This window comes from Hetaerina americana, unplaced genomic scaffold (genome assembly GCF_022747635.1).
Source record: "Hetaerina americana unplaced genomic scaffold, ioHetAmer1.1.p SCAF_3, whole genome shotgun sequence".
Classification (NCBI taxonomy): domain Eukaryota; kingdom Metazoa; phylum Arthropoda; class Insecta; order Odonata; family Calopterygidae; genus Hetaerina; species Hetaerina americana.
In genome coordinates, this window is record NW_027286874.1 from 62,821,356 (window position 1) to 62,965,534 (window position 144,179).

Below are 144,179 nucleotides of genomic sequence, written 5' to 3' on the forward strand. Positions count from 1 at the left end.
AGATAGGAGCATTAACAAAATTGAGGCATTTATTTCAATTGTTATGTTATTAGTGAAGCTTAAAGAAAAGTTGTATTATAGAAAATTCCAGAGCTCTGCACAGTTTTATGTTGAAAGAATGCAAAACATCAATAATTAACAACAAAAAGTTTTTCCAAAGATAGCTGACCTAATCATGCATGTACTACAAATTGCAGGTCTTCTGCTTTAAATTTTTTACATAAATGCATAAATGATAATTCATTATGCATTTTTATCATGAGTGCATCACACTTATTCCAATTTAATCATATTTATAAAACGTTGATTACAAGTATATGCTAGTTTGAGGATATCAAAATTTACTGAAATCGAAATTCTACAGGTCACTATGTACAGAATAACGGTGCAGGGCTCTGATAATTAATGTGAATAATTTTGGAATGCTATAATGCCAGAAGCAAACAGAAAAAAATTAAAATCAATGTGAAAAAAAATTTAACCTCCTCAAACTGTAACCTTTTTCTGTACCTACCTACACAACAAAAGGCAAGCTGATGAAATCATTGGCTTGCAAAGGTTCAAAATGTACCTATGCTCTTATGTTTTTACCTCTTTAACAGAAAACCGGCCCTTCAAATTAAATTTTTACCCAATGGTATGCCTTAGCATCTTTTTATAAAATTTAAGGCACTTTACAGGGTGATCCTTTGTGATAAAATTTAAAGTTCCATGGGCCTTATAGAGATTGTAAGTTATGCAAAAAATGGATGTGTAAAAAGTAAGATTAAGAAGTCCTATTTAGACTGAATGTTATTTTTAAGGTTAGTAATTAAATAGTATGTATCAAGTAACTTGATGGGATTTTATTTTGAACCAAAAAAACATACATAAGTTTAAGTAATCTGGTTTTAAGATAATACAAGATATGAATGTGAACATTTGATGAAATGGGAAATCCATCTGCAACATTATTCCAGTTTTCTAATGAGTTCTTATTGAATTTTGATATTTAATTGGTATCAATGCCTATCATTACATACATGCTGACAATAAATTAGATACTTAAATAGATAAATGCAGAAATACTTCTGTTGAGTTATGTAATGGTACCAAATATGCACATTTGCAAATAATGCATCCAATAGAATCAATAATGTTTATAATAAAAATTTCATCAACTGTGGATCAAGTAAGTATTTAAATAGATTCAAGGTAAAGCCAAATTTAATATCATAAAACCCTTAAAATTACATTTTAGAATTCACTTGGACCATTTATTTTTTAATTTTAAAGAACAGACCTGCTCAGTTTCTCATACTTCAAGATGATGTTAATTCTGAAGACCAAATTTTAGGAGACCAAGAAATGTTCCTTTCGGTATTTGATGGTTCAAGAATATATTAATTATGAAAAAAGGAAGTTGATACCATTTAAGAAATGCTCACACAGTGGAATTAAGCAGTGGCAAAGCGAGCAGTGGATCTCAAGGTAAGAATTTATTTAGTCATCAATATCAATTCAGTAAATGTTACACGATGATGGAACTCATGTGAGTTACATTGATCGGTCAGTCAGGGCACAGTGATATCAGCACATGCAAATCATTTACAATTTCATTTGATGCCAAGATGTGAAGAGTGAGCCATAATCAGGATTTAGATGGTGCCGTGAAATGAATTTTGGAGAGATATCTAATTAGGGGCATAGGCCCCCTTATTACATATGAACTCATTTTACTGAATGTGGTAAACCCTCTTTTATCCAGAGCTAATAGCTAATCATAGTTTTTCATGGGAATCTACTTTTCCCAGTTGACCCCAATGAAAAATACTAACCAGGTGCTAACACTTTGGTTATATGAATAAAGTATCCTGAAGTGCATAAGTATATATCCTTCCAAACGCCATCACAGAAAATGTTTTCCAGTACCTATCTACTAGGGTAACACCTAAGAGTCATGTTAGCCCGGGTTAGAATCAGAATTGCTCGTTGGTTGACTACCTGCTACCATTTTGTTGTAACTGTATTTTTTCGGTGTCTGGCAGTAATCAGATGACTGACTGGCACAGGGTCAAATGGACGGACTAGCATGTAAGTTGCAGGGATAATTGATTTGGTCCAACATGAGCATAACTAGACATTGGAAGGTTGTAGGTCTAAATGATGCATATAAATCGGAATATGAAAATGAAGAAAAGCATACCAGCCGTCAGATGCAGAGCCCTAAAGGGCACAGGGACAAAAAGGGAATTAAGAAGAAACATTAATTATCACACTGGAATCAAAATAAAATTTAAGACAAAATTGATAGCCAAGCGATCTTTTTGTTAAAAATTAATAGTCATACTTTACATCATGATTGATTTTTTTATTTACTATTAATTTATTTCTAATAGTATTTTGGAGTGCTTGGAAATTTTTTTGAATCTGTTGATTGATGCATAAATTGATATGCAAGAGCAAAAAAGTATTTATGGTTCATTTGACAACCGATGACCTGTGTTTTCAAGTATTTAACATTAATTGTCATTTTTAAGCATTAACTCCAGTCACTTAGAGGTACCTTATGAATAAATGAGGGTTTACTGTATAAATGACAAATGAGATCATGCATATCTCGAGCCATTATAATCAGAGAATGTGAAATTTTGGGAAATGTGAACTAATGATTACAAAGCTAATATCACTGAATATTGGAATTCAGTAATCATTTAATCATCTTGTAACTCAAGTTAAGTCACAGTCCAGTAAAAAATTCAACAAGGATAATAAAAACTACATCAAATCTCTACCCTCCGTCAACAAGAATAAACTTCCTTAGATACAAATTAACCAAGTCATCATGGAAATCATAAATTCAGGGAAGAATAATAATATTTAACTATGCATGCATTTATAAATAAATGCCTATATTATGATGGTCATAACCTGATATAGTAATCAGTCAATGTTATGATGCCTTGAACAAGACTTTCTCTGCCAAAAACATTCCCATTTGGCTTATTTTCTTTCATATTACATTATCAAGTCTCTCAAAGCATCAAGTTGACAGCGTAACTTGATAATTTAAAATTTAGGTCATGTGTCACTAAATGATTTTATTTTATTTAAAATACACAAATGCACAATAAAAAAATGGTGAATGCAAATTTTAATATCTCATTTATTTCCATGCAAAAATGCAATACTTTGGTAAAAGCTGGAGGCTAAATTTTGAACAATGAATATCACAGATGTGAGGAATATGGTTTTAGTCAACAAAGTATTTACATTGCATCAAATTACTGGATTTGGATCCTTAAAGCACTTAAAAAGGATATCGAAATGAAATTATTGAATTTGTAATTCCACACACTCACCAAACTTTTAAAGTGTATGGAAAAACAAAGTTAATAATTTCATTATGCTATGTAAATTTCATTAGTTATGCCATAGACACCAAATTTCATTTAAAAAGGACTTTGAAGACTAAGTAAATAAAGAAATAAGAACCCTATGGGAGTCAACATATTCATAATAAAGCCTAAAATATACACCAATATTCAAAGGTGAAAATTATGAAGAAATGTTAACTTACAGAAAAGGTATTCCCCCAGTCCAGCATGGGTTAACTTCATTTTAAGACAGTAGATGATCCAATTTCACAGATTTTGTGAAAAACATAATGCAGGCCCAAATTAACCCCTTTATCATATTCTATGTCGCATTTTTGGTCCCTAACAAGATGAGAAAACACACTAAGAGACTTGGCTAGGAAGCAACGGAGCACTGTCTCCATTACTAAATTAAAATTATAAATACAATGAAGAAAAGGTTCATATAACAATTCAAACCAACAGGCAGACTCCATTCCTATTGCCTCAAGTTAAGTCTCTCTTTTGCACCATTATTCTCATTCTTTCAATGCAACAATTACAGAGTGTAAAAATCATTCGCATTGACCAGGATTTGAACCCAGATCCCTCAATGTCTGGTCCAGTGCTTTAACCAGTTCAGCTATCAAGGAGTCCTCATAAACACTGAATTTTTTCAACCTCCTAAACTCTGAAATTGTTGCATTGCAATGCACATCAGCGGATGACTCCGTTAAAAGTTACTCTTGCGGCATCTTCCGCAGTTTCTTTGGAATTTGTCAAGGCATAAACAGCCTCAGTGCAACAATTTCAGAGCGTAAAAATCATTCGCCTTGACTGGGACTCGAACCCAGATCCCTCAATATCCGGTCGAGTGCTTTAGCCACTTAAGCTACCGAGGCGTCCTCTTAAACTCTGAAATTTTGGGGCTTTTAAAGGAACTAGATGTTATGACGAAATACCGTACATACAATGTCACAGGCATTCATAGTCGTGCGCGAGGCGCCACTGTCCACGAGGTTAAAGCCAACTTTAAACACTTATGGTGTTTTCTCTTTGACAAATTCCAAAGAAACTGCGGGAGATGCCGCAACAGTAACTTTTAACGGAGTACGGTATTTCGTCATAACATCTAGTTCCTTAAAAAGCCCCAAAATTTCAGAGTTTAAGAGGACGCCTCGGTAGCTTAAGTGGCTAAAGCACTCGACTGAATATTGAGGGATCTGGGTTCGAGTCCCAGTCAAGGCGAATGATTTTTACACTCTGAAATAGTTGCATTGAAATGCACATTAGCGAATGACTCCGTTAAAAGTTACTGTTGCGGCATCTCCCGCAGTTTCTTTGGAATTTGTCAAAGGGAAAACACCATAAGTGTTTAAAGTTGGCTTTAACCTCGTGGACAGTGGCACCTCGCGCACGACTACGAATGCATGTGACATTGTATGTACGGTATTTCGTCATAACATCTAGTTCCTTTAAAAGCCCTAAAATTTCAGAGTTTAAGAGGACGCTGTGATAGCTTAAGTGGCTAAAGCACAAGACCGGATATTGAGGGATCTGGGTTCGAGTCCCAGTCAAGGCGAATGATTTTTACGCTCTGAAATTGCTGCACTGAGGCTGTTTATGCCTTGACAAATTCCAAAGAAACTGCGGAAGATGCCGCAAGAGTAACTTTTAACGGAGTCATCCGCTGATGTGCATTGCAATGCAACAATTTCAGAGTTTAGGAGGTTGAAAAAATTCAGTGTTTATGAGGACTCCTTGATAGCTGAACTGGTTAAAGCACTGGACCAGACATTGAGGGATCTGGGTTCAAATCCTGGTCAATGCGAATGATTTTTACACTCTGTAATTGTTGCATTGAAAGAATGAGAATAATGGTGCAAAAGAGAGACTTAACTTGAGGCAATAGGAATGGAGTCTGCCTGTTGGTTTGAATTGTTATATGAACCTTTTCTTCATTGTATTTATAATTTTAATTTAGTAATGGAGACAGTGCTCCGTTGCTTCCTAGCCAAGTCTCTTAGTGTGTTTTCTCATCTTGTTAGGGACCAAAAATGCGACATAGAATATGATAAAGGGAGTCATCCGCTAATGTGCATTTCAATGCAACTATTTCAGAGTGTAAAAATCATTCGCCTTGACTGGGACTCGAACCCAGATCCCTCAATATCCAGTCGAGTGCTTTAGCCACTTAAGCTACCGAGGCGTCCTCTTAAACTCTGAAATTTTGGGGCTTTTTAAGGAACTAGATGTTATGACGAAATACCGTACTCCGTTAAAAGTTACTGTTGCGGCATCTCCCGCAGTTTCTTTGGAATTTGTCAAAGAGAAAACACCATAAGTGTTTAAAGTTGGCTTTAACCTCGTGGACAGTGGCGCCTCGCGCACGACTATGAATGCCTGTGACATTGTATGTACGGTATTTCGTCATAACATCTAGTTCCTTTAAAAGCCCCAAAATTTCAGAGTTTAAGAGGACGCCTCGGTAGCTTAAGTGGCTAAAGCACTCGACCGGATATTGAGGGATCTGGGTTCGAGTCCCAGTCAAGGCGAATGATTTTTACGCTCTGAAATTGTTGCACTGAGGCTGTTTATGCCTTGACAAATTCCAAAGAAACTGCGGAAGATGCTGCAAGAGTAACTTTTAACGGAGTCATCCGCTGATGTGCATTGCAATGCAACAATGCAAAAGTTACTGTTGCGGCATCTCCCGCAGTTTCTTTGGAAACAGCCTCAGTGTTTAAAGTTGGCTTTAACCTCGTGGACTGTGGCACGTCGCGCATGACTACGAATGCCTGTGACATGGTTTGTATGGTATTTCGTCACAACATCTTGTTCCTTAAAAAGCCCTAAAATTTCAGAGTTTAAGAGGACGCTGTGATAGCTTAAGTGGCTAAAGCACTAGACCAGACTTTGAGGGATCCGGGTTCGAATCCCAGTCAAGGCGAATGATTTTTACACTCTGAAATTGAAATGCACATTACCCAATGACTCCATTAAAAGTTACTGTTGTGGCATCTCCCGCAGTTTCTTTGGAATTTCTCATTCTTTGATGATTTTCACTTTTTAAGGACATCTTAAATAATTCCCTCTCTTTTATTGGGCGATTACCCAGCCATAATACGAGTACAACTCAAAGACAAACAACCAACTCTTGTATACATATTTCAAGCAGTAAAAGATCATGTACAGGCAAGTTTAAAACTTACGTATCCATGTTTTATGACAACTAATCATCAGAAATCTTAAATTCAAGGAAACCATTGTTTTCCAATTACTATTCTTTATTTAGAATTATCCCAATTTTAATTAATGGTTTCTGGCGTAACTTTATGGAACCGATTCATTATAAATAAATGAAAGGACTAACTTTGTAGTTCCACACGAAAACGATTTATTCACACGACCCGGGTTTCGAAGTAAGACTTCATCACCTGATGATGAAGTTTTACTTCGAAAGATTTATTCACACGACCCGGGTTTCGAAGTAAAACTTCATCACGTGATAATGAAGTTTTACTTCGAAACCCGGGTCGTGTGAATAAATCGTTTTCGTGTGGAACTACAAAGTTAGTCCTTTGATTTATTTATTATCCCAATTTTAATATTTTTCCTCTAATTAGATGCACCATACAAATTGCTTAATTTATTAGGTACCTAATCCATATAAAGTTCTCTCAAAGATGGAAAAGTTTTAATTATAATAAGACTTGAAAATTTCCAGAATTCTATGGCAAGTGTTACAGTGGGTATTACAATTTATGAAGGTACAGATTTAACATCTATGAGAGGCTGCATGGACGATTCTTTTATATCATCACAAATAATCTTAAGAGCTAAAAAAGGAAATTAAGAATGAAACTAAGGCCGCCTAGAAGTGAATCCATGCCACAAACTCTGTGAGCTTCAAACGAACTATCCAGGTACTTAGTGATGAAAATTCATATTCTTCTACATCATTCCAGAAGGTAGGTTAAACTAATAAATTCCAAATTAAAAAAACCACAAACTAAGCACTCATATCCTCATCTGAGTACATCTTTCTAGCTAAACACAAACTAAAAATCAAACCTCTACACACAATACCCTACTCTCCTTATAGGCTAAAATCGGACAAAAAGGAAAAAAGCCACTTTATATAATAACTAGCAATGTTAGTGCGATTCCCATCAGTTGCAGCCAATGACCCTATTCTTGCCAATGTTCCAGTGAATAACATGTTAAAACTTATGATAGCCACGATAGAAAAAATGAAAATATATATAGTCAATATTTTGATAACGGTAACAGAAAATATGAAATAATTTGCATGAAGCCTATCATATCATACTTACCTTTCCATTAATCATTGCTGGCATGTATTTTGTATCATCCTGTTTCTAACTGAAATAATCAAGCACTTAGTCCAGGAAAATGTACAGGTACAAGCAGTGGCGAGGCATGGGAAGGCAAATGCCCTACCACAACATATTTCTATCACAGAGAACCAGTGACATTCAAAATTAATTGTGTGGCCCTGGTCTGAGAACAATAATATTGTCAACCAAACTATTCTGTGCAGAAAACTTGCTTTGGATATGAAATTCGGAACAGAACCTGTCACAACAAAATACTCCTCCCAGCCCACAAGATCTGTTGCCCCACATTCCACCACCTCTCATAGTAGTAGTATTTAGGGGAGGTGACCAAAAGCTGAGGTCATTTGCACCATTAGGGATGGACAGGAAAGGATGGAGGGTGGAGAGAAACCCGGCGTCAGCATTAGCCTACTCTTTTTACTAAAGGCGCCAAGGGGTCCGCAGCTTAACGTCCCATCCGATGGACGGCGTACTCACTCAAAGTGCCCTCCACAAAGCACCTCTAGTAGGGATCGAGATACCACTGAAAAATATTCAACACTGCAGGGATTTGAACCAGGGCCCTCTGGGTGGGCAGCCAGTACAATAGGCACCACACCATCTTGATCCCCACCACCTCTAATATTCCATTCCATTGTCATCAATCCCTGCCACAAACTCATCCTCTCATTTGACATAGGAAGTGGTTCTTTCGGGTTTTCTTCCGCGTGTATCCATTTTTCGGACGATATTTCGCCAACGTTCCAGTTGGCTTCCTCAGGTCCACTGAAGTGCCGATGCAGTTTTTAACGTTTTAAAGGTTTTTATTTCCGTATAGATTAGAATGACAAGGATTGACATAAAATATATATTGAAACATAATAAAACAACACGGAAACCCCGTTTTAGGATACACTCCTCTTCGGGCCCCTTTGGTCCAATATATATACCCTCCGTTTGGCGCCTATTTTTAGGAGGTGTGCTCTGATTCGTTGAAATCCTTGAGGACACGTTTCCACGCGCTGGCGAGGGGGTATCCGTCCTCGCGGTTGAAATTTCTGGGAGTTTTTGCAATTTCAATTGCCTCTCTGATGATCCTTGGGTAGTAGCGGCCTTCTTTATTCAATAAAGTGGCGTTGTCAAACTCAATATTATGTGTCGGTCCACTCCAATGATGTTCAGCCACCGCTGACTGCTGGAACTGTCTATTTTTTACGGCCCTTCTGTGTTCTTGGACTCGGCATTTCAGCGCTCTTGATGTTTGGCCGATGTAGGAGTTGCCGCAGCTGCATTTGATTTGGTAGATTCCTCCAGAGATGTCTTTTGGGAGGCGGTCTTTCGCGTTGACGAGGATATTGGCCACTTTGGTTACGCATTTGAACCTGGCTGAGACATTGTGTTTCCGGAGGGCCCTCGCAATTTTTTCCGTTGTTCCGGCGACGTACGGCAGGAGAGCGTGTGCCGTCGCCTTTTCCTTAGGGCTAGTCTCGTCGGTCCTCTCCAGGGCCATCCGCTTCTTTCCTTCCACCCTGTGCATTATCTTCAGAATGTTGTCACGCCGGAAGCCATTCATCTGGAACGTTTTCAGCAGATGTTGTTTTTCTTTTCCAATGGAGGCAGCGTCAGAGAGGGAGCATGCTCGGTGGAGTAAGGTTTTAATTACTCCGGCTTTTTGTTGAGGGTGGTGATGGGAGTCTGCATGGAGATATTGGTCCGTATGGGTCTTTTTCCGAAAAACGGAGTGTCCCAAAGACCCATTTTCTTTTTTCTCGACCAGGACATCCAGAAAGGGCAGCCGGTTGTCCGTTTCCATCTCCATGGTGAATTTAATAGCACCATTTTCTGAAAACGTTCCAGATGAATGGCTTCCGGCGTGACAACATTCTGAAGATAATGCACAGGGTGGAAGGAAAGAAGCGGATGGCCCTGGAGAGGACCGACGAGACTAGCCCTAAGGAAAAGGCGACGGCACACGCTCTCCTGCCGTACGTCGCCGGAACAACGGAAAAAATTGCGAGGGCCCTCCGGAAACACAATGTCTCAGCCAGGTTCAAATGCGTAACCAAAGTGGCCAATATCCTCGTCAACGCGAAAGACCGCCTCCCAAAAGACATCTCTGGAGGAATCTACCAAATCAAATGCAGCTGCGGCAACTCCTACATCGGCCAAACATCAAGAGCGCTGAAATGCCGAGTCCAAGAACACAGAAGGGCCGTAAAAAATAGACAGTTCCAGCAGTCAGCGGTGGCTGAACATCATTGGAGTGGACCGACACATAATATTGAGTTTGACAACGCCACTTTATTGAATAAAGAAGGCCGCTACTACCCAAGGATCATCAGAGAGGCAATTGAAATTGCAAAAACGCCCAGAAATTTCAACCGAGAGGACGGCTACCCCCTCGCCAGCGCGTGGAAACGTGTCCTCAAGGATTTCAACGAATCAGAGCACACCTCCTAAAAATAGGCGCCAAACGGAGGGTATATATTGGACCAAAACCTGCATCGGCACTTCAGTGGACCTGAGGAAGCCAACTGGAACGTTGGCGAAATATCGTCCGAAAAATGGATACACGCGGAAGAAAACCCGAAAGAACCACTTCCTACATCAATAATCTCCGCGGAAGCCTACATGGAAACTCTCATTTGACAGTTGATTATCTCCCCAAACACTACTCCGTTCTCTTTTAAGTATGACTCAGTGCCGTCTGTTGCTCTTTAAAATGTTTACTAATATAAGACTGCACGTGATGCTAACTTGCCAATCCTTGGGAACATTAGATATTTCCCCATATGTGGTTGATTACTCGAGATATCTAACCATTTTTCAGTTTCATTTGAGCTATTAGCATTGCAGTATTAAAGGCCATAGGTAGTAGACCACCCAGGAAGCATACCATCGACCAAACCATAAACTCTAGCAATGGCAACTCAGTAAAAAAATGAATCGATTACGAATATGTTAAAGAATCGCTTAATAGGTCACTAGGTATAGCATACAAAAAAGAATGGTCATAAGGGCAGCAATTATAAGAAAATAGCGGCAAAAATTGTGGAAATCAGATGGAGTCTCATCTACTTCATGCGTTACATGAAGTCAAAGCTAAAAAATGAAGAGGACCAATTAGAAGTTGTATTCTCTTCCCACATTACCATTCCCATTATTTATACATAAAATTTTCAATTAAATGAATGAATAAATGAAACAGTTAATTCATTTCTTATGACACCGGTACCATCCCTGGTTTTGAACCAATAGAATTTCATATTTGGCAGAGTTCCTGATTTACAGTCAGGATTTTCTAGATGAATTCCTGCTTTACACTTTTTTTGCCCCGCGTAAATGACAAGTACTCTATCTTACCAAGAAATTCTCTCATTGCATTTTCTTCAGCTTCTGGCTGTGTTTAAAATAATGGATTCATCAAATACTCTTCCTCTAAAGTGATCATCATTGATGCAGAGGGAAGTGCACATAGAAGCATTTCTTTGTAGTTTCTTTTCTAAAAAAAGCAAGTTACTTTATTAAATGAGTACGTCAGCAGTAAAACCATGAAAAGTTGTGAGGCTCATTTGTGAGATCGGTGCTTTCAGGATCTGACCTAAAAATGATTAAACTGAGATAATAATTATACATAATTACTAGCCACATAAACAGACCTCCACATCAGACTTTAATAGTGGCAATACATAAGCATGAGTACATAAATAACTATGATAGTTTTCTTGAGAAACACCTCTAGAACCCTTACATTTGCATGCAATGAACAAATTTCATTAGCCCTTCAAAGGTTTTACAGTGATCAGTTCACAAATACCATTAATTGTACAGGAGCAAACTGTGGTAAAATATCCTTCAAATTTTAGATAAAATCAACAAACAAAACTCAATAATGCTTGTAAATTTTACCTCTAAAAAATGCAAATAGAACAACATTTGACATTCTAAGTTACCAACCATTAAATGTTAGAAGAGTTAATGGAAACATTAGAGGGATTAATGTTAATTGTGACTAGCTTCAAGGCAAAAGTTTTCACCCATCCCTGATAAAGATAATTTTTTGTAACACTTTTTATGAAAGAGTTATTTCCTAGAGCATGTTCTAGAAAGTTTCCTTCTCTTACTATAGAGTCTTACTTATTTTACACTACACTGCCCAAAAGCTGTGCAGCTCAGAATGTCACAAATGGAAAAAATAAGTAAAGGAAGACACAAATGTAACCCAGACTAAATGTATTAGAGTGAACGTTCCCTGGTGAAAATACTCTGTATATGAAAGGTACAATATTGTACACACACACTTCCCACGCATTAAATGCTCATCTCAAATTGTATTTAGTTCAAATGGGTTATTGAATGAGGCAAATATGCCTCAACTTGGATTTACTGTGACAGTCATTTAAGCTCCTTAAATAAAAAGAACATCCAGAATGAGGCATGACCAATACTTAAAATATTCTCTGCATATACCAAAATATATCAATGCAACAATTTCAGAGTGTAAAAATCATTCGCCTTGACTGGGATTCGAACCCAGATCCCTCAATATCCGGTCGAGTGCTTTAGCCACTTAAGCTGTTCCTTTAAAAGCCCCAAAATTTCAGAGTTTAGGAGGACGCCTCGGTAGCTTAAGTGGCTAAAGCACTCGACTGGATATTGAGGGATCTGGGTTCGAATCCCAGTCAAGGCGAATGATTTTTACACTCTGAAATTGTTGCATTGAAATGCACATTAGCGGATGACACCGTTAAAAGTTACTGTTGCGGCATCTCCCGCAGTTTCTTTGGAATTTACCAAAATATATGCTTAGCTCTCCTTGCATGATGCAGTATCAAAAAGATAATCCAGCTGAAAATTGAAATATGATGTTCATGCGGAGAAATCAAAGTTTGTTAGCATGGCGGAAATGAAAAATGGAAGTCATAATTTTTTTGTAATGGCAGAGATAATTTTATCCCCATATGTTGGGAGGGAATTCTTTAATATTTTAAACGGCATAAAGGTAAGCATATACACACATTTATCCCATTGTTGTTTAGGATTCTATATTCGCAATTTTTTTAAATCCCTAATGTTATACTACAAAGTATCATTTCACACATTTTAAGAGATGGAAATGAAAGAACATTTCATTTAATCACTGAAGGACTTGTAGCTCTTGGAAATTGGTTTTAATTGTAGAAATTATAAAAACCATGTGGGTGTTATGGGTGGTCCCAATCATTGGAATGACCAGCATTTAGTAGTTCACACACAGTTGGCAAGTTGGCAGAAAATCAAAAATGCAGTAACCTGAATTGCAATTAATAAAGTGGTCTTGAGATGATTTAGATAAAAGGCATGTAGTCTGAGACCAAGAGAATGGTAGAGCATGAAAAATCTGTGGTAAAAATGAAGAGTTTAGCCTAATGGTTTAGAACCAACTTTATTTACATTTTAATTATATTGTCTGTCATAGCACACAAACAAAATGTTTTTTTTAACCTGAATATTTACCCTCTTCTCTCCTATTTAACCACTCCATGTTTTACAATGGAATAGGCATGAACATAAATTGGAAATAACCAATCTTGTCAATGCCAGCCATTTTGCATTTCACATATATACACAGCATATGGCTTGCTTGAAACATCTGTTTCCCTTAAGTTATGTTGCACTTACAATTACACTACACTTGCTGATGAGTGAGTCTAAAGCCTTCACTTTGCAGTTATAATAGAAAATATTACACCAATTGAGACCAGGCTTCCCAACAATATTGCTCAGAAAATATTAGTTCATAATATTGAATTCTTCAAATTTATTTCAATTTCAGAATATGAACAATCCTGTCTCTACAAAAATATTAATGAATAAATGCACCTTGTCATTAGAACTTGCACATAACCCAACATCCTTTTGATATTTTCTATTTTTTTTCAATGTCCTTTACATTTTCTTCCCCTGCATAAAATATGCATTTTATAAATTTATTTCCAAAATATACCAAATCTACCATCTCATTTCAAAGGATATATAAATAACTCTCATCCAAGCCTTAAAAAGGCAACAAATTCATGCCAAAAAGCGAAAGTTTTTGGGTGACATTTTTTCATAGCAAAATTTCTAGAGCTTCTGTCCGCTCTAAGTTCTTTTTTTTAATTTGGTGTATTTTAGAAACCAGATTCTTTAATACTTAACACACACTGATGACTTGAATGGCAACAGTATTAAATTCTCAGCCTAGTGTGACCACAGCAGTAAAGAGTGAATATAACTGCGTACACCACTAGCCATGCTTGCATCAAGTATTGAAACCTAATTGCTCTTAATCCTTCACACCGAACCTATTACTATTGAACATAAAAATATAGGGAACAGTCCTCAATGGATTAATTTATAGCCAAAAAACTGAATGTTACCCTAATTATCATATATTATTCATAACATTCAAAACTTTAATATTATACTATACATCATTGATATTCCTTAAAGAAAAATAATCTCCTATATAAACTCACAAAAGCATGCTTAATTCTACAGTAAAATGCACTGCAAATAAATAAAACAAAACTAATTTATAGGGTAAAAAAGAAAGTGTTCAATGCACTAATTTTCAGGTTCAACAACAAATTATGTTTTTAATATCTTAAACCATAAACGCAGTAATCAACCCGAAGGTCGGTTTGGTAGGTAACGGTGTGGAGAGTTCACCCAGTACTAAGCCCAACGGCATGTGAAATTCACACATCAGGGTAGGGGGGCCAGTTCCTTTCCCTGTGCCAGTGGTTCCCCAGGAAGGTCTGGAACCCAAAAAATCACATGGCTTGGGTGCAGCTGAGGGTGCCCAGAGAGATTTGCCCAGGAATCGAGTGTGGACCCTTTGGTAAGTAGTCCAACACTCTACCCCTGGACTACTACAACCCCTTTAATATATTATACCTTTATATAAACATATAACACCTTTTAATATAATTTAAACCATCAATGTGAAATACCATGAAATATGAAATATTTTGAAGAATGAAATTGCAAAGTAGTATTTTAATTTTAGTTTTAAATAAAAACAGTAGCAGGAACTAACTTTTCTTTTTCATCAATCATCAATGGGAAACAAACATTACTGGATTGACGTGGTGCCAATTATGTACATTCTTCCAAATGAGAAGCATGATGTGCAAACACCACGATGCTTTATTCAGCAAGTATCTGGGTAATACGTAATGTCAGTCCACAAAAAATCTCACATATTGATGTGAGAACGAATATCAGGAGTCCACTGTTTCTTGATTTTTAGTATTACTGGCTGAATTAGATGTTGCTGCGGTGGAAGCTGATGGTGAAGATGCCTGCGAAACTGGCTGCGGTGGATTGGTATTAGTGGATGTAGCTTCTTCCCTTTCCATTTGCTGAATGAGCCTATGTCGACGTATATTGTATAAAACACCATCAAGACTGGTCGTCTTCTTTTTAGCACTACCTTTTGGAGTTCCAGCCCCTATGGCACGTCTTGGAGTGGGTGCTGAACCGGAAAAGTCTTCGGCAAAATCAAAGTCTGATTTCTCTTGTGGAATACTGTAAACAAATTCATACATATAGATATTCACAATTCATTCCACCTAACTGAAAATACACTTTATTTAACCTCAATTTCTGGTAGTCAAATATCAAGTATTTCGTAGTTTATCTTATCTATATATCTACTTAATAACCACAAAATATCTAAACAGAACTTGCAGCAACATTAATTGCCCAGGGTACTATCTAGTCAGGTATATTGAACTCTTATGGTATATTAGACAGTTGGCACACACCAAGGACATACATTTCATTATTTTTATAATTTTCCCAACCATTACTGTTGTTGTTGTTCAGCCCAGGACAAACTTCTTAAAGTCATTTTTTTTTTATAAATCTACCAGTTGCATTTTCAGCTAATGGATGATTTAATTTAGAGAACATCAAATCATCAATAAACTACAAGAATTGTTATTGAGTTTTGCTATATTTTAAGTCAAAAAATTTAGTCAGCATCACTCAATTCTGTGAGTCAAATGGACCATGACTTCTCAGCTTGAACTGTTCTATTATTCAAGTACCTGTCATTTATAGAATGAAAAAATTGCCATTTTTTTTACTCTGACAGAAACAAGGAGCAGGATGAGACAATGCTGCAGAATACATGTGTCACAAAAACAATTCCCATCCCTTCCTAAGAAACCCATGTTGTAAATGACCCTCCTTTACTGCCAGAAAGAAAACGCTAATTTTCCTGAACAAACTTTTAAAACAGGATCACACCAGACATTTGTCAATACCAATTATCTGTAAAGAGAATAAAATTCTACACAGTGACGGTGCAATGAATATGAAAGATCACTTGAAACAAACAATGCATAATAATAGGATAGAAACATACAACGAGCAATCATATTTTAATAAAACTGGAACATACACTTAGGTTACACAAAAATAAATTGTAACAGTTCATTGGCAATATAAAAATAAAAAAGTTTAGGCTTTGTATTACAATATTAAAAGGCTAACATACTGTTATCACTAAAGGTTTTTGATATTTAGTTGCGTCCTGGCCAAAATATGAAGATTTTGGGTCAGTTATGGTACATTTCTCTAGTAGATGGTCTGGATGGAAGTATGTTACAGAGATACCCAAGAGTTTCCTCTAAACAACAAAATTTCTGCAATAAAGGTAAAAGAAGATAATTCCTGTCAAATGATGGTTGAAAACATCTTAATATCAAAGAAGTGCCATTAGATAATTACAATGCAAAAAAGCTGTAAATCCATTAGTGTTATAGGCAAAGATACTCTTTCTGTATATCATAAAGTAGAGATTATCTGAGGGCAGATTTCCAATTGATTCCAACAAGAAGCATTCCCTCCTCTCACCCACTCCCATTCCCTTCTGTGTCACCCCAATTCTGGGTGGCAGGAGACATTAAACTAATTAGAAAAGACATGACCTCTGCCAGAGGATTTTCCTCTTGTGTGTTTTTGGAAGGAAGGAAGCAGATGCTGATGAACAGCATCTTCAAGACTAGTCTACACATGTATTTTTGGTAGGACGGAAGCAGATGCAGATGAATAGCATCTTCAAGACTAGTCTACACTGAGCATATAATTGTTGGAGTCCACCAATGTTTGTACGACAATTATTGGTTGAGACCATTAATCAAGAAGTCACAGCTATTTTGAATAAACAAGAAGAAAGAAGAGTCTCATCAATTATCGGGAGGAGTGAAAGACAATTGACACCTTTCAAACAAACTTTTTAGACATAAAAAATTAGAAAACATACATTTTCCATATCCTACAATTCTTACTGGAAAAAATTTCATCAAACAAAATGTATGCTGAAGTCACGGAGACAGCTCCTATGGCTTCTTAGATACAGATTCAAGATAACTGATATGCTAGCAAATAAATAACATTTAAAAGTCATTTTTAATTACCTGAACACTTTTATGATACACTAAGTTCCATCCTTATGTGAATCTGAGTTGCATGAATCCATTTACATGAGTTTCCACAATCATATGGCATTTATACACTAAATTATAGTTTACCCTTTCCATGGATGATGCTGGCATACGTTAACTGTGCTATAAAATTATTTCGAAAGAGAAAAAAAACAGGTGACCAGCATGTCCAAATGCATATTTAAAAGAGAAACTAATGAAATGCCACCATTTCCTGCACAATATGCATTAATATGAATACTTGTTTTTAACAATGCTTGCAACATACTTTGAATCACATGGCTTTTGGCACAAATTAACCCAGGCAGGAACATAGAGTGTAACTTTCTAGAGTTGACTCCAGTTTTTTGAAACACAATTTCTTTGGTTGTACATACATTTCAGCATTCCATAATGGTTCCCCAAAAAAGAATTATTATTATTATTATATTACATTATTATTAATGGTAGTCAACTGATTAAGGTAAGTTATAAGTTAACACCGACAAACTATGTACTGCTAAACCTCTAGGGCCTGATCCAATACGACATTAATTATAACACCTTACCCTAAGATAAAACATTGTTAAACTACAAATACATTCTCCCACACTTCATTCCATCTGAAGAATTCCAAAGATTATTCAACAATTAAATAAATAATAACAATTTATAAATGATGTTGATTACCAAATGTTTGAATTTTATGTACTCTGCTAAATTTGAAGATAACTGCTGACTATTGCAGGAAATTAGGGTCAAAACATTTCCTGCCACGAATTTGACAGAATGAGCCACTTCAGGCAAGAAGCAACTAGGATCTTGACAAGATAAAAATGAAATACATATTATACACACAGATATCCAGGGTACGAATTCCTCATAAAATCCTCTCAAGCAATATTTTTAGTAAATCTGTCACCAAAAATGATTTCTGTCTGCTTGATGACACGTATGAAGATAGTACTTGGCCATGGGGAACTTCAGAGCGAAGGCACTAATTTTCTATGAAATGGATTGACATACACTAAAGGACACTGAAATAGAGAACAAAAGTGTATGTTGCATGGGGTATATTTCAATTTTTGCCTTGTGAAGTCGACCAGAACTGGTTCAAAAGATACTGATGTCCAAAATACTTGTTCACAAGGTGGTCATCCATTTGTTACCAATTAATATTCTTAAGATTAGCATTAAATTTTCAGAAATATTATATGTGATCGGAGCAATATTTGCGTGAACTGGTGCTACTGGTGGCCATGACGCTGACTATAGCCCTGCCCACTAGCGGCGCTAGTTGCCTGAGATCCAATGAGCCACCTGTGCATGGCGGATCATCGAGCTGTGAGTACCAGTTATGTTAGTTTCAGTTATCCTTGTTTTTACTGTTTGTCGAAAGTGGAAATTGATGAAACCATGGAGCAACGAATCAACATCAAGTTTTTTGGTCAAGTGCCGTAAAAGTTATCAACAAATTACTGAAATGTTGACAGCTGTTTACGGTGATAATGCTCTGAAGAAAGTGCTTACTGTTTAGATCCTACCCTTTAATTTATAATTAACCATGGTTACAACATGGCAGCCAAATGAGGTCAGAATTAATTGAACCACGTACATTATCATTACAGTATTAAAAGTTAGAATTAATATTACTATATTTTATAATAAAATTCATGCCTCTAAATACATGAATCAGGAAACGGACAAGACTAAAAGATTATTACGTCATGTAGTCTGTAAAAACACCTCAAAGATTAAAATACTTCAATTCACCGTTTGTCATGGTGTAATGCAGGTACTCACAACGGAGAAAACTGCCACATAGTTCTGTCAAGCTGGCCCTTATGTGGATAATTCGTTTGCTGCCCTTTTCTTGTGCATATATGGAATTTTCGTACTCTATAAAGGATCAAACAAGACCTACGCACTAATAACTCCCATACCTCGATAACTTCAACAACCGTTACCCAAGATGGTAAAATTAAAATTTAAGTTGCACTCAAAGTTTTCCCTTAAATCGATTGTTAATTTAAGAAATATGTTCACATATACTTGACTTGGAAAATCTGAAGTATGCCAGCAAATACTCAATAATCTTTTATGTTATTGTCACGGTCGGTATCTTATTATATACTGATTACAGCTTCCCTTTCTTAAATTCTATGACCACACCTTTCTTGAGATTCCTCTTCATCTGGATAGTAATCAGTTTCAGCAGGAGATGGGGCTCTCCTTCCTGGGCACTGCCATTCTAATTCTACCGTTTTTCCTCGGTCCAACATTTCATAAAGACGAATTATGTCCTCTGCAGGAGGCTCCCAACCTCGTGATCCCTAAGGAGTAAATGAAAATTTACAAGGTGGGTGAAATTTAAAGCTTTTTTCATGTCATTTAAATGCTAACATAATCTGTAATTTGAATAATTCAACTGGAGTAAACATATTTCGTGCTTTAGTGTGCGACAGGGTGTGATTCCTGCAAAACACAATACCGCTGTCAGAACGAGGAAGAAAAAGATTGATGGTGGCTTACTTGTATCTGCGTAGACCCTCTCTGAAGCAAGTTTGCACAAAGCAAAAATCCCGAAATAACTAAGATTTTTCTTTATCAGAAATAACTTCCTTGTTTCTATTCACTCACCTTAACTTTCCCTTCATACCGTTCATCATCTGAGCATTCAACGCACCAGTTATCAAGTGAATCCTGATCTGTGGTCGACTCGGAGTTTTCCAAAGACATGACCATTAACGGTTTTAATCTTTATTCTTGTCTCATTATTTTTAAAAGCAAAATTATTCCACTGCCAAAATTGGGCTTCAAAATAATCAGAAAAATGCAAAGAAAATCTGTGAATGGCCAACACTGCTTTCAATTCAAACTTCACCTCAAAACTTGCGCACTGTTCCTTCTCTTATTTATCGGTATTCATTTCGATAATTTTCGATGGTTTCAGAAATGACCGTTAATAGCGGTAATAACCACTAGGCTGATTCAAATCCCTTTACTCGTGGTAGAGAGACATTCGGCTGATTCGGAGACCGTGAATCGCCGGTTAATCAAACATGATAGGAGTTTCATAAGGCTTTTTGAATAGACGCTTAGAACCTTAAGACTTCACTCAGATTTTAGTCCATCTAATAACAACTTCTTTTCGTGAGCTGGCACTCCTCATCTGGAATGCCGCCGAGCAAACGATAAATGTTATCTAAATTACGAAGGCCCTATTATATCCAAATAAAATTTCATTTCAATTAAAATAAAACAAAGGTATAATAGGAGATCATTCTGAACATTTATAAATTTAAATATAGGTCAGCGTTCTTATGAGGAAAAAATAATTCCCCTTAAATTAGGAGTCATAATACCCGAAGATATTCATTCCTCGTTCCCACTCACACAATACATCTAAATTTATGTTCATAGCTTTTCATCTGTTTGGAAAAACATATTTGATAAATGTAACCGGTATTTTAAACTAGCAAACTATTACGAATAACCACGAGATCCAAGTAAATTCCATTGATTAAAAAACTCATTTGTTCCTCCTGTGCAGTAATAAACCTCTTCAGAGTTAGTCCAAAAACAATTAAGAATATTGCCTTCAAGGAATAAGAAAACATCTGAATATTTAAGTGATATACAGGTCCTACCGACCTGTACCTACAGACAACGAAACAGAACATAAAACTTGCTTTTCCTTAGCGAATCTTAGAAAATCACCAGAAAGCAAAATGTTTTTCACATTTCTCTCATAATAACATAATAATAACGAAACGGAACATTAGCTTTAGCAAAGTAGTTTTCATGAACTAATGCAGTATTGATTGTAAAAGAGTAACCAATCATAAATTATAGTTACCATACCAAGTACTTCCTCATTTGTTTTCCTTTCGGTTCATTTCACCGTCTCCATTCTTCTCCACACCTACATTTCAAAAGCCTCCAATCTACTTCTGTCTTCCTGCTTCAATGACCACGTTTCCGAGCTGTACATAACTACGCTCCATATCAAAGTTTTTACGAGTATTTTCTTAGCATCCTTACTCAACGTCCCTGCCATCAACTCCCTCCTCTTGTGAAAGCCTCTTTTCCTAGCGCAATCCATCTCCTTACGTCCCTACTACGACCATGCTGGTCTAAAATACTTCCGAGACACGTAAACTGTGCTACCTGCTCTATTTATATATATATATATATATATATATATATATATATATATATATATATATATATATATATATATATATATATATATACATACGTGTGTATATATATATTTATATATATATTTATATATATATATATTTATATATATATTTATATATATATATTTATATATATATATATATATATATATATATATATATATATATTTATATATATATTTATATATATATTTTTATATATATATATATTTATATATATTTTTATATATATATATATATATATATATATATATATATATATATATATATTTATATATATATATTTATATATATATATATTTATATATATATATATATATATTTATATATATATATTTATATATATATATATTTATATATATTTATATATATATATATTTATATATATATATTTATATATATATATATTTATATATATATATATAAATAGAGCAGGTAGCACAGTTTACGTGTCTCGGAAGTATTTTAGACCAGCATGGTCGTAGTAGGGACGTAAGGAGATGGATTGCGCTAGGAAAAGAGGCTTTTACAAGAGGAGGGAGTTGATGGCAGGGACGTTGAGTAAGGATGCTAAGAAAATACTCGTAAAAACTTTGATATGGAGCGTAGTTATGTACAGCTCGGAAACGTGGTCATTGAAGCAGGAAGACAGAAGTAGATTGGAGGCTTTTGAAATGTAGGTGTGGAGAAGAATGGAGACGGTGAAATGGACCGAAAGGAAAACAAATGAGGAAGTACTTGGTATGGTGGGCGAGGAGAGGGGTTTGTTGGGAGAAATCCTAAGGAGGCAGGAAAAATGGATGAAGGGCGTACTGATCGGCAGTGGAATGTTGAAGACTGTAATGGAGGGGAGACTGTTAGGCAAACGAGGAAAGGGTCGGAACCGGATGCGGATGTTGGATGGGATGAAGGGAGGAAAGAAGCACACAGAGATGAAGAAGGATTTGATGTAGAGTAGGTTGCTGGATTGTGTTTTGTTAGGGATCACAAAATATTAATTTGGTAGTTGTTTCCATCCAAAACGAGCCTTAACCTGTACAGTACTTAATAATAATATATATCATTATTATTACGAAATTAAAAACTTACGGCAGACTAAGTGAAAAAATCGTGTCGCACTCTAAATTTCACTTCGCCGTCAAAATAATCATGAGAATTATCCATGTAGATTTACTCAGAGTACAGTAACAGACAATTTGTCCAAATACCCGAAGAGCAACGAAAGAATAATGCAACTCGACGAGAAAAACTTTCACTTCGGAGATTCATCAACATCACTATCATTCCTTCCGAATGAGCAAACATCTGTTGACATACATCGAGTTTTTGAATAAATTAAGACCTGATGAAAGTAGCTTGGACTTTCATTTGTTACTGCCGACTAATGGCTCTCTCTGGGAACATGAATTTTTGTACTCAATTCCATCCTGTGAAAAAAATAATTTTTCGGAGACGAACAGTTAACCTTTCTAAACAATTTGATTGTGTATAGAAACTTTACTTTGGATCGGAATTACAAGAGCGTTATTATTTGTTTCGATTCTCTCAAATATGAGATCGCTATATGGAGTAAAATCAGAAAAAAAGTATAATAAGCTGTGAAGTCGTGTTACCAGAAGAATGAACTTTGAATATTCCTTAATTTAATATTTAACCCGCTGTTGAACGCTAATCAGTTCCCTCCGAACAATAGATAGGTATTTTTATGAGAGAATTCTGTTTTTTACATATACATGTATGTGTCCAACAAAAGCTGAAGTCATACATATTAAGAGCAGTCCCCGTGAGGTAATAATTTCTGAAATTATCATCGCATCGAAGTATCTTTATTCAATAAGTTTCAAAAGGATAAATGAGTAGGCACTTGATAACCAATAAATTTAATTAAAATTATATGCGAGCCATGCGGACAACGGACAAAAACAGGAAAGATAAATGAAAGACAAATTTTCATTGAGCTTCCAAATCACATTCAAAATAAAACAAACGTGAGAGTAACATTTAGCTGAGCTACTTAGATAACATTCGGCAATAGAGAGTAAGTGACATTAATACCAGTAATGGTTCACATGGCTCTAGACCAGCTGGCGTTTGCCTCAAAGAAGATGGTCACCTTGTCTCAAAGGATGAGTCTACAGGCAAAATTTACCAGAGTCTGCCTGTTTTTTTTATTTCGCTGTAGCGTTCATTGATGTATTCTGTATCTAATACGGAAAAATCATCATAGAATAAGAAGGGGGTATACAAATAATTAAAATGAGATTCGTACAGCAAATGAAATCCACCGCCGTGATTACGCCATACCCTCCAACTCTATGCTAAACAAGAATGAAGTTTCAGCTCCGATTAACTAGCATGGCTTCTTAGATGATCATCCTTCCATTAGGATGAGTAACCCAACCAATATTGTGTGGGATTAGCAAAGGCACCAGGCAATTTTGTTGAAGCATTAAGGCCGATATAAATGCATACTGTGCATTTTTCAGATATAATATTTATAAAAATCACCCTTCCATATATACAATAAGTTTCACTCGCTAATTTTTCTGCAAATGCTGAATTTAAATAGCACCGGATGCTCCACGGTGAAACAGTTGAGAGACACTGAACACAATTCATCACGTATTCTCAGCTTAAATCAGCATTTTCCCAACCCAGGGAAATATTCATGGTGCATATTTTCTGGTACACATAAAATGGTCCACGCTCACGTATTTTAACAATAAAATCCTGGATTCATAAAAAACTTTTTCTATCCAGCCACCAACAGCACACGTATGTAATACCGTTTCCCCCACGGAAGTGATTACTTACAATGCAATAACAATATTATTCAAGCATAATGACATAGGCATCCAAGTAGTGAACCTTGCGAAGTTTTCTATGATGCAAACGTTTTTGATTGGTCTAGTATCGCATTTGTCTGCAAGGAATATTTGTCCGTGAAAAAAATGACGAATCCTTAGGAAGACATGATTCAATTCTCAAACCCATCAGTCAATGTTACCGCCGATTTTCGGAGGAGAATGATGAAACACCCCACCCAATGAAACGCTATGAGTCCATCCCATAGAGGGATTCTTCTCCAGAAAGTGTTGGCATTGTGGAAAACATTTGACTTCACCTGGATGGTTATTAGGTAGAAGTTTTGACGCTAGTGTCAAAATGTAAATCACGAAGTCTCGGCGAGGTCATTGAATTGGGGGGAGGGAAAACGTTCTCTTATCACCTCTCAATTACTCTCGTAAAGTATACTATTAAGAGCAATAAAAACGCTAAACGAAACTGACGTAAATCAAATAAGAATTTAGCTGGATCAATATTCAGAAATAAAATCTAAGGTGCGAAAAGGGGCTATCTCTTTAAGAAAATCCCATTATTAAATTAAAATTGAACGTAGCTACGTTACAGGAGTAAACTATTGAAATATTATTTCCACGAAGTCATCTGTTTCCCAAGATAAAAAGTTTTATTCGTCAATATATTCAAAACCCACTTATTCGGGGATATTCATTTTGAGGTACCTAATCATATTGATTTCATCTTATCCTCTCCCCATTGCTGCGTATTTCACTAGAATATATTCTGGAGTTCAATATGAAAATAATATCAATACTATTCATAAAGTTTAAGGAAATTATATGCACACTTTTAATATAAATGCAACCCTAACTACACTGTGGCGATTGTTCGCTTCCCTGTCGAAGAGGTCATGGGTGGCCCCTTCAACGCCTGCAGCACTCAAGGAAGAATAAACAGGGGTGCCCACAGTAGGGGGTTCAACACGCAAACTGAGTTATAACAATTTTTGAAAGTGTAAAAGAAAAAATCGACATAAAAGTTTAAGATATTGGAAACGCGGATCCCAAAATTCGATATGTTGTTGGTAAGAAGTGGTTCAACGACATTATTAATCAATTTGCTTTACATGAGTAATAGAAATCTATAATAAAAAAATTATCAACATCGGTGAAATAATAATAACTTCTATTGTTATTATGCCTATAATAAAAGAAAACGGTTTGCACAATTCTGCTACAAAAAATTTCATTCAGTTTAGCCTATATTTTATATTGAATGCAAAACATATTCGCATATAATGAGGAAGAAATTATGTTTTAAGCTTGGATATGACTATCTGCTTGAGTTCGTTAGGGGTGTGGGAACCTCTGGAAAATTTTTGTTTTACCAATAAATTAGATCGAAATCGTACTCGAAAACATGGATGTAGCTACACGTAGACAAAATTAACTCGATCTCAAAATAAATTTCCCCCATTTGTAATTAGTGCAAGTCTCATCCTGAGAAAAAGGAAATATTAGCATAGGCTGCATTTAAAATTACGACTTACTGATCGGCATAAACGTGACTACACATAAATTTCATGGGCATGAGGTACAGTTGGACGTTCTTTTCAATAATTTATTATTTCGGGTGGATAGTGATGATTACATGAATAGAGAAACGTCTATATCACTCTCTTTTCTGTAGCTACTATTTAAATGTGTTACTGGAATATTCAATATACATAGCTGAATAAATATTCCGATCTATTCTTTCTTCTAAAGGCTCTATCATTCGAATGCCCTCGAGTACCCAGTACCACCCATCCACCCATGACGTTATTGATTTTCGTCGTTCATGTGGTATAGTTACAGAAAATCTCGCCAGAGTTACGACACTCCGATACAAGTGCCACCAGTGGCGATAGCGGTCTCAAGCGGAATCAGGACTACAGAAAATGATACTCCCCTGTAATGCTACAACCCACAGAACGCAGCTGCTCTCTCCCCAGCACTCAACCAAGGGGTCATGGCGTCAGCATCGAGGGACAAGTCTGCTAACAGATACTTCACACAAGAATCACTCAACCTCTGGATACGATCGAAGCCTTCCTTAACTGCATTTTGTGCCACTACTGAAGCGTATGGCAAGTCCCGCATCGATATTCTGTAACCAGTACCACAATGTAAGCATTGTTTAATCATTTTTTTAAATAGCATTTAAGAAGAATGGGTTGTAATTTCTTTCGGATCACATTATTGACATTTACAAGTGCAAATTGTAATATTGCAACGTTGTAAAGTAGCAAAGATCTGTATACCATCGACTATGAGATAAATAGCTCCTGACCTAACCTGTGGAGCGATCTTGTAGACCAAAGCTAGACGCTTTCCCGGGTAAAATTATATTTAATTTTTATTGGAGTTTCCTAACGCTAGCCTATCCAGGCACGCTAACAGCTATTCCTTAATTTTTTATCCTTATACATATATCAACCTTCATTTTTATTCTTAAACATTTTTCATTTATTTTACAAGATAATATTTGACTTATTGAACTGCAGGGCTTTACTTCAACCGACTTCATGACAGATTTATTTAATTAGAACAGGTACTGTGTTCATTTTTTGGTCATAATTGGAGTGTTATATATTTTATCGACTTTTTTAGAATGTAAAAAGGAAGACAACGTCCATTTTTCTTTCATCCTATATAGTTATCATCATAATCGTGTGTGCTTACTAAGAGAAGTTTTCTGTGAGAAAAATAACATCGCAAAAAGTAGTGCCGTGTTTAACGAAATTCGATAACGCGATAACGGATATGGTGACGCATAGGTAGTTCTAAGCAAAGCAACAAGCCCTAAATTACTTTCCGAAATGCTGTCAGCCGCGCCCGAGTTGACTTAACACTCGTAAAATATACAGGCGGTAAGTTGAAGGAATTGACTCAAAACGTGCAATTAGAACTCTCCTTTCTAGCTTGTTGAGCACCAAGGAGTCATTTAAATTCCATAACGTATATGTAATCGACTCGACTTCTTTTCAAATCCACAAGATAAAATCTTTAACTGCCCTTGAACAATGAAACCCACGTGCTTTCAATACGCAAGGCTCAAGGTGTAGTAAAGTAAGTTCCCGGTTCAGCGTTAGCAGTCATCAATTCTAGCGCTGGTTTGGCGTAGCCCTTGACTCACTTCTCAATATGCTTGTCCACTCATGCTAAGCTAACAGTTTGTTGCGTAATCAATATTTTGTAATCGCCAAAGAGATTCTGGAATGATATATATATATAATAATATATATATATATATATATATATATATATATATATATATATATATATATATATATATACACACACATACACGAGGGTCATCCGGAAAGTAGTACCCGTTCGTGAAATAAAGACATAAAAGTAAATATTAACAAACATAAAAAATTTTATTTGAAAGAGGATACTTTAAACTACTTCTCAACATAATCTCCAAGCAAATTAAGGCATTTGTCATAACGTGTGACAAGTTTCTGTATTCCTGCTGCATAGTCCTTCGCCGCCAGCTCATTGAGATACAGGGTCACTCCTTCTTTAAGTTCTTCATCGCTGTCAAATCTTTTTCCTGCCAAAAAGTCTTTAAGCTTTGTAAAGAGATGAAAATCTGAAGGGGCCAAGTCCGGGCTATACGGTGGATGGTCGAAAGTTTCCCATTTGAATTGCTGCAAAAGTTTTTGTGTTATCCCAGCTGCATGAGGCCTGGCATTGTCATGAACGAGAATGACACCAGTAGACAATAGACCTCGCCGCCGATTTTGTATTGCCCGCCGTAATTTCTTTAATGTTTCACAATACGCATTGGCATTAATAGTGTCTCCACGGGCCATAAAATCAATAAGCAATACACCTCGTCGATCCCAGAAAATGGTTGCCATGAGTTTCCTGGTGGACAGAACTGTCTTGAATTTTTTTGGTTTGTTTGGTGAATGAGCATGATGCCACTCCATTGACTGTCGTTTACTCTCAGGTGATGCATAACAAACCCATGTTTCGTCACCAGTAATTATGCGAGTCAAGAAAGAGTCTCCTTCATCAGAATAACGTCCCAAAAACGTCAGTGCTGCAGCCATACGCTTGGTTTTATGCTCATCTGTAAGCTTGCGAGGGACCCATCTTGCACAAATTTTTGCATAATGCAGATGGTGTTTAACAATTTCATGAACAATTGTTCGAGAAACATTGGGAAAATGCTCACAGATGTCATCAATTGTGACGCGCCGATCGTTCCTCACGAATTCGTCAACTGAGCTCACCAGTTGGTCTGTAATGACAGACGGTCTCTCCGAACGCTCATCGTCGTGTGTGTTCCCCCTCCCCATGTTGAAGTTGCGACACCACCGCCGAACAGACGACTCGTCCATTACATTGTCTCCATACACCTCCTTTAATTGGCGATGAATATCACATGGGCGAACGTTTCTTGCATTGAGGAATTTAATCACTGCCCTCACTTCACAACTGGCGGCGTTCTCAATTTTTTTAAACATTGTAAACAATCACAGAAACAACACAGGCAATGCTAGCGTCACGCAACTTGGCTCAGAGAAGGCAGACAAGCCACTGAAGCTATCTGACCTCGTCCAGCGGCTACTCGCGTCGTCAGCACTTCATGCGGCACGAACGGGTACTACTTTCCGGATGACCCTCGTGTATGTATATATATATAACGTTGTACTCATGGTGTGCCTAATCTGAGGAGAGATTTTAGCCGGAAAAATCAAACTTTGTAGACTTTTTAGGAAAAATTATGAACAATATTTCAAATTTGATGAGGTCTTACATAAGCACGCACATATATATTATTTGTTTGTAATTAGTTCCTGCCTAGTTTCAGAATCCAATCTATTTGCTTGGTGAAAAGTACGCTAAAATCTTGATTCGGTTAAGTAATACGTATTTTGTATTGTGAGTGCTCAAAGTAGAAAAAAGGCGGCGCAGCATTTAAGTTAATTAACTCAATTTTCAATCGGAAAATTAAGTTTACAATTGAAAATACCAGCGAATCCGATCTTTCTTAGTACACGAGTATTTCTAGATAGTAAGTTAAAATGAGAATAGTAACGATGATTAATTGCAAGATTCTGTTTTGAAGATGATTTTGTAGCTAATTGGGAATCTCTCAAAGATTTACAGTGGACCGTTATCGTAAGCCGGGTAATTTGGAAGTTCCGGAGCACGCATCTCGTGACAAATATCTTCTTGTTGTAGCCACAAAAATAAACTCTACATAAAATTGGCGACGCTTGCGTAGTCACATATTAATAATTGCGTAAACGTTGCGTTTAGTATACGAGTATTTACCACCCGGGTCGCACATCATGTTGCCTCTACATTTGAAGTCAAATGTTTTTCGCAACGATGGCGCGGGATTAACAAACGTATTTTTTTCGTGGACGCATGACAACTGAAAAATATCGCCTCGAAATTCAAAATTTATTCTTGAACAATATTTCAGCGAATTTTGAGTGCAACTCCGAAAGATAACGAAAGAGTGCGTCGATAGGTAGGGGTCGTAGGGAAGGGATGAGAAGTGATATCTTCCACAACACCCACCCCCGGATTTGTCTTGATTAACCCTCATTGGTTCTGCCGCGAGTGATAATACGCCACGGTAATGTCTAAATGATGAGCACATTGTACACTTATTTAATATTATATTTAACTCGCAGGAAACAGTTCATATTTACCTCTGCTCACCTTGACCAAAACGGACCCCAAAATTAAATCCCTCGCAAGTGCTTAGGATACTTATGTACCCCACCACGGCTTTCCATTTTCTGCCATCAACTGTAGGCACCGCGTCCCTCCTGAGATCCGTGCGTATTTTGCAAAACCTTTTCTGTCGAAGAGAATTTCTCTAGTTACATAAGCAAGCAAACGACACGACTAATTTCAACATCAGAAAGTTTCAACTGAGAAAAGGATCATAGTTATCAAACGTTATGAAAAAACCACGCCTCTTCAACTAGGTCATCAACGGCTTATCACTGACCCATGACCATCGATAGGTTTCACTCTCCCGATGGGGTCAGTCGATGAATAGCGTCGCGTCCCTCCCGTTCCATTCGTATCTGCCCTCATCGTTCGCCGATACTTGCACTACAGTCACGAACACTATTAATGGCTAATATATTTGACCAGACATTCTGGAAGCGGTACAATAATTCCACCCGAAGGACGTCTTTTCGTAATGTGGGTCGTAAATAAGTGAGAATCATTATTCACGCTATCAAAGCTTTCCGGCTATTCCTACTCAAATTTCACAGAATAATTCTACAGGACCTGCGATGTCTACTCGAGGCAATAATAAAACCGAAAACATTATAATGCGATGCAAATTAAGGATTATTTTTAATAATTACTTACGAGGAGTTAGATAAGGATAAAATATTTGCTCGGGCTTAAATAATGAAATATTATGTCAGTGACCAATGCCACGAAGGCGTAAAAATAGAGTGTCCATTTCAGAGGAGGATATAGAAATGTTGATTTGACACATTTTTTATAGCATTTGAAACTGGACAGTACACTAAAGTTAAGTTGTTAAAAATCAACTCTCACCGATGATTGGATGGTGGGCAGAAGATATAGAAGAGCATTTACCTCCCAATTACAGTCTATCTCAGATTAAAACAAGTTTGGCGGAACGCCCTCGAAAATTATAAACATTACGATCGCGGAATAAACCAAGAAATACAGACACAAGTTCACGTGCATAAGTTGATGCGCATACAGAGATTTAAATTCAAAATTATAGATGAATACTCGATTGATAGTTCATGATGACCTCTTCGATCATCATGTTCAGCAACTTCCTATATTTAACACCAATTAAATAAATTTCAACGCAAGAATACACGCCAAATTCAAATCATCCATTTAAGTCTCTAGGATATTTCTCAATTAGTTGACGAACGTCATGGGGCAACATGACAAATATTTTTCTGAAATGGCAATTAGACTTAGTATTTTAGACTCCGATCCCCATTTTTACGAGAGATCCCCATACGTAAGAGAAATCATTCAATTGTAAACTTATCTCAATAAGCAAACACGACCCCCTGTAAGCCATTCCAACAGACGGAAATCGCATATCATTTTGATTATGTCCAGAGGTCGATAATACAAAAGCTTGGTACTTCCGATTCAAATTTTAAATGTTTCGGGAAGCGCGGGTAATAACCAAAAATTACCCGAAAAAAATCGGAACGGATACATTAACACTTTTTCTGCAATTCTGAGTGTTTCACTATCGTTCCGTTGTTTTCAGCATTTCACTGCCATTAATGAAAAGATTGAATAAAATTTATTTCTCTTGACATTTTGTTATTTCTAATTATAAAATTACAATCTATACACCTAAAAAACACAAATCTTGGTTGAACATGCTTTTTTATATCCTAATTGGAAGTCAAGTTCTGTGAAATAAAGTAAGGCTACTTTCTTCCAAAGCTGAGACAAACAACCACTGAGAAACAATTTTTAGACCAATATGGCAGATGATAGTTTACTGAGAGGTAACCCTCAAGCCTAGAATGTGTAGAGCGGTTAAATATTCTTGTCATTAGCCAACGTATATATGTAGGTGTAATAGTTGTAGTATTAGTATTGGTAACTCATCTGACGGAGTGGTCCAATATTGAAACAACGTAGTCCTCGGACCAGTCTATAAAAAGAACATCACTTGAGTTACATCATCTATTAATCCCCTAATATGAATTGATTTTTTATTCTCCAAATAAGCTTCAAAATACGAACGAAAGACAAAGATATTATGGACCGCAGAATGTGTCACACAATTACATAATCGCTAGGCGGTAGCATTATCGAGCCACGGAGTAAATTAAGGTCAAACAAATAGATTCCCCTTCCCACTGAAGTAAAATCTTTTATGCAATCAGTTTAATCTTGCCGCGTAGGCTAAAGCTATTTCAATGATGCATCGTGCTGGATGCCGCTCAATGATTTCCAGTACCACGGCAGTCGATAAGTATTAAAAGGATGAAAAATTCTTACAGATAAATACGACGCGACGAACACCAGATACGATTCAGTGGCTTTATATCTCGTGAAGTGAAGACCGCTAGTCGATACTCTTGGATAATACCATACTTGTCTGCAAGGCAATCATTCAACCGTGAGTGTTTTCGAATAGAATTCCCTCTGTTTATTTGTTCAGATTTTGACAGCGTATTTAATTTTTCACTAACATTAACTGTAAATTCGTCCGTTATTTTCGCCCATTTTTAGTTGAAGCTAACACGATTTCTTTAAAATATTTACTTCTAGTCACTCGTCTCGTAAGATTCCCATTATTATTTATGCTCCTGATCATATTTTGAAACGAAATCGAAATGGATTTCTGTTTTTTTTAATTCTAATACTACCAGCGTTACAGTAATTTAGATCGCGTTTCGCACTACAAGCATATATTCTATAAGGCTAGATGCCATCATGAGCTGATGAATTAAAATATTAGTCGGCAAAAAACAATCCATTGATAAAAATTACATAAATAAAGCAATGCTAATGTTTATAAACGGCTTGCAATCTTTTGTATTTAGTTCAATGCCAGAAAATTGTCTCTTCTGCTCGAATAGATCGAAGCTTGTTTGAATCGCCTTCCGGCGCGGCATTTCACGAAAAATCCAATCTTAGAATTTTCGATTGTGTTTACGCTACCTGCTTAGAATATAGAAGTGCAAGGAGGCCATTGAAGACAAGGAGTGGGGGACGATAACGGTAAAAAGCGAGCCAGGGAGTGCCGTTTCATCAACAGTGATGGAAGCAAGGATTGGCGCGGGAGATCTTCCTCGTTAAGGTGGTTGAATCGTAGAATGAAATATGTGCCATTTTTCATATTTTGGGGACTTGGAACAAAAAATAGTGTCCCCTATCCACAGAAACCCCTCATACCATATTTATTCTTATATAAATACAAGTGCTTAATGGCGAAACATAGGAAAAAGCTGTTTCCATATCACACACACATGTCAGTTTTTCAAATAACTGGCATTAGATGCGCATTTACCCGAGATATAAAATGTTTATAATATGAAGGTACCGACCCGTCTTAAGTTTTCGAGATATTAGCGTTCCTCTTTGCAATTATTCAATACGAAATGCATTAGTGAGATTGGAATAGCGCTGCAGTCGCAGTTCATTAGTTTAGTTGTCTTTCATTTACTTCCCTTCCTTATTACTTACCTTCTCAATCCCTGATTTCAAAATCAAATTTCCAATGCCAGTTCAGAACAATTAAAAGGCACACGCCTTCCATGATGTCTTGGCATACACGGCGAATGCGCGAAATAGGCCTACTGTTGGTCATATCCCCTTTTTCATGAGATATTTTCCTCCGGAGAAGAAGAAATTTATGGCCATCCGGATGATAAAAATCGAACTCCCATTAAATTCTAGTGACTTGAAAAATTGACACGTTTCATGTTTGACGAGCTATTAATTCTGAAACCAGACGAACAAGTCTTTATTTATGAAAAATCGAAGAAAACGGTCCAATTGGGAAATTTTGTATCATCAAATTAAACAACGCTCTACGCCCGAGACTAACTTTGATCCAAGCTTTGATCTAGCCGCGCGGAAAGTTTTCAATGAATCACTAAAGGAGCCACTGATCAACCGAATAGAATTCAACTGCATGCCAATCCAGAGACACCGCGCGAAGTAGTTCACAAAAATGGAAAGTTCCGAAGAACTATCCCCCAGCTTCCCACTCGTGACCAGTCGCGAAACAATTTTCAAAAATGTATGCTTATTCAACAGAGTAGATGCCTACTTCACACGGCACGACTCGCGATTATTAGGGTTCTCGCGTCCGCTGGTCTATTATGCAAATCACCACAATGTACTATGAGTGTTGCTAAGAAACGAGGTTACGCGTGCCACTCGAAGACAAATACGAAGCTGAGGAAAATGAGAATCCCCAAGGCCACTAAGAGCAATAAGGCAATGTATACACTCACTGAGTGGTGAACTATACCTGTAAAAATTAACCCCAGTGTGAAAGCGTGGTGAGAAACACAATCTTCGGATGGACTAAAGGCATTATTCACGTTGAAAAATTTTCTTAGGTTCCGCTCATGCATGCATCCTCTTCAACACCAATGTGAGAGGCTACAGAGACTTTGATTTGGAAATATTATCATATCGACTGGATGCAATATAGAATGATAGATACTCCATTATTCAGATTGACTGCTGCCATGGCTAGGTGAGTGGATCATGATATGTGTTCAGTATTCCGCTAATACGTTATCAATCCCTTGATATCATATCCCACCACGTCTTACTCGTAGGCTCAATTCTATATTTACCGTTTGAACGAAGACAGATATAACGCAACAGTTTGAATGAGTGCAATACTTCTGACGATGTTTGGAAACGAAGCAGAGAAATGAGCTCCGTTAGCTGTTTCAGAGTGTAAAAATCATTCGCCTTGACTGGGATCAGAGTTTAAGAGGACGCCTCGGTAGCTTAATTGGCTAAAGCACTCGACCGGATATTGAGGGATCTGGGTTCGGATCCCAGTCAAGGCGAATGATTTTTACACTCTGAAACTGTTGCATTGAAATGCACATTAGCGGATGACTCCGTTAAAAGTTACTGTTGCGGCATCTCCCGCAGTTTCTTTGGAATTTGTCAGAGCTCCGTTAGATTGATTCAAAAAGTACAATTCATATAGCACATACTCTGCACAATTCACATTGCACATACTCTCTTTTCACAATGGAATAGAGGAATAATGCAATGGCGTTGCATCGTTTCCTCTAATAGCAGCAATAGAGCAGAGGTATTTGAACCAGCAACCCTCGCATTTGCCAAAGAGCACACTGCCCACCAGAAAAACATATTCTGGATGATTTCCACGGTTAAAAAAATTAAACTAGGGGAGACGACAAAAACTGATTTGAATTAACGGCCCTACAGATCGGTAAATTCTTTCCTTATAATCATAAAGCCAGTCTTAAATTATTCCTAAAAATTTCCAAAGCCGTACACGTGCAACTTGGAAAAATTATCGTTCTATAACCTCTAAATATCTTCGATGATGATATGCACGAATAGATTCCACACATCCATACTATTGGTATATAAAAAGCCACCATTGCACTCGAAGAGGTGAGATTGATCAATAAAAATAAAATGAAAAATGAGTTACTAATGATTAATTTACAAAGTAAATAGACATCGAATGTCATACAAAGAATTAGTATATGATGATGCCAATTTCTCTTCTATGGAAACAATTACGGCAAATAAAATACAAAACGTTTGCCGAGTTCATTTGAATAACACTGGCAAGTTTCTGTGCCTTGTAAGAGATTATTTTTATCCACTAAAAGATCGCCGCCTTCCCTAGCCCCAAGCCATTGCTATGGTCACCATGCCGTACACGGTGCGTATAATAATGTACCCAAGAGAAACTTGTATGTTTTTTATAAGTATGCAAGAAATGAAGAATTATTCCACTAAACAAACTTGGTACTTTCAATAGCGGAAGAACCGAATCATCATCCTTCGTCTCTTGAACTACAAGGTCTAGATCGTTAAATTAGTCGTTTAAAATCCCATATATAACCTTAACTACGGTTATTCCCTTCTCGCTTTCGGTGGAGTATACTTACAGTGAATCAAGTCTCATATTAAAAAGAAATCGAGCTAGGACGTTCCCTTTGGACTGATTTTTTATGCTTAAGTAAACATGAGAGGCTTAGAAGACCTCCAAACAAAATAGTAACACTTATTTCGTTGATTTTTGTCATCTACTTCACTTACTTTTCGTTATTTTCTCTTAGAAACCCGCAATTTCTTTTAAAAATGGCATTTCCTTCAACCCCAAAGGAGATTTTTTTAAATTCCAAAGACGCTTAGTTTTTTCTTGAGCAAATACGAGAATTTTATCCGTATCGCTTCCTCACTCGTTTCAGCCCATTTTCAGGTCATATCCTTCTTTTTAAAATGTTGAAACCTGTTTATATTGTATTAGATAAAAAGAACAAATGAGGATAATATTCCAGGTGGGTAGTCCTACAGATGCCCTGGATACCGCAACCGTAAAAAAACGTTCATTCTACAATCTCAGCAGTAATTTCAAAATCCCACTTATGGGAAGTTGAAAATAGAGCCTTTAAAGTTTCTGGGCATAAACCATCTCAGTTTTGAGTTGCGTATTCTAACACATACACCCGATATTGGGTATCTTGTTCTTTCGTCTTCTCCCTCAAATGCCAACCAGGAAGTGAAACTCGGACTACTCTAATTTACACCTCATCGATCAGCCATTAAGTTCGTCACATTATCCGAATATAAGATACTGCGAGAACACTTGAAATTATAGAGTCACATATTTCAAGACAAGTTCTCCAAATCAATAACTCTTGGCTTTCACTAGCTGACCAACCGTTGTTCCCCGACTCTCCCGGGCGAACGTAAACCTCGAAGAGACATTATCAAAATGTTTGGACTAAATGAGACACGCTAGATCGAGCGTCGTTTATGATTTCTATTCCAACTAGCATTACGTAAAAGGGATACGCCTTTCGTAAATCGTGCCAAGTGTATTTATTTTATACTCTCAATCTGTATCCACTCACTTACTGTGTTACGTAACCGCGTTGCTCTACTACTGGTATAGCGAATGGAAGGGACAAATTTTACTCACGCTTTCACGTAAGAGTACGGCAGTCATTAGCGGATTTCACGTTGGCTATTCGAGAACTTTCCTTATGATCGATTCATCGTTTTTATTGATTCTCTAACGATCGCAAGACCCTCTAAGTTCGAAGGAGCAAGCGAAACATATCCTGTTGCTTGTTAACGTAAAACGAACGTACCTAAGACCGTGAAACAATGGCAAACTGAAATAGCCAAGGCCGTAGACTTGATTGGCGCTGGTTTAGTTTAAGGGGGCAGGTAAAAATAAGGTGACAAGTTAAAAGGTAAATTGAAAATCACACATTCAATCACTTGGGTGTGTTTGGTAAACATTGACCCTCCTGCTTCTTCTACACGTGCATACGCTGAATAGCGCTGGAAGCAGGTTGCGTCCTTGTATAACACGTCATGTTTATTTTGGCTTCTGTTTCACTTCCATTTTTTATTTGATTGGTTGTTACCTGATTCTTGTTGAGGTAATGGACTACTTCTGCTATCGTAGTCCATTCCCAATGTTTCTAGTACATCGAATATCTTGTTCTTTTAGAAGTTTTCAAAGGCTTTCTCCATATTCACGAATACTACATATCATGCCTTGTTTACGTGTATCATCTTTTTCGGCCAGTATCCTCAAGCTGAGTATTGCCTCTCTTGCTCCTCGGTTTTCCCAAATCCGAATTAGTTTTTCGTGAGGATTACTTCCAGCTTTCCTCCTATTCTTATGCTAATTACCTGAGCAAGTGTTTTAGATGCGTGAGACATAAGAATAAATTTTTGTGTTATTCGCATATATCTGTTCTTAGTTTCTCCATTATTGCAAATACTCTTCTCTAAGTCATTCGCTAGTCTTTCCGCTGTCGTAGTTATCTTTAATTATTTCAAAGAGTTCGCTTTAATCTTAGTTCTGTGATAATTTTACCTTCAATTTTTTGTTTCGTTTTTTGTGATCGTCTGGTATCTCATGTCTCTCTAGAATACGCTTTTCAGTATCTCCGGGCCCTTGATTTTCAACTATCAAGATTTCTTTCACTGAGTAATTTCAAAGTACGTAGTTTGGGCCCATGGTAGAGTACTGCATTGCATTTCTTCCCAATGTGCTAATCTTTTGTTAGCATCTTCCCTTTAGCATCTTGGGCGTTTATTTTGGTCTTTCTTTCCTCAACTTGTCTCTTCACCAGTTTATTCGCCGTTTCGCTGTCCCTTCTTTGTGCTGTTTTTTTTTATTTCTTCGCAGCAGGTTTCTTCCTACTCTTCCTTGGCATTATTAGGAATCTGGAATGAGTTGATTCAGAATATAAATACATAAAAATGAATAAATCCACGTTCTTTTTATAAATGGTTTCCTCAATTTCATTTCTTGTATTTTTTCGTTCCTATATGAGTTTTCTTATTTGAATTGCTAATTGTACCTGCTTAAATTTCACTGTGTTAGTCATGCAAATCTACTATTTCAGTCGTTATATTCTTTGTGTCCTTCCATCTTCCTTCTAAGCTAGTCTCATTCATTCGCTCTAGTTTTCTGTCGATGGTCGCGGTGAACTCTACTCTTGCTTTCCTTTCCTCCGGTAATTTCGTGCCCCATTAGGGTTCCTGTGTCCATTTCTTTATCAGTTCACTTTTTTTTATTAAATTCAGGTAACTTAGACAAGATAAGGGCCAACTCATAGTAGGGATTCGAACCGAGAGCCTCCAGGTTAGCAGGCTTGCATATTAATAGCAACCCTAACCGGATCTAAAGTTTTCTTTTAGACGACGGTTCCGAAAGGTCATTGATTCGGTAATCCTTTGCCATGAAGCTGTTAAATAGAGGGTGCTAAGCGTGCTAATACTGTTCTACTTCTCATAGCGTTAACTCTATCCCCACGAACTGAACTCCCGTTCTTACGGGAGTCGGACTCCTCGGATTCCAACAGAAGCAAGTCTTTGGCAGTCCGCAAGGATAAACACTTACGCATGTCATAATAAATCGTGATCATGGAGAGACGGCAAAGTCAGTTAGAAGTTTTATAACAACATATGTTTACGTAACAGCCACATTGACCAGCTCGTTTAGAACATTTTATCACGTTTAAGTAATTCTACGATAACTATAAATATTAAATGGTTATTCTAAAAATAGAAAAAAAATACTTATTGGCATGAAAAGTGTACTCTTATTCTCCCTCATCTGCAGCTGTAATTCATTTAACCAAAGTATATTAACACGCCAATGTTGCCGATGTTCTTGGGCCTATAAAAGGGGATAGAAGAATAGGACATGCGAAACTTGTGGTTAAAACTTCTCCTGGTAACCATGTGTACCTTTAATTTATTTTAAAAATAAATAAATACACTTCCAAAGCAAATAAATAACTTCGCAGATTTCGCAACTGAATTGCTTATGGCGAAGCGGGGTGGAGAGGTATAGTACCACATTTAATGAAGGACACAATGTATATTTCCACTGTTCTTTATACATTGTGTTCTTCATTAAATAAACATGAAATTCCACAAAGTTGAGCCATGAACAATTGAAGGTATTGTACCTGTTCTTAAATACCACAGTTGGTGCTTCGTATCCGCTTAGGAGTAGTAGTAGTAGTAGTATTTAGGGGAGGCGACTGACAGCTGAGATCATTTGCGCCATAAGGGATGGACAGGAAAGGATGGATGGTAAAGAGAAACCGGGCGTCGGCGTTAGCCTACTCCTTACGAAAGGCCCCAAGGGGTCCGCAGCTTTACGCCCCATCCGACGGACGGCGCACTCACTCCAAGTGCCCTCCACAAAGCACCTCTAGTAGGGATCGAGATACCACTGAAAAATATTCAACACCGCCGGAATTTGAACCCGGGCCCTCTGGGTGGGAAGCCAGTACGAAAGCCACCGCACCATTTCGATCCTCGTCTCAGTCCTCGTCCTCATTCAAAGTCTAGATCGCTAAATTAGTCGTTTAAAAACCTTACGTTTTATACTTAAAAGTACGTTTGTTCCCTCTTCGGTTCCGGTGGAGTGCACCACCAGTAAATAAAGGCTAACAATAAAAAGAAATCGAGCTAGGACGTTCACTTTGGTCTGATTTTTTAGGCTTATGTAAGCATGAGAGGCTTAAAAGACCTAAAAACAAAATAGTAACACTTTTTTCGTCGATTTTCTTTCATTTAATTCACTTAATTTACCCTTATAAACCTAAAATTTCTTTTGAAAACAGCATTTTCTTTGACCTCAAAGGAGATTTTTCTTTAATTCCAAAGACGCTTAGGTTAAGTATATTTCTGAGCAAATACGAGAACTTTATTCGTATCGCTTCCTAGCTCGTATCAGCCCATTTCTGTTCATATCCTACTTTTTAAAATGCTCAAACCTGTTTATATTTTACAAGATAAAAAGAACAAATGTGGATAATATTCCAGGTGGGTAGTCCCACAGATAAGTATTTTTGGTGCGTGAGATATAAGAGTACATGTTCTATATTCTTTGCAAAAGGCACATTATTAGCAAACTATAAAAACTCCTAAAATTATTCGTAACTTGAAGAGAAATGACTTTTTATGAAGGCTTTTTGCACGTACGACTGAACTTAAAAATTAAGAAAATCGCATTTATTTCACAGTATATAATTACTTAGCACCTGAATTCAGTTATGCACAATTTAACTGAAGTTAAAGGGAACTGAAAAAAACAGCGTCGAATAGCCTCTTGTTGGTGCCTACTTTTACCAACTGAAAAGAATATTTTCTTTAGTTTCCTCCAAAAAAATCTCCTCTCGTAAAAAAACCTTATTAATATAATTTAGATAAGAATGTTCTACAACCTAAAAATTAACTATATCAGAATATTCATAGCAATTAAGAGGACTATGAGCTTGAAATAATATACTTTGACCTTAGCGATGCTTTGAAACGTCTATCTTCCAATTACACTTGCCCCGCAAAACAGTATTAACTGAGGTACAAGGTCCCGTTTCCCGTAGCCATAATTCTCTTCAAAAATCTTTCGGCTAATTCAATTCAACCATCTATATTCACATTAAACCAATAATTGGTTAACACTCGATAGAGAAAAAAATAAAAAATACCTCTAAGGTGCTCATCAAAAATGATGCCTTTGGTGATCGCAGATACGTATAACTAAAAAGAGAGATAAGGGCGATAGCAGTGGTTACCGTAGAATCTAGTCATTGTATTTCTTACGCAATACCCCTCCATGAAGGCATATTACGTAATCTGGAATAAGTACACAATCCACAATCAAAAGTAGCAGAGGTGATTGACGGTGATTTGCATGTAATTCTTAAGTGCATATTAACTTTGTACGGCTATTATGAAACAGACCACTTAGTATTAATGTTCTCATTTGTAAAAAAAATCATATGGAAAAGCAATGTAAAACATTAGTGGACTAATAACACTGTTAGCAAATCTAAAATTATTCCAAAAATGACTCCGAAATGATCGCATAGGGTGTACCTGTGAAAGTATGATGCACACCTAGAACTACACTACTTATATCTAAAGCCTATTCTTTATACACAGAATATACATATTTCTATCGCAAAGAATTGCACTGTTGAATTTGTAGGCAGAACTTAAAACGACAACAGAAGGATCGCGTATGTTTTCTTATACATGTATTTTTCTGCCACTACATATGTCATGTTATGTCCTGCCCTTCACGGGAACAAACAAATTTCGTATTTGTCTACAGGCACAAGTTCGAAAATCCCAAATGCCAATGCCGAAAATTCAATTACTCATGAACTCCTAATGATCGCGCCTAACAATCACGCATCCAATTCGCCTCAAAGTCACAATTTAATGTCTAACCTTGTAACATATTTGTGAATGAGAAAAGGTGCTGAGCCACGAGTTTCCGAAGGTGAAACCCACGCCTACCGTTAACTCATCACTCTTACTGTTTTCTCGCTGTTGAAAGAAAAGTAAGTGAGGTTGAGTGATTCAAATGCAAATAATTTACTTCGTCGGAGCATTCAAATTCTGTGCAGTATTCGATGAGTCATCATGATTCGATGAAATTCACGAAGGAACAGGATCCACCTTGGAATCCGTGAACGAACTAATCACTGTGACCTCCGTGATTTTTAGCAAACTCATCAACAGCAATGAAATGAAATTCGGGTTGACAAGGCAATGTCAAAAAATGAAAAAGATCGTGAATAAGCATGTTTGCGAATCCAGTGTAGGTGATTGACACCATTAACCAGTGACCATATCATTTTCATCCCCTTGAAATGCATCAAAATTCCAATTCCGATGTTCATCGATCCACCTAAAATGTGAATAATAAGTTTTTTTAGCTATTTGAACGCAATGACGGTAGTGCACAACACAGTCTAAGACTTCCCCATATATAACACCGGATAAATGCAAGGATCCTACGCAGCGATTAATAGAAATGGTCAAACAAAAATGTAGTGGAATGAAAGATCCATTTCAATGGTAGGCATTTTTTCAGTTTACAAATGAAACTCAAAACGAAGAAACGTATTTCAAGATACAGCGAAGAGAACACTATAGCTGAGGAAAAGGAAAATGCTACTCAAAGTATATGTTTACAACCGGAAAAATCGTAGTGAAGCTTAATTGATAAAAATTTCCGGGGTTGGATTAAATACTTTTTGAATAGTCGGGTAGAAAGAGAGGTCATCTTTTATCTAGGACTTTTTTATTCCTACTTTACGTTAACGACATTGACTCCGTAGTAACTAGTAACATATGTTAATTTGCCGACGATGCATTTGGTTTATCGTGATATCTGTGATCCTGAGGACACATTAGCTTTTTCAGATGACCACAATGCTATATAACGCTGGTGCGACACTTGACAATTAGAATTAAACTTTAAAAAGTGCGTAGCCATAAAATTTTTGGAAAAGGAGCAATTCCCTCCCGAAGGCCTACGGCATCAAGATCACCGATTTGGAAAGTGTCGGAATGGACTCTATTAAATACCTATGCGTTACCCTCAATCACGACCTCTCCTGGGTGAAACAAACGGGGAATACAGGACTGTATGCGGACAAGCCGACAAAAATTTTGGATTTATTAGAAGAGTACTGGGTAAATGTGAAAAAAGGTCGCAGAGAAATGTTATATTTCGCTGGTTAGGCCTCATTTAGAATATGTGTATGCTCCTAGTATATGGGATCTTTATGAAGTTGAATTGATTGCCGAATTGGATCGCGTGCAATGTAGATGAGCTAGATTTTTAAACCGTTGTTATGATAAACTTAGAAGCGTATTCAAAATATTAGGCTGTGAATCACTCACGGAGCGAAGGTTAAATTACAGATTACATCTCTTGCATAAAGAGGAAGGGCATCTCTTTAGCAATGATGTTGAAAATGTATTATTACCCCCATCGTACTACGGTAGGAGAGATCCTGTCAATAAAATTCGCGATATTAAGTGTAGAGCAGATAGTTTATGATGTCATTTTTTTCACGAACGAGAAGGGATCAGAATAAAATTATCCGACCACGGCAGGGCCATATTCGGGTCAAAATTATTCTGGTGTGTATTTAGTGTATTCACCCCATGCCACACACCCTAGCGGTGGCTTTCAGGGTAGTAAAATAACTAAAATAAAAGTCTTTTACGTATAACCAGCCATTGAATCGCTGTAAATAATTTCCTATCATTAACTTTTACAAGAAATCTTTTTCATCTTTCCATTTTCCTTTTGAATTCCTTATCGTTGTTCTGATTGACGGGGTGGCCACAAAATTTCAAGGAAAACATTTCAGGAGATTTCCAGGCCTTCCAGACTAAGGTTCGAACATTTCCAGCTGTTTTTTCCAAATTTTATAACATAAATGCGCTCATTACACCATGATAAAAATATCGACTTTTAGATAATTTAGGCCTCATATTCTCCATAAAAACAAGCGTAACACTTTTGAATTGAGATAGTTTCTTTCTATGATGAAAAACATTTTTATAGGCTTTGGGCATATCGATTGGGTTAAACTGGAGGGAAGCGCACTCCGCAATAGCGTTGCAACCACTATTGCTACTACTAAGAAAATTTTCATAAAATTTCCCGAACATTTCTTTAATGTTTCAGGACATTTGTTTGCGTATTTCGAGGCTTTTCCAGGCACTTTCGAAATTCAGAAATGCCCTGATGTTCCACGTTGATTGCGGAAATTAATTTCGCATCCCCGTACACAAGTCTCAACACTGTCATATCGTTCGGGGCACGGGACGAAGAATATAGCTTTGTACTTCCTTACGAAATGATTACGTCCGAAAGTACTATATTATATTATACGACTCGTATATTACTTTACTGGTTAATGGATGCGTGAAGATGATATCGGTAACGATGACAACATTATCGGCTTTTATGGGCCACGAGATAAAAATCCGATACTTCCGAGGAAGAAACTATATTGCTTCTCCCACTCGTTCACTTCCTCACTAACTATAACAAAATCCTCCAAAAATTTAATAATTTCGTAAGAATATCTTCAGAATTAGTAGGATATCAGAGAAAGTTCGATCCAAGTCTTTTTCTCTTGTCGCACCCGAATGCAGTTGCACACATACCGACCAAACCGTCTCCAATAAGAATTTTAATTCATTAGGATTTTTTAATCATAATAACTTAGTGACGTTCTAAAGCAATTACGTCGCTTTCTCCTTCACAACTTTGTTCGATACCTCCGATTTTCATATTAAAGGAAGCAATTCTACCGCTTAAAATGTTAAATAAAAGCTCCGTAAATCGGAAGAAACGTTGGTTCGTACTGGGGCCAACGCCCAAATAGCATTGTTATAAATTTCACGATCAAGCCGTCGATGCATTTCATTGTGAACATGTACAAAATACATCTAAATTTATTATTTAAGGAGAAAGGTGAGCGGTAAGATCGGCTTTAAACACATTTTCGTCTCTGTTTCGGTGGCTTGCTGGCAGGTGGTCATCAAGTGGAACCATTAGTGGAATGAGGTCTTAACATTACTTGAAGTGAATTAGAAAGAGGATTTTGACGTCAAAATATATTTCACGGGCAGCTGCTTTAAAGTATTGCATCATCCACCCTAAATAAATAATCATCCTAGGGAACTCAAGCACGAGGCTAAAGACTTAATATTTCCAACAGTTCTTATCATCACCACATTTAAGCAATAATCTGAATATCGCAACTTGACATCCATATCCAAAACAGGACTCGAACCGCATGCTACCTGGAACCCACCCGATCGAATCCTTTACACTCTAATCGTTAACAAGTCGACCATTACATCTGACATAAGCACATACCAGGTCATTCACGGCATATTCTGAATTTTTATGGAGATGGGTTCCTGCCAACACATTATTATCGTGTTGTGATTCTATTGCAGATAAAAATCATCAAAAAATCCTAAGAAGATCACATATCACCCGATTCTCGTGGGTAATCAGGAGCGACAAATCCGCCCCAGTCATTCCAAACGGACAGAAAAATGATCAACTTCGACGAAATCCTGGAAGAAGTTGGAGGATTTGGACAGTACCAAAAATGCCTGTCTCTGACGTTCCTTCCAGTGATGTTTGCGTACACCTCCATATACTGCGGCCAGATATTTTTCGCTCACACCCCGGAGCATTGGTGCCACGTGCCGGAGCTTGACTACTTGCCACAAGACATCCGACGATCCGTGGCCATTCCTCTTGATGAGAATGGCCGCTGGAGCCGGTGCACCATGTACGACATCAATTTCGAGAGAGATGCGCACGGGCAGGTATGATCGCGGCGCGGTCGTATTTCTCTCCATATTTCGTAGAAACTGAACTCGAAATGTGTATGACATGAACAAATTGATCTTCAGTTAAAATAAATATTATTGTTTCGGCTTCCTACTGAAGAATTTTGCCCAAGACAATCCAATAAGACTGTTAACAGGCCTTGAAAAGAATCTATGAATATGATTCCTAAAAATTAAAACTTGTTGCCATTATTACTACGATAGTTTTTGATTAGCTGATTGTTTTATAAAGTGGATACTTGTTTTACTCATTTAAGTTTAAATTAATTTTTTTCATTGGTATTATTAAGCATTAATATAAATTCATTTATTATACTTATTAATAATTATTTTCCAGGTTGAATACAATTTTTCACAGCATTGGCCAATGGTATCTTGCAAAAATGGGTGGGAGTATGACCTGAATGCAACATTTGCAAGCATTGTCTCAGAAGTAAGTTTTTTGGATTTTTAAAGAAAATTTTGGCAAATTTCCATTGCTAAGTTTACACTTGGTTCTATGAAATACACTTGACCTCATGAATATTTTATCAAATATTGGCTTCCAAACAATTGGTTTAAAGAAACCAAAATCTTACTGCCACTCTGTACTCAGCATCAAAATTATCATCACAATTAAGTATACACAGGATATTAGAAATGAAACCACTTATCATTAAATAAGAATTCTAATTGATGGCATTTAAAAGGATGAATTTATCAATTAATTGCATATGATGCTACAATCTTGTACATTACTGGGCAATTATCCATTTATCTTAACACATATAAATACATAGAAATGTAGGGAAAAAACAAACGATAAAGTAACTCACAGCATAGTGATATAAATGAAGTGAGTTCATTGCATGATACTGCCAAAATAATGACATGCAATATGCAATCACAGTTGATAAAATTTTCAAAAATGTTTACCATAGGTAAACTTATATTTAAAAAAACTAGTTTAAAATATAGGATCCACCCTTATGGGTTATAGAAATAATTATGAAGCCTCAAGAATAAGTCAACCCAGATTATTTTATAAAATTTAAAGTGATAATATATTATAACGATTAAGAGATGATATAAGATAAGAGTATATAATATTAAGATATACAGGGTGCAGCAACATAACTTTCTTTTTTATTAAGCAAAACCTCTTTAAAAAGGAAGTAATGTTGCCCCACCCTATATAATGATAAAAGAGATAAAGATGCATAATGTGAACAATACTATGATCAAGAGATAAAAGGAGTCTACTCTTTTGGTTAATTCCTACTCAAGTTTTTCCACATTTTGGTACATCAGAACAAAATATTTTATCGGCATTCAAAGCTGACATATGTTGCTAATAATAAATTGATATTAATAAAAATCAAATTAATAGTCACCATTATGACAAATAGTTTAGAGAAATAAAAATTAATCGAAGACAGTAACTACGAAGAGCACTCTGGCCGTGTGATTTCAAACTAAAGATGTAACCAAGGTTAATCAAGAATATCTTTCTCCCCAGCCAACTTCCCTATGCATAATATATATTTCATGCAACAATCAAAAATCCTTGGAACAAAAGACCATTGTGTCAGAATTCAAGGAGCCAATCCACTTAACTATTGGATGAATCTGATCATGATTTATATTTTGCATAGTTTTTTATCTATTTTCATATTTTGAATAGTTTTTTATTTATTTATATTATTTTGCTTTGTGTTATAGTTTTGTATAAACTGTGACTTTTCTAATATTAATGATTTCCTTCCATCCATTCTCTTCATTCCCCATCTTCATTTAATTTAAATTATTGAATAAATTATTATATTTATACATAAGATGCAGGGTAGGCGCTGCCTTCAAGTGTGGAAATTACATTTCAGGTTATTACTCTGAGATAAGTAATTATTTGCCTATGGTGTCTACTGCCCATGCCATCTGCACGAAGCTGCAATGTGTATTCCCTGAAATATTATTGGAGAGATTTGTTTAAGTAAGAACTCTTTCACTCAGGGTCAGCTTTACCCAGGCAGCAAAACAGCAGCTATTCAGGGCATCAACTTACTGAGGGCCACTCACAGCCCCCATCCTCTTAGAATATTTAACTGCATTTATACATGAGAGGTTGGCACCGCATAACTCTCCCTCCCCCGTCAGGAAACTGTTCCATCAGCTTTGCTACATGAATTTTGCTTTCAAAATTTTTCTAAACATTAATTCAAATAGGAATGTATTGTTCATAAAATTAAAGAGCTTAAAACTCTGAATTAAGTACTTTTATTATACAATCATCAAATAAGAGGTCATAACTAACTCTATCAAGTTCTCTGTAATATTAGACACAATTTTTTCATTAATTTGGTATCATAGCATCGCACTTGATATATTAATTTTGAGACCTATGATTTATTTATTTCTGCTATCACACTTACTTACCTACATATTTAGTTGAGTAGTCTTGAATAATGTATGACCATTAGTTTCAATTCACAGTTTAACAAGGTCAATCGATTAGTTACTAAGCTAATGTAGAATAAGTTGCATATTCATTTAAAATGCTTACATTTCCCAATGCCCTTGACAGATGAACTGGGTGTGCAATGACAGTTGGCGCCCAGCAGTCGGTCAGGCTTCATTCTTTGTAGGAGCAACTCTGGGAAGCATAATCTTAGGGGCAGTTGCAGACAAATGGGGGAGAATACCATCTCTGGTTGCAGCTAATACTATTTCTGCTGCAGCTGGAATAGGAACAGCATTCATACCAACTGAAAACTCAATGTCATCGGAGGAAGACATATCTTTTAGTCTCAATAGTTCACTTCATTCTGATAAGGCTTCATTAGCTCTTAATCGACAAAATTTCACAATGCAAGCATTAAACAATTTACCAATCTCTCCTTTTTCACTGTTTTTGCTCCTAAGATTTATGACTGGATTGGGATATGATGCTTGCTACATGATGGCATACATTTGCAGTAAGTAATCATTATTTTAAAGCCTAAAATTATATTCTAGTATACATAAATAATACCAATATTTATAATTACATGAGATCACACATATAAAAATGTACAAACTGTAAAACATTGAATTTATGCTTTCACAGGGATCAATGAAAATGTGTAAAATCAAGTTTATTTAAAATTAAGTTTAGAGTAAAAATATTTTTAAAATCTATTTTCATGTTTTAGCATTGAAAAATCGAATCTTATGGGATAATGATAAGGAAACAAAAAGTACAAATATGTTAATACAGTCAGCAACAGTAAATGGTAATAAGACCAAACAATAAAACTTTGAAGTATGATTTCTCATGTAAAAGTTCCCTATATTTATGTATATTTCTTGTATAATTTTCAGCTTCTGCTAAATTTTCAATTTTCTTTTCTTTAAAACTATGTAAAGCAGTCACCCAATTGAAAAAATTGACAGGTATTTAAGTTCAGTTAACAAATGTAGCACATGTTTAGGGAGTTTTAATTACTGCTCCAGACAAACACCGCAAAATTTTACACAGTTCAAATTACCACCCAGGCACATAAAGAGATTAAAATTTCAAAATTTGATTAAGATGCACCATTATTCCCAATTTATTTGCAAAAACTAATTGCAATGAAACAATATACATTACTGAAACATACTGCTAAGAACAAAACCTGCATATCCATAGTTTATAGAAATAATTAGATTCAGATGCAGAACAAAGTTTTTGACTAAAATAATCATGCATAATCATTACTTTTTGAGGATAGTCTTTCACAAGTAATATTATATATTTCTAATATTATTAAGAATAACTACCTACATACTTATCGCTGATTATAATTTTAATGCCTACATACTAATTTATGAGATATTCTTGCAGAATGCACCAAATCACTGCCTACTTAGTTCCATATTTTACTAGCTAGGAGGATAAACGAGATATTATGAGTGCTTGCTGGCTTTACTTCAAACTGATAAGAAAGAGAAAGCATTTTTTTCTAAGATCAATGTTTACTACCTAATTCTCAAAAAACACATGCAGCATCTAAGTATCCTTAAGTCCCTAACAAAACAATGTTTACATGATGCCCTGTGAGTAGATGATATCTAAGTTGAAATATTATGTCCTTGCAGTCTATCCACATATTTGAATGAGAAGCAAGCAAATACTTTGTAAAAATAAGTTTTTATCACTGAAAAATTCAGCTATGTCATTTTTCCCAAATGTAATTCTATTCAAATTAGAAAGATAAGGTGGTCATGATGGTACATTGAAAGTATAAAAGCATTAAGCTAAAATAACACCTGATAATTAGGATTAGCATGTTTGTTTCATTTCCCTCCATTACTTTCTCATTCTTGGTCCAAGCATATGGCAGGGTAGACAATCTATAATGTTGAGCAACATATCAGACATTACATTCAAGCATGGAAATATGGTTTACTTGATTTTCAGAGAGAGAAATAAAGGAGAATTTTGTTACAGCAATAGGATTGATGACAACTTTTAAATACTTATTGTTACACTTATTTTAGGCAGAAACATTACCATGTTCTTAGACCTATAAATTTTAAATTTTATAGAATGTCTGCACATATTGCAGAGTTAATTTTGTAAATGAAATTAGTTCTTGAATGCACCTTACTGCTTGTAGAAAGCTAGAATGTTTATTCTATTTTAATTTCTTAGGAAACTTCACAAAATAAAACACGATAATAAATAGCATAATTAAATATGCAGGGATAATCTTTGCCATTAACTGTATGTTTAACACTTTTTGAAAATAATATTAATTAGAGTAAGAATTAATAATTAAGAATTATCAATATTGACCTAGCTTCAGTATTCTAAAAAAAGGCATGGTGCAGTTCTCAATGAAATATCCCTATATAGGGATATTTATTTTTATTCCTATGTATTGCATGTCTACAAAAGCAACATATGCAAAACTACCTCCATTTGTGGATATAAAAATACATTTTTCACTAATACTTAAACATAAAAATGGTTTTTGTGGGACCTAGACATAGTTACTGGTTGCTATGATGATGGTCATGTGGTTATTTATAAAGAATATATCAACAATTTTATCAATGTTCATGCAGAGGTACCTACCTACTTTGATATCTGTAATTCTATCACTAAATATCTAATTAAAGGCAGTGCCTGCCTACTTCCTTCCCAAGCTGTTTCCAAAAACTATAGCAAAATGCATAATAACCAAAAGCAAATGGATAAGGATAATCACTAATATTCTAAGGGAGACTATTAAAAATTAATTTAGGAGCCTATGTACCAATTAATTCTCGATTGGGGCAGAGGCATTATGTCCATTCAAAAATTCTACGCCAAAAAAAATGTATCATTTTTTTGTGTCGGAAATCTATGGGTAATCTGAGGCAGCACATGAGATTTTGGCCTCCCTCCTCTCAATGATTGAATTCCACATGAATTAGGGGTCAGCAAAAGGTGAACTCTACCACCATTAATCAAATCAATCATTCAGTTGATTTCTATGTTTGACTTAATTCTTGCTGTTATTTACTTTACTCTAGTCAATGATAGCCAACGTATAGGCATATTGAATGAACATGTTGGCAAAATGCATGGAAAGTCATCTAAAATGAATTCCTCAGTAGGCACTACATGTTGATTGAATTCCCCTTATCTCATGGAAACTTCCCAATTATTTCATAAAATCTTACAGCTTTTGTTATAGAAAATAATATCATTTTTAATCTGATTGCATTAAGTGTACACCTCCATAAATTCTCTAAAATGTCTTTGTCCATCAGAAAAATCATAATTGTTGAACATTAAAGTGATATTATCATGAAATTTATCTCCTTCAGTTTTGGAGTATGTGGATACTAAAAGAAGAGCAATAATGGCAAATCTACCTTTTGCTGTTTTTCTGACAATGGCTTTGGTTGCTCTACCATGGGTTGCATATGCTGCATGGGACTGGCGTATTTTTTCCATACTCATCTGTATACCAATAGCATCCATTATTCTGGCACCGCTGTAAGAAAACAAATTTTGATGCTATAATTATTCATTCTATATAAATTCTATGAATGCTCTAGTATCATATTTAAATGTGTAATAAATACCACAAAAGTAATAAGTTAAAACAGTAATTTTACATACATTCTTAATTATCTAAAAGACTGAGCCTACTTATATTTAAATTTTCTTCCATCCAAATTAATCAAACTTATCTTACAAATAATCAGAGTGGTTCCAGAATCCAGTCGGTGGCTTCTTTCAAAAGGAATGCATAGGCAAGCAGAGAAGATTCTAAAAAAGGTCGCTACTGTCAATGGAAAAGAGTTACGAGAAAATTTTGATGAGGAATTACAAGAGAAAGGGAAAAGGCTGGCAGAAGAAGCTGAAATGTATAGTGCATCAACAAAAGACTTGTTTCAAACTCCAAAACTTCGCAAGAGGGTTCTACTCATGCTAATTCTCTGGTGAGGCAAGGAAAATGAAGGTGGGCATAGTGTAAAAACCAAACAATACACTTTTGAAATTGCTTTTATCATTTACGTAAGCTGATTATACTTTCCCATAAAAAAGTAATTCTTGGGTGGTATGGTATCCCAATTCCTTGATTTACTTAGGGCCATTTCTATGGGCTAACATTAAATTATACAATATTGGAATTAAGTTTCCCAGAGTGGAATTTTGATTTCATGTGGGCTTTTTCGCCTCTGAAGAGGAATATTAGATACTGAACAGCTTGGTCATCATTCTGGGAATAATTAAAAATTTTAAATTACGAGTGGATGAATACCAATTTTTCCCTAATTCCTACATGCCTAAAGAGGTTACTTTATGACCTTATGCCCACCCCGAAAATTTCTACTCTGTTCTTCTCTCTTTGCAACTTTACCTGAAAAATAACAAAACTTTCAGCGGAAACTCCCCTCCCTGGATGATCACAGTGATATTCCAAAATAGGTAATTTTTGCATGATTATTTGTAAAGCTTATATTCAGCTTAGCAAAGCAAATCTTGGCATTATATAGCCTTTATCTGCTGAAAAATTACTCAAATGGTACCTAGTTGATACAAATCTGCATACCGATTTTTTAGAACAGCACCTTAGGTCTCATAAAAAAAACACACACCTTGTATATCATAAAAATAATATTTGAAGTGTATATCTAAAACCTTATGTTAGAATAATTTGAATTTTTCACATGAAAAAAGGATCATAGAGGGAAAACCCTTATGTTGAGAGAAACAAAGAAGTTAAATAACTTCACAACAGAGAGGTATTTTAGCAATAGTACTAGAATAGTTTATATGCGACAGTTAAATGTTCATAAATAAAATCCACTTTATCACTATATAAGCCTCAAATGCTGCTTCTTAAAGAACATAAATTTTGTTTTCAGGGTTCTACTGACAGTTGTCTACGATGGGCATGTTCGGAATGTTGAAAATTTGGGAACAAACTTATTTTTAACATTCAGTGTCACTGGAATTGTGGAGGCCCCAGCATGCATGTTGCCAGCTTATACTTTAAATCGATATGGACGAAAACCTTCATTTGGGATCCCTCTCGCATTGTCTGGAATATCATATCTCATAATAGTAGCAATACCAAGATGTAAGTAAATGCTTCATATTATTAATTAAATACTATACCAATATCCACAAATTGTTTTTAATTTATGCATATATCCATTTTCAAAGGAAGCGGCATGAAAGTGGACCTAACGTTTTCTTTTAGCTTTGACATAGTGACCAGATAGGGCAATCAAATATTATGTCAGCAGATTTTTTCAATAAACCCAATTTTTCAAAAGCCAAGATAATAATACACTTTTTGAATAAATCCAGTCTTTCTTTTAAATTACAAGAATTCCCTAATTCACTTGCTGTCCCTAAATGAAGTGAAAATAAACTTAAATACAAGCCATTGACAACATCAACTACAGTTTCTATCACAAAATTTGGTTTCATGAAATATTGAAATAATTTCGCCACACCTGCTGAGCGCAGCATGTTTTTTTCACAGCCAATAAGCATAGAAAAATTGGTATAGTTTCATAAATATTCCTCCAGGCACATGAGAAATGAACGATATTTTCAAGGAGAAAATCTGGCCTGTGAGTAAAAGGCCAACAAATGAAATTGCTCTGAGCAAAGAACAGGAATTTAGTAGGAGTCTCAAATATAGTCTTGCAACGTCAAAGGAGAAAGGGCTTCCGAACAACAAGCCATTCCTACCCTACTAGTACTTTAGAATGGGTCGAATACCATGAAGAAATCCATGAGGAGTAAAAGTCTTTTTTTTCCTCGGTGGGTGGACACACTGGGAAATCCTGTTAGAATTTGATTCAGCGTGGATCCAGCCAAACAATGACCAATTACAAGAGCACATAGATACTTTTGAATTACTAATAATTTAAGCCGATTATTTATTACCGTATTTTCCCATCGATAACGCGCACCTTATGTGTGACGGGCACCCAGAACTTTGTAGTTCTTGGATTTGTATAGATACCGTGTGTCCAGAGCCAGGTGATTGAAATTAATTCAAAGCAACAGAAGGATCGAAAAATAAACAATATTTACAAGCCAACACAATATGCCGCCTTATTACTTTTTCGCTATGATTCCTGAGTCGAAACGAGACATAGGTTTGTGTGCCTATTCATTTGCTATACACTCTTTAATTAAATTTCAGCAAATCAAATATAAAAATAAGAGAATGTATAAAACAGAATTTTCTATCTTTGTTAGAATCGGCGCTCGACTGTTCTTGACACCCTCCAAGTTCTATGAAAGTGCCGCTTGCATAGTGATTGTTTCAAACCTGAATTGAGTTAAGCTTTTGTAATTTAGAATTTTCTCAGGAAAATTACCCATGGAGAAGAAAATCTTATACAGCGATGTTTAAGCTAGAAGTCATCAATATCGCAATTGAAAAAGGAAATCGCAACGCTACGGGTATTATCCATTAATAAATCTTTTAAATCAAAGTTACGTTCTAGTTGGGAAAAGTGGTTGATGTTTGGTATGAAAGACTACACAGAATCAGGAAGGATTAAAAGATTGTCTTATGAAGAAATAAGCCGGTGGATCCCGGAAAGTTGGCATGGTGTCAGAGCGACGTGTAAAACATGGATTTAAAAAAGCTTGAGGGGATATTTCAACGCCAGTGCTAGAAGATAAGGAAGAGTTAACTTCGGAGAGCGAACTCGTTGATGAGCCTGAAGAGATAATAAATGCACTTAATTCATTGAATTGTGATTCAGGTGATCTACCTATCCTATATTTATACGTAATTGTATATAATACGACGTACTCCCCGCGTACGTGAAATACCATGTATTAGAATAAAGAAGTACTACGTATTAGACTACGTACTACGTATAGATTAAATGAAGCATAGAAATGATATGTTTCTCCTTTTTCTCATGGATTAATGAGATGAAATAACTGTTAAAGTAGCAGATCTGTATAAAATAAAAATTAGAATAGCATGAAAAGCAATGAAAAAGGCATGCTTCCAAACTAATTTATTTTGGCGAGACTCTTCTGTAATTATTGTGTACATAGGTATGTAAATGTTTCAATTTTCATTACATAACGCGCAACGTCATTTTTTGGATCGTCTGAACATTTTGGTATAGGTAACGCGCGCGTTATCGATGGGAAAATACGGTAATTGGAGAAGACAACAATCCCTATAGATTTTGTTGGCGATATTTAGGTAACATGTTTTGGGAAATCATGTTGTGTGAGCCATTTTTAAAATTGCATGACATTAAACAACATTTTCAATGAACCCCATTGATAAACAGCTTCTATTTTATGGATTAATGTGAAAATTTCTTTCTTCACTGCAGCATCAGCAGTAGCAATCACTACTATAGCAGTCCTGGGGCGCCTGTGTGTAGTGGTAGCTCTGAATTCATGCCTACAATTCTTTGTGGAACTCCTTCCAACAAGATTAAGAGGGCAAGGAACTAGTTTCGTACATGTGGCTGGCCATATGGCATCCCTGCTGTCACCTTTGATTGTCTATTTGGTAACGGACCGACATTGACTAAAAATTACCTTTTAATGACAATTTACTTCGCATATAAAAAACTGTAGCCAAACAGTAACAGCTTCCATAAAAATATAACATATAAATAAACAACATAAAAATTGTCCAATAATTGATTATGTCGCAATGTTTATTCATTTGAACAGGCTGACATGCACTACTACCTTCCATTTCTGATTTTGGGTTTACTTGGAGTTTTGGGAGGAGGGCTTGCATTTCTTCTGCCTGAAACTGCAAACCAGCCATTACCAGAAACCATAGAAGATATTGAAAACTGCCCAACACCGGCAAAAAAGGCCAGGTCAAAATTTCTTGGAGTGATTTTTCGGTAATTAACGTCCCTAAGTGAAATTGGACGAGGGTCATTGTATAACTAACTGTAACTAAATTACCGTTTTATTTTAAAATTAATGATTTCTATAACAGGTGCTAAGTACCAGACTGTTGGCAACGGTAATATATTAGCAGCTTTTGAAATTCTTCCATAAACATTAACAGAAGTAATTATTAAGCAGACAGCCCACATTTTCTATTTATTGAAGAATCCAAGGTCTGAATAAATTAATTTACTTCCTCTCCAAATGATGGCACTTGAACATGGATAACTACTTATCAAATTAAAATAACTGTATTTTGAAGGTTAAAAGCCTACTTCTAAAATTACAAATGTGAATAATGCAATCTTCAAATTACTACTAGTTTACTTAAATGTCCCTCTTTTAATGGCACATATTCAACCAAAATTGTCTGTGACATTCACTGCTTGTGTGGAAATGTATGCCTACAGACTTGCTAAGTGCTGTAATATGTGGTTAGAATAAGCTTACTCCTTCTGAAATTTAAACTTTTGTTTCGGACCCGTTAAATCTCAAATTAAGTAAAGAATGCTAGCTACTCAATGCAATAGTGCCTGTGTGTAGACTGAAGGGAAAATAGCCCTTTTTGGCTGGTAAATTGATACTATCGTGGTGAGCAAGGCTGGTAACAAGAAATACATGAATGAACCATTTGATTCACTGCTTCCTAATATTTATGGTTAAACAGAAGCATTTAACAAAATATTTTCTTATTTAACAAATGCATGCTGCTTCTCTGCCTTAATAATGTCTATTTCAGCACTAGCGCTTTCTTGGCAAGACTTTCTATTAAATTTCAGCACTTCTGACGCTTACAACAATGAGTCTGTGGAAACCATTGGAGTCATACAACCTCTAGAAGTAAGTCAATACCTCAGAAAGATTTCTTGCCCAATTGTACTCTAGTTTTCTTTACATTGAAATTTCATTTAAGGCCCTCTAGATATTGTAGTAATAACTATCCAAAATCCATACAAACTTCAAAATTAGATGGCGACAAAATTTCAACCAATTCACCCACAACCGTTGGACAAAGGCATCAAGTTTCTAATAGGAAAAAGAACCCAGGCCTTCTTAGTTTTCATTTAACTATACTTTCCTGAAAACTATTAACAAAACTGTTTGACCATGGTAGTATTTTCTACCAAGCAAGACTTAAGTGACTACCACATATGGAATTATAAAACAAATGTTACTCCAAGCCAATTTCCTTATGGAAAAAATTTGTTGACCAACTCAATATCATAAGTAAGAACCTGCAACATCCCTGAAATATATGTGATATGACTAATCACTGACCCAACAGAATGAACTTAATTCTTAGTAGCTTACAAAGTTGAAAAATTCCACTACATTAAGGAATCAGTTAATAAGGAAACATTGGAAGGTTAGAAGAAATATTTTAGAGTAAAGGGATGGTATTTCTTAGGACATCTCACCAAAATTATGCACTTAGGTAAAAGTTTGGCGAATATATTAATTTGAATGGTTAACATGGTTACCTGTATTTATAGTACGTAGGAGACTGCTAACAAGTATGTACCTCATAAAATCAGGAACAATAAGACTAAGCCCCCTCACCATGTCCACAGAGGATATTTTTTATTCCTTACATAAGGTGCCATCAATATAGCAAAATAAAATTATGAAACCTCAATGCCAAAACTTTTTCATTCAATAAAATCAGTATGAACTGAATGATTAAGCAATGTTACATTAAGGCCAATATGTGCAGTCAATTGGTTCATAATCCTATTTAATATGGCATGTATGCAATTAATTGTACGAAACTTTCCTAACATTTAATTTTCTTGGCTTTCTACCTACAAGGCAATAAAATATTTAGCAACAGATTGCTTGAAAAGAAGTTTCCAGATGTTATTGACCAATTTCCACTTAATTAAACCATCTATGCTACAATAATACTATTATAATATAGCTTAATTCAAGCCATTCAAGGTACATTATATCTGATCAATTTTGGGCGCTTTCAAACAGGTCCACCAGCAGCCAGCCAGCACTGCCAGTAACACTGGATGAGGGAGACCATTTTCCTTTGCTCGGACCATCTAAGAAACCTAAACCATATGGACCATAATTGGAACCAAGTTCTACATGAAGAATCATGATGAACACGCTCAATGGCACATAGTGCAATGTACATATCAAATGCTTTAAAAGACTATTATAATAATGTACATATCCTAAAATAAAAACATTTTCTTCATACTCAGTAATACTTTAACTAAAACAAAAATTTAACTTAAAATATCTCAAATTATAATACTTAATATTGTGAACAAGAATGTAGATTTACGAAAACCACATTTTTACCAGCAGGCGATAAAGAGTACCGTATATAATATTGAAATGTTTATTATTTAGCTTTCTTATAGCACATACCCTTATTGTAATTTCTTATTATCACAGTTTACTTCCACCCAAGATTTTTATCAAATGGCAATTTTCATTTTCAGCTCAAAAATTTAGGCAAAATTAGGCACTTCCACTGGTTTATAAAATTTTATTCTGGACTAATGTCTTCATTATAACAATAAAGGTGTGCAAGGCAAGTCTTTGATCATGAGAGCAGATTTCCTGCCGAACTTAATGCAAAACAGTATTCCAGGAGCATAGAACTTTACCATAAAAGCAAATCAATACTTCACTAACACTTTCCGAAGAGAGAATAGAAAGTGTCCCAAAGAGAAAAATATATTACCATTTCCTTAAATACATGTGGGAAGTATCCCAAGTTTGCTTGAATTCAGCATATTCCATTTTTCAGGATTAAATTAAAAAAGTGGTATAATCAGCCGAGTCACAAATTCAGCAGAGGTTGCATTAGTTTTACAGCTTTTTTTATGGCGCAATAAGTATCCCGAGTGGTGTACTTTCTGTACAAGTAATTTTGATACAATTTTTCTTAATAGGTAGGACGATATGCATGCAGTTCCTCAATAGTGATCTTCAGGAAATTAAGAGAATATGATACAACCAAGCATACACAGTAAAATGAAGCATGCATTCCCATCCGATTCCTCACCTTTTATATACTCACTGCAGTTAAAATCTTAATTTCTCATGATCCCTGAACAGATGAACACTGCTGTTCACACAATGGCTATTGAACGAAATCCTCTTAACCATCACGGCTTTAATTAATGGATTACATTTACAGGACATTAGACCTTGCCATGAATAGTCTACAGCACCATCACAAATTACTGTAATGAAGGAAGATATCAGCTGCTAATGTAGTACTTAAAGCATATTTAATGCCACAATCATGAGGTAGATCACTACGGCAATTCGTAAAGCAAAATTGAAAAGAGGCAACTCAACATCCAAGCTTTTCAAAGTTCAAACCTGAATGCAGTAACAAGGCTAGTTGTAATTGTCAAGTGAAATATTAATATATAAATCCTGGTGAAAAAACATGCAAAAACCCATCCAAAACAAAACCACGATAAGGCACAGAATGGATCAAAATTCAACAATTCTTTCAATGACCTGATCAACCAGTTTTGAGTTGCCTTCTCCTCGAAAACTAATAAAAATAAATAACCAATGATGTTTTATTGACCAAATTCTTTAAATTTAAATATTATTGGCTATATTAATTCTAACAAATGTAAAATGTACAATCATAATAAATACAAGTATACTATTAAAAAGATGAGCACCATGGTGGCCCCAATAGAAGTCCACTTCCAAACCCATTTTGATGCTTGCGAAATAACTTTAAAGACAACCTGAGAAAAGGCCTATATACAAAATGTAGCATTGGTGACTATACTTACAGAGTGAGATGTGGTCCAAAGGAGTAATAACTTATGGCACCACTAAAATAGTTTGAAAAACTGACTTTTAAACTGTTATTTAAACGTTTTATACATGAAAAATGTTTATTACAGTCCCTTTCTCAAAGTATCGAATGTTACAGATGTTAAAATGTACACACGAAAGGTTCATTTTTTTATAATGAAGTATTTGAGTTGACACATTAAAACAAGGTCACCACTCAACCTTCTTGAAACTATGAACAACTGTTATTCATGTCACACACATTCATTATAGTCATTTTCTCTCTCTCTTTCATCACAATTTACTACAACTCATTCAAATGTTCTCCATGTTGGTCTGGATATATTTTTCTTTCATTACATCTGGAATTTATAATCCTTACAAATGAGGTGTTACAGAATGGGAGAGCCGCAACTAGAGTAAGCCTTGTGGCCTGTGGGTTCTCAGCTCACCACCAACACTATTCACACATTTACAGTATCGTACCCAGTGAGGCCAACCTAAATTATTACAAATCCAGTAAGTTTTTGATTTCATGTTAACATATATAAATATATATATATATTTACACACACACACATACATATATATATATATATATATATATATATATATATATATATATATATATATATATATATATATATATATATGGATTCATACAAATAAATAAGTGCATAGTATTTGTCTTCTCTATGCGAAGCATGCCTTTAGCTCGAACTAACAAAAATGATAATTTCATGTTTTTATACACTACTGCGGCTTTCCCATCCTTGAGTGTTTTCCTCCAGTTGATATACAATTGGTAAATTCTCTTAATGCAGAAAAATCCTCAAACATCCAGCAAGGGCAAAGGATTAAATTAAAGGATAAAACCACAACAAAGATGCCTAGTGAGAGATTATTGTTCGCAAACTATTTTACCAGAAGAGATGAGTGTGCTTCTATAGGGCATACAATAGAGAAACCTTAGTGCCAGGACAGTAGCTTTATCATGTAGCTATCCAAATTCCAAATAATGGATTGGCAAACAATAAAATGCTGCAAAATAGTTATTACACAAAGGTTAAAGAAAATTTGCCTGAGACAACCCCAAAAATAAGTTAGCAGTGAGCAGCTTTAATTTAGAGCTAAGTGAATTCTTACCAGCATAGAGTTTGAATTATTTTATCATTTTCATTGGAGTTAAAATTTTTACCTCTCAAGAAATGATTAGCAAGATGAAAACTCAGATCGCCAAATGCAATGGTTGATCACGCACAAAATGGAAACTTCACCTTGATTAGACATGCACAACTAATGGATTTTTCTTCACCTACACATTTCAAGTTGTTCATAAATAATTTTAAAGAGAATCAGTCAAAATGGAAATGCCAGCTGTAAAATGCAATATGAAAAATTATTGAAAAAGAGGATGTTAAAACCAAAAAAAGAAGTTGAAATGGGAGGAGGGGTGGGACTAGAGGGACCGAGAGGTAGCCACATGAGAAAAGGTTCAATCAGGTGCCAGCACATGATGAAGCCTCATTTAAGTCATCAATCAAGATACTTCAAGCAAGGGCATTTCCTTTCAGCTTTCAGGAAAGGGGATTCAATAAAAACATTCACACTTCCATTCATTCACAAAAAAATCTGCCTTCTCAGTTAGCATTCCTCAACAGGGAGATAGGTCACAGAATGCACCAAGACACTTGGGAGGAATTTTCATAGTCATGACACATTATGGCATAGAAATCCCAAAAGGTAATAATGATGAACTAAATTGTTTTCAAGGACGGAAAACAATGAGCTAACAGCGTGGAAGGGTAAGGGGCAATTAAAGATTCAAAAAGAACAATTGGTCAAAATGTTATAACCATACGACAATCTCACAGCACAGTTGCATATGAATTCCTCCCATGCTCCCCTGAAAGCCTATTCTGGCCTTCATCTCTTGCCCAATCATAACCTTCCATTTCTATCTTCTAAGAGACGTTTCATCAAGCCGTGCAAACATGGGTAAAAATTAACCATCCATGAGCTCAGGAATCACATCTCTGCATTGTCACCTGTTCTCCCTTAAAGCAATGCAATGAATTACATTATACCTTATGTATAGTAATACTTTCTTCTACATAAAATTCAGTTTTTGTAGAAATTTTAAATTTTGCACTTTCTAGTTTTAATTCACAATCTATAAGGAAACTCGACCTTTTCACGTGAACCATTGATTTATTGTTAACACTTTCATCCCAGAAGCCATAACAATTAAATGATGAATCTTTGAAAGAATTTAAAAATTCAAGACAACATCCTCTTGGGAATGAAAGGGTACTTGGATAGGAAACGAAGGATGAGGTTAACAGAGACTCAAATTCAACCATCCAAAGGGGCACTACTTCTTCCCATGTGGAAAATTTCTCCCCTTGAATAGATAAAAAAAATGCACACCTTTTTAAATTGGACATGCAACCAAATAGTCAAAAGCATATTGCCAACATGACATTTACATGGTGCATACAATATAATCAACTTCAAGATGGGAATGAAGCACAAAGGTTAAGGATGCAAGACGTGGGAAATACAAGAGGCACAGAAAACTCCATGATTGGAGACCACAAACAAAATTACAGCGACCTTGGGGGGGGGGACTGGTTGGTTAGCAGGAGAGAGAGAGAGAGGGGGGCAGAGTATGTTCAGTATGTATGTTCAGAGTATGTTCTGATCAGGTCAGTATGAAAAGTAAATCAAGAAGGAAGGGTTTCAGGTGAAGTTAACAAATCTAATACACTCATCCTTTCCCCCTTTCTCTCTCCCACTGACTGAAAACAACTTGTGGCCAATACAAGTTGCACATAGTATGCCTACAGAGCAAGCACTCACACAAATACTCCTCCTAAAGAGCTTTTGCTCAACTGAACCATTGCTCTGCACCAGCACTTCAGATACAACAATGCTTCAAATAAAAAAATAATAATGATGAATCGTCGGTTCCAGTTCCTGTCAAAATATCCTCAGTACACTACTGCACTTTCCAACACACACGGCACAAGAGTACACAGGCAACATGGCCAGGTGTCAGCTAATTCTTATGTTCCCACCATGACCTTCAGAGGAGAGCAGAAAGGGGGTAATGGGGTGCATGACCCCCTACACCTTTTAAGTTGTAGAATGTCCACTTTCCCTTCGCCCCACACAATATTCACAACGACTTCTTCCAATGGCAGCAGGATGAATGCAAAGCCCCTCGCACATTCTCCAAAATGCATACATCCACTCACTGGCACTTCGCCTGAAGAACCATCTTGAGGCGCTGACTTCACTGCTGGCAGGAGTTTCCTTGAGAAGCAGATGAAGAAGAGGGCTGAGGTCCACCAGGAGAGGCCACGGAGCCTCCACCCCCTCCTCTGTCACCACTCCCTCCGGCTCCTTCAATCACAATTAGATGGCAAGGCAGAAGAAAGCAAAGTCAGTCAACAATGAAGATTTAAACTGAGGTAGTTAGACAACCAAGCAAGCACAAAAATTTAAAACATTCAATAAAAGCAAATAATTAACACTAAAAAATTATAATTATGTATAATGCTATTGAATAAGAGAACTAATAACTAATAAGGAGAACAGAAAATTTAATTCTTAAGTTGTGCACAGAAAACCACTAGCATGCATAAATTAAATTCAGGGATGTTTTAAAAGCCCCTTGAATCCAGAAAAGATTAAACAATGAAACCGAAAATCTGATGTAATAGTGAACCTGGACAAACGAACTAGCATCGTAAAGCTCCTATACTATTTGCAATTTATTCATCAAAAAGTTGTTAAAAAGCAAATTCTCCCAATAAAAAGAAAGAGATATTCAACAAAATGCAATTAAACTTCTTTAGGTCAGTCCAAGGTCTGAGTGTTTGAGTTATCCCTATTTCTCAGCAAATCATTTAAAATGATGTGAGCAATAATTAATACTTAGTGTCATTGATGTTACATTTTGTTTTGTCAGCTGGGGTACAGATGAAAAAAGTATCCGCCACGAACACCATATGAACATAAATAAAATTGTCACTCAGGTAATATTGTAAAACCAAAAACTGAAAGCTATCAGTATAAAAATTAAGCACTAATAAATCAAAAAAGGTTGAAATTAGAAGCATAAAACATTTTTTAAACGTTTACTGACGAAAAATAAATTCATGTAATACATGAAATAATTACAGTGGAATCCTGATATCATGAGGACAACATATAACGACTATCTTGGTATAACGATAAAAGCACCAAGTACGGTTTACTGCCCTTTAAATCGTACAAGAAGTTGAAAAAGGTGAACCCTACTCTTTGCAACTAAAGTGACTGCTCAATTAAAAAGAATTATCACCTGTCAAAACATGGAAATTAAAGAAATTCGATAGCATATCATGGTCATGCACACATTTTCCACTGTCTCAGCCTACCCAATAGTAATTTCCAGCCATATATATTTTTACTGATGCTTTTGAAGGCAATTTCATTTTATGCAGACTGCATTAACCTCATTACTCATAAATGAAGTTGGATTAACTCTAGACATCCCAGAACCTGCCCTTTTCATTTTTTCAGCACATTTCAGCAGCTGAATTAGGTTATTTGGCACCAGGCATGGATGAGCCCCAAATAAGGCCTATTTTGAGTGCATTGGTAAGAGATTAAAAATTGATATTTATCATTTTTATTGGCACGCTAAATTGGATCAGAGAAAGTGGCTAATTGGATCAACTATTCAAACAGGAATTCTTATCAGGAGAAAATTTTAAAAGAAATAAACTCCTTACAATCTATCAAAGATCAATCAAGCCACACAACATTTTCCTAAATAACAAAATAATAGCTGGGCTCAGTTCCACAAGTTGGTGGACACAGGATTATTGCAATAATGAGAAAAACTCAGCACTCACTTTTGGGTTCACGTTTACCATCGAATATAGAGGCTGGCAACAAGAGAAATAGAGAAATGTAATGATTTCTTGCGATGCTTGTGCCTGTAATCTTCAATCATTGCCATTGCGCAGATATTCAATGATTACCAATGCTTGGCGCCAAAAAGGTAATATTGACATAAATATCAACCAATAGACGTAATCCAAGCAACTGAAACATTAGAAGCTGAGTATTCATAATTTGCTCCTTTAAGTTAAAATTTGTTGTCTCAGGCGTAACTTTGTGGAATTTGCATAACATATTGAAATGTAATGAAATAATTGACTTTGTAATTCCACACACTTTATTTAAAAAACACACGACCCAGGTTTCGACGTTGAACGTCATCATCAGAATGGATCATCAGGACACCTGATGATGACGTTCAACGTCGAAACCTGGGTCGTGTGTTTTTTAAATAAAGTGTGTGGAATTACAAAGTCAATTATTTCATTACATTTCAATCCTTTAAGTTAAATTAAAGTTATGCTTTGTTCGCATAATAATATTTCCATGAAAAATTCTTAGGTAGAACGTCTTGAGCATTTATCTTTCAAGATATATATTTTATTATAACATGCTTCACTACACAGTTGCACCTGGTTATATAATTGAATAACTAAGCAATGCATCACATATTTGTGTCTTTAATGTACAATTACAAATATGACATGGAAACATCTGCTTTGACTAAGCCACTTTTAAATGTGCCTTGACAAAATTAGAAATTAAAGTTAACCAAGAAAATTATACGTTTCCCAGTATTTCCATTAATAATTACATTTACAACCTATTCTCCAAAATGTTACACATAACCTACAGCCCACAGTGTACTATGTTTTTGTCATCAAACAAAGAGCATTCACTCAGAAACCAAAGCAACGAAGCATCTAGTGAGATTGGTCACTCATTATTAACACGGGTACATATTATTACAATATGGCGATGAATGCTAAGAAAATCATGTAGCAATGGTTTTACCATCCTACGTGTCATACAAATGAAGTAATAAAAGATTTACCATTGGTAATAATGAAAACTCATTAGAGCAAGGGATTTTTCTTTTAAGAATAGTGAGTTTGAATTAAACTAAGATTCCACTGTAATAAGATTGAATACAAGAAATTGGGTGAATTGGAACATGACTAAGGAGATGAATACAGAGAAACAAATAATCAGCTAAAATGAAAAGAATTACAGAGATAAAAACATGGTGGAAAGCACACACAAATCTCAGAGGCAGAACAGTAGTTGTGGCGAACAATATGGAGAAACAAGGGAAAAATTAACCACCCACATGCTATATCTGACAAAATGGAAAAGGAGTTAACAGAATCAAACGAGAGAAGGGAAAGAAAAATGAACAAAGAGAAGAACTTAATAGTATGATCAGTTAGAGTAGGTACAGAAAATTAAAGACTTAATTATGTCATTAAGGTTCAAGTTTTCCAGAAGACAAGACAAAAATCACTATTAGAACAAAGGGGAACAAACCAGTTACAATGAAAATATAGCCACAGAATTCATTTTTAGTTTCAAGATAAGGAGAAGGCAGAATTTTATTTAGGTGCATATTGGCCAAGAGATATTCTTGGTTTTATTTTTAACTCTTGAGCAAAATAGAAGTACAATACAAGCATGTAAGAACTCTTTGTTTCACATGCAGCAAGTTAAAACTGAAAATCGCTGACAAAAGATTGACGGGGAAAACAATTACCCAGAATAAGGTCAGTAGGGATGTAAGAAAGAGAAGTGAATGCATGACGTGTGTAAGAACATTACTTGAAAGTTTATAGAATATAACTTCAATGATTTTGAGAAAGCAGAGATCAAAACGGAAAGAGCAAAACTAATTCAAGTAAAATGCAGGAATAGGATGACGTAAGATACTACGGGTAGAAAAATTTAGTAGGTTCGAAACATTTAATTCAAATGTGTAGGTCGTTTACAATTAGTTAGCCAGTAAGCATAGGATTTCAGCAATTGAGCATTCTACTATTAATACGAGATGATTGGGATGATGTTAAATCACAACAGAAGTAATAAATTTCCTTGAAGTTTTAAGACTAGGACGACCATTATTTTGAACCGAAAGAACACCAATGAGGATATTAAGAAAATAAGCATTTACAAAGATGAAGATAAGGTAATTCATTACAAGGATGCTTGGAATGTCATTGATATGGCATGCAGAATTGCCTCATGGATTATAAAACCTCACCCTAGAGAGTTGAGATTAGAGTAGATGGAGGCTTTTGAGATAAGTGAATGGAAAAAGATAGGGAAAATTTTGAGAGAGGAAAATAAACAAGGAGTGGTTATGGTTGAGAGATTCTTTAAGGTGAAACTTGAGTACTAAGTGGAAGAATACTGGAAGGCATCAGGAAGCTAGGATGTCTAATTACATTTCCATGAATTCCATTTTGGTTCCACAGGAGTTGCCCATATCAACTTTAATCACAGGTCAGTAGCAGCAGTGAAAAAAACTAATGCTGTCTGTCATTTGTTTAACTCCCATCAAAACAAGGGCACAAATGATTATTGTCACCCCCATTTTCCTCTTTGCACCGCCACAGACATGAAAAGGATATGATGGCAACACAAATCTGTTATGCAAAACCAGATGCATGAAAATGTAGCTTTAGAAGGGAGAGTTTTAGGCAAGCAAAAAGGGGAGTGAAAAGTAATCGGCATTTTCGATGGTATGAAGTGGTCCGAAAAAACAAAATACAAAAAGGAGTTTAGGATCTAGGGAAGCTTAAGGATTTCCTATAATTAGCAACCATATCTATCTAGCCTTGGATTTTGCCGGTCCTTTTTATACAACTTCTAGGGAATGTAATTATTCAAACAAAGATTGTCAATATTTCCTTCAGTTGGTAACTCTTGCCAGTGGCAACTCAGTTTCCCTAGTAATTTATTTGGTTCCCATCTCATGCTCCAGGCAGTCAAATTGTCAAATCATCAAGAGTACAATTCTACATGAAATTGTAGGCAAAGAATGTAATCAACTTTCTAAGGAAATATTTTTCCGAGAAATTCTGATATTTTCATTTTTAAATTCACAATGATTCCTGTGATTGGCTACTTTACAATCATTCCACATAGTCTATATATTAATTAATCCCATGCATTGTGCAAGCAACACTTTTCACCACAACATCTTTTGGTAAAAGAGTAAATGGCTTGGTTTTACATGGTGATTATTGTAACAAACTGAAGTGGGTAGAAGAAAAGTAAATAATTAGGATGGCACAATTCGAGTCGATTTGAATGCTACAAACAGGAATTTAAAAGCCAAAAAATTTGCATGTTTACAGCCTTTGCACTGATATGAAACTGAAGATTATAACTTTTTCTTGTTTTATATTATTGGCTAATTTTAATTTATTTCAAAAATTTTAATTATTTCAAAACAGAATAAAGTGATCTCTTTTATCTACTTAAAAGCTTATGAAGATAAAACATTGCAACCTCCATTATTTCATGGAAATACCAAAAACATACTTTGCTACTTGTTCTCTTCTTTTACATTTAACCCAAGCAGCACTTTGTCATTTCAAAATTAATATGTTTGCAACTTTATTACCATTGTTTTCACAACCGACTTCATGAAATCAAACATGAATATTATTTCCGGAGAACTGACAGTACTGAAATTCTGATTTATTTTAAGGAAAACTGATAAATTAAAATGTGGCTGATGTGACTATTACAGAGTATTGTCATATACCAAGTGTGAAACAACACTCAAAGAAATGTTCTCTCAGCTTGACCCTGAAGAACATAATATCACCAAAAAACATTTCAACCCCTGAATCACTAATTACAAATTAATCCCAAATTAGGGAGATTTCCATATCCTAAATTTATTTTGCGTGGCCATGAATTATTTCCCATGCATAAGATATAAGCGAGTATTATAAATAAAAATGATTTTAGGAATATGCTCAACAAATTACCACGCATCATTCACATTTGACTAGCAATTATTATACAGTGAGGCCACTCATTTTATAGAATTCAGACCCTTTCCCTTATTTCCACAACGAACATGCCACCCTTTTTCAAAATTATTCCACTAGATGCCTGGAAATTGTTAATGTATTTTTCCGTGGATCACTATCCCACAGCTTCACCTACAACTGTTATCACCGTAAGTAGTCCTGCTAGAGTTTTGATTTTTTACTCGGGACTGATCACACAATGGCATGTGACTAACGTGAACTGCTCTTGCAACTAAAAAGAGCATTGCTCTCAGAGGGAATTCCAAATTTCCCAATAGCATTCCAGACACATTGGTTTCCTAACTTTTTCAAGAAAATGTTTCCCTTTTCCCCATTTCTTTTCAGCATTCATTTTTTGGCTAAATATTAATTTCAGCCTTTCTATCCAGACTTAGCTGCCCAATTGGTTAACCTGAAGTATCTACTGGAAAACCAATAAAATTCAACAGAAATATGAAAAAAGAGACAAATGCCTAGGCAGTTTTGGAAATTTTCACATCCCATAATCATCCCCTATTTTAGCTTTAATAATATTGTACCTTATTTGGCGATCTTAAGCTTTGTTTGCCCAATCAATAAAACTACCATTAATACATCTGCCAGTATTGACTCAAAACCTAGCAAGTGTTATCAGCCCTCCATGAATTGCCATTGCAATAAATCGGAATTTCCAATCCCTAAACAATTTCAATAGGCCAGATTATTTCACCTTTCCTTTTCACTAACCTGTTGAATTCTGCTTTTCAATGGTGCTTATGAACGAGAGATTTTTCACTACATAATTCTTTTTAATTTCCTGGCTGTTTTAATCATAGGAATATGAAAAAAGCAACTCAATACTCTCACTAACAATTGTGTATTTGCGCAAGTTAGGAGTCAGGTTGCATTAGGTTCAATATCACCATTATTCTGAGTCCACATGAATTTACTACAAATGGATACAATGCAATCTCACTTTTAACATTTCATTATTTAATCACTTAATTTTATTTACAAATGCATGCACTAAAATGACACATGGATACCCGTCAATGTATGCCAGCAAACCCAACACATCAGTAGTTCAGATCTAGATGTTATACAGGATTTCATTATCATTCCTGTGTTAATGCAGAGCATATAATTTTCTATGACAAGCACTAAAGCAAGGCTCTTACTACAACATACCCGGAGCATTCTTTTTGTGGGTTTCGTGAATTGCCGAGAAATAGATGCCATTTGTTTCACAGAAATTTTCTGTGCTTGTATCCCAGGAGGAGTAATTAATTAATTGTGATAAAGGTGGATCGAATCTAGGCATGAATCCTACCAGTGAAATAGTTTATGAGCAAAGTGAAGAATAAAGGAGAAGTAAATGAGATGATTGGTAATCAATTCTGCACTATTTGTTACTCAGCTGCATGCACATATTATATAAACCCAAAATGTGATTATTAAAACATTCAAAAGTTTACCGCAACACACTGAGCATCTGGAAGACTCATAAAAAGAGAAAGCTGGAGTAACTTCATGGCATAATTAATTAGGAGATTTTACGGTACCAGATACTCAAATTAGCGTAAGCCAAGGTTCAACAGCATCATAAGATCAAAGGAACCCTCTTAATCAAATAGTTTAAAGAACTAGGAGGCGAAATACAATATGCCAATAGCAGCAGATAAGAAAATATAGCAAATATAAAATTGCACTTGAAAAGAAAATAGAGAACATCAAAAAGGATAATGTACTGTTTTAAGCTTGGTCTTTAAATACCTACACTTGAACCTAATCAAATGGGTCCTAACATACTTGCCATATTCATATCTGCAAAATTTGTATCCAAATACTGGTCAAGTAAATTAAAACTTACAGCAAGAAACTATGTCAACATTCTTAATCAATTGGCATTGGTTTTCCCAGTAACTCTTAAGCAAAACTGCAGAGATGTAGCTCAAAATTTTTACATTCAAAAAATGAAGCTATCAAAGACAATAAAACACAGCATTAAAAATATCATTAACAACCACATGTTCACATAATGCAAAAACCCATCACACAGTTAAATAATGATCAAAACATTCACTGTGAAAGAATAGCAATCTCAGACCTCGTAAACTCCAACCACATAATATTACACTGAAAGCATTCACACAATTATAACACATTAACACACTTTATTCAAGAATACCATCAACATTAAATTCCTAAACAATGACTAAAGCACAAAACATGATTGATGCAACAGAACACCTGGCCAATTAAATTTGCCTCAAAGAAGTATCACACAGGATTGCGAGACAAACTTATTTAACCAAGATTTTGATTATGTATTAATATGAGAGTAAAGGTGATTCCATTACCTGCTGGTCTACTCACCTACAGGCCCTGAGCCTGATATGGGAGTAGGAGACGAGGAGATCAGAGTTAATCGCCCTTGCTCCTTTACAAGTGGAACTAAAAATAGAAAATAATCGCACAATCAATATCCATTGAATTATCACATTAGAGGAGAAATTTTAAAACTAAAATCATATGTACTTCACTCAAACTAACTATAAATATTAATAATGCAACAATGTTCATCTTACATGGGGGCTAGACAAACATATGCTTTAATTCATGTGGTTTATTTCAGGGGTTTGTTAATTTTTAACAATTAAGGCAAACGAAAAATGACTTCATTACAATTGGAACAATAGGTTTTTTTTTACCATCACTTTTTGTTATCCTTGCATACTGTAGAGCAAAGTTATTATTTACGAAGAAAATTACTTCCACACTCAAATTATTCCAACAGAATTACATGTTCTTAAATTTCTTTGAATATATTTTTACCAGTTAAGCAAACCAATGCATTTGAGATGGAATTTCAATAGCATGATAATGCAAAAACTATTGATCTGATCAACAAACTTTTAGATTTGATACTACCATAAAAAGTAAGGAGTTGATTAACTTTTAGCAAAGAGAGAGCATCAATATCACTTCAACGAAGTCTACTCTTCTACTTCATTAATTCTATTAATTGGAAATACATAAATCAATTGTAATATCATCGTAAAAATTGTAAACGAGTACTTCTATACCTTTTTCTTAATAATAATTTTTATAAATTAATGCAATTTGTGTACTTGATTACATATTCTTATACCAACAACCTATTTTTTTTGAATAACTGAAAAGTAGTTTGGTATGTAATTTATTTATTTTAACTTCTGGTCAAAAGAAATTTTGGGGGAAACTTATTACAGAGACTTAAATGTGTGCCAACTGGGTATCTACCATTTAAAGAAATTTATCATAAAAAACATTTCAAGAAATATGCCTACACTCAGAAATAAAATATTGAAGATTAAAAATCACAGTTTTTGCAACAGGTTCAAAGTAACTAAGATTAGCACACAAAAGGATAAATATATTGGGTAATAAATACTTAAAACCAAATTAATGCATTCAACCGCAAATATTTCCAAAATACAGCATGCACATAAAATTATTGATTTACTGACAAACGTCTTTTCCATATTCCTCAAGCCCAGTCTTATGGGTATTTTTTCTCCCCATCAGTCCCTCAAGCATCCCAAAGGTAGATTTGTTTATGACTGAGAAGTATGTTGAATACTCCATGGTTTCCCTTTACCACCACCAGTTCTGATATTATTCCACCGTCAAAAATAGGTCTATATGTCTAGGCATTCTTACATAAGTAAAATAATGTCAATGCATTGTGTCATTCCCTTGCACATCTAAAAGCTTTCCAAAGATAAGAATACATTTTCTGAATGTTACATGAAACATTGGACATTGAGCATGGTGATCTTTGGAAAGAAGCTTATGACAGTGGAACCTCGTACAATAAACATAATTTGTTCTGCCATCTTTCGTGTTAAGCAAAAAATAAAGTTGGTGAAACAATGTCTTGCATTTAAATTAATATAAAATACTATAATAAGTTAAGGTTTATTCAAGGAAAATCATATATTCACTATTTAGGATCATCTTCATCTTTCTCTCTATCGCAGAATGATTATTATGTCTACAATTTATGATACATACCTAGCTACTTTTCACTATGAAGGTGTCTAGAGGCATTAGTTTATGCTGACGCTTGAAAATTTTGTCAAAATGTGACTGTTTAGGAATAAACACTTCTCAAAGGCTCATGGAATTGTAAACAAACCAAGGTTAAATATTCAAATTAACACGAAATGGCAAGGTAGCATGGCCTTTCGTTGGCTTGTGGTCCGGCATAGCATTCTTAGCTACTGTTACATGTAGAAATAAAGTTTGTAATGGCATCTTCTTCCAGAAGAGACTTGTCTCATCACAATTAAAAACCTACTGCAGCAGTTAACCCTCAGAATCTACGAGATTCTATAAGTCGCCGATCAAGTTCTCTGTTGCCTTTGACTTGGAGCTTTCTTCTTCATCAAGCCTCACAATGCCATGAATGCCGGTTCTTCTCTTGAACACATCAAACCACGCATGGCTCTCCTTAAATAATTGTTTGGCCGTCCATGATTCTGGCATCACCTTAACAAGGTCGGTAAAAATCACTTTCAACTTCTCACAAATGGTATTTCCATTAATGCCATTTCATTTTCATAGATCCCATCACATTGTAAATACATTTCACTTATCCATATGAGAATCAAACTTTCAACATTGATGAGAATACCTAACCATTGCATAGATATTGTCTATCTCTTTGAAGCAACTATCTTCTTAACCTTTTCCTTGTTCGTGAAGAAATGCAAAATTTTATGTCGATTAATTGTACAATTATGCGAGATCAGCCACACCCACACCTTGTTCCCACTTTTCAATGATTTTACTTTCATTTCTATAGTTCATTTTCTTATGGCTATATTCTTGCAGATTTTTCTCCAGGGACCCTTTTAAAAATATGCACGAACTATTACTTAACCTTGCAATAAAATTATATGTCTGAACACAAGTTTGGGAAAATATGTGATCACTAGCGACACCAAGATGCTAGCGCAACGAGTGCTGAACAAACTGAATTATCAGGCATGCAATAATTCTGAGAAATTTCTGAGAAGCTCATTAAGCAAGAATCCACTGTATTTCTATAATGACCACAAAATATTAATGTAGCTCAAATAACAGTGAGAAATGAGGCAACTATTATCTTAAGAAAATGCACCTACAGAAGTGCATGCATTCAATGGGAAGGATGTTTTACACTGGGAAATTATTCACAAAGCATTTTACTGCTCGATATTAAAACAATCGTAGTTTACACTATTACTTTAAGTGTTGGATAAGATGTCTCTATGTTTGTCTAAAAATACAACTTCTTCAAATATTCAACCAGTCAAGCACTGAAATAGTCATTGTGGAGCAGGGAAAATTACACAGGAATATTGGACACATTTTAAAAGGAATGATTTAATAAAATCAATTTACATTTTAATGTTTATTGAAGTTTCTAATTTGCTGTTATTTTATATGGAAATTGATAGCTAATTTTAAATATATGGACATATTGTTCAGCAACTTCATTAGCTGCATTCTATGATTATAGTTTCTAGTTATTTGTACCTATTTTTCACCATACAGTACATTCCAAAGCCCTGTCACGCTCATTAAAAATATACCCACCACTGGAGGAATTTGATTGATTTTTTTAGAGTAATTTTTTTATGGTGATAGGGAAAATCTGGGGTTGGTGGCAGTAACTAGGAATGAAAATTACAGGACTGATCTTAGTACTGGCAACTAGGTCTGTCAAGTTTTTGTCACGGTATTTATACTTAAAATTCAAGATCTGGGTACCGGTACTAACTTGTTCCCATAAACACCAATCCCCAATAATAGCCTGGGACCAGCACAAAGATAGCAATAAACACTATTTACTTTGCCTTAGACACTGATACCAAAGGATCAGTGCCAAATTTCCTGCCCAAGATACCAATCCCAATATAAAATGCATACTAGGTAATATTGTTAACTCTAAATTATCCATTTTGTGGATTGTCCATGCTATTCTCTCTGCCCAGCAGAGAGAATAGCATGGATAATCCAGCACCTCACAATTTCAATAAAATTCCAATAATGAATATAATTAAATGCTTTGAAACTTTGATATCCATTTAGAAAATATAAGCTTGAAAAACCTTGACTTTCCTAAAAGTTTTTCATTTTTATCACATAATAAAAAATTGTGACTAGTATTTAATGTTTTCATTTAAACATTTCCATACTACCCGTATTTTCCCTAATTCTCCGATAAGGTAGCAATCATATAGTTTCACTATGCAACAAGTACTACGAAACTACCTACATTGCATTTTTAAATTGAAATCGTAAGACTAATATGAACCCATATCAGGAATCCTTTGTCATTATTAGTCCTTAAGTTTGGTGAAACCAAACACTTGTTTTTCTCTCGCAACATTTAGCTTACTGAAAATATGTTCTGCTATTCACTCGATGATAATTCTGTGTTCTGTATAACTAGAAATCCAACTTTATAAAAATTGCTGATAAATTTCACTACTTGTGCATTCCATAACTAAAAAACTCAATCACAAGGAATGAAAACAGAAATTTCATTTCTTTCCTAATTACAGTCACTTGCTAATATTTAACTATTTGATTCATATGACATTAATTCGGGTATATCACAACCATATTTTCCACCTAATTCGGTTACTCATGTTTTTCAATTATTCATGCCTCATTATTCATACATTAGTAAGGATTATTTAGCGTTTACTGTATTTTGATTAATATCCCTTTCTAATCTGTTTTTTGATTCAGGGACTTGCAGTCATGTTAATTTGAAAAATGTTTGGAAACTTAAATAATCCCTTAAGAATAAGAAATATCCTAAACCTTTGCTTCATTTCCCTCTGAAAAAATTTAAGTTAAATTGAGAGCTGCAAAATTCTATTTCAACACATGGGGACATGGCTAAAAGAAAGAGAGGTGTTAATCCTACCAGGGACTGCTCTCTAGAGGTACTCAACCCATGCCTAAAAGAAGCCACCTGCTGCTGTCTATTACTACCTGCTGAATTAACATGGCAAGATTATTGTAATGGCACATTTTCATTAATAAACTGGGCAGAAACTTTTCATAGAATTTATCGAAAATTATGTTGCCAATAAGGCTGTCTTCATACATTACTGCTACAAATGTTTTCAGCCCAAATTGCAACCTTACATAACCCTTTAACCTTCAAAATCACAACATTCCATAATCAGCAGTAATTCATCATGAGAGGTAGTTAAAAGAGCATACAAGAAATTAATTACAGATATATCCTTACAAAAATTCGTGTACTACCAGAAAAGCTCCTCCTAAAAAGTGTTAATTTTTAAAAAACACTGCTTTGTTTATCCCAGCAAGAATTCATTTGAAATTACTGCGTGAAACATCATCTGGGTAAAAACTTTAAAAGGAATATTTATACACTTTTTTAATGAGATCATAATAATGTTTGGAATAATTGAAACTTGGGCTACAGCAATTTCTGTGGGCCACTGAAAACAATATCAGCATTGCAAAAACTGGCTCTCACACAGTTCAGGATGGTTGAGGAAAATTTATTAAAAATAATTTTGATAAATTGAGGCTATTCTAACTTTCAGGAAATAAAATAATAAATATTGTACAATAAGATAAAGAAATAGCAGAGGTTCAATTCCATTAAAAAACAAATAATTTCACATTTAATGAGATCATTATAATGTTTGGAATAATTGAAACTTGGGCTACATCAATTTCTGTGGGCCACTGAAAACTATCAGCATTGCAAAAACTGGCTCTCACACAGTTCAGGATGGTTGAAGAAAATTTATTAAAAATAATTTTGATAAATTGAGTCTATTCTAACTTTCAGGAAATAAAATAATAAATATTGTACAATAAGATAAAGAAATAGCAGAGGTTCAATTCCATTAAAAAACAAATCATTTCACATGGAATAACCCTCCATCTAGTCTTTATCTTATGCACACACAACTTTCCACCTAACTCACTTATGGCAACAGTTCCAAGATTTCCAGAGGCATTTTAGGAAACTATTTATCTTGGAAACATATCTCAACAAACAAAGCATAGAGTAATCCCACAGCTTTTTCCATGCCGTTCCATCTTAACAGAGATTTTATTTAATGCGATGTGATTAATAACAGTGTGAATGCTCATTAGATACTAGAGTCGAAGAAGAGGACAAGGCTGCCATTCATGAGAGTATGAGGCAGTCTCAAATGAATATATTATTACATGATATAAGATGCACATGCTTTACCCAACCCTGGGATGCATGCACCCATGATGCATTTGGGTGAGTTACAAAAGTTTAAGTGAATGGAAATTATAAATTTAAAAGAATTAATATGCATTGATCAAGATACTAGTTGAACATCACTAAATAAACAGTGATATTGATGATAAGGTACAAAATAGCAAAGGGGGAAATGGAACAGAGTTCAAGATAAGGTATCAATCATTCATTGTATTTATCCAGGCCAGGTTCATAGCTGGTTTAGACCAGTGTAATTTCATCAATGAACAACAAATATGAACATTTAAAGGAGGAAATTGAATATTTACATGCTGGAAATTAAACTCTCCCGTGAATAAATGATTCAAACATGTTTGGTGTTTTAAATAAAAAGGATAGGGATAAATGTGATTCCCAATAAGAATAGCAATCAAACTGAATCAGCTCCCCATGATAAGAGCACAGCAATGTAAAATGTTGCATGCGTGTTAAAATTTTTAAATGTACTATCCTCATATTTTTCCAAAAACAAAAATTATTTGTACATGTAGAGCGCAAAATGTAATGCACACCAACTGTCAAAGAAATTTTTTTCACTTGAAGTGTGCATTATGTGATACTTGAAAATTTTTTAATTTGTTTCTTAAAATAGTGCGATTCTGCTTTGGAACATCATCTCCTTTCGAGAAAGATCTCCCTAAAATCTGAACAGCATCAAATTCCTCGAAAAATCGACAAGTTCTCTCTGGTTTCCAGTGGATTAGAAAATCAGTGACTAACTGCAAGTGCTGAAGCCCGGAGGATGATGGCAGAGTTAGCATCAAAATGTCGGCCACTAATTACCTCATCTGACTGGAAGCTTCAGAGAACTTAATTCTAACCATTCACTGGGAAAATACCATACCTTCACCACTCCAAAAAAATTCGCTTGTTTGCCACAGATATTCCTTTTTTGTTATTTGTACATTTTTATGATTTCAACATTGTGCAATATCTACTCCTATGATATCAACACCTGGAATGTTTTAGCACCCTGAAAATGTTTTCACTCCCTTTGAAGGTTGACAGGTAGATGAGGGACCAGTGAAAGGACCCTTTTTGTTTCAGAAGCTGAAATATTTCTACAAAGAAAAGTGAAGCCACAGTCTACTCTATTGACTTACACATGCATTGCTTATTCCAAAATACTCGTTCAAAACAAATTTCATTGAGCTTTTCTGTACTGCCAAGTTTCATACGTATATTAAAATGACATCATGTTTCACATTACATTTTTGTGCCTTAAATTTTGAAATAATTACTCTGCTCAACCCAGTTGACAGAATTTATAGCATAATTGTCTATATAAATACTACTTCATAATGCCTAAAAATCCACAAAAAAAGCTTTTATCAATAGAATGGTATATTAAGATAAATATTTATAGAATATAAAACCCACAGAAATATGGATGATCCATAGCTTGTTGCGCCGTTAGCCTGTCTTGATGGTCATAGCGTAGAAGCTTGTCCAGGAAATCCAGAGCTTCAGGAGTTACTAAGTGCTGATTTTCGCTGTGAACAAATCGCTCCCACCTCTTCCGAGAATGCCTGAAAAGATATTAAGTCCAGCTTAAAACCATTCACTTAGAAATATGCATTAAAAGAGTAATGACCCATCAGCAATTATCACAATACAGAAGGCGTATAATTTCCTGATTCCTTTATCACCAAGAACACCAAACATTACCCATTATGAGAACTGACAGAATTAAACCCCAGGGTAACAGACCTGTTTTCCCTAAATACCTGGTAATACCTGTTTTCTCTAAAGTGAGAGGCAGTGGTAGCTAAGCATTCTTTCAAACAGAAGGAAGAATGGGTAGGAACTCATCACACAATTCCCTTTGTCTATTTATTCCAATATGACAAGGTTGAATTGGGAATAATCCTTTAATCATGAGGCCATGTGGCCAATGAGTAGTGGGATAATTATGTATAATATTTCATTGTTGAGTATGAAATAAGTCTAAAACAACGAAGCACAAGATTTTCGGCTGTAAACTCCATTTACACATTCAAGAGAACCAACAGAAGTTTAATGACAAGTTAAATAGCAGTAGAAGTAAAAATAGTATTAAAATGAACAGGCAGTAATTATAATTTAAGCCCTATTAAAATATACAATAGAACAATAATAATTCAAATGTGAACATATAAAGTGACATGCAATTCTGTTTGCTTAAAATAAAAATATTTTCCTTATTGTAAGATAATAGATTCTAATTAAATGAAGAATACAATGTATCTTTCCACTGTCCTTTATTTGCTTACAACCGGTTTCAACGCTCAAGCATCATCATCAGGTACTTCATGATGATGCTTGAGCTTTGAAACCTGTTGTACGCAAATAAAGGACAGTGGAAAGATACATTGTGTTCTTCATTTAATTAAAATGAATTTCCACAAGGTTGAGCCGGGAACAATTGAATATAATAGTTTCTCCTTGTTTCCAAATGGTTTTGGTTTTTCAGTTGTAGTAATCCAATATTTTGTTAACTTGATAAGGGGGAATTGTAAAATTTTAATATCACTTATTTTATTTTAGTTAATTGATATTACTTATTATATTATATTTTATTGTTATATTCTTATATTAGAATTTTAATATTGAAATAACTCCGTGCCATTTTCTTGACCATTTGATACAAATGATGTACATAAAATGAAAGGAAACAATGCAAATCTATTTCAAAATTTAAGAATGCCTGAAGTTATCTCCTAATGAATTGGGAAGTATTTGCAAATTTTAATTGAGTGACTACATAAAATATTATTCAATTCACAGTGTGACAAAGAAATATCTTGGCATAACAGAGCATGCAAACAAAAAACCAAAAACAATTACAACCGGCCCAATGTTTTGTCATATTGCATAAATGTTTCTTCAACAAAGGAGGCTAGAGTAGATTCATTGACTAGAACAAAAAACGGGTTCCTCAATAAATAATTAAAAACTCATTCTATAATGCCTAGTGAAATTGACCTGAAAAAATCCTGGCTTGATTAACCTTGAGTGCATAACCAAATTTCTGGTAAAACGCAGAACTGGAGAATCAATTGTGCTGCAGCACCGAATTGGGCTGCCAATTCAAACTAATCCCAAAATCTGTGTCAACAGGTTTACATCATTAGACATGATCATACAGCTACCTCACCAATCAAAAACCATGGTATATTGATAAACTAGCTCACATAATAATAATTATTATTATTGACATTCTACTATTTAAGGTAGGTTTTGCATGGACACATTACACAAAGATATATTTTTATACAACTCCCAATGAAAGACAACCTACCATATATCACTAAAATGAACAATTCTTCAATTTGGCACGCTTCCTTCCACCCTACATTCTGTCTACCATACATGCCCTATTCCGACCACTTACTAGCTAGTCTATTCTTCTCTCATCCACCATTCTTCAACATCCTACCACCAATCAAAATCCTATATGAATCTTCCATGCCTACTTTTAATTTCTCTCCACAATCCCCTCTCCTTACCACCTATGCCTACCACATACTCCTTTGTTTTCTTTTCTGTTCATTTCACATTTTGCATCTTTCCACACACTATATTTAAAATGCCTCCAAATCTATGCTTACCATCTTCCTTCGACTATCATTTACAGATCATGCATAGCCACATTCCACATCAAAGTTTTAAATAGTCTTTTCTAAGCATCCTTACTATTCAACATCCTTCTTGTGCCTCCCAATTTTTGTCAATGACCATTTTCATTTAAAACGCTTCTGATTTAAGTTAACTATTTCACCTACTTTAGTTTATGAACTACTAAATTAATGCTTAAGCTTTCCTTGTGCTCAAAAACCATATATTTGTTTTGTATACATTGAATCTTATCTCATACCTATCACACTGGCTTTTCAATGCATGTATCAATGCTTAAAACCCCTTGGAAGACTGACTTAAGCTTCGTGGCCCTCAAACCTAACTGATTTAATGGATTCTCCAATGACTTTCACTTTTATCTTCAGTTCTACCTATGCCTCTTTAATTGATTCCTCTGCACTTGTTGAAAAGCATGGGCGAGTTTAGGCATATTGTGAGTTTATGCATAGCCCACTTTTTTCCCCAAAATTGCTAGTTGGTTGGAGAATTCCCAGGTTCACCCAGTTTTCACATTGCTGGCACATTGGGCCATTTCCAGCAGCTAGACACCATACAATTATCAATTAAATATCACAGCATCAAATAAAAAGAGAATTGTGTATGCTTCTCTGAAGAAGATTGTTATTCATCTGCCACCGTACTGGGAATCTAGTAGGAATCTGTCGTATCTTCTCAAAAAAATCATTTTTTTACAAGAGCAAATATGTTCCAATTACAGGCAATAGCTGATTAACAATAGGTGTTTATTGTTTCGAGAATCACCTCCCTTAGCATACATAGGATTAAAACTATTACAATAAAGAAAGGTTGCCAGACTACCAACATTTACATGTTGTCCGCGCCACAACATTGGTATCTTACTTTCCCAAGTAATGACTGTCTCACACTCTGATACTTAAGGGCAGTTCATATGCTGCCAGTAAAATTAAAATACCAAGAGCCCAGCATTATGTACAAATATAAAGAAAATTTCAGTATATGTATTTATGAAAAAATTACTCACCTCCCTAATATATCAGTGAACCGAGCATCAAGAACTATATTATATTTGTCAAGGTATTCTAGTAATTCTTCGGTACCCAGCACCTTGGCAATGCGCACCAACTGGTCATAATTATCATGGCCATGGAAGAAAGGCTCCTTTCGGAAAATCATACTGGCAAGCATACATCCTAGAGACCACATGTCCAGTGAATAATCATACATCTGGAAAAGAAAAATTTGCATTAAATTATGAAAAGCTGAAAAGATATCAAGCAATTCTAAAATCTCTTCACCAAGCATTATATCCCAGTGTTCATATTCAATGCAAATATATTGTTTTCACTTCCTTACTGTTATGGCTTGTGGATTCAGTCAAAACTATTATTGTTTTCACTTCCTTACTGTTATGGCTTGTGGATTCAGTCAAAACTATTATTGGTAATCATAACATTGCTCGCATGCATGATAATGATAAATTCACACAATACCTCCCAACAAAATCCAAGAGACTGCGCTTAGGGTTATATCAGAAAAGTTTCGCTTTTATTAGGGCTCATCTCTCACTAGTACACTGTTTAAGTTTCAACTATATTCATCATGTGGTTTAATTTTCAGAGATTGAAACAGCAAACTTCTGATTATGTAGACCAATCGAAAAATTTGAGTTTTGTCCAGAGATTAAACACTTTATTAACAAAGCTTAATACAATGTGATCAAGGCAGATATGGATGAAGTTGATAGAACATCTGCTCCTGTGCTTGCAACTGTTTAAAATGGGGTAAATGAGCATAAATAGAGCCATTAATCCACAAATTATTAACATCATTTGGAACATCCAGTGGAAGTGGCAAAACAGAATCAACAATATGGTTTTTAGTTTAGACAAAGCAAAACTTGCAAAATAGTTGATACCATAAGAACCATCACATCACAAGAAGCAGTGTTTTCAATTATGGACAAAAAGCTGGGAGGTCAAAAAATCTTGGCATGATGGGTGCCATGTTTGCTCTCTGTAGAGAATAAATGCAATTATGGGGTCAATTTGGAGGCTGGTTTGGCACTGAACTACTGAACTATTGCAATCCTAATGAGTTTCTGTGTCAATACATAAATGTGGATGAAACATGGATAGACTACTACCCTCCACAGACCAACAGAAACACAGTGTTTCTAAAGGCAATCCAGCCCCGAAGAAGGCGAATGTGGTGAAAACCAGCCTATGGCCAGGGCTTTTTAGATGCATGCAGAATCATCATCTATATCGATTACTGGCATAAAGGATGAATGGAGTATCTTATCCATTGTTATTGCACCGATTGAGTGAAGAAATCAAGAAAAATGTCATTTCATTTCTCAAAGTAAAAAATTCTCTCCAATCAAGACAATGCAAGGGTTCATGAAAATTAGGGAATTAAAATTAGAATTATTTCAACATTCAACATGCTCAGCACTCAAGTACTTTTTTATTTCCAAATTTGGAAAAAATTGCACACAGAAAAATATTCTTGTTGAACGTGGTCATCACCCACACATATGCCTACTTAAGGGCTTTCTGAAATCCTACTTTTGGGACAGCTTAAAAAAGTTGAAGAAATGCTGTGAAGGGTATCAATGTCAAGCTAAAAGGAAATTATGCTGAAATAAAAAGAAATATATCCCAAATAATATTTTACTATTTTTTCCTAAGGACTTATTGAACGACCCATATAATTCTATTGATAGCCGACAAAACAGAATATTTCTCAATTTATTATCGTCCTCCTTCCATCTTTTTAACTCTAAATTTACTGGAACACCTTCAGATTACACAACTACCATAGTTATCTAGTCAAGGCAATCTCTATAGTAGTTACTATTTGCAATGTTATCCTTTGTACATTATTTTGGATATGCATTTGCACCAGTCAGAAAACAACATTTGTCAGATCCCGCAGGACTATTCTCTTCATATATATAGATCATCTCACACCACCTTACTAAGTAATTCCTCCTTGACAAAGACTGAAAAATGGCAATGTTTTCAGAATTTCCTTCACTTCATTGTTTCACAGTTTTGTTTTTTCCATGCACACTATCTTTAAAATGTGGATAGCCAGTACACCACCAGTCAAACCAACATGATTCCAACTTATTTATTTTGAGTAGGATCTTGGACAACATCATAAAAGCAGGTAAAACAAAGATTACAGATGAGAGTAAATAACAAAGGAAACCTTTTCACAATTCTAATGATTTTCATGAGGCTTCAGATTTATGATTGTTCCAATGACAATAAAAAGTGAGGCCAATGATCAATTTTGATGCATACCATGCATAAAGAATCATCTCTTGGAAAATTGAGGCACCCAATTCATGATGGACTGAGCCTAAGTTTGGCGTCCTTCCTTGATAATTTATTCTGCTTTTTCATGAGGACAATCAATGAGTTTTTAAATCTGGTTTGATGAAAATTTTTACCTACCTATTGAATGACTGAGTGGGAAGCAAATTGGTGTGGCTGGTAGTTTGCTGGCCAACCACATGCGTCTCCTGTGCTCTATTGTCAGTGTTTTTCAGCACTGCCAACTTTGGTGTAATGCGGAGAATATTAGGAGTAGTTACAGAACACTCTTCATCAGATGGAACGTTAAAATAAATGACTCCTTGATGTTTTTCAATGAGTTGGCTTATGTCTAGCATCTAAGATTAGCACGTGCATAATTAATTACCAATTTGTTTCTATCAGCTAAGAAAGTAATGTTCTTCTGCCAATCCTAATTACTATACTCCATAATTACCCATGCTGAGATTTTACACGATGTTAAAAGAGTAGTAGTAATTGCTTTAATAGTTTTAATTTAATAATCACCAGTGAAGTTTTCCACGACCAATAAAACTGAAGCACCTCAGAAAGTACAACTAACCCTATTTCTTTGAAGGACATAGTGGCCTGAATGTTGTTACCTTCCCTAACAATATTATCAATCATACCAAGTGTTATTTTCATAGACCTTCTCAGAATATATATTTTATAGGCACTGTTGGAAAAGGTTCTAATTTTAAATTGCCACAATTACTAGTAATTAATCCTCATTATTTTAATGGACTAGAAAGCCAAATCCTAGAATCACATCAACACCTTAAAACAATTATGATGCCATTAACATACATATTAAACAAAGATTGCCCGGTGCCCTAATTTTCAGCGAATCAATACCACATAAGAGTATTTCCATTTTGATTGTTTATTATCTTTGAAAATTTACTGATCAGTATTTTTTACCAATAACATGAATACTGGCAATCCTTTAATTGGCTTCATTAAATTGATCCATGAATTTAAAGCCCACTCAAACACTATTATTACTAATGAATTTATATTGCTACATTATAAATTATTTTTTGTAATTGGTAACAAAAACTGAAGGGGCATTTCCATGAAAATGCTTTTCCTACTTACAATTACATGAGTTCTTTCCTCTAACTTGATTAATTGGGGCTTAAAAACCAGACAAACAAGGCACATGAACTTACAAAAATGCTATATAGACTAAAAAGGTACACTTTTGGATTCAATGATTCATTAATACAGGATTTAATATGTTTACATTTACCCTCTCAACACACTTTGAGGGAACGGTTACCTTCAAGTGATTTACTTAGGTAGCAAGTCAGAAATGAAAAATAAATTACCTGGTAATCTGCTAGCAATTCCGGTCCTTTGAAATATCGGGATGCTACACGCACATTATATTCTTGACCTGGATGATAAAACTCAGCCAGACCCCAATCGATGAGCCTCAGCTTTCGATTTTCATGGTCAATCATCACATTATGAGGTTTAACATCCCTATGCATAATGCCCATGCTATGACAATAATCCAAAGCCTGGAAATGAAGTAGTACACAAGTTGCCTTAATCAACACACTTACTCACTAATAAAAGCCCAGTTTTTAAATTACATTAAAATTCACATGTCTAGAGAGTTCGAGTTATGTATATTACACAATTGAAATCAGACAATAAAAAAATTGTCAAGCATTAGTCCAATTGGAATTAAAATAATTTTATATTTAAGAATTCACTGGAATCTGGTATATCACTTAATATTTCAACCACATAATACAAGTCAGCACTAAGCATTTTTTTCTCACCTTGAGCAGTTCATATAGGTAGTAGCGAATGTCATAGTCTGTAAGGGTTTGGTATAGCTGCTTGAAATCTGTGTTATTCACATGTTCAAATATTAGAGCTGGCGTACGAGAAACCGGATCTTTTACTACACCCTGAAGAGTAATTATATTCGTTCCCCCACGTAAATTTTCAAGGATTTTAATTTCACGCTTAATTTTCTTCTTTTTCACAGGCTATAAAAAAGAATTGTCATAAAAATCAATCAAATGGAAAATATACAAAATACTACAAATATAATCACAGTAATATGATCAGTTTACCTTTAATATTTTTACTACACACTTTTCATTGTTGGTAACATTGACAGCTTCAAATACTTCACTGTATTTTCCTCTGCCTAATTTCCGAACAAGTTGATAATCATCTTGCTGCCTATAAAATACAAACAGATGAAATTGTTAACCATCAAGTGCTTGAATATCACTGGAATGTAGGGTTCATAGGCGGAGACACAGAGCCAATGAAAGGAGCCTATTCGCAGAGTAGCAGAAGATCTTACTTCTGCTAATCTCAAGAGTCTTTTCTTTAATTTTGATCCCTCCTTGGATACATGAAACCTTTTCTTACCTACCTGCCATGTTGAGGTATTTCCCTTTGAAATGTGAGTGAGTACTCAATCGGATTTTAAACTGAATACAATTTTCAATTGCAATTTAGGCTCATGCTACAAAGGCATCAGAAGTATTCATAAATGGATACTGCATACATGAAAGGGTTTACCCAATATTGTTCAATGAATCATACAAGTTTGAATTTCTTTTGCTAGGCTAACATTTGCATCATTCTTAGGTAGCATGCTTGAACATAACTGGTTATTGGCATTATATAAAACAAAGTTAATGACTTGAAATCTATGACCAGTTTAGTATTTCATGCATCAGGGTGACTGCTGTGTTTGTCTACTATGAGCTCAATACATTCTTAACTATTGTTGTTTAATGCATGGGCTGGTTAAAGAGGTCCTGGTTAAATTTAAGAAATGAGCAACTGGTTTACATTCATTAATTTATCTATGCAATATTATTGATTAAGCAATAAATGCAATTCCCACGAGTAGCTATTGCTTCATTTGAATTGAATCTCATGATTTGGTCACAATAATCTAATTATTTCATTCCCACAATTTTGTTCCATTAAGTTGATATTGAACTACTAATTAGAACTATCTCCTGGGCAGTAAAATCTGAATATTGTAAATTTTAGTTCACTGCACTCTTAAAGCTATAACGAGCTTTAGAGCTTTAAGGCCATTCAAGCCATAGCTGTCAGTCATTTGAAACAAATATTTAAAACCACTCTACGTACCACTTATATCACTATCTTATTCAAATCTACAGAAATAATCAATCCACATGTAATCATGCCACTCCTCAATTATTTCACTTCCTTTAGGAGAGGAAAATTTGCTATCATAGTAATTTTCCTTTCCATTTACAATTAAGATTTAAGGATCTACACAGTGTCACAATTCAAATGAAATATTACTTAACAACCAGAAGTAGTTAATCGACTTCGTGACACCATGATTAGCCAACCATAAACTTGATTCATGCTGAATCTCCATGGCATAATGCCAGTCAGAAAATTTTTACTGTGAGCCAATTAATCCCCACAAAATTCCGAAAATAAAGAAATATTAGACTCATCAGATATATTTCATAAAAATAAAACCAATAAAGCAGTAGCTCCCAGAGATTTTATTAAGTAATTTGAAAGGTCAACTATTCAATTCAAAAAATTAAGGTTTTCTTTAATATCATCTTCACTTTGACCATCACCTAATTTCTCTTCTTAAATCACATTTCTCGGCTGGGTCAACATGTTTTAAAAATTTTCAAATGGAAAACGATGGTAATAATCAAATATATCATTCCATTAAAAAAACTTTATTTGTTTCACAATATTTTATAACCATCTATTCCACAACCTTACCCTCTGCCTGATAATCAATTGTTTGTAACATTTTTTAATACTGCACCTATGTGTTTCACAGCTATGCTATTGATAGCCCCTTTAATTGTGTTGCAACAAAAATGTTGATCACTACTCTGATCCTTTTTTTAGAACACTAAGTCCTTCAACACATGGCATTCTTCACGAAGTTACTGGCTGATTCAAATTCCAGAGATAGCTTCCTTTTCCAGCTCTTAATAGCCCATGATTTTGATATGCTACTACTTTCCATTGAATCAAGTCATGGCTATCAGCATTTTCAACAACATCCTGAAAACATGGAATGTTTTTATTAATTTCACATACTAAATAAACTAAAAAATCGGTTTAGGTTCATTTACTTGAAATTGATATCAGACTTCATTTACAAGATTCCATTCCAACACTAATACTAAGACATCCATAACTTATTTTGGCATGATTGAGTAATTACAAGCATGTTCAAGGTAACTACAGAACAGCTAATCAATGAAACTAACTTGACTAGCATGCCACATTCTTCAGAGCATCCTCTAGGAGGAGAGCTTAGATATGGACTTGCTGTCAGGAGCCTAGAATTAAATTTTGTGGGGCTAACACAGTATGGTAGGTACTGACAAAAAAATGAAGTAAATCCTTAAAAGGAGTTTTAAGAAATATTTCAACTGGCAGAGTGCTGCCAGTGCTTTGGCAAAATGGGTGTTAATGCCAATCAATACTTAAATAAAATCATTAAAATGCAAATTACACGGACTATTACAGTGAAAAACCAAATTACTCTTTTCACATGTCAATTGAAGTATATAGATGTCAATAATAACTAACACAAAATCCAGTACAATGAATCAAAACATATATTCTGAGAGACTAACTAATTACTACCTAATTAATTTGAACATTTCAGGATGATTAAAAACATTCATCTTGGTTTACTGCAACAAATATTGTGAATTAGGATTCAGTCCAACATTTTTGTCCAAAACTGTTGTGTACTTGCTGAATTTTTGGGGACAGCTGTATATATAAATAGCTGAACCCTGTATTTGGATCTGAATTTTCATTTTCTTGTGATTTACAACAATTTTATCGTCCCCGTTAAATTTCCTCTAATTTCCAATGTACCTGGAACCCAGAATTTATATGATTTAATTTTCAGTTTTCCCACTATTTGCATTACTATTCACTGGATTAAGAAATTTCACATTCTAAAATAGTTACTCATGTACATCAGTCTTTCTAATACACATATTTGACAAATTCCAAAGAAACTGCGGGAGATGCCGCAACAGTAACTTTTAACGGAGTCATCCGCTAATGTGCATTTCAATGCAACAATTTCAGAGCGTAAAAATCATTCGCCTTGACGGACTCGAACCCAGATCCCTCAATATCCAGTCGAGTGCTTTAGCCACTCAACCGGATATTGAGGGATCTGGGTTTGAGTCCCAGTCAAGGCGAATGATTTTTACGCTCTGAAATTGTTGCATTGAAATACACTTATTTGAATTTGCTTCGCCAATTTACACCTAAAAAAAGATAGGAGAGCAGTAATGTGAGTGGTTTAGCAAAGAATTTGAATAAGGTGCGCACTACTGACGGAAATGCTAACTACTTGAACTCAATCTCTGTCTGTCATTAAGAGACTTGTGCAAATAAATGAATACATAGGACACTAGGAGTTAGCTCTGTAATTTATGGATTACCAGAACACCTGCGTGAGACTTCATTTCACACCTAAGTTGACATTACAGGAATGAAAATGGGTTTGATGAACTGTTCACGTATCACAAAAGATCATTTGTACTCAATGCAACAATTAAAACAGGGACAGGCTACAGAATAATTAAATGTTTTGAAACTTGTTTTATTTCATCAAAACTACTTTGAATTAAAAATAATTATATTTTCTTCGAACAATTTAAGTTGAACAACTGTTCACACAGTCCACAGTGTTTGCACAAGAATTGAGGTACCTCTGATTCTCATGAGTTAAGTTTTTCTCAATTACTCTGGAATGTCAATTTAATTCTGCTTGGTAATGGAAAGACGAGGCGAAAAACATTTTCAACGGAAGGCAAAATAAAAATTGTGGTTCAAGTTGGTTCCCATAATGGAATCTGTATTGATCTGGAGAAACATTAAGAATGCAAGCCCCTACAATGAATGCAATTGTGAAAAATTGCAATTTGATTCTAAAACACTCAACCCAGTGTCGACAATTGCCTTGAAAGAGAGGAATTTCAGGAATTCCAAGTATGAAGAATTACTGAAAGAGTGGTTTTTAATAGATAGATAAATATTCCCGAAAGGTATCATCTTCAGAGAATACTTATTACACATTCCCATTAAAATGGGAATCAAGATTTCATTGCATCCCAAGGTTGGTTAGGCAGATTTAAAACTATGTACATTGTACACAATGTAGTGTAGGGTGAAAGTAGTCTTGACATCAAGACTGCAACTTGGCTACTTAAGATGTCAGAAATGTATGAATTTGTTGAAGGCTATAGCCCAAAACATGTTTTCAATTCAGACAACACAAGATTAATATTTCATGAGCTGCCAGCAAATCACTGTGCTTCAGAGGTGACCACAATCATAGAAGGGTGCTTAGCAAACGAAGGCTTACTTTATCATTAATTACAAATGATAATAGAAGGGAGAACTTTCAGCCACGAGGATCGGCATGGCGCATGGCTAATGTACTGGCCCACCCAGGAGAATCGATTCCTGCAGATAGCAGAATTTTTCAGTGATATCCACGATCCCTGCTTCAGGTGCTTTGAGGAGAGTATTTAAGATATATCGTCAGTTGGATGGGGCGCTAAACAGCGGATCCCTTGGTGCATTTCATCAAGAGTAGGCTATTGCCAACTGTGGGTTTCTCTCCACCCTTCCCTCGTTCCCATCCATCCTTAATGATGCAAATGATCTCCGCTATGGGTCGCCTACCTTAAATTTACTACTACTACTAGCTTCAGCCACTATTGGTTGGTATATCTACTTTTACCGGATACTTAACACCACATATGGCTTTAAAGCAAGTCCAGGAATCCACAATATTTTAATGCTATAGGAAGGCGAGATTTTATAAAGATTGTGAAAAAGTAATTCCAGATGATATTTGTGATGACGATGTAATGAATAATTACTTCAGTAATTAAGAATGTAAAAATGAATATTCTCCTTTACCCAATATTTACATTTTCCTGTATTTTGCACTTGCAGCCCCCAGAAAAATTCACAATAAAAAAGCAGTCTGTAACTAGTAATTAGAAAGGACTTTACAACAAACCAAGATTACGTTCGCCTAATTTACAGGATTGTGGTGGACATGTCCATTAAAGATTTTCATAATAACATTTTACTTACATCAGCCATTAATAATTTAAATGGCTAAGTCAACCAAATGAGCAAAGCAGTTGCCAAATAATATTTACTATGATTGACATAAAATAGCCTTTACTGTTCACATAATTCCATGCAAGTATTGATCTGAGGCACCATTCCTTCTTGAAGATCCTCACTGAAACTAACCTGCATCAGTGTCTCCAGATCATTAGATGATTTCTGGGTGCTCCAGCTTTTCCTGAAGGCTATTTGGTCCATCAAATACAAAATCTTTTCAGAGTAGCAGTCTTCACCCAATGCCCACCACTTGATTTCACCCATATCTTAATAATTGAATCTGAGAATTTCATTCTCATGGAATTCCATTCTTGGTCTCTTCCACTGAAACATAATTATGTCATTACTAAGCCAAAAGAAAGGACAACACAAAAAAACAATTTTGAATATGCAACTTCATAATTAAGTTAATTACTCACCAGTGGCATGGGCCTGGCTTGTCAAACCACCTTCTTCCTGGCTTCTCACTTCCAGTTTGCTCACGAGTACCAACTTCACATCATAAATTAATGGATTTAGTTCAAACGTGGATATTAATAGATCGACAGTTTCTTGAAACCATTTCCTCACCAATTTAATTCTTTCGATTACACTACTTTCCCACTGTGTGCTTTACCGATGACCAATCAGAATGCCACATATCTGCTAAGTAAGTCATCATGGTAGATGAATGTTTTTTTCCAGAGGAAACCACTTGGTTTCGTAATATTCAACAAAAACTTTGAGAATCTTTTTAACCAAGATAAATTTGGCCCTATATTTGAATCAAAGACTGTTTAATCGAATTCCAAAGTCAAAAGGATCGAATCTGTTTTATCAAATTTGAAAACAAAAATGTTTTCCCAAAATGTGATATCAGCTTCAATGCAGCTATGCAAATTCAGCAGCTATAAAAATTCTGCAACATCATACAAGGGTTCCGTCAAAGTGAATGGAAAGTGATAAAATATAGCCATTCATAAAATGTAATTCAAATAGGGTTTTTATAAATATTTGTAAGCTAACGATTGCACAACTCATAAAGGCTCAGATCTTTTTCCTTCAGAAGTCCAAAGCTATCATAATATTTTAAATATATCCTGCCTATATATACTATCCTCCACCAATTAGCAACAATAACTCCTAACACAAGTAAGATGAACAACTACATAAAATTTCAACCCAATCCACGTTATCACATTCTTTACTGAAAAATTTACTTTGATATCCCACAAAAACTTGTTTGTAATATACATTCACACTTGAACAAAATTTACGTTAAGCAATTTGAACACTAATCAAAATACAATTAGGAAAAACTTACTCGTACACATGAATTTAAGAATTTTTAAGATTTAATTTTAATTCGGTTGAATCACTTGATTATTGATGAGCTAAGAAACTATCAGAAAACCTATAAAAGCTGGTGAAACTAATACCTTGCCAGTGATCTAGCTAAATTGACTTACTAGATCAGAGGTTAAAATACTTATTCTCAGACTGTTAAGGTTAGTCCTGAGTTAACAGTTACCACTGAAATGATGAATAATGCAATACATTGAATCTGCAGTAAAATACTCAACTACTATTTAAATGTCATACGTACAAAGTGGCTACTTTAATGGAAATCCACTTCACACTTTTTCCTGATTTTTCTCATCACTACTTAGAATATGAGAAGGTATTTTTGATGAAGATCATTCCGCTTTGCTTCATATACCCCTGATGTCATAGTTACTCACTCATAGCAGTCATGACTATAACTTCCATTTTTCAAGAACCTGCCGGTGCAATGTTCCATGACAAACTGATCTCACAAGTTTCCTTGCCGTCATTCCCATTCCATATCTATATCCAACTCCAAACTTTTCAATAAAACTCTACCATTTATCCCATTTATTTTTTAAAGAATTAAATTATTCCCACTGGAAATCACCCCAACTTATTTTGGTAAATCCTACATGTCATTTTTGCATCATATTACCAAAAAAATACATGCTGTTACCCACCCTTTTAAAAATTAACAACCATTGGAGCTCTGATGTTTCATTTCACTGAGTCTACTAATTTTATGCGTCATACTGATACACAATAGATGAAGAAGCACTTCACATTACTGACTACAATGCCATACCTCTGAAAACATGAAATTCAAACTAGGATACACAGATAGATGATTCGATAATACATGTAGTGGTATGTGGCAGAGGTAAGCGACAGCCAAGATCATCTATACCAACAGCGAAAGTTGGCTATTTTGGAAGAGTAAATATTTTTCAAAGAATGGGGAAAGTGAGGAAAGAAAACTTGCATGGGATTAGAAAAGGTGTCAAGGAGCTCAAAAAGTTAAATCAGGCAGACATTGTACTTCAATTGAAATACTCTCAATATAAGGATGAGAATATCACTAAAAGATCCTGTTACTGTCCACATTTGAACCCAGGCCCTCCAGAGAAGAAGTCAGAACAGTAGTCAACATACTAACTTGATCATCCTTTAATTGTAATGAAACCTAATAAATATAGAGACTTTAAAATGCCCCAAGTTACACAAATTTGACTAATATTTACGCTCTGTTAAACATAATGTGCAACAAACTTCTAAAAAGTGCTAACTTCCAAATATAAAACAAGAAGTTACACTGCAGTATCACAATCCTAGAGGGATTTCTCTTCTAACGTATTTGTTAACAATCATTCTGTGTTCCAGAGTAATTATTCCATAACGAATTAAAAGCTAGAATATCAAGATGAATTTACATTTACAATGGTTTTGTGCACTATTTCAAAACTAATATTGATTTCATTCACTCATTTACTCCTCGCATGTACTAGGCGTGATAAGTTGCGAAAACTCAAATTTTGGCTTCTCATCCAGAGATATACAAGTAAATACACACACGCTCGCATCATAGGAACAATGAGGAAGAATTGGAATATACGTCCAAAAAGTAAAATTTATTGTGACAGCACCTGGACACAAAGAGAGTATATCCATAGAGCGCAAACTATTTAATCATTTAAACAAATTCACTCAAGTGAAGACATGCCATATGATACCACTTGCAATCAAAGTATGACCTGGGAATCATTTTCTTTTTGAAAGATATATTCATGTAGTTATTGAGACTACACAAAAATATTCTTTCATTAAGACTAAGGCAAGCAATAAAATAGAGTAATGATAGCAACAATTGATACATGAGGTTAAACAGCCTGATAAGAGAATCATATGGGTCTACACATCATACAATATGAATCCTATTCATCTATGCATTTGTAAAAGTTTGTTTCTGGGACAACAAACTTAAATGAAAAAAGATGATTTTAGACCTATTAGGGCTCTTCTAAGGTTAAGTGCCTCCACCTACATTCAGCAGAATTTGCTTAACAATAATAGAAGTCCAACTTACCCCCAGTCCACCACATATGATTCATAGTCCCAATATTCGCGGGCTTTGTGAGAGTTGACATCGGTGTATACTCTGGATCGACTGGGGAGAGACATCATGAACAACTTTCCCGATCCAGATCTGGATGAATCAGATGAATGATGGTATGAAATAGATGAGGGCAGCAGTGGTCGTGGGTAAGCTGTTGTGGAGGCAGCAGACCACTTCAAGAAGGAATTCGAAGCCGCACCATAAGCCTGCCTTTGGACTCCTAAAAATTCAAAGACTTCTATTATTATACAATAATTACAATTCCTAATGTGTAAAAAAAATAGTTTGACAATTGTTGAATTGACCAGGTTATATTTTTGTCAGATCCATAAACCAAATGAAGAGCTTACACCACATGCATATCAGAAAATACGACAAACATGAGAAAGTTCAGAATCGTACTCCTTATTAACTGCCTCCAAAATTAGGTCTATGTTCGAAGAGAAAAACTTATTGCTACATCAAAGTGGTAAACGCTACAAAAATTGCAAAGTCCGTTCATTTTTATAGTACCCCACAAATCACTAACAGCGTGTACAGCAGGAGGTATATAGTGAAAATTACAATATGCCAGAAGAAACCGCAAGACCACATTGTAGACCCATATGGATACTTTACACCATGATACTGAGTCCTGAACACAAATACTCATGTAGCCTTTAACTGCCATGGCTTGATCGAACTATACATTGCTGCAACTGAAGCTTCACATTTTCATTTCATCGACTACTCTTGTCACGGAGTGAAATTATCGAGTCTCACTTTTCACTTATAGGCAGGTAAAAATTTTATCAGGCGAGAACAAAACTTTGGAAACATTAATTGCTTGATAAGCAGCTGAGCCTTTACATTTAATACCACTGATATATTACTTGGTAACGCTCGGCTCAGCAGCATGGCTCGTAAAAGGGACACTCATCGTTGATCACAAACATCAGGTCAATTTCAGTGTTGAACAGTATGAACAAGAAAATTACCTAGGAAACGAGTGCATATTCTGTCAAATTAATCGGTGGGGAAAATTTACAAGCCACTGGCCAGTAATGATTACATCAATAAGACTTTTAAAAAAAAGTACTTTTCACGTGGAAAAGCAAAATATGCCACAATAATGAAGGAAGAACGACAACTTCCTTGCTACTGCATACTAACAGAACTCACCAAATGGTCTTTACTGGTATACTATAAATAAAGCACAAGTTACCTGAGCAATTAATAAAATAAAATGAAGCATAGACCACGCGATTTTACGATTTTGCCATCGTCTTTAAAAATCCAAATGTCAATGTAACAACGTGAAAACAAGCAGAGAACCGATACTCTCATATCTCAACTACTTTTACCGACCTTTCAGTAATTAGCAGCTAATACATGTCAAAAGAACTTAAAACAACTTCCGTCTTCAAGGAGTAACGCAAGGTAAAAATTCAATTTAATTACAAAAAATCTGGATGAAATATTTCTGGGCCGTTACTAGGGTGTTGATTCTGACATTTTTCTGGGGCATTGGCTGCAAATTAAGATACATACATTTCCGTTAGAAAATGCCAAACGATGCAAGCTATTCTGCTTTGAGACAATTTCAAATGCTTCTAACTTGAAATCAAGATAATGCCTTATTTCTACCCGTTTAACTTTCAAGATGTATTTTGGGGTCCTTCAGAGCGAAGGAAACAAAAATTAAGTTACTAAGAACATCAGGCTTAGTGAAAAATCACCTCGGTCTCTCTAATAGGATTTACAATAAGTCGCCACCGGCCTCAATGCTTCAAAAATGAAAATTTACCTCCGTTAAACGAAGGAATTACTGTGAAGTATTCCGTAAATTATGATAGTTAAAGTAAAATTCGGCACACAACAAAATCGGGACGGACACATCACGTCTCCCACATCCCATTTCTCACATCACATTTCCCAACTTTACTTTAAATATAATATCATATTAAGAATTTACCACATTTGCTAAATCGAAAATAATGATTCTGTAATGGAAATTTAGACTTCCTCTTTTCTCGTATCCGAAAGTCAGCCTTGGTTAGTACATTCCGACGATGTGAGGCACGCCATTAACTGAGGACTTGAATTGGGTAATAAGCAGGGAACACAATTTCAAAATTAAATTCTCCATACCTAATACATTCCGAGCCCAAATTATTGTCCTCCTGGTTATCTACAGGATCTAAACCGTTTCAATTACAAATACGAGCCAGATTGAGGGCGTCTTTAGTTTCCAATTCCTTAAAGTATTTGTAGGTAAGCCGGCTTCCCGAAGAGTAAAATCCAAGATGGCTGCCTACATCCCGCCACGGAAATCTAGAAACGAGGCTTTTGCAGGCAACATTTCCTTCACCCCTCTACAGCACATTGATTACTTTTACTTAGCGAGAATAGAGGGCAGAAACGTACAAGGCGATGTTGCACAATCAACGAACATGCTGAAGCATGCAACAGCGCAAAACAATAATTATTTGCATTATTTTATCTTTTTAAATCTCAAATAGAAATACTAAAATATCCATTGATAAATAATATATACTGATACGCATTACTTAATGACTCTGAAACGCTTTCTTTAAAAATTTAAAAGTTGACTCTGCAAGGAGTGTAGCTAGTATATTTGGATAGAAAGAAGAATTGTACAAATATGAGTACAAAGTTCATTTATGGCATTATTGATAACTTTACCAATTTTTCTCAAAAAAACGGAATAGTTCCTGCTTCATAGTGTAGGTGTCCGTTTCCAACAGCTGAGATGGCTGCGGTGGAAGAGGTGAACAAACTCGGCGGAGACTATAAACATTGTTTAATATTTAGCATATGTAACAATTATAAATTGAGGAATGAGTTCCAGAAAATTCTGCGAAAACACATTCAAGAGAACAACACTGCCTCTAACCACCTGTAAATGGAACACAAATTTAGGGGCGTTGCCATGTGTCCATCAGTTACGGTGAAGATTACATGTTTGTGAACAACTTCATTTATTAGTTATACCTGAAGAGTCCAGGTCCTCCAGGAAGTCCTTCGCCGGAAAAAATAATCAAGGTGAGGCGCGAAATTTTCAAGGCTATGGACAAAGACCGAAAGAAGGACGGAGATGACTCTCGTGTTGTAATGTAGTGAAAGTGGCCGCTTCGCGCGGGCTGTCGAAACTTCGGAGTAGTATATAAGACTTGACCAGCGGCTGAGATGCTCCAAACCGGGACTTGTATCTGTAGAGTGAGGACCAACTTCTGTGAAGAAAACGGAATACGAATTCACGATGAAGTTTCATCTCGTAATTCAAATTACTTCTTACCTCGTTTCTTGTGATACTTCGTTTATGTCTAGAATTAATTTAGAAATAATGGTGTAAAATTCATGGGATTCTTGAAAAAACTACAGTTCAACTTAATAAAAGTTTTTTTTTTCATTTAGGCAATTGTATTGGTGCTGGCGGCCGTTTTTGTATGCATGGCCGTTGCTCTCCCCTTGGATGACGACCCCACAGATTCCTCTAAAGGGTGGAATCATTCACCATCTGATCCAAGTTCCATCTTCCTCTTGAAAAAGCTGAAGTTGAAGAAACTGCTATTGCTTGGAAAATAGATTTTGTAAGTTATAAAATAGTTTGACCCTCATAAGGTAAACCCTCATAATAGTTCATTGTTATTAATATGTTCTTTCTGTTGCAGGTATTGTTTTCAACATGCTTGATAATTCTTCTCATGTACCTTTCAAACATTCATGTTTCCATTGTTTTATATTCACAAGTTTTTAACTCCTGCTTTTTGTACAAGTGCTGGAATGTTCTGACGTTTAAATTTTAATAAAATTTATATTAAAAGAAATCCTCTCCTATTTATTTCTCGGAAGACAGCCTCTTAATTGTTATTTTAGTATGAAAGTATATATTTGGTTTGATTACAATGAGTTGTCGGTTAGTTATGCCAGTGTAATTATCCATGATTTAGTTCATACCGTATTTTCTCCTATAAAGTAGAAGTCTTGAGTTCGCATTAATTTTTTTAATCGCTTGTTGCTGTCGGTGATTATCCATATTAGTGGCAGTGTCGCAGTACCCAGTATTGGGCCAAAGATGTATTCCGACTTCGAAGGTGCATTGAGGTATGACGTAAGGTTGTCACAAGTGTTGATGTTGAAGCCTTGGCAATCTAGTTACAGGGCCCAGTGGGTGTATATGCTATCAAAATTTTATAAATGAGGGATTATATTTTTTTTAAATAGTGCATTAAATTTTACATACACACTTCAGTATTGTTTAAGGTAGAGTAGCATGCACATACTGATTTGTTTTGTTTTTCTCATATGAGACATTACTTCACTTTAGTGGTCTTAACTGGAAAAGTTCTTCTGTGTACTAGTCTTTTGGAAATAACAGTACAAATCCCAATTGTCCAATTTCACTGGATTTTATATGAAGTATTTTCTTTATAATATTTTCATCAGTTCAATTTTGGTATTTTTGTGATTTATGCAAGTAAATTGTTAAAAAAAGAAGAATTACAATGAAAATGAATCCATGCCCAAGGAAGAATGATCAGGAGTGTAATCATCAATTAAATACTCCTCCCCTATCTTAGAATGAGTCTCATACCTTTTGCATTCTTAAACTGCGATTCCAATTCAATAAGTTTCATTACATACTTCAAATTTAACTTTTATCGCCAATTATGAAGGTTGAATGCAATAATCATGTACCTTATATCAGTTCTTCATTTCCATTGCAAAATATAATTTGATATTGAATGTGAGTGAACTATCCAAGTTTGTTTTTCTCAGCATTATATCTGTTGGTTGTGAAGTAAGTGAAACATTCATGCACAGGGTTCTTCAAATCTGTAAATGATTAGTTGATTCTTCCTGTGTTGTCAGGTTGTAATGAAGGATGATGATGGACTTCAAAATCAATGACTTGAAAGGATATCGATAGATATATTCCATCGTTTAAAATGATCTTGAGTTTCACAAAACAAATCCATTTTTCTCAAACTTTCACATGTGTACTCCTTTGAACCAATTTAAAAAGGTAATGAGGAAATGATATTATGGAAAAAACTTCAATTCTTTGTGGTGGCTTTTTCTGGTGGTTAATTTGTCAACATAATTCACACCATTGATGTGTATTTATGACCCAATATGCATGTTGTTTCTCTCTAGGTAAGTAGAATCAACTCTGTGACTAATTGGTTACCAGATTGTATGTCCCTCTGATCCTATTCCTTGATTTCAAGAAAAATAATGTGTTCCTAATTCAAGTGAAATATTATCATTGGATTAACTCATAAAATTATTAGCCCAATACCATCTGTTCACCCGATCGAGCTATCATTAAGTTTTGTAGTTATACATAAGGAAGATGATGAACGTGGTAAGTGGGTGGAAGATCTATATCGTGTCCTGCAAGTTAGCAGGAATTAGGGTGATTGGTAGCAATAAGCTTTAGGTGTCATTCATAGCAATCTATGCGTATTACCTTTCCAGGCTAAATTGCTTGTCTCACTGAATCCCTGTCAGATGTTAGTAATGTGTTTGGCCTCCAAGCTGATGATATACATGTGTCACAGAAATTTCAGGATCCCATCTCCATGAACTAAATTATGAAGTTCCCTCATCACCTTTTGTTGGCATTATGTAATGAAATACATAATTCCTGCTGCCATTCATTTCTTTCAAGTCTCATGTGTAGTGTGACCCTAATTTTCTATTCTTGGGAACCCAAGTCATATGACATAGATGGTCTGCATTCTTCTTTTTGATAACTAACAATCAAAGCAAGTGCATAGAGTGATAATTATTTTCCATTGCTTACCTGGGAAACCACTGCACAGGGAAAGGAAGTGGCCCCCCAACCTGATTTTTGGATTTCACACACTTTCAGGCTTAGTATTAGGTGAATGTTACAATTGCCTACAAAACCGACCTTTGGTTTGATTACTGTGTTTATGGTTTTACATTATCAAATTCATTATATAGTTAAGTCAATATGACTTTTAGAAGCTGAGATTGTAATCCCTCGAAAGCTTTTATACGTATATAATTACTCTTATAAGTTCAATCCCCAAGTCTTTGGTTTTAAAAATTTCCATTATGCATGGGAATGTTAAGTATTTCAATCTGAAGATCTGTTGATCATGGCCTTCTATTTTCTCATAACGAAGGATAATTCTTTAACATCTCAAGGTAGGCCTTTTTACCACTAAAAGGCTATACTAGTACAAGTCCTAGTATAGTAGTTAAAAGTTTTTTTTATGACAGTTTTTACAAGTCTGTGGAAAGGTGAACAATGTTTCATTAGTCGCTTAGGATGTGTTTTAGAAACTTTCCATTTCAAATACAATTCGTTTTTGAAGATTTTAAAAGTACTAAAGCTTTTGAGATATAAGCCCCTGGTAGCTTCCATCTTTCTTTGGCTTACTTAATCATTCTTACATCTTCCTCGTACTGCCTTGCCATCTATTTGGCATTCGATTATATCCATTGCATAATCCAGAAGTCATATGGGCTCTTCAAAAAAATCAGAGGGTCATACATATATTTCAGAAACACTGAAGGTTGTATGCTGCCAGAACTCTGCTATTTTCTCTTGTACTATAATTTCTATGCTCAGAAAAACATTTTTTCATGGATCATGAATACAAAAAGCCTTTGATACGTCTCATCTTCTTTCATGTTGACTTCCTCGCCCAAATTTTTCTGTAGAAAATTGATTTTATTTTATGTGAGTGAAAAAGTCCATTTCCTGCATTGATCATCATCAAGTCAGATAATGGTATTGTTCCATTATTTTTCACTTGACTTTTGCTTTTTCATGAGCTGATAGCAAAAGACTTCACAAGGAAATACATATTATGCTCTTCTTAGAAGGGTCATGGTAAACAATATTGCAGGATGAATAATGTCCAACAATAACTAAAATATCCCTAAAAGACTGGATAATGTGCCAGTCACTGCAAACAAATGCAAACTGAAAAAAGAATGACTGCTTGCTTCCCATACCTTCAAAATGGAGTACATTGTTGCATCTTATCATATCTCATGAGAAAATATGATCCCCTACATTTGCTAACTTCTTAAGATAAAAAAAAATTCCTACCCTACATTAAAAATAAATTATTATATTATTATTATAAAATGATTCTAATTGATAAGTCGCTATAATGTAGCTGAGTGTTAGCAATATATAGGTATGTATAATAAATTACATACAATTTAATTGATATTAATACATTCTTAAATCGCTGATGAATTTCATTTTTGCATATTTTAGTAAAAGAGCATTATATTTTAAGTATTGGTTAGCGAGCACAACACAGATTACTGAAGTGGCAATGCATGGCTAATATCCTTCCCCAGACTTGATTCTTATTCATGCTGTCAATTTAACCTACTTTTCCATGATCATATGGATGCCAAGATTATGCTTTAGTAAGCTGATAGAATTAAGGGTTGATTAATAGGGTTTTGGGGTGAATGAATAATTATCAGGAACATCATTATAAACCATGCCCATTAACGGTGAAAAAATATGAATTTACTGCCAAGTTGCTTGGAAAATACCCTGGCACATCGGCATGCATTTCAACAACGCCTAGTTATATTTGTGATGGTATGAAGAGTCATAGGGAAATATCCTAATCAATGCATGGCATCAATAGGTTGCTAAATTGTTACAATAGCAGTTTCCTCGCTTCCGTCAATACCATTACTACACTGTGAAATGAGGGTAGTGATCATCAATATCCTATCTTTGTGTAAATATCTCCAAGGTGGATGGAATTTCGAAGGACAAAAATGAAAGTAAACAAATATACAAAAGCTGAATATTTCTGCTTAAAACAGTTGGCGCTTTTTACCTAGACTTAAACTTATATCGAATAAATGGCTGCAAATACTGTTTCTTTAATCAACCAAAATGTTGGTTTGAAGTGACGTGAGATCTCACCTCGTATGAAGCCCTACCCCGTTCACATGCACCCATCAGCAGAGGATGCATGTGAACGGGGTGAACCCTTGGCGTATGCGGGTTACCATCGCGAAACTTAGGGACCACGTAAGCTTTGGGTATTCAGGGGTATCACTCGGATTTGCACCCGAGTCTTCTCTTTCGTTTGCCGAAAGTTATACCCACTAATTTACTCCGCCACTTCAGAGCTTTCAGTTGCTCGGAAAAATTACGCGAAAGAGGTAGATCATTTGGTTGGGCTACTTTTTACAAGATCATCGTTGCCGCAATATGTAAACGTTTCACTGTTTTTGCCGTGAATTTGGTGCTGTTTATTTAATTTCATATATAGCATGATATTTAATTAAACATACATCCCAAGTTGTAATATCAGATATAATTTTTCAGATTTTTCAGTTAATGAACACACAGCAAAATTATTTAAAAACTGTAATGAATTTGGTACAATCTGATAATATTTATTTTCCCCGGTCATCTTCCCATCACAGGATCCCCTCTAGGATAGCTGTATTCCCCTTTTGTTACATTTAATATTTCTCTTAAAATATTACGATTATGGTGCAATTAATATGAAATAAAATATTATATTACTTATGATAGCATTTCATAGTTCCTATCTTGAATATCCAATGTATTGTAAGGCGACAAATGCTTTCGTTTTCTCTTCCTTGGCATTTCTATTGAAGAGTTTCTTACCTTTAACTTACGTGCGACAAGTTTTTTGCCCGCAGGAAATCAAAATTTCGGAGCCCATAACATATTCACAATGCCTTGAGGTAAAGCGCGGATTCAGTTTCCTCGAATTGAATCCCTTTCCTATTTTCAGTATTTTTATCATAATAGACCAATACCTACGACTCCTTAAATGAGAACGACTTCATAACCGGGAAAAACAAGCCCTCATTCTCTCACCTGGGAATCACGATTTACTAACTGCTCTCTTCTCAAAATTACTCGCCCTTCCTCCGAAAATATTAGGTGACGCTCTGCTGAGCGAGAAGCTACTCGATAGACGGCATATCCCTAAGACCACTTTCCCAAGCCGTTAACCCCTCAAAATAGCAAGGCCTTTCCCTCTCAGTGTCGTCTGGTGGCCCACTTCATTTGGCACCTCTTCCTCTCCCGCGCCGAAAAACTTTTCCAGCAACCCTGCGATGCCACTAGCACCGGGTTGCCAACTGCGTTCATTAACCTATCAATGGCGAAATCATCCGAGACCACGTAATGTTTTCGATATAAGAATCTTTATGTACAATCAAGGTCGAAAGAATGAACATGGTCATTTAAAATTGAGAACACTTAGAGGTGTAAGTTAATGTATGTTGCAATTATCTCGTTTTCCTTCAAACACCCACAGCCCAGACTAAGTAGCAAGAAAATTCAATTATTAAAGGGATTTTTGATCTCGTGTGGTGTCTGAATGCTAAATAATCCATAACCCAAATCAGTCCTCGCAGCAATTACTCTTTGGGTTTATTTTTCTTAATCTGACTCTTACGTACAAGAAATGAAAAGCTTAATATTTTTTATCCGCGTTTAGGAGGTTCCGGCTTATAGAGGGGCTTAAATAAGAAAAACGATTCCGATATTGACAGCATTTGCATATTTCCACTTGGGCCTATTCTACTTTCACAGTTATCATCGTGGTACCAACCGTCACTGCAAGTTTAACCTCGCGAGTTATATTTCCTCAAATCCCCATTATTTTTGTAAACGATAAACGTTCACGCGATTCTTCTTTAATGAGAATGATTGATTTTTATGCGAGGGGCTATCCATGAACGACGTAACCTTAATTGTTTGGATTTTTAAAGCATTATATTACTTTTGAGAACACCATGTGAAGTAAATAATTTTACAGGTCGCTTTATTTTACAGGTTTATTTTACAAGTAATAAGTTTACAGTCACTCTTGTCTGAAAGAAAATGATTTCCTTCGTTAGAAGTTGAATAACATGTTGATAGCAATTATGAAATCACGCCTTCTATATAAAACTTTGTCCGTAAAAGTGAATGCAGCATTCTTTCCTGTATTATCGACTGCCGTAAGGAATTATTTCGGAACATAATGAACCGTGGGTGCAACACGCCTGCTGGCTAATTCGCTATAAAATCGACAAAGGGAAGAGGCTAAGTGAAGGAAACACTGATGACGGCCAGGATGAATAAGGTACTGTCTTGAAGCAACGGACGGCCCTGAATCATGTCTCCTTGTCTGCAGTCACTTCTTTTCTAACGATATGGCGTAAATTATGCACGGCTCCTGCTCAGGCAATTGAGAAAATTTTGATTCGCCTTCATCCAAGTATAGCAAGAGATAATATTGTGCTTTGACCATTGAAAAAATGCAAGGGCATTTACAACAAAGGTGAGAGGGAAAATTAGGATAGGTGCATTAGGATAGGAAGTCTAAAAGGTAAGGAAAAGGTAAATATACTTTAGCTCAAATTACAAAGAAACTGCGGGAGATGCCGCAACAGTAACTTTTAACGGAGTCCATCCGCCAATGTGCATCTCAGTGCAACAATTTCAGAGATTAAAAATCATTCGCCTTGACTGGGATTCGAACCCAAGTGGTCGAGTGCTTTAGCCACTTAAGCTATCGAGGCATCCTCTCAAACTCTCAGCTCGTAAACTGCCTTAACCTAATTAATCCAAATTTGTACTTACGCTTTCACAGTGAGACTATTCTGATAGGCTCCATTGATGGAGTTGAAAAGAGGTCTTGCGGTCAAGTTTGAATGCAGTGGAGTCACTGTGACATATCATAATTTCGGATGATAAACGAGTAAGACATGGGTGGCACAATTTTTGGATCCTTGGGTGGGGAGTAAAAGGAAAGAGGGAAGCGTGCGATGGAAACACGTATTTCAATGGGAGTTAAGCAAAATTAGAACTAAAACCCTTTCAATGTTGTTCGTTCGAAGGTTCGAAGGAAACTCGACGCATTTCATTGACGTAATAAGAAACATCACCATCCACGACAACGATCTCATGGTCAGCTTCGATGTTGAATCGCTTTTCACCAGCGTCCCTATTGAGGAATCGCTGAATATCATCAAGGAACTCACCTCCCGCGGAATCCCTAAGGACTTTCCAGGATTGGTGGAGCATTGCCTCCGCAATTCCTTCTTCCTATGGAATGGTGACCATTACGAGCAGATGGAAGGAGCTGCGATGGGCTCACCCCTCTCCCCGGTTGTGGCCAACCTCTACATGGAGAGCTTCGAAAAGAAAGCACTGGAATCCTGCGACAAGCGGCCCTCACTGTGGCTAAGATATGTCGACGACACTTTTGTCATTTGGTCACACGGAGAGGAAGAATTAAAAAAGTTCCTGAAACATCTGAACTCACAGCATCAAGCCATCCACTTCACTATGGAGGTGGAAAAGGATCATCAACTGCCCTTCTTGGACGTCATGGTGAAGAGAAATACAGGGAATGGGAGGCTTGGACACAGAGTATACAGGAAGCCTACTCACACCGACCGCTACCTTAATGCTGCATCGCACCACCATCCCAGTCAGAAGACCTCACTGGTAGACACACTTGTCAACCGAGCATATAAAATATGTGACTCCGATTCTATTGCCAACGAGAAGAAACACTTGACAAATGCCCTGCAAAGGAATGGATACAGCGCTCATATGATCCAAAAAAGGGCCGAGAAGGAAGAAAAGAAGAGACAAACCACCGCTGTAGCTGACAGAGAGGAAGACTCCAGACCACGTCCGAAGGCTTACGTCACCATCCCCTTCATCTCAGGGACTTCGGAAAGAATCGCGAGGGCTTTAAGGAAACATGATGTGGTGACCAGATTCAACTGCGTCACCAAGATAGCTGACACCCTACCCGGACCCAAGGATGGAATTTCACCGTTAATATCAGAAGGCGTGTACCAAGTGCCATGCTCCTGTGGCAAATGGTACATCGGTGAAACGTGCAGAGCGCTGAAAACACGCATGAGTGAACACCAGAGGGCAACCAAGGCCAAACAGTTTAGAGCATCGGCCATCGCTGAGCACGCCTGGAGTGAACCTGGACACTCTATTCTCTTCGACGACGCTAAAATAATAGCGAAAGAAGGAAAATACTTCCAGAGAATAATCAGAGAGGCCATTGAAATCGTTAAAAGGCCAAAAAATTTTAACAGAGAGGATGGATATCCACTCCACAGTGCGTGGAAACGAATAATTCCGCGCAAATATGAGGACGTTCCCTGATTGGCCAAGAAATTTCCCGGTATTGGCGCCGGATTTTTCCTATATAAGACGGGACAACAAGCTTCTTTTCATCCTTGACCTGAGGACGCCAGCAGGATAGCTGGCGAAACTGTTGTACATTTAAACGACATACGCGGACGCAGCCCGAAAAATGTGGAAATCACCCTTTCAATGTTAATTACAGCTTCGCGCATGCATTTCAATTTTGAGATGGAGTTATGTATGTGATGCTTGCGATAAGCGAGTAATAGTTCATTGCTTTCAAAATCAGTGCACAATACAGTACATTATTCCCTTAAGAAAATGAAAACTTTAGGTTGCCACTGAGGATATACCTGTGTTGTGCCAACCGTTAGCACAGGGTGCGGCAACATAACTTACTTTTTTAAAGGGGTTTTATTTTTGAAAAAAGGAAGTTACGTTGCCGCATCCTGTATAAATAAATGCATTGGCAAAAATACATACCTATTACTGTTTCAGTGGTAAACAAACGGGAGAAATAAAGTACGAAATATCAATTGGAATATTAAATAATCTTTAAACCAAAATATCAATGTTTTCTTTGGCTGATATATAATATTTTGCCTTCTTTAGAAACTCATTTCACAGTTACACAGCTATGTTTGCTTCGCCCTATATCCTAAGCCCTCCATCGGTCACTACAGTATCATAAATAGCACATTTTTCACGGTAGTTAACCTCTTACACTTTGCCAGCAAATAATTTGGAAGAGACTGTACGACATGTTGAGTCTGTCAGGTGCCTAACGCCCGCGAGCCCGAAAGTTGATCCTGCCTTGAGCATGTGTCTGTGTTATGTCGCTGCGAAATGTCTCCCTGTGTGCAACGTCTAACCGTCGGAGTACTGGAGGCTATTGCATTAGCAAGGTCGACAAATGCTAAAATTTGTCTATCTCAACGAGTCAGTCGGAGAGGGTGCGACCATTAGTCAACTAGCATTCGAATTCAACGCACATTTATACAAATCACCCTCGAAGGAAGTTGGTAAATGATAATGTTATTTTTCTTCTCGACCCGAAACGGCCCCCGAACCATTTATTTATGGAAGCATGAATTTCATGCGCAAAGTAATGCACGCGGTATCGTATGCATTCATAATCGACTGCTAGGCACGATTAATATGCTTATGTGATTAATTTTGACCGTAATTATTTGTAAAGATGCCAGTGGGGTAGGTTTATGTCATAGTTTTCCCCGGTAGAAATAACGTATATGATCTCTTAAGGATTATTTTGAGGCCATACCTGTAGATGTATTTTTTTCGTTGCTGTTTACCTCCAACCTTGCTCTCCGTCGACGGGACCAAAGTCTCCTTTCCCTCTCGTCAGAATCAAAATGAATCTTCAAAATATATAAATATACATTCCATATTCTGCATCTGCAACGGATAATGGCAAAGTGAATCAATACGGAGGGAATCGGTTTGGTGCGGTGACTATTGTTACGAGCTTCCCATCCACATGGGCACGGGTTCGGATCCCGGCGGAGCCAGAATTCGCCAGAGTTGTCCCAATATCTATATCTGCTATGTATTAGTCACCTTCCAAGGGGAGTACGCCTTTTTTCGGATGGGACGTTCACTTGTGTGACCCCTTAGCTAATGTCTACGCAGGGTTTTACTCCACCCTTCGCCTACTTCTTGGATATTATTACTTGAGCCAAATTACCGTTTTGACTCTAATGGAGTAAATTATCTTAGCTGTCGGTAGGTCTCATAATGACGACAGACTAATTAGTTCGGTATTTTAGTGCGAGGACTGGTCCTCTAAGAAGGTAAATGTTTTCTTTCCTACGTGCGAAAAACTGGCTTCTGACCGCGAGGCCTCTTGAGAGAACTTGGTATTAGCAGTAAAAACCTATAATTTACGGAATAATGATGATTGGATTCAATCGTGAATAATGGATAATAAATCCGCAGAAATTTACGGAAGGAATTTATTTGTACTCATGGTATGTTAACCTTGAAGAACGACAATAATTTTATATGCTCCTTATCAAATCGAGTGTAAAAATATGCCATCCATTGTACGTAAGTAATTTCCACTTCGGAATCTAAAAGCCTCCACGGTATAATTCTTACGAAGCATTCACTCAACCCCCCCCCCCCCCCGATATCTAGTGACATTCGTGGATGCATTCTGAGAACATAATGTGAACGCGGGTCGGATGCAGACTCTATTTATGGTCACCAGCTGAGGCTCTATTCATAGGTCCCAGGGCACCGTAGAACCTTATTGTTTTTAAGCTGGCCTCAGGCTTTAGTATAGTAGTGTAATCAGTAAGTTCCCATAAGTGATCGATATTTTCCCTAAACTTCGTGGAGGAAGATGTTATGTTAAATGAGCCGACAAAAAAAGTCCAATTGAAAATGCTACGTAGGTACGTATTATCCACGCATCACCTAGCTGACTACGCGTGCCTCTCCGGAAGTGCACGCAAGAGACGTGACATCCCATATGAAAAAATACCCCGTACAGAAATCGTTTCCTTCTTGCGTGAAAGTTTCGTCCTCAGTTTTGTTTCATTTTATATGCCTCACTGCGACAAACACCCCTTCTTTATTTCTCGGGTCGTGAGCAAGAGCACGCACCCCGAAATCCGTCCAGACAAAATCACGTGAAAGCCACTCCGTGGAAAATTTCCGGTGGGTTCTGCTCACTCTCCTTCCGAATCGATTTCCTCACGTGGGCCTCAGAGTCCATCACGGACGAAAAATTGGCAGTTTGTCGTAATGTCTTGGCAATGAAGGCAAACAATAGATAACGCATCCCCTGTTGACTTCTTGAGAAAGTGCTGGGAGTTTTGTGGCGAGGGGAAATGGGCAGGGACGGTGTTTATTTTTTTATTCTTTTATCAGAAAGATTCATATCTTTGCTACCCGACTGCCGGGTGAAGTCATTTCAACACAGTACACACAACACGATCGCCCATATCCATGTTACTTGTGATTAGACATATTTGAATAGCTTTGCTTCCCGGATTACCATGCCCCCAAAATTGGTTGTCTGTCCCATTTAATCCACCTTAGTAGTATTACTCACTCCACTCCTTTTAGTAGTCATTTCATTACATATACTTAAATGAATACTACTAGGGGCTGTCGTTTTCATGTGCTTTTGCAAAAAATGGGTTGAGCTGCTGCGGGACTCGTGTTTTGAGTCCAATAAAGTTCATAAAAATATTTTATCAATGGTAGTTAAGCGGTTAAGGTTGGATTTGCAACGCTTTTCATTAATCTCGCCAAACACGACACAATGTGACACCATACACTACAGTAAATCCTTTTTCAATCCCGTGTACTTTCTACTTCCCTTCATTCCGTCCAATATGCCTATTTTTTCCTACCCTTAAAACGTTGGCCTTACGTTCTCCCATTCATCACAGTAAAAATTTCCATCGCCGATAAAAATGCGCCGCACCCGCTAATCTTACCTCCTTTTATTGTACCCCAACAACTCCCTCTTCTTACCCTATTATAACAATTACCTTTTCATTTGTTTTCCTTTCCGTCAATTTTATTTTTTCCATTCTAAAAATATAACTTTATAGCATCGCATCGTGACCTCTTACTTGAATCCCGACGTCAGTAAAAAGGAAATGTATCTCTACGTAAGTCTTCATTCGATAGTGTGTTACATTTTATTGCATAAACACGAACATGCATACGCATATACGCATATGTATGTAGATATATGAGTATATACGTATGTATGTGTGTATGAGTGTGTGCGTAGAAGAATTTAAATGTCTTAATATATGTATATATATATATATATATATATATATATATATATATATATATACATACATATACATATATATATATACATATATATATTATATACTACCTTGATCAAAAAGTTCCCGGAATAACCACCGTGTGGCGCTCCCATCGTTCCGATTTGAGTTCTGTTTTTTTTGTTAAATTGGTACATCTGTTGTTGATATTCCCTTTAAATCTTAGTGTCATAACTTGACATTTGCAAACGTTACGGTCGGTTTTCGGTATGTCCATCAGTGCTTCCTGCGATTTTTCCATTACTTCCTCTCGGCTGCTAAAACGCGTTCCCCGTAATGGTTTTTTAACTCGATTGAACAGAAAGAAGTCACAGGGAGCCAAATCAGGTGAATTCGGTGGCTGTTGGATGGTATTTGTTGCATTTTTCGTCAAAAAATTACGAATAATGATAGCACTGTGCGACGGTGCGTTATCATGGTACAAAATCCACGAGTTTTCTGCCCACATTTCTGGTCTCTTTCGGCGAATTGCTTCACGCAAACGTCTCATAACGCCCAAATAATACTCTTTGTTTACTGTCTGGCCTTCTGGCAAAAATTCATGATGCACTACACCGTTGTAATCCATGAAAACCGTCAGCATTGCCTTCTTTTTTGACTGAAAACGACGTGGTTTTTTTGGTCTCGGCTCATTTGGTGAACGCCATTCACTTGCCTGATGTCTGGATTGCGTGTCGTACTCATAAACCCACGTCTCGTCTCCAGTAATGATCCTTTTGATGAATGTGGGATCGGATTCAGCCTCGCAAATCATGTCTTTTGCGACGTCAACACGGTCTCTTTTTTGCATGAAATTGAGGTCTTTTGGAACCAACTTTGCTGCTACACGACGGAAACCCAAATCATTAACCACAATGTCTTGGGCGGATCCATAGGCAATGTTCAAGTCCTCCGCTATTTCTCTGATGGTTAATTTGCGGTTATTGACCAACATTTCTTTTACTTTATCAATTTTTTCACCGACTTTCGATGTCGATGGTCTGCCACTGCGTTCATCATCTTCGATTGACTCACGACCACTTCTGAACCGCTCGTGCCACTGGTAAACGACCGTTTTTTTTAGAGAATCGTTGCCGAAACACTTTTCCAACATTTCCAACGTCCGTGCGCCACTAAATCCGTTTTTTACGCAAAATTTAATACAAGTTCGTTGTTGCAAATTTAAATCCATTTCTGAAATTGTAAAAAATCGCCAACACACACAGAGATAGATGTACTCTTGGCTACGTAACTTTTGCAAATGTCAAGTTATGACACTAAGATTTAAAGGGAATATCAACAACAGATGTACCAATTTAACAAAAAAAACAGAACTCAAATCGGAACGATGGGAGCGCCACGCGGTGGTTATTCCGGGAACTTTTTGATCAAGGTAGTATATACATATACATATATATACACACATACATATATATACAGCCAAATCTGCAAGCATCATAGAGTTGAGAACCCGCGAGATGGCGCATATCTGGGTGTCCCAGTCATTTAAACCGCCCGGGCTGAACCAAGCCCACTGAATGCATCCAAAAGCTGCCTACATATCCCCTCCCACCTCCTTGTTCATTTCCTATTGGTCCCTTACCTCTCCTCCCCTCACCCCTCCCACGCACATGCCCTCTCTCTTCTTCCCCGGGAACGTAATTCTGATGACGACGGTCGTGCCATCAAAACGTCAAAACTCGTGAGAATCAATATTAGAAGAACAAAGGTCATGCGATATTCCAGAAAGACAAAGGCTAAGCTTAGCATTTAAATCCGAGGGCAGAAACTACAGCAGGTGGAACAGTTTACATATCTTAGAAGTGTTTTGAACCAAAATGGTCAAAGTAGTAGTACGTCAGAAGAAGGATTGCACCAGGCAAAGAGGCTTTTACATGGAGGAGGAAGTTAATGACAGGGACTTTGAGTAAGGATATTAAGAAAAGACTCACCAAAACTTCGATATGTAGCGTAATTATGTACGGCGCGGAAACATGGTGACCGAAGCAGGACGATAGAAGTAGATTGGAGGCTTCACTTCACCCTGAAGACGATGGCAGAGTCAGCCTTCGAAACGTCGGTGTACTGCAACCTGACCCGGTGGGAAACCCGAGAGAACTTCTTGAATAGATTAGAGGCTTTTGAAATGTGGGTATGAAGAAGGATAGAGGAGGTGAAATGGACCGAAAGGAAAACAAATGAGGTACGTATGGTGGGCGAGGAGAGGGGTTTGTTGGGAGAAATCCTAAGGAGGCAGGAAAAATGGATGTAGTGCGTATTGATCGGCATTGAAGGTTGTAATAGAGGGGAGAATGTTAGGAAAACGAGGAAAGGGCAGGAAAAGGATATGGATGTTGGATGCTAAGAAGGGATGAAGGAAGTACACAGAGATTGAAAGGGGCTTGTTGCAGAGTAGGATGTACGGTTGTCTTTTGTTATCAAAGTAGCAAAATATTTATTTGGCAGTTGTGTCCATCCAAAACCTACCTTAAACGGTAGATTACCTAATAAATAAAAAATATACATACGCATACATTCTTCGACGTTCATGTTTATAGATTGATCGCGCTAAGCCACTAAAGCTAAATAAATGCATATTTAGTTTATATCAATATGCTGCAGTCTCAAACTGAGAGGAGATAGCCCTTTTAATTAAGGGTTACATCGGTGTGATTTGTTGAAGCATAGGGAATGGTGATGACAAAATGCGTATTTCCTCGGACATACTACCTTGATCAAAAATTTCCCGGAATTTATTCAGAAAATTAAAAATACAAGTTTATTCATCTAAATCTATATTGTCCCCTTCAAAGTAATCCCCATCGACTGCAACACACTTATGCCAGCGCTTGATCCAATCCTCGAAACATTTTTTCCGCCAAAGCCGAGACCAAAAAAACCACGTCGTTTTCAGTCAAAAAAGAAGGCAATGCTGACGGTTTTCATGGATTACAACGGTGTAGTGCATCATGAATTTTTGCCAGAAGGCCAGACAGTAAACAAGGAGTATTATTTGGGCGTTATGAGACGTTTGCGTGAAGCAATTCGCCGAAAGAGACCAGAAATGTGGGCAGAAAACTCGTGGATTTTGCACCATGATAACGCACCGTCGCACAGTGCTATCATTATTCGTAATTTTTTGACGAAAAATGCAACAAATACCATCCAACAGCCACCGAATTCACCTGATTTGGCTCCCTGTGACTTCTTTCTGTTCAATCGAGTTAAAAAACCATTACGGGGAACGCGTTTTAGCAGCCGAGAGGAAGTTATGGAAAAATCGCAGGAAGCACTGATGGACATACCGAAAACCGACCGTAACGTTTGCAAATGTCAAGTTATGACACTAAGATTTAAAGGGAATATCAACAACAGATGTACCAATTTAACAAAAAAAACAGAACTCAAATCGGAACGATGGGAGCGCCACAGGGTGGTTATTCCGGGAACTTTTTGATCAAGGTAGTATGTGAGCTAACGCAGAGATAGTTCACTGGCGGGCGATATGATCTCGGGTTATTAAAGTTTACACGATTAACAATTATTTATGTCGGACGCAGAAAGGAGCGGGATCGCAAACCAGTCGTAATCCTCATTTGATTTTCAATCAATGCTCACTCGGAAATGTAGAAAAAAATGAAGCGTTTAAAAATTGCTCTTCCTAGGTACGTATAATTCGGTACAGAGTTTGCTTAAATAAATTTTCCGTCAGGTTTCTATCCATAAATGTGCATTCATGTGACCAAATCGCACCCCTCAATCCTCTCAAAAGTTATAGCATACAAGTTTACGTAATTAACAGTAAAACTATACGATATTCATAAAATCTGCGATAATTCCAATTCGGACATCCTGGGAATCGGTTTGGAGCGGTGGCTAGTGTATTCGCTCCCCACTCTGAGGGGCCCGGGTTTGAGTCGCAGCGGCGGCAGAGTTTCTCCAATTGTATTCCGATCCTTCGTTGGGTACCATGTGAAAGGCAGTGGAGTACGCTGTCCGTTGGATGGGATGTCGCATTGTATATCCCTTAGGCGCTATTCGTTAAGACGTGGGTACGGCGGAGACCCCCCCACCATTCTCTACTTAATCCCATCTCTACCAAATGACCCAGCTATCCCTAAAGGCGCATATGACCTTAACTGTAGCTCGCCTCCCCTAAAACTACTTCTCAGACTGACTTCTAATAAATTTTGAGAGTGCTTCGATTGTGCACGTCAAGTATGTAACGTTATAGCTGACCGAGAAAGGACGTTGCTGACTGGGATCGGTTTACATATATCTGTATGGAGCCTCGTCTGACGATAAATGTCGATTAATCTCAAATAAATTCTCTTAAAAGAAGCTAACATTGTAAGAAATTATCAAAGTGTCCTCTGGGGAGTAACATTTTGACATTCGAGATTATTGAGGATAAGATGGTACTACCCTTCCACGAGATTCTCGGCATTACTCCCAAAAGAGAATCGCAGGTTCCTTGAGATTATGAAACGCTGAGAGCTTCCAATATTTCTTTCTGAGCGTCTTCTTCTTATGGCATTAGTAAAAAAAATGCCTGATCTTACTGAAATAATCTTTCGGAAATATGTGGGAGTGCCCCATGGGAAAGGTGAAAGTTGCTAGGTTTTCACCAGAGAAGATTTCAGATATTTCATATTATCTCTTCTCAAATATCGTTAAATATCCAACAACCCGCAAGGTGTAAAACTTAAGTATTTTCACATGTCAGAAGAACAAAGCGGGCACAAGTAAAAATAACCATAGTTGTAAAAGGAATTCACTACAATCCTGAAGCGTTTCAGGAAATGACCAATAATGGTTCACCGGTATGCAAATTGTAGCAGCACACGTTAAATTAATCGAGGTGATATATGTGTTTTAAAGTAATTCAACATTAAATATAAAACCGTGATATTATTTAGGAATAATACTTGATTTTATTTAAACTGCTCTTTCTCTCCTCCCCTCTCTCCAACACAGAAATGAGCGAAGTTTAATCGAGAATCGAGTGTAAAAAGCGACCATACACGCAAGTCATAAAAAATATTACATTACTTTATATTACCGGGTGGAAAAAAGAGAAAATGTGACAGGCAACCGGAAAAGCGAAATTGAACAGAAAGTAATAATAGTGAGGAAAGCATTTAGGAAAAGAAAAAAGTACTAAGTAATTGAAATCCACCACGACCTGAGAAAAAGGGACGGTAAAGTGCTTAATCTAGAAGTGTTTTCTAAGTAGTGGTAGTTTTTAGGGGAGGCAACCGACAGCTAAGGTCATTTAGCCATTAGGGATGGGTGGGACAGGAGGAAGGGTGGAGAGAAACCCGGCATCGGCATTGGCCTACTCTTAACGAGAGGCCCTAAGGAGTCCAAAGTTTAACGACCCAACCGAAGGACGGCGTACTTACTCAAAGTATTCTCCACAAAGTAACTCAAGTAGGGTTCGGGATATCACTAAAAATATCTGCCTTCTCCAGGATTCTAACCCGGGCCCTCTCGGTGGGAAACCATTACGTTAGCCACCGAACCATTCCAATCCCCGAAGTGTGCTCTTATCCAAGCCTTATAAACATGGACTCTCCATAAGAAAGACGGAAAAATACAAGCCTTCTAAAAGTGAGTTATGAGTAGAACGTTTAACACCAAGTGGATGGATAAAATAAGGAATGAGGAGTTACTTCGTGAGAAATCGTCTCCCAAAAGCTTCGCATACCAATACTTCAGGCGGTACGCCCAAAATGGTGGTTATTTTTTCATTGTGAAGTAGGTACTCAACCATATTTCTCAGAAATTTGATTTTTAGCGTGATTGGAAATATTTTCGGCGATTCGTGATGGAAGATGTAATTAGAGTAGGTACATTCTGGGGACAAATGATAAAGGATGTAATAAAACCACAACCAGCAAAATGTCCTGGAGTCAGATGTTATACGATGGACATTGATGCAAAAATAAATATACTCAAGTAAAAGAGACCAAAAAATAGTTATCAGGCACCTTCAACTGGGATGGTTCATTCCGCTGCCGTCAATTGGGGACTATGAATGTTTGACATCGCCTTTTCTATCGTATTTTAGTGGAATCTGCCACGTGCTTGTGAAAAACCTTGACTGAGTGATTAACCTTGCGGCTTCACGCTTCCTGCTATGCTTCCACGCTACAATTCAAGTTTTTCCTGGCCTTTCACCTTTGGGTATGACATAATACACGCAGCCCTCTACAGTTTCGTATTCCATCAGAGATATGGACGTCATAGCTTTTTTAACTCTGTTCTTCAAGAATATTATGCTTTCGGTGTTCAATGACAAGCCAAAAATCAATTCTACCATTACTGCAGCGAATACACTTGACAATTGGGATCAGAAAAACAACAAGGTACATCACAAAATCGCGAGAACTGCACATGGTAAGCCATTAATGTGCTTCGAATGCTGTGATCCCACAAGTTTTCCACAAACATTTCTTTTAATATCACTTGTCTCATCGGCTAAAAATCTGAACCACAATTTAAGGACGAGTATATGATGAAAATATATACGCAAAAGTCACTTCCTTACTTTTCGACCTTTTAAAACCCTTGGCACGTCGAAGAGTTTGGACATATCCCTCACTATACTAACCGCTTGAATGGATTTTTATTCAGATTTTATTTAGGTGGTCCATTCCAGTCCATCCCCGCACCGAAGGCCAATCAACGCGGCTCTTTGGAACCCAATTAGCGATAGCTTTCTCTTCACTTCTCACGCTGAGCAACGAAAGATTCCCATCCTGAAATTATCTTCGCCGCTTTAAAGAAAAAAGACCTGTCTCGCCGGGAGAAAATGAGTGACCACGCGCTCGACTCCGCGATAGAATTTTTTTTCCTTCGGCCGGTAGGCACTTTGGGGGTCGTTACGATGAGTCCGTCTGAAGAAGAATCGTTCCGCCCGAAATGGTTTTGCATTTGAATTAAATTTCGCTTCGATCGTCCGGCCGAGTTAAGCGAGCAGCGAGAGAGATAATCTCACTCTACATTTCGTTCGATCGACGTGTTCCTGTTGGGTTAACCGCTTAAAAATTCGCACGCAACCGCGCACTTTTCTCAACGCACGCGCCGAGCTCATAAGAACCGACGCTGTTTAATCGGCGCCCGAGATCGTCAATTTTTCCTCTTTTCTTAAAAAAGACTTTTAAAAAATTCGTTCTACCGGAATTAGGTCGGAAAGAATGAAAAATTCATGATTCCCAGGAGAAACTACTGCCGATCATCGTCAAAGTGGAGATATTTTTTGATAGCAAGGGCTTGACCCCACGTGGTTAATTAAGTCCCGTGAAAAATCACTGGAGCAGTTTTTTTAAATCCGAGTATCCGCCCTTACGAATGAAGTGCCAACAAGCATCACAGTGCATAGTTTTGTCGCAAAGATCAAAGGCATCCAGTGGCCTCATCCAAATATGAACCGAAATCCTTGGACACGCGACACTTGGTGCAAGTTGGGAAAATTGGGTAGCGTTCAGCCGTTAGGAACTATAGCGTGAAATTCAGTAGTTTCCGGATGAGGAGGGGCTATCGTTTTGGACATCGATGTGGTAGTGAAGATGGGTGTGTTGGGGAAAGCGAGGAAAAAGGGAGGTGAAAACAGGCCCAGATTTTGAAGCTCCGACCAGACGGTCTTATTGAAATATTCCCCGCACAACCCGGAAGAAGACGTGGGTACGCATTAATAAATGGTGCACGTAACAGAAATTGGACATGGCTCACGGACAAGTGGAGACATTGGGGAAATCCATCGATCCAATTTCTCTTTTAAACTTAAAACAACCCAAACATCATTGTCTGTTCAATGTACGCGGTAAGGTGACATATTGTGTGGCCTCCAAAAGACTGCTATGCAGAATGAAAGCGATACCTACTTTCCTACCAGATATCTCTCATAAAACCCAACTGTTCAAACTTATTGGTACGTACTAGGTGCTAGAAAATGTGCGGATTCAACTGGGGTGGGGCGAGAAGGGATATCGCCCTTCCATTGTGTAAAGGAGGGTTCAAAATGTACACCTCCACCCGACTGCTTGTTCATCTTCGTAGAAAGTTTTCCCCGGTCGGCACGCAAATCGATGGCCGTGATGTCAAATATTTAGGTTTGCTATTGAAAATTTAACATTTTCTACAAAATTTTTTTATGGAGTAAATTACATTTACATAGTATATGTCTGCAGATAATTGCTCAGACAAGATATTTAAAAAATATGGCATTATTTCAAATTTGAATTACATATTCAGTGTTAATTGTATATTTAAAAAATCCAATTTAAGAGAAGCTATGCCAGCATACTACATGATGATGGAGTTTAATTTCAGCCTTACTTGCAAAACTCTTAGATCAGCCTTTGTTCTTAGAGTATTGTTTCCCTTAGCGATTCACAGTAACGATCACATTTTTAAGCAAGCACACTGAGTAATGAATCCACGTCGTACACGTAATATTCCTTTAGACATAATTGATTTTTTAAGTAAAATAATATGATTATTACTTGTTATAATAATCATATTTTGGATTATTGTTGAAATAACTGTTGTGATTCGTTCGTCATCTTGCTCAAGTAGCGTAGCGTAGATCTCAATTTTTAACGAAGATTTTTTTCCGTTGATTGGATATAGTATAAAAAGTTGTAACATTTGTTATTTACCCATTCTAATTGGCCTTGTGCTTTTTTTATAGTCTGACTAATTAAATAAATGTCAATCCTACCTCACTCTTTTTGTCAGTTTGTTAAGTAGCACGAATGTCCGAAGGTCAGGTGTGAACAATGACCGCGGCGAAAATGTGATGAAAAGTGAATGGATGAGGTGACTCATATGCCCAGCTCAAAGCGCAAGAGTGTACCTTGGGCCGTGAAGAGAATTTGATTGATCTGAAAGATTCAGAGACGCATGAGTTGCACGGAAATAAAATAATGCGTTGGAGCACATTAAATATACTGTACGGAACAAATACGCTATTTACTACCAGAAAATCCTTTGAGTTTCCACTCGCGTAGGGTGTCGGCTATATTTTTCTTCGTAATGATTAGAGAATGAAGAGTTATAAATCGAAATATGTCGCCATTATTGCGGTAAATCCGAACCGAAATCATGTTAGAACGTCGTACAAAAAATGTTATTGTTTATAAAAATACTATACGACAAGGGGATCCTAACTGCTAACAACCAAGCTAAAATTTCCGATAAGTTATCATAGTAAGATAACATGCCATTATTTTGCGGGGTACAACGTTAGAGTTCATCCACTCGTTCATATTGTCTATTTCGACCACACAAATTGGTAGAAATGTCTCGCTACGGACGGATCTCGTGGATCAGGGATTTTTGGCGGCGCTCGATTTGGTCGTTTGGGTTTTGACTTTGGTTGGCGAAGCAACATACCAAGTGGCATAAAATAAAAAGGAATTCATTAATTGCCTCGTGCAAAATGTTGAATTGGTGACATTTGGATTTTTCCTGAAGGTATAACACAGAGCGGTGAAGAGCAGCTCATTAGGGAGGGCGGTATGTTGAGCCGCTCACTCCAATGAGGACAACTTGAAGGTCTTCTTTCAAAACCAGACCGCATGAATTGTGAAATGTGTAACAATTACGGAGCAAAAAATTAATGAAATGACATGAAAAAAGTTGCAATTGTCATTTGACAGTATTAATACGTAAGCGGGTTACTTCATTTGCCGTCAAACGTCTGTGGCCACTCTTGCTGATTTTTAACCTATCCCAAATCACCCTCGTCGGCTAAATCTCGGTAATCTGATCGCATTAACCACTGTAACAAGGTCGAAGACTGGCTTCATATAACTCATCTCGGAGTGAATACCCTACCCTAATGAGTGCACTTCATCTGGTGGCCGGTTACTTTCCCTGTGCCTGTTATCCCCTGACGATCTCGTGTCGGTAAAACAACAAGCTCAGGTGAAGCTGGGGTTTTTCAAAGTCACCGGGAATCGAACCCGGGCGTTCTATGTATACTCTAGACTACCGCGACTCACCCCAATTACGCACAATATGACTCATGTTACCGTTTTGAGTACTTTTCAGGCCCATATCCCTACGTGTTTCTGGATCTGCATGTAAGACATGGGAAAGCATTAATTTTATTGCTGTCTCTTTATACTCTCTAAGTTTACTGCGGTTACTATCATTTCGATTTAAACTTTGAATACCTTGAAAACCAATTTTTGCATGGCAAAGGGGAGCTCGAGTTCCCAAGTCCGTATTTACGTGCCTTGGATTTTTCGTTGTTATCTTCTATACGATTTTCATAGAGCCTTGGTTGAAACATCTTTATTAATAATTTAAGACGAATCAGAGATGATTCATAAACGCACAGCAATAAATAAATATCGAAAGAAATATGAATGAGCGGTCTGATTTTGTTTTCAAGGGAATAAAAACCTTAGACAATTAAGAGTCATTAAGAACTGAACAGACTTTTATTATTTTTTAGGTTTGAATCATAAAACCCAAAATATTAACTAGGACCCCAGAAGTGACAGTTATATATTTATTCATTCCATTAAAACCAAACGCATGCATTCATTTAGTGAATTCTAGCGCCTCCTCCAATGATTTTTATTTAAGTCAAGACGTCTCATCACTTTCACGCGCCCAAAAAATGTAGATTCACCCCTTTTCACTTAATCCTTAGGTCTATTCTCAAGATAAAATTCACAATAACTGCTTACTTTATAGAATATGATTGATAGGGGTGATTAGAGTAATTACCTCAGTGAAGAATTACAGCGTGTCATTCCATGCATGAAATGTAGGTATTTTCCTTCGCCATTCCTCCATTCCACGGAATGTATTTTTCAGCACTTTTGAAGGGAAATCCAAATATTGCTCGTATTTTCATCGTAACAATAATACTTAAGTCAGACTTCCATTTTCTGGTCCTATGGATCAGTCACCTCTAGTCTTTGGTGATATATCTCAAAGATTCAAATATAAATTTGCTGGGGCGAGAGCACCATACACGCCCAGTAGTGGAACACTCGACCTGAATCATAAATCTTGGCTCTCCAATTTCGGAGACTTCCATTTAGTTTCATCGGAATAAGACCATTAACCCTTAATGCCTTGGTGCTAAAACCGACTCATCAGGCAATATTTTGAAATGTTTTGAGCCTACTGTCCACTGGAATATATTGAATCAAAAGTTTTGACACATGCAGGATTCTGACTTAAAAGTACGTAAACGGTAATTTTCCCGCGGCGGCATTTATTAACTAACGCCTTCGTGTCAAAAGCTGTGCGGCCCAATTTCAATTCAGGTCATTCCAATTCATTATGGTTATGACTTTAAAATTTAATGGTCATTGTTAGGTATATAAAACCTGTGTATCTGATTGATCAAGCCGTTTCGAAATTCGGGAAATGATATGGTGACAGAGTTAAAAAATATGAGATGGCCGCATAAGAAAACGGCGCTTCTACCGGACATTTCAACGTCAATTTGAAATATTTTTTGATATTTACAAAAAAAATTAATGACCTCTACTTAAAATGGCACTCTAAAAAAATATCTGCTGCAGTCATCCGCATGTTGAACCATCTGTCTGGAGTTTGATTTCTATCCGAATACGGAGCGATCGAGAAAAAGTTTCAAATTATTTTTCATATACGACGTTAGAAAAGTGCGGAGCGAATACATTTATTTTATTACTCACGTGTGTATAAAATCCGAACAAGTTTCGCTCTGCATTTAGGGCTAAGTTATTTTTCTGAAGATGTTATTTGAATCGGTTCCGAAAAAAAGTTAAAATACTGCAAAGTATATAATAAAATAACGGTGCCTCTTGTTTTGAAGTGAGAAAAAACGGTAATCTCTGTTATTTACTCTTGGATTCTTGAGGATACAATGTTTTTACGTTAAGTAGACTGACTCTTAAGATATTCTAGATGGGATCAAATTAATTTGTACCGCATCGAATTTGCTTACGTATACATACATTTGTTTAGGTGTTTTTATTTTGAAATGTACACCGGCTAATGCATACTTGTCCGGAAGTATGGCATGCAAGCGAAAGTTTATGGAAATGTGAGCAGTGAATTTCATTTTATGGAAAAAGGATGATAAACGATATTTAAAGTTGATAACTTCCTGTTTATTACCTTATTGAGTGAGCATGAAATTTTCAGTTTTCCCGTGCGGAACGGGCATACTTCTACCACACATGTGAAGCACATAGCACAAGAAAATTATTTAGATATAGCGCAATTGCATTAATCCTAAGTAGAGAAATATATGCCATAACTGCAATCAAAACCTGATGCAGTTGGATCTCTTATCCGGTCCCCGTGAGATAGATACCCTGATTTGTTAATGACCAATTGAATCGAAAACACTCAAAATATCGCTTCAAGGTCACACATTGAATAAATATATGCGCCATCTGTTTTATATGATGGGAGAAAGGAATACTAATGGTGAGGTTTCTTTCGATTATGAGATGCTGTACCATAGCCGGTCGAATAGATTTTTGTTGTTATTTCGGAAGCCGAAGCACCGGTCCTGTATCTCAACAAAAGTTTAATTTAAATCATGAGCCAGAGGTCTAGGCACAAGATATGGGTCAGCCCATTTATCTGACGGAAGACGGGAAGCACTTCTTCTTTTCCGTCTCTGAACCATGTTTTCCCGAAGAGCTCGTGACGCGGGAAGCGCGTATTGTATACATATACAAATCATAAAGATAAATACTATGATGTTTCCTCCTGGGGAATCCAGTACCGGATAAGAAGTATTATAGTCCAGCGCATATCGCAACTCAAGAATTTGTTTATGCTGTTCTTAACGAAATTCTACAGCATATAATTTTATTCATTCGTGTTTCGCTCTTAGATGTAATGGTATTTGCGTATCGTTAGCACTGGAGGGGCGACTTCGGAGCTAATCTTCGCCATGAAGCGCAGATGAGCAACTGTGGGTAAAGGTGGCAATAAAAGATGGAGGAGGAAGGAATGAAACTCTCTGACAAGAAGGGCACGGTATCCCAACAGACTAACGACGTACCGAAATAGGAATCGCAAAGTCTCGCAAAAATCAGTATCCAGACGTATTTGTAAAACAAATAATGGCAGACTTCAATAAGAAGAAATATGTAGACAATTATAGGATAACCGTCGTGAGGACTTGAATGGAATCAATTCTAGGGGGTGATAAGAATTGATTATGTATCATGTAGATATGTGGTTCAATACATCGCGCTAAAATATGTGCCTAGGGCAGTGGCACATCCATTTTCGTAAGTTTAGTAGTGGTAGGAAGAAGGGAAAACGCTAAGTCTTGTTGCGAAATCTTATCAAATGATTAATTCAGAAGTCGCGGAATAAATATCCATATCTGGTATGCATAGGGCGAAATTCATTTCTGTGGAGCAAAATTCCCCCAGAAGTATTTACTTTTCCTAAAATGGAACCTGAGCTTGACTCAATCATACAAGATTACTCTCAATGCATTAACCAAGGTGGATCCGCCTAAACATTCGCTCACTCACGATTGAACCTAAATATTTGGGGGCTCCCAGATGGCTTACGAGCTTGAAAGTTGCAGGGTTGTCTACACAAACACTCGAAAATTGAGCGTTCTGAAAATGCGGCGCAGGAAAGATTTTCGATCCTCGTCAAAAATCCCAATGGGAAATATGAGACAAGGACTTTTAAATTTATAATTCAAAATGAGAGTAACCTATTATTGTAGCTATCCGTTTATCGAATATTAATGAAAAAGAGGCCAAAGGTTCTTCCGTGCAAACGTTATTTTTCAGCGATCACTCCATCATTTCAAGGGCGCAAACCGTGGATTCTGCATTATTTACCTATAGTGCCATAGATTGAAGATTCTATTCATAGCGATATTTCTTCTTTTCTGAAGAAAAACTCGTGGATACTACTACTTTTCGTCATCTCTTTTTCCCGCGTAATATTGACACAAAAAGATCAATTACCAAGTCAATAATATTGGGCATCTTTTACTGTTTACTCAGTATTCCCTGGACAAGGATTTCATTTTCCATATTTTTTTCGATATACGTACGCTAACCGGTGGGAAAAAGGAAACATTCAAAAGCCCAACTAGGAGGTCGCTCTGGCATACGAGGGAAAATTGTCTTCGTGGGATGCTGCCCTGCCTACCATTTGGCCCTGGACTGCCATGTCCTCGAGGCAATATGCCTGTCCCCCTTACCCCTCTGCATTCTTGTCCCAGACTCCACAAAAGCCTCGGCATCCGAGAATCCAGCGTCTCATCCTCAATGCCCTTCAGAGCATAAGCGGCATGGTCACCTCAAATAAGAGGCCGTCCAGTAATCTCGTAACGCACTTTTCCATTTCTTTCATTCTTCCTACTTCTTGCCACAAGCGATGCGTTTGATTCGAACCTTAGCCCTAAAATTACGAGTGCAAATACGAGTAAAAATATTTGATCATCGACTCCATGGAGTTCACGGTGGCCAAGAATACGATGGAACACCAATAATGCCGCTTCGCCGCAGCGAGAAAAATAGACTGGATTAGCATTGCGTTACATCCCTCCACTCTCCTTCTGGTAACAGAAAGTCACCGCCGTCATCTCCTTCCGCCACATTTGTAAACCCTAAACGTCGCAGTAGAAATATATCCTTAATTAGATCCATACGTTAATAATAGCTTATCTTTCTTTTACTCTTTTCGCGTAATTTTCAGACCTGAAATTGAAAAAAATCACCACAAAAGATTTCAGTGACGTCGGAGTCAAGATCTTAGTCGATCCGTTAACGTGCAACGACGCATGACGACGATGCATGTTCGAATTGCGTGCCTCTCCGGCTTACCAAGATAGGGCGCCCGGATAAATTGTTCTGTTAGCGCTAAATTGGATACAGTAACGGATTCTTAAACTTTGTACAGTCAAGCAAAAACCACATGACAAGCACCCTACTAAAGCATTGCGGAGACTTTCTCTGTTAATCCGCCTCTGAACCTAAAAGTAATTCTTTTCGCCCTAGAGTTACAGCAAAGAGGTTCGTTTACCGTCCATGAAAAACACCCTTGACATCAAAGAAAAGTGCATGGTTTCCTTCGTTAAACTACGAATATTAAATTATAGGTAGAATCTACTTGGGATACAAAAAAAAACCACATGTTATTATAACTATTTCTCAGTTTTCAGAATAGTGGCTCGAACCAACGCTATGGAGTTTTGAAACGGAATACACCCGCACATGACAAGCATGCAGCGTGCATCATATTTTCTCACCCCGTAATCGCAAATGGTGCATGAGAAAAAAAGATTCATCGTGTCGAATGAAATAATGAGGGACGCCTGAGGTCGAATCACATTTTTCTCTGGGGTTCTGACGATAGAGCCACGGTGTGGTAGCCCTGTGGGTAGGGCGCTCAGCTACTGACCAGAAGATCCTGTGTTCAAATCCGGCAGATGCCTCAGAGCACTCCCAGGTAATCCCAAACTGCGTGCTACGAGAACCCTTTTGAGAACCTGGCGGCAGTGGAAAAGGAACGCTTCCCTTTGGCACTAGCGTGTGAGTTTTACACGCCGCAAGGTTCGGTACCAGGTGGCTTCCACAACTCTCAAACGGATAAAGCGGTCGAAGATTCTGGTTTTCCCCTTATGATTCTTATCCTATGGTCCGAGAGCCTATTTCCTTTGACTCGATCACCGACAATGTGGGGCGACATGTGTCGCGAGTTTTGGAATGACCTTCAAGATAATTCCGATATTACTCATTGGGATCAAAACCCTCCGCATTGGCGCGAAGTGCTGATTTTCAATGAAGGGATCACGTGGTCGAGCGTTACGAAGGGATTTCGCACGTACGGAATGCAAAGACGGTAGAGTTTGCTGCTTAGTGAACTTGCGGTTCCATTCGGACCTCCGGAATAATCAATACGGTGAACACGGGATAAGTAGAGTGTGTGTTTGTGTGAGAGAGGGAAGGAGAGAGAGAGAAAGAGTCGGTCCTCTGAATGAATAAAAAAATGTTGATTTAAGCAGAAAGTCGAGTTTTGTCACGACACTTCGTTTTTGTTGCGTGGATTACCTGGGGGGGATGGAGGCGTTCTATAGTGTCCCATTTAAGGCCTTTCGACCTTTCCGACGATACAAATATCTTTGGATGTGGATTGCCGTTCATTTCCGAAGACTGTTCAACTATTACATAATGGGACGGGGCCCTGACAGCGGAGTGTCGTCCATGATTCCGTAATCCACCTTCGAGCCTGAAGGTTGGTTGGGTGAGGAAATTTATCTCATAATTTTTTGGCATTTCAAGTGGCATTTACCAAGGGGGTAAAAACCCCGTTACCCTGCGAAGCGAAAGCAAAGGAGAGGAAACCGAAGGCGCGAAAGGGGACGGAAGTTGCAACAGTAGTGCGCTTATCCTCCGTGCGTACACGAGTCTTCCATTTCGTCAATTAGCGAAGGACGATAGCTTGTCGGTGGAAATTTGTCCTAAGGGCATAAAAGAGAGTTTTTCCTTTTTCATTTACTCTTTCCTTATTATGACGCTAAATCATCACTGTTTTTTTTTATTCCGCCGCCTCTGTAAAAAAGGATAGCGCTCGTAGAAATCGATCCTCATTGACGACCACTAGTCGTGCCGCAATAATAATTCTGCGCGACGACACACAAATTGTGATAGGTCGTGTGAAGAAAATGCCAAGCGATCAACGAGGATGATTAATTTTCCCTGAGATACTCTCGTATTCGCGGTGACAAGCATAACTTGGCTATACTGTCTCTCTCTCTCTCTCTCCCTCGCACGGATTCGGCGTGGTAAAACGCGGAGGGGCGTTCATGACACGCGATAGAAGGAATCATTAACTATCCGCAAACCTCCCAGGGGTAATAAACATTAACAAACAAAACAACTCAGGGGAAATAAACATTAACAGAGTATTGCATACACTTGTGATTAGTACGCCACGAAGAAGAGCATAGGAGAGTGCTGGAAACCAGATTATCCACCGGTACAGACTTTTCTTTGTCCAGAATTTTGACATACGCGAGGAAATAAGATTCTCTCTCGTGGCCGAATTCCCAAATACGGGAACAGCAGAGCAAATAATTTTCCCGTGCAAGTTGTGTTGGTAATGGAGAAATAAGGCCGCTGAAATGGTACATCAAAACCACTGGATTAGGCAACAAACGTATTTTTCAAACGAACTGCCTGTCACACAACAGGCAGTAAAAATTTAAACGAATACATGTTCAATGAAAATACCTACCCTACGGCAATATACGTATAAGGGTTCTATAACATCTAGCCCTAGTGATTGAAGTAACCGTTCTCGGAGAATGGTCAAATCAATGATTATTCTGACCGTGGAAAATGACATTATTTTAGGAGCAGGTGTGATATACAAGGAGGCACCATTCTGACCGCCGACTGTAGTCTTGGGTTCAAATTCAGGCGTTGCCTATAGAGAGGCCCAGCTAAACGGAGGCATGCGGCCCTATACTTTTGGAAAACCATAGGGGGGAAAGAGAAAGCAACCTTTCTCTCTCTCTCCTCCTCATTCCCTCCCCTCCCCCGAATTTGTGCCTCATGCGCCTTAGGGCGTACGTGGGACGTGGTGAGCCATACCTTCGCCCATCAAACCGACCTCCGGGCCGTCTTCTGTGATTTGTTACTCTTTTCTTCGGTTGCTAGAGCCGGGGACATCTTACGACCTTGCCCGAAACGGAGACGATCTCTGATAGAGAATTCTTTGGGCGTCGATAATGCAATATAACCTTATTTGGCCTGACCACATCAAAGCTACGATAAGGATTAACTTAACCCAAAACTTAGTGATTGTGATACCAAATACTGAGTAAAATGTATAGTCTTAACCTATGATAAGCCACGAGGAGTAATTATTTTTAACCAAGTACGATTTCCAACATAACCCCGGCGAAAATTCTACAGTATCCTTTATCGCATGCAAAAAAACTGATAATTCATTAAGTATCGCCACCTTTTGATCATTCATGTCTCTCTCCTTTACATATCCCTATAAACTTTTCCCGGCACCTTCAAGAATTTAAAGCCAGCAAGAGCTGGATACATGTTGTGCAAGCGTCATATAAGTGATAAGAAATAAATACCGTAAAGAGAGAACGCTTTCAAAGCATTAGTACCGTTAGTGTCTAAAAAAAACACATTGAACTTTGGATTGAGACTAAATTTCAATTTTCTCACTTAAATATCCACTCCGATCGATAAATATTCTTCAAAATCCATTTAGTAATCGCACTCTGGGCATACCTGGGTAAAATGCTGAAGGTAACGAGGTCAAACCATTACCTACATAATACATAGAATTCTTCTATTCTGGCGGGAAAATTAGATGCCATCCCCCTTGTTGGGAAAGAAGCGAAAGTGTACCCCAATACTAGCGAGGATTGGGCAATGCTAGTTTGGGATTTTTAAGAGGGACCAAGGGAGACTCATAACTACACATTATCATTCGTAAGTTGTGACGAAACGAAGAGGGTAGCGCCCTCGGGAAGCTGGAAAGTCCAGTCATGCGATACGTTCTGAGCTATCCGAGAGATGCGAACGTATTCCGACGTTTGAATAGAGAGAATAGTGCTCGTAGGCTGTGGATGGAGAGGAGACGACGAATCGGGCGACGCTTCTTTGGTCATGGCATAAAATTGAGCACGCCCTTCTGAAGCAGACGCACACACAAACCTAGCTCTTTCTCTCCCATGCCTTCTTCATGTGAATCGAATCAGAAGCGTGCCGGAAAAACATTATACCCTCTAATACGGTCTCGGATGGAATTGAAACATTTTTGGTTCTTACTTCAAATTCGACTTGTCGATCGATGGCAGGCCGAAGAACTTAAAAAAGGCCTCGGGCTCATTACCTCAAGATATTCTGAAAATTTCAATATAGGATCTTTAAAGTGAGTATTATCGACTGAGACTATCAAAAAACGGGCTTCTTGGGCTGCATAATTCTTCCATAAATTTGTCGCTTTTAATATGGGCTCTTATTGGGCCACACTCTGCTAGCACCCAAAAATCGTTTTTTTGAATATTGAATATATTCTATATGGTAATAAAAACTGATGATTATAATTAAATAAATTGATATTTCTTGATCGTATTAACACAATAATATATAAATAAGCCGCGGAAGGTTTTTCATATATTGCATTTTGAAGAATTGAACTTTTGAAATATTTACTGTTCAAGTATGTTATTACATGGCATGTTTCATTTTCAAATTTTCACAGTGAACAGAAAGTGAAAAATTTTAAATAAGATATTTGATAACTTGATAATGAAATGCAATATCAGACTTAATATTTATAATTATATTATCCCGATTTACCTCAAAGAAGCGAAATTTTTAATACACACCGGGTGGAAATTTGCCTTACGTACCTATATCATACCACGGCTGTCATAATTTAATATCATCTACCATTATTATTAAAATATCCAAAATTACTTTTCAACCGGATTTTATATTTATAAGTAACAGGTCCCGTTTTGAAATGACTGGTCAAATGTAATCGCTAGTTTCTGTGAAAGCTAATTTAACTTAGAGATTACCGACAAATTCGATTCAATAAAAAAATAAGATTTCTCATCAGTGAACGTGAGTATTGCAACCGTGGTAACATCATCTGTCCGTTATTGAGCTATTTAACGGCCTGTTTTCAACTTAACTAGCGGTCATAAGGTTGAGTTTTTTGCCATTACCAGAGGTTATAGTTAAACTTCAGTTTATCGAGGCATTCAACTTGTTTAACTGGCCTGAGTAATTGTTTTCCCAATTTCTTGTCAAGTATGTTTCTACCGCTGGTTACAGGAGCGTGTTTACGTACATTTTTCCCTCTCGTCGATTTTCGCGTAAGTCGAAATTGGAAAAATACTTCGAAACATATACGCCAAATCCTTTACTATTCACGAGTACGCATCGAAGGAAGAGCGATAAAATTATCGAGTTCGGATGCCCGCGGATTCCGCGTCCTCTCGACGTTTTGTGTTGAAAGTGACGCGATCACATAAGGTTCGAAGAAATATATTGTTTTGTGGCATATGCATATGTTCATATTAATACTTAATTAACTTAAGGCAGAAAGTGAATAACAAATGCGATTTTGGCAGTTAATTTCTGTCCCTATCAGTGTATTTTTATTTTAAGGTGAATGAATATGCATGCTGTAGTCAAAGACGATATTATTCCACTGTGCATTCATTTAGAAAAAAAAATCAGAATACAACCCATGAATTACATGATACGGGACCCGTAGACAGTCAGGAGAGCAGAAAGAAAAATCACGCACTTCAAGAAGCAAAATGATTGCAGAGATCGAAAAAGACAAAAGAATAAGAACGGTAGTGAGCTAAGGAAAGGAAATATGAATAAAATTCTGATGTCCTATGGTGGCGCAAGAAACCGTCTTAATGGGATCCAATTTATCGACATTAACCTTTGTACGTACAGATATTCTAGAAGAGAAATTTGGTAGGTTTCTTCGCCCTCGTACGCGGCCATGCAGTCAAATTGAAAAATACTCGACAGATTTCACGGTCACCGATATTTTTGCAATGGAAGCATGGAAAAAGAAAGTTCACGCGCATGGCGTTGGCTAATATTTTGATCTTTCTTCCTCAGCTAATTTGCACAAATGTCACGTGTGTATTAACATTGAGCGCCGTATCTCCTTCCTGCACGTGCGAGACAACTCGCCTCAGTGACGGATGCGTTCAGAATGAATGGGCAGATTTTGAGTCACGGAAGTGGAAATCGCAAAAATCTTCCTAGTTCCTTGCTTACATTTAGGGAAGGACAGTCCTTGGCAGTGCTCAATTGTGAGGAGGGGAAAATCCCCGAATTGTTTAGACTTGTGAAGCTGCTCATGTTATTTGCCGCTCCTTTTTCCCGCGGGAGTAATATTTTGCGAGCTCTCAGGTACTTAAAATGGTATTTTTAAATGTATGAAACAAATAAACTTAGGTGAAAATGGCAGGTAGCAGACCTGGACTATCTGAACTACTTGTAGATTGAATTTACATAAACATATATTGCTTAACTGTGGGCACCCTGAAGCAGGCACCTTCCTAACAAGGGTCGCCGTGAAATATCTTCAACATCGCACTTTCAACTCTTGGGTGGGTTCATGATCTGACTTCATACGTCGAGGGGAAAACGTGAAATTCAAAGAGCATCGCAAAAAGATTTAATAGACAGTGAAAAACCATAACATTTTCGCATTGATGACGATTATTTACATCGCACCCATGCCAAAGCGATATCCAGGAACGGTGTCATGACTTCGAAAATTCCTTCAACTAGTTCCCGTCATAGCGGACTGATTGAAAAGCAAGAGCGTCGGAATCCCAAGCTGCCGCTTTGCTCACAAGGTCAAATCCTTTCCACCGCAAGCCGCGGTAAGGCAATGAACAGAAAGAGAACCTGCTCTCGATCGATCGATGAGCGCTGTGTAGATAGATAATAACATTTCTCTGCTTCCGACAAGGATTGCCTAACAATTAGGTATTCCGGGTGAAGTACTCGTCTGCTCATTCCCCACAAGTGATGGTTTCGCTATCCTCTTCGGTTTCATGCAAAGTTTTTTTCAATGACAGAATTACCTTTTACCTGAATAACCCAGGCGTGAATTCCTTATTCACTGCACGTTAACTATTTATTTTATGGGTTTCAGAAGCGGCCCCGTGGTTAAGCGTTACTTGTAAGGAATTTTTATTTAGCCTTAAGTCAATGTTCAGACGCCCGTGTTTACAATTCATCTTAGTTTCAAGGTTTTTTCTAGATTTTTAAAAGAAGAATGCTGCGCAATGAAAAAAAAACGAGGATACATTTCCTAAAGGACTATATCATCACAAGAAGCGGACCACGAATGGATTCTCACTATGCACGTACAAGGACTCATAGGTATTTGATCAACATCGGAGGAAATAAGTAGGTATGGTATGAACCTAGCCCTTGTGTGATGGTAAAGGTGCGGTTGGTAATCTTAAATTGTCATTGTGTATAAGAGCATTTTGTTTCATATCTGTTCTTCTTATGTATGATTGTATGTGCATTGTAAGAGTGACCGGTGCCATCAGGAAAATTGCAACGAGGTGTATATAATAATAATAATAAAAATAGCTCGGCACCTTTTTTAGAAGAAAATGTATTTGGTGCCATTTTTCGTGTATCGCCACGCACATATATGGCATATGATAACTATGTTAATGATTAATTCCTGGTTTTGACTCTGTCTCCGATATATTTACTGCACTTTAAAACTTTAGCGAGGAGCTGGGCATAGTTGTTGGAAGGATGTAAAAATAAGATCATATCATCTGTTGGGGTTGATAATGATGATTTTTCCCTTACCGATTCGTGGAGTAATTAAACCTCAAGCCTTCATTTGAATCACAATCATTAGACAAAATTGTTTATTGTGATGAGAGTTCCCATAACCTCTTCTTTTCCAAATTTAAATATTATAAACTATACCATTTAGCATTGCAATCCAGTCGTGTGGATTGCCCAATTCATTATGCATCGGAAAAAGTGTTAATGGTGAACTCTTACGGGGCCAATCGTTTGCATAGGCCGAATCCAAATATGGCTCGAACTTCGAAATTAAAAATCGATATGCCTGTCCCAAAAAAGGTTCAGACGGTCCATCGTCAACGAAATACCACTTTGTGTAAAAACATGAGTGGGTTTAGCCGAGCTCTCATTGAAAAGCGTGAGCAGTTGTTCTCAAAATGGCTGGAAGGAGAACACTGGCTGGCTGTGACAGTGATTGGAGGTGGGCGACGGTATTCAGCGCTCCTTATTCATTCGTGTATCGATCAATTCAGCTGAGCGCACCCAATGAAATTATATCATGCAAATAACTTTGTAAACAAGTATTAGGTATTATTACCGAAAAACGAAGAATATAACCCAGGGAGGCAATTGCAATTTATCTCAGGAGAGCCGAGGTTAGAGGGGTAGGGGTACAGAAATGATAAGTGAGTAGGCATTAGAAATTGCGCTAATAGAGGCGTGATATTATAGGTGTACTGGTTTTCAACCCCGATTCCTGGGAATTAACTTGCAGAGGTGTGAAATACTCATGCAAAATTAATCTTCGTCCCAAGCGGAAAGAAGCCTCATCCTGCCCATGATAAATGGGCAGTGTTTCGAGAACAGATCACTGATCAAATAGGTACTGATAATCGATTCACTGTATGGTAACTACTGAATTTCAATTGACCGCCAGTGTAATGAAATATGCCTGTACAATCATTCATTCTTCTCTATCTCCTATTATTTTATTTATAATTGTGTGTGTTGGTGTTTATAGCGTGGTGCTTTATGCCGTCACAGTATCCACTTTGAAATCATGTGTGATCGGCAGTGATTCTCGAATATCCTTATCTTCCTCTTTTTACTCCCGCAACTTAAATCTTCGTCCAATACCTTTTTCATATAATGCATTCAGATTCAAAAGAGAAGTTAATTGACAAATTTGGAGGCTTATTCATGGGAAATTTGGTACAGGTAAATCAGAAAAATACGGCGTGTAAGAACAAGACGACGGAAAACGCGGGAAATCTCATCAATCAACGTTTTCCCCGCCGAATTCAAATTTGATGGTCGATTTCTCGCTTTGTATCAGACCATTTTTCTTTCATCATTTCATCAAGTCATTTATTGTGGTAGATTCAAAACTATGGAATTTCATTCCTACCTAGTATAGGGAATCTCGTCCTGTCGAAATTTTGAAATATAATTTGTATGATTTAATATTGAAAAATATTTTCCTTATTAAAGAAGAATATATCAATATTAATGTGTCATTTTCTAAATTATAAGTATGTATAATATCATGGTTCATTTATGTTTTCTTTTTGATTTCAATTCTGCCAAATCTTATATTTTAATTTTTTTTGTTTGCTTTATGTGGCTAATCCGAGATCATAATAAAGATTATTCCACGTTATTATACTATCTCGATTGCTTGAATTAAGTCGGCAGATTGGGAAATCACTGGGTACAAATTATAATATTAACTACAATTGACTTGATAATTTATATGTCAGAATAAACAAAAGCTATATTATTTAATCTTTTGAGAAGTCATTCCACCGAGTGACGGCTATCTCCAGTGAATTATATCAACAAAAATAACAATTTTAGTAACAAAATTTGGCCTCAATGCTCCGATGCCATACAAGGAAAGAAGTAACTGATTGATCGCTCATGAAAAGATGGAAATCGCACTCTCTTCGGGAATGAGACAACACTTCGATAGCGATGTGTTACACCTATCGCACTCCACACCGTTCAATACCCGCCTTTCTTACCGAAGTCTCCTCTTCCACCTCGGAAAAAGCTTTGACCTTGAACCAATACCCGGAATAAACAACGAACTCCCACCAATGTCTCCCCTATTTACGTGTTTGGAGTAACTTCAACGCATGCGCGCGCTCCTCAAAGCCCCCCCCCGCATTTTTCTTTGTTCATTTCGCTACGATAATTCCCCCATTCTTCCCTTCCAATCCATAACGAGAAGCGACAAAAAAAGAGTTTCGTCACACCTTGAGATGGCGTTGCAGTATGTAAATCAGGTCGAGGGAATGTAATTCTCTCGGCGGAAATGCAAAGTACTAAGCATTCGTCGAATGTGTCGATGCATATCGACCCACTGTTTTACACATGGACGACATTGTTATTTCAATCCGTAAAAGCAGACACTGTGCCTCTCATTCGACGGGGTGGCATATAGTAGGTTCAGCCTGGATACTTTTTTACAGACTTATTTCCAAACTATGGGTCCGACGTCGTTGAGAAACGGCACCTCGCACGTGGACTGCAACCTTCTGATGTCCTCGCTCCAAACCCTCCTTCCCTCAACCCCCTTACATAAAGCCGTCGGATCCCCAAGAGTAACAGCCCGATTTCATCATTCCTCGGAGGCAGTGCAGACGACAGGTTCTATCGATATTCGTCAAGGGATATGGTTTATACGACCCTCTGCATTCCATCAAATGGTATGAAGTGTGCTGACGGTTAGCGACTGGTCTGATTAAATAACAATGCCAAACTTGCAACTCGAGTACATATCAACGGACAGCATACGATACTCCACTTAGGCTTGTTGTGGCTGTTATGTCATATCTCCGGCTATAAAGGATGGGAGGAATTCAGTGATTCAATAGCTTCTTTCCCAATGGCACCCAATCCACGGGACGGATATTTTTTGGGCATTTGGGATCGAATCAAGAAACAAATAACTTCGGGGACATAAGAAGTATCCACGAATAATTTAGTGGATAATTGTTAAGGCAATAAAAGGTACTCGGAATGTGAGCGGAATCATAGAACATCTAATGACAGAAACGGAAAATTAAGTTATTCTGAAGTTAATACAAAACAGTTGCGCCATTTTTATAAGGATTCATCTCGATTTATCTCCCGGGTTTGGTTATCTACGGTGGGTCAAGGCCCTCATTCAAAGGCATAATAGCAGCAAATAAGAGGCAATTACTAAGAATAATCTCCGTAGCGAAATCATTCAAGTTACACCTTAAACTTAAAATACATCTCAATAGTCGAATTCTGTGACAGTCTGCGACAAGGTCGTGTAGGAAATATGTTAATCAATATTCTCTAATGTTCGCAATCTCTCCGTGATTTTTAGAGATAACGAAAGTCAACAAGTCCGAGGCAAATTGATTAAAATGACAGGCACGTATGAACTGAAAGTTGTATCGGATTAGTACGAACCCAAATACAGACAAATTACTAAAAGACAACCTCATTCCCGACACGCAACCTAAAAGATGGTATTTCCTCCCAGTCGTTCATCAATCGTTTACCATCCAGAAAAGTCTCAATGCAAATTCAGAGAGCGTACGGTATAGAATAAAATTCTAAATGAAATAAAGTGCCTAATGGACTTTATTCTAAGATAGCTATCTTGCCATCCGTGGAGGTAACCATGAAAAGAGGAAAAAACACCTTACGTTGCGTTGACAAAACCACAGTTAGGTCTAAGGCCTTCTCGATTTAGGAATAAGATAATTAGGAACAGCATAATATGAAATCGGTGAATCGTCAGTTCTTGAAACCTATAACTGCACAGGAATAAAAACCACTGAAATCAACCACAAGTTTAGTTTGATAGTTGAGGTCAAATATTACCCAACCATGGTATTAGACCCCGTTCCTTTCCTGTGCGCCACTTTTGGTTCTCCCGGAAGGTGCGAAAAACCACACGGCTGGGTGAAGCTGAGGGTCACCCAGAATCGAACCCGGACAGTAATCACCAATCTACCCTAATGGATGAAAACGGACCTTACACGCACAAGGCCATCAAAAACATTTGACATACTTTACGTACGAGCGCACTATCTAATGCTCTAATTAAATTGTTTACTCCAATAAATGAGCGTTCAGTAATTAGGAAATGCTGGTAGAATAAATTCTGGGAATCCTAAATATTACATATTTCATGGAAAGCGGTATTAAACCGAAAGTTAATAAATTGCTGCAGTCTCACGTGAATTAATGGCTTAAGAAAATAATGCTAGACACCGACATCCGGCAATGGAACCGCGATGAAAAAAAATGAGTGAGGCCAACACCTGAGAAATAATGGAGGCCATTCCGTGAAAATGAATAGGAAAAATATTTATAATAGAGACATTTGGATTTTTGACGTATTTGCTTATATTGACCATCCATTTAGCATCTTTCAGAATACGTAAATTGCTATGAATACCAACTTGAAAACTCAGAATAAAATATGATGTCATTCTCTTTGTTTCCACATCCTCCCCTAGACGAACTGTTTCAATTTAGTATTCAATGCACCTAGCAGACACTTCTCACTTTTCAAAACACGTTTTCATACAGCAAATTCCAGAATAAGCCCATATTTTTTAATCGATAATTTCTTCCCGCATAATTTACCTTTTCGTGAATGTGAAAAACGGTATTTTCTTTACAGTAATGTAAGTCAAGGTAAGCGGATGGGAGTCAAATTAAATGCGAACCACAGTCCTCTTCACATTGTTCGTCGCGGATAAAGCCGCTAACCGCGACGGAACTTATACAACGTAATGGACATCTCTCAACTTCATTTGTGTGTACGTATATACTTCAATCCGGGAATATGATTGATGGGACAAGGAATTCCGCTCCGCCACGGCTGGCCCCATAATTCCCGAACACGCAGAGTGACAGGGTGGTCCCACGGATGGCCGGGAGTTGAGAGTTGCCGCATGGAAAAAGTGGCCATTGTAAACCTAGGGAAAACAGTGTGGTTGGCTGAGACGACGAAATTAGGATTGGCACGAGATGGGCGGGGAAGGTCCACCTCCCGGAAATCCACGTTCGGCCAATTGGACTCGTACGAAGGAAAGAAAGCTGCAAGGGTGTGCTCCACAATTCCGAGTAACGAGGACGAAGGAAATGATCCTAATCAAGAGAATATGTTTTAATGAAATTAAGAATACAAAGTAACTTTCCACTGTACTCCTTACTTTGTATTCTGAATTTCATTAAAATGAATTTCCACAAGGTTGAGCCAGGAACAATAGAATATGTTTTTTTTTGCTCGATGAGGGATTAAGTTAGACTGGGGTGAGAATAGGGCCTCCCTCTTCACCCCCCGTCTAAGGAGACACTTTAAGAAGGTATTTTGTGGTTAAATACAATGAAAAGTAAGGAAAATATGGGGAAAAGTTGCAAGATTTTTTTTATCGCCCCAGAAAGGCGATACACTTACCTACGCTATACGGAAGATTTTAAAAATCTCGATATGTATTTTTAAAGACAATTTAAAGATTTGGAAAAACGAAGTATTAATGCTTAGTAGGAAATTCTTTGAAAGCAAGGCCATACAATATCCTGTATTTACGCAAACATTGCAACAAATTACGCAAAATTCCCTCAGATAAAACTTGCTATCAGAATCAAGAGTTCTTTTTCCGCATTCTTCCACATGTGCTCCTTCCCTAAGCAGTGCCATGAACCGTATGGTGATGGACTGAAGGTAGCAGACGACCTCGATATCCAGCCTTGCAACCGTGCGACATACTCATATCTGGCATTAAACTTGTTTAAGGTATGAATCATTGACAGGACAATATTTACAATACGATTATAGGTTGATACTCAAATTCCTCGAGTGTGACCAAATTGACATTTTTCCCGATGATCAGCAATTGAAACCACCGGGGGCGGGAAAGATTCGTTGGATGACCAAACGTTACTCATCGGAGTATTTCTGAGGCAGCGTATGCGGCAATTACTGTAATCCTCGCATATATCCATGTGGAAATGATGGTTCATATTGAAATGAAAGCCATTTTTTGCCTAAAAATAACAAGAGCTCGCTCTATTGCATTTCGGAGAACGCTTTTCGAGTTTTAGAACCGCGGAATCCACGGAAAATATTTCGCGGACTGCATATTCCGTCACCCCCTCGGTCCTCCGAGCTTGCAGAGCTCCTCGGGAGGGATTTGGGTGGCTCACATGCCCTTTCGATCCCACAACAACAAACGATCTTCCTGCTCTTTATCCCATCACCATAGGACACAACGTCAGAATTCTCTCGTAAATGTATATTTTCTATGAGGTCAGGGATAGTAAATCAATAGTTTGAACTTTCTCGCCCCTCTTTCCTTCTTCATCTCAAGCTTCGTCACACATTTTCAACACCTCCACTTACACCTTTCTCCCTTTACCCCCTGAAATTTTGAATATTTGAATGCATGCACGTTGGCATGAGCATTGGCAATTGTACAAATGCCTATGAGTCCCCCACTGCGGTGTGGAGTCCGGAAGTACTTTGTCAGGTCCTGTCGCATTTGCCGTGCAAAATTTGGGTTCCTTCCGTGAAGCGCCTCTCTTTCCGCATCCATTCCCTCTCCCATGTCACACTTTTCCGGGCTCCCCTTCTTCTCGAGTGTTACGCAGTATATGGACACCCCTTTTCCCTACTCCCACCCACAAATTAAAAGCTCGTAAAATATCCTTCGAGTTCTTCGAGAAATATTCTACTCTCAGGGTCCGGCACGTTTGAGCGTGAGCGGTGCGTGGAACGCCATAGCATTAATGAGAACTGAAACGCACACCGCGATGCCTATACGAGTATCGTATACTCTTATAGGTGTATACTCGTATTGTTTCGCTCGTTTCTGGATGTCTCCGACGGAGGCGAACCCAGATTCTGTCTTAAACATGTGCATAGTCCATCCTTCTTACGTTTTTACCCTCATCCTCCTAGACTATAGCGGTCTTGACGCTCACCTACTTACGGGAGTGGACGTAGGCGTACATTTCAGTCTATCAAACACCGCGAGGAGGCGTTTGGAGTCTCGCAATCAAACGCTTCAGGGAGCGTAATTAATAAAATTTTTAAAAGTCATGCGTTCAGTCGCTAGTTTTGGCGCCAAGAAGCTTCATCGCACCACGTGCTCGATGGAGATGATGCTCTGATAGCAATCATGCGTGGAGAGGGGCAAAGCGTCTCGTGTTATGAGCAAGCCTCAGAATTAGGCTCCAACATTTTACCACCACAAAATAAATATTATTCATCGTGAAAAGTAGGGCGCACGAGCTTACACGATCCGATTAAAGCACACCATGATACACTACCAAACCGGAAGATGCCCCGATGAGAACAAAGTGGGGAAGAGGCCGGCGCTCCCACCGGCAATGGTTCCGACACAAATTATGGGTCCCCGACGTTGTTGATGGCCGCCTTCGAGCGGTCGTCTTACGCAACTCAGCTCGGAGCTCTTTCCTCGTGTCACAATTCCCTTAAAACACGATTGCGAAAGCACGTGGCTTCAGAAGAAGATGCATCAAGTTTATTTGACATTTAATGCAAGGGAATGGAGTTTTGTCATGCATAAACAGGTACCACATACGTAGGTTTGGCAACCGTCCCGGATTCTCCTAGAGACTTAGGAAATTTGACTATTATTTCGGTTGTATCATGCCTCCGGTTTGAGGCATTTTCCTCCCGCCTTGACTTATCACGGCAGTCGTCTTATTAGATCATTAATTTGTGAAGAATTCTTGAAAAGAGCAAAGGAGGGAGCCCAGAGGACGATCCACTAAAAATTTCAGTTATTCATTCGACCAGAGGCTGGTTTCTTTTTAATTGACCGTCTATCACAACCAACTTTTGGGGTATATTTTACATTACACTTTTCCAGTAAAAACATCCTATTTAGTTCGCAATTATTTACACTTAATAAATAGTCTTGCTCACCAGAAAGCTAACGAAGATAACTACCAGACATTTTTCAAATTTCCGAATGGCAATCTTTTTGTATTACATCTACGGAAAGAAAAAACAGCTATGTCAATGATTAATATAGCTGTTTTTTCCGAGATGGATAAGTTCCACAAAGTCAAGTCTGTAACTACGAGGTGTTTTAAATATAGTTGCTCATCATACTGAAATAACTCTTAATGTTCACCATTAGGTTAAAGAACCTACGTATTTTTGTGATGTATTTGCATTGAAATCTTCATTTATAATCGTCACCTGCAAGGAAGAACAATTTTGTCACGAAGAAATAAAAGGTTGTTGCAATAATATTCTAGACAACCATGTGTTACAACAGTGGATCATTCTCCGTGTATTTGTGTGTTTTGTTAATAACATTGATATTTCATAAACTTCTTAGAAACAAATACATACAAATATGCATACATGGTACCCTGCAAGCCACCGCTAGGGTGTGTGGCAGCGGGTGATTGCACACCATACTACTTTTGACACAAAATACTTTTCCCCTCAAGCGCGGTCGGATAAAGCTATTCTGATCCCTTATCGTTCGTGGAAAAAATGACATCTTAAATCTATCTGCTCTACATTTAATCTCTCTAATTTTATTTACGTGATCCTTCCTATCACAGAACGTTGGGGCTAATAATGCGTCTTTCACATTATCGCTAAAGAGACCTCTTCCCAATTAATGCAAGAGATTAAATCTGTAATATAACCTTCGCTCCGAGTGATTCCCAACATAGCTCCTCTAATAATTTTTATATGCTATCCAGTTTTTCATAATAACGTTTCACGAATCTAGCTCCTCTACGCTGCACGCTATCCAATTCGGCAATCAATCCAACTTCGTGAGGATCCCTTTTACGTGTAGCACCATATTCTAATTGAGGCCTAAAGAGTGAAAGATAACATTTCAATTTAACCTTTCCGTCACATTTCCACAATACTCTTCTAATAAATCCTATTTTTTTATTAGTTTGTCAACCAAATGCATTTTCTAATGCTCTCGTTTTTTCATTGTAGCTGTCCTGCATATAAATCTCAGCTTCGTCTCAAAATACTTTGGACATAATGTACAAAGTATGATGTATCTTTTGGAAAAATCGTATTCAAGTATACACAATTTTGCGCTTTAAGCCGTCCAGTTGTGATCCAATCACAATGTGTTCTCCAATAATTAGAAATACGTTTGAACAGCTAGGGAACATTCAATGTGCGCGTAGTTTTGCTTGATCTCCTGGAGTCTTACCCCTGTAATCGAGAGCTTCCAGAAGCAAGTATTCAGGAGCTGGAAACCCTAATAACACGTCGCGACGAAAACCCTTGTGAAGTGAAATATTCTTTAACTTAAGACTTAAGCAAATATTCCAGAGGCTGCAATTCAATGGTGCCAAGCCTCCGGGGTAGTCGTTACATTCCCGCTTTCAAGGAAAACTCCTAGCCACTTCTAACATCATCGTAGAAGACCGAAGGGCACGTATTAACAAAATAAACGTTGTTTTAGGAAATGAGAGAAGTATTTGCGCAATTTTCACCTGGTGCATTGAAAATTACTATGCAAGTATATTTATTTAAAGAAACTTTTTTCAAGTAGGGGCTCATGAAGTAAAGTGTAAACGGATATCAAGAATCTCTGCTTAACAAATAATAGAACCGCTGCCTTCACGAACAAACACACGCGAGTCCATCACTATGGCATCAGAAAGATATTTGGATGACGCCTTTGCTTTGTCAACTTACAGAGGAGAGATAGAGATATTGTAGTAGCGATCACAACATTTCACTTTCACCTTCATTGTGAGAGAGGTTGCACCATCGGTACCCACAGTGGAGAGATCGTGATTTCTTAATGAATGTTAGAAAAATAACTATTAAATAGAGATAAGCGATCATTCAAAACGCACATTTGATTCAAAGACGAGGCCAAGACGTGAAATTAACGCGAAATAAATAGTCCGACGAACAAATCGACGCAAGTCTTTTTCTGAGTAACAATTCGCTTCCGCGGTTAATTAAAATATTGTCAAGAGCGAGCCAGTTCAACCTGGTGGCTCGCGCGAACGCCTTAAAAAAAATCGCGGGTTCGAATCCCGAGTAGTTGAGACGGTTGGGTAGAACACCACCCAGATATTATGGGTGGAATGCCGTAATTGATTGGGACTAGGTAGAATGCCGCTATTGATTTTTTTCACTTAAGATATAAACATAAAAGCCTTATTATTTTTCCTCATACGACGTTTTATCTTTTTGAGCAAATGCAATTATATGAAATACACATGTATGGTGTTTTTAGTGAGAAAGCGGACGGTAAACTCAATGATGCCCGGGGCGGTATGAATTATAGTCTCGCTGGTACTCTCGGCGGGTTCTTGAGTGATGTTCCGATCCCATATGGTATTAGAATCCGAAAACGGTTGAGGTTTCGACGGCGGTAGATCTTTCTTTCAGTGAAGTCTCCCCATCCATACCATACATTGAGATACTCTACAGCAGTATCCCGAATGTCGGACAGGACGTTTAATCTGTGGAGCCTCTGGATGAACGAAATAGCCAACAGAGAGCTTCTACCTCCTAACCGCCAGTTATTTCCAAAACCTAATTGAAAATACGTCTTTCCTATTATATCTACGGGCGAAAATTACGTTAGACGTAGGTCGTCTGCTTAATTACTCTGAGCTCCAGACATTTGAGCCCTTGGCTTTCGAATAACAATGGCCTGTTGGACCACAGTTCAAATTTCGGTGATGCCTATGTATGTCCTCAGCTAATGTTAGCGGTTTTCTGGGTATCGGAACTTTTTGAGAAACAAAGGTGGCCTACTGAAAAGTACCAACTCCCGTATCCAAAATGTATGATTTTCACACGCCCTAGAGCTTAGTAGCACATGAGCTTTATCCTCAGTTATCCCTGACACTCGGACTGAATACCGTGATTGCCATGAACATAGAACTAACTACCGCGGTCTATTCTTGAAAACCGAAAAAGGTTTTTCATTAATTCTTCTAGAAATTGTAAGCTAAAAAGATTAAACGAGTTCAAATTGTGGCTCTTTCATCAGGCAGTGATCATTGACTCTCCAAAATTTCTCCACTAACAAGCAACTGGAGAAAGCATAGTATGATCTGACAAATTTAACGGCCATTTGTGCCTATCTCTCTTTTCTTGTTGGGAAAAAATTAACACCCAAATTAGACTCCATTTCACAGGTAGCGCGCAAAATGACTAGTTTCCGCGTTCGTTGAATCCTTAATTGTAGATTAATTCGTCGGACTGCTGAAAACACGTGCCATTAAATATGTAAATGCGACAATCTTGCCAGCGTTTACGGCAGCGAAA

The 144,179-nt window shown here is 36.7% G+C and overlaps 4 protein-coding genes and 1 long non-coding RNA gene across 9 annotated transcripts in view; 3 read left to right on the forward strand and 2 right to left on the reverse strand.

Annotated features, from left to right (window-relative positions):
• s-cup (spermiogenesis-related protein stanley-cup) overlaps positions 1-833 on the forward strand; it is a 4,407-nt gene extending 3,574 nt beyond the window's left edge. Inside the window, exon 2 of the mRNA XM_071587556.1 lies at positions 1-833. This exon is cut by the window's left edge and continues 2,034 nt beyond it. The gene's annotated coding sequence lies outside the window, so the exon portion shown is untranslated.
• An 11,921-nt stretch (positions 834-12,754) lies between these two features.
• Positions 12,755-20,016, reverse strand: Pa1 (PTIP associated 1). The gene is made up of 3 exons (XM_071587503.1): positions 19,774-20,016; positions 19,306-19,466; positions 12,755-15,229 (listed from the first exon to the last, which is right to left on the reverse strand). Exons 1-3 carry the CDS (start codon positions 19,876-19,878, stop codon positions 14,923-14,925), a joined length of 573 nt encoding a protein of 190 aa, XP_071443604.1. The 5' UTR covers positions 19,879-20,016; the 3' UTR covers positions 12,755-14,922.
• A 6,065-nt stretch (positions 20,017-26,081) lies between these two features.
• Positions 26,082-58,220, forward strand: LOC139690601 (organic anion transporter 3-like). Of its 3 annotated transcripts, none has more exons than XM_071588082.1 (11): positions 26,082-26,307; positions 45,200-45,580; positions 45,942-46,037; positions 48,165-48,555; positions 51,419-51,590; positions 51,803-52,039; positions 52,970-53,184; positions 55,433-55,614; positions 55,782-55,963; positions 56,792-56,852; positions 57,990-58,220. In XM_071588082.1, the coding sequence occupies exons 2-11, from the start codon at positions 45,302-45,304 to the stop codon at positions 58,029-58,031; spliced, it is 1,857 nt and encodes a 618-aa protein (XP_071444183.1). In that variant the 5' UTR covers positions 26,082-26,307; positions 45,200-45,301; the 3' UTR covers positions 58,032-58,220. The 3 variants fall into 3 exon arrangements, with proteins under 3 accessions (XP_071444183.1, XP_071444185.1, XP_071444184.1); XM_071588083.1 differs by lacking the exon at positions 26,082-26,307 and adding an exon at positions 32,206-32,312; XM_071588084.1 differs by lacking the exon at positions 56,792-56,852.
• Positions 58,221-59,867: 1,647 nt separating this feature from the next.
• Positions 59,868-96,912, reverse strand: CkIIalpha (casein kinase II subunit alpha). Of its 3 annotated transcripts, none has more exons than XM_071588686.1 (9): positions 96,699-96,912; positions 94,539-94,788; positions 86,068-86,179; positions 85,768-85,980; positions 85,306-85,500; positions 81,652-81,854; positions 78,411-78,559; positions 71,090-71,167; positions 59,868-63,206 (listed from the first exon to the last, which is right to left on the reverse strand). In XM_071588686.1, the coding sequence occupies exons 2-9, from the start codon at positions 94,634-94,636 to the stop codon at positions 63,097-63,099; spliced, it is 1,158 nt and encodes a 385-aa protein (XP_071444787.1). In that variant the 5' UTR covers positions 94,637-94,788; positions 96,699-96,912; the 3' UTR covers positions 59,868-63,096. The 3 variants fall into 3 exon arrangements, with proteins under 3 accessions (XP_071444787.1, XP_071444788.1, XP_071444789.1); XM_071588687.1 differs by lacking the exon at positions 96,699-96,912 and adding an exon at positions 96,523-96,564; XM_071588688.1 differs by having other exon boundaries at positions 63,095-63,206; positions 71,074-71,167.
• A 163-nt stretch (positions 96,913-97,075) lies between these two features.
• LOC139690644 (uncharacterized) lies at positions 97,076-98,359 on the forward strand. Its single transcript, XR_011701487.1, has 3 exons — positions 97,076-97,845; positions 97,986-98,161; positions 98,243-98,359. It is a non-coding gene; the product is annotated as an uncharacterized lncRNA (long non-coding RNA).
• The last annotated feature ends 45,820 nt before the right edge of the window (positions 98,360-144,179 follow it).

Coding starts and splice junctions, on each gene's coding strand:
- Pa1 (XM_071587503.1), bottom strand. CDS start 19,878: ATGGTCATGTCTTTGGAAAACTCCGAGTCGACCACAGATCAGGATTCA. Junction 19,467..19,773: donor GGTATGAAGGGAAAGTTAAG/GTGAGTGAATAG, acceptor TTTACTCCTTAG/GGATCACGAGGTTGGGAGCC. Junction 15,230..19,305: donor GAAGAGGAATCTCAAGAAAG/GTGTGGTCATAG, acceptor ATTTGTTTACAG/TATTCCACAAGAGAAATCAG.
- LOC139690601 (XM_071588082.1), top strand. CDS start 45,302: ATGATCAACTTCGACGAAATCCTGGAAGAAGTTGGAGGATTTGGACAG. Junction 52,040..52,969: donor CTACTCATGCTAATTCTCTG/GTGAGGCAAGGA, acceptor TTTTGTTTTCAG/GGTTCTACTGACAGTTGTCT. Junction 55,964..56,791: donor TTTCTTGGAGTGATTTTTCG/GTAATTAACGTC, acceptor ATTAAATTTCAG/CACTTCTGACGCTTACAACA.
- CkIIalpha (XM_071588686.1), bottom strand. CDS start 94,636: ATGATGTCTCTCCCCAGTCGATCCAGAGTATACACCGATGTCAACTCT. Junction 85,981..86,067: donor GTGTAGTAAAAATATTAAAG/GTAAACTGATCA, acceptor TCTTTTTTATAG/CCTGTGAAAAAGAAGAAAAT. Junction 85,501..85,767: donor ACCTATATGAACTGCTCAAG/GTGAGAAAAAAA, acceptor CTTCATTTCCAG/GCTTTGGATTATTGTCATAG.